A 143,406-nucleotide genomic window follows, 5' to 3' on the forward strand; every position below is an offset into this window, starting at 1 on the left:
GAGCCATGCTGTGTAACAGTGGATTGATGTCAAGACCCACACAGAAGCCCAGAGGGTCATGGGGCTCTTTTGGGGGGGCTGCCTATCAATAGAGCACTGGGAAAGATAAGAATAAATGGTTAATGACTGTGCTTAATGAGCTTGGTTACCTTGATTTTATAGTGAAAAAAATGATGGAACAAAAGGGTGGAGGTAGGGAAAAAAAATCATTTTAATAGAAACTAAATTCTGTGGGGTTTTAAGGCATCTGGGACAAGCAGGGGAGACAGTAAAATGATTTGCAAAGGGTAAGAAATTAATCCCTAATCTGTTTTCTTTACAGGAAAAGACATATCACTCAACCATTTTCTTAAACAAAACCGTCATTCAGCATCTGTTCTTATATTCTGTATTGTGTGTGATTCTTGAGAAAAAAATTGGAGATATTTGTTTGTATATGTCGTCGGGATCCATTAATGGGAAAAGATCACGCTCAGCCAAAGCGTAATACCAATTAAACTACGTCCGTGGATTAATTCTCCCCTTTAATTGATGTAGCCCGAAGTCAAAACCTGGATATGCGAGGCGCGCACCTACATGATCAAAAGCGTGAAGCCCCGCCGCCCCTCTTCCCGGGAGACGCGTAAGGCGGCGGGCGCAGCGCGAACGGGGCGGAGCTGACCCAGAAGTCGGGGGGCAGGAGAGGAAGAAGGGCCGGGAGGACCTGGGCGGGTGGGTGCAAACACCTGGGGCGTCTGTGCTAGTGCTAGCTGTATCTGCGAAGTGTACGTCTGTCTTAATGCTTTTCTCTTTAGACAACGTTGTTGCCGATAGGAACACGGGCTAATATTAGCATTTTCCACACGTATATGGAGAAAGTGCAACAATGCACAATCGTGTATTTATATAAGGTGAACTGAAGCACAGATGATGTGTCAGGATTATAATGCAAATTACACAAATTACAGCATTTTCATATTATAGTACATATATATACACCAAATTCTCATGCTTTGGATATTCCCATAAACTCGGCAAGCACGTTGTCACCTTTTTTTTTTTTTTGCATATTTAATCTGTTTATTATTCGTTGTATGAAATCAGGTCAGCTGGATCCGTTCATTAGCTCAGGTGTCACGGCTTTCGATCATAAATCGAGGTCCTCGCCTGCTATGTTGCGCCGCAGCCACCTAGAAATGAACATCGCTGGGTCCTCCCCTTCGGAGGGGCTGATGAGATTAATGGCAGCCATTTCTGGTCTGGTTTATTGTTTCTAGTGCACTGCTCAGGTTTTTTTGTCACTTAACGCTAATATTAGCGGTCATTGCTAAAACGGTACTTACTTTATCTTGCCTAATCACCCCCAGTGACAGCCCCTGTCACCGGGGGTAGTTTGACGCGAGTACTCTCTGTGCATTATTTCCTGGTCTCTAGAGTACCAGGGTTTTCTGTATTTATCTCGGGGCCAGATATCTCCTTATGTGTACAAGTGCCAACAGGAGCTCCCTAGAGATGCCCCAGTTAATTGAATACATTAAAGGGAAGCCAGCCCGGGGCTGTATTTATTTTCTGTGTTTCTGAGACTTGTTTAAACAAGACCTACACTGACGTGGCTGGCTGTTCCTGAGCATGCGCATGAAGCCCTGCTCCCAGCTCCGGCCTCCTAGTCCCTGTCTAGTCTCAGACCACAGCACTATATGGAATCCAGAGGAAAGCTTAGAAAATAAAGATTATTCAGTGTGTCTTTTTAAAGACAGCTGAATAATTTATCCAAATACAATATTGATCCAAGACAAACACATTTCGATTTCACAATAACTGCATGGCTATAAATTTTATTTAAATGTATGTATGAATTTTCAAGACAACCGATATTTGCCAGTACAAGAACATGATCGCTTGACTGTCACAAACCCTACAAATTACTTTGCAGCCTTTAAAAGAAGATTTTCAAAAATAATTCATTTGTCTTGTGCGCAGTGAATATGCTATTCCAAAAATTGCAGCTCTTAATTAAATTCGATTCTCACTTGCAGTAGTATCACTGGGATTTGGGATGTGTGGTGATGTTTCAGAGACATGCTGAGATGTCTTTGTTTTCTGAAGTGTGCTGTGGTTTGTTTTTCTACCTAGATGTCATATCCATTAGGTTATTCACTGGCATCATCACATCTTCATTAATTGAAACTTGAAATTACTCCCGTGGTCATTTTTCTTATAGATATCCAGCAGCGTCTCCACTCTAAATGGTCCATAGTGTGTGTTCTGTGACGCACTGGCACCTCCTCCAGGATATACCCCCCATGTGCCCTGTGCTGCTTTGGATGGGTCCCACCCAGAGGTGGACAGTTCAGGTCCAGAAAGTAAAAATCCAGACCAAGATTTTGTTTCAAGCAACCAGTTAAGTATTCTGTGACTGCAACTCTTTGGCTGTGTCCAGATTCAGGGGCTGTGTCCTTCGAAAGACGCTGTCTATGAAGGAGTACCTTTTGTAGGCTGCGTTCTTCGAAGGTCGAACGAAAAGCGTTGTTAAATGGAGCGGTCTGGCCTACGGATAAGTTCCTATTTGCGTCACCAGCTGTTCCCGCCTTTACCCTTGAGTCACAAAGTGCCGCTCCTATCGCCAAGCTGAGACACGCCCACTTTACCCCTGTGCAATGAATCTTGGGATATGCTGGACTGCGAAGGATCCATCGGGTGCATCTATTGCAAGTCGAAGGATGCATTTCTAGACTGCATTTGAAAGAGCCTTCGAAATGGGACAGTCTTGTCGCGCCGCTTTGATGCTTTTGGTCTTCGAATGCAGCAAGTTAGAATGATGCCGCCCGTGAATTTGGACAGTCTTTATAGACCACCGGTTAGTTGAAACAAAATCTTGGTCTACATTTTTACTTTCTGGACCTGAACTATCCACCTCCGGTCCCACCCCCTCCCCCAGTGAGCCTGATTAGGATAAATAGTTCGAAGATAGATGGATAGATGCATCCATCAATCATCTCATCCTTCTAAGGTCAGCAGAAAACACCCTCAATCATAAGATCACTATTCATGAAAGTCAGTCATTTCATATCACATGACAAGAAACTGGAAATTCCACAAGAGCAAATGTCACCATAAAGGACAAAATCACAATCATCAGAGGTAAATAGAAAAGAGGCCAAACACACCTTCACTAACTCGAAGCGTATTTAGTCAAAATGTTGGGTTTGGGGCAGGCTCCACGTTCAAACTCTAGCTTGAAGTTTACTGCTATACACAAACCTTTACTTATAAGTAACACTAATATGAACATACTCAGTAGTTACACGTTTGTGTGTTTACGTCTTTCCAGTTTTTCTTTTATTTCTGTTTTCTTAGGTATCGCTCTTCCACCAGTGTCTAGCGGACGTGATTGTTTAATCTCCCTCTTTATATAAAGTGGTCTCTTATCAAAGATTTCTCCGCTTCATTTTATCTGGATCTGTAGTGTCCGGGGACTTGTCCACCGTCTGCTCTTGAAAGGGCCAGCTCTATTTTGAATACGTAAAAAGGGTTTAATATGAAATTCCATATAATATGGATGCTAAAGTAAGTTTTAAGACGAACATGGTGATTAAGAGGAAATGTACCGGGCATTTATATACCAAGACTGTGAGCTAATTAACCAACGAGCATAAAGATTCATGCTTTAGACCAAAATTTTAATTTGCCACATAAATGTGCCTGCTGTAGGCAGCATTTAATCACCTTCCTGACAGGAGTAACTACTTTCATTTAACCTTGTCTGAAGATCATGAATTCTAACATGTTTAATTGGATACATCATTTAACAGAATGAACAGAGCAAATTTCCTCAATTCAAAGGGTCTGATTGACAGAGACCAGTAGTAAGACCCGCCACAATTAAACCTGATCGGTATTCGCAGCTCTGTCCTCCATTGCTATAGCGATGTGCCTTCGTTTGATCACAAAGAAGCCCCATCGAACTTCGCTTTGCTTCAAAAACTTGTCTTTGCTCAACAAACTGAGATGATTCTCTGATCAGGAAATACGTGCACAGATTCCCTAGACTCAGGACACAATGACAATTATCTTACATTCACGTTAACTTATCTAACATTTTTAGCCAAAGAAATTTAGAGGGGAGGGAAAGGTTAGCATTTATATACCCTCCTTAGGATTTAAACATATAACCTTTGCAATGTTAGCAAGATACTCTACTTGTTGAGCTACCTTGCAATACCGTGTTTGTTGTTAATAGTGCCGGACTAATTAAAATGTTTCAAGTTGACAATGGTTTCTTTCGTTGGCTTTCAAAGTAATTACTTTGTCTTTCACCCTTTCGCAGATGTTTCCTGCTCGAATGTGGAAACTGTGTCAAGCAGCGTGCCGTGGAAAGTGTGGCTGGCACTTAATTGTTTTCGCGCCTAAACGCCGACTCCAGAGAATGAATTTAATCATCGTGCCAGACTTCTCCTCTATGTCGAAATCGAACCAGCTAAAGGAGGTTTGGTTAAGCAACCAAGCTCCAGGCTTTAATTTAATCTTTTGAATTACATTTTTTTTTCTGAAACAAAATTGAATATGTTATTTAAATGATCTTTGCTGTTGAGAGGCTCCTGATTTCTCAGGAAATTGCCGTTGGGACCAAACTTCTATTCAAAGTCCCTCTTTAAAGCAAGATGAGTTACTCCCAGGATTTATGATGTTGATGACATGCATATAACAATATAAAATTATCTGCTGAACAATAACAAGAAAAACTTAACAAGACCATCAAAACCACTTGAAAAAAGCCCTACAGTTCTTCATCAGAAATCATAAAGGATTCTCCTACGTAAAGGACTGGGTATTTTTCTTTAGTTAGAACCTTCATTTCTGTAGAAATCCTCTGAAATTGTTTGCCAGCATCAAGAATTAAAATGTGTTTGGTTTTGTATGACCTTAAGGTACAGGGTGTAATCGTGCAAAATTAACAGTAGTTAAAAAAAATGTAAAATAAAAACACCCCCAAAATATCCCAAAACTTTAAGGAACTTTGTCGTATAATTAGTTGCAAGGGTAGTAGACAATATATTTTCTTACATCATTATTTAATATTAGCCTTTCCAATTATATAATTGTCAGTGTTTCTTTCTGCATATATTATAGTCATGTTTTAGAACAGATTTTTTTTTTGTAAAATACTTTCCAGGGATGCTTGGATAACAGACACGGTGACACTTAAAGGCGAGATTGGGGTGTTTAAATGCTGTCAATCTGCTGTGAGATGCTGTAGACACCCAGGGCTAGATGTGTAAAAATAAACCCAGAACCTCACAGCTCTTATGGGCTGTTTTCTCACACAATGACAAAGAGTGATTATTTTAAAATTACAGCAACATTTTAAGCAAGTCAACAGATGATTAAAAAGTCTTTTATAAAAGTAGTCAATAATATGAATTCATAGCAACACTTTTCTTTCCTTAATTCATCTTCAACAAGCTTTAATTAAGTGTTTTATGGGTGTTCTTTTGTGCGCATTTTGTTCATTTTGAATCATTGTGTAGCCAATGGAGTGTTAAAGTAACAACATGAAATTAAGATATTCTCTACAGTCTCCAGACATTTCAATCTAATCTGAAGTTGATCACAAAGGCCCCTCTTACAGACTTCTCTAGATGTGCCAAAGAAAGTCTGTGTCCTTTTGAGATGAAACGTCTGAGGATACCACAGCCACATTATCTTTCTTCAAACCTCGTCAGAACTGTAGAAAACTCCTGTTCCCTTATGCTTGGCAAAAGTCATTGAGAAGGTTTCCAAAGTTATGAGGTCGGGGTACCACAGTTCTTTTCGTTCTGATGCCCTAACCGTCACGGAGCCCACGTCCTCCCAAGCCTGTTCCACAGCATGACATATAGATTGCATCCAGAATCGCGTACTGAATTTCCTTAGCAGCCATTAATGTAATGCATGCAGTATGTTTGCTTGAAAACACAGTGCATGTTCTCAGACAAATGGCAGTCATCATCTTGCATGTTACTGGACCTGAATATTTACCGATGATGTAGCTTGACCCCTGCAAAATCTAAACACTGTAGAAAACTATCAACGATAAAAATACATATTCAAATTTGTTCAAATATGGTACTTCTTCCACCATCTTGACAAAAACTGAAACTTTTTGTCTGTTTTTGCAGCTAAAGCAGCCTAATTGTGCATTACATTTACATAGTGCTTTTCAAGACACCCAAAGAGCTTTACAGAACCAGTGGGGAGCCACTTTAACCCCCACCACTGAGTAGCCCCCACCACTGAGTAGCCCCCACCTGGATGATGCGACGGCAGCCATTCTGCACCAGTATGCTCACCACACAGTAGCTAAGGTGATGACAGGGCAGGGGAGAATTCAACAGTTAGGTTTAGGGGATGATTAGGAGGCCAGATATGAAAGGGGCACAGAGGGCACAGCCAGGGCATCAGGGCACCACCCTCACTCTTCCATAGGATGCCCAGGGATCTTTTATGACCTCAGACACTAAGGACCTCAGTTTTACATCTCATCTGAAGGACAGCACCATTTTTACAGCACAGTGTCCCTGTCACCGCACTGGGGCATCGGGATCCAGACAGACTAACCTGTTGGCCACACCGACACCTCTTCCAGGAGCAGCCCAGCCTTCCTAGTTGGTCTCCCATCCAAATATTGGCCAGGCCTAAACCAGCTTAGCTTCAAGTGGATTACCTAGTCTGAACTGCAGGTGGGATAATGTAGCACCCATTGGTTTTCCCACTTCAGAATATCACAGAATGTAGTATGTCATCTGGGTACTGGTTGCTTACTTTATCATCCATACTGAGGATTTGGACATACTGCTCACTTCATAAACTATATTGCCTACTATATACCAAACACACGTGTGACTTCAGATTCAGGTGTCGCAACGGATTGATGTCATTTTGTAAAATATTAAGCACTCAAAAAGGACAATGATCTTTAAAATACTGAGGTTTGTTTACAGAAAAAATAAGATTTTTGGAGCAGAAAAGCTTGTTTGAGAACATTTAATTTATTACCACTGTACTTCTGCTTGACAAGTTGAAACTCCACATTTAAATGACAGTTTACCTAGCTAGCTGTTTAAGTGCAAAAAGGGTTTACCCAGGTAGTGTGTAAAACTTAGTGTTAGTTCACCTTTGCAAGCACTCATGTGTGGTATAACGGGGGACCTATCAATCTCCCCACTAGTGTCAGTCGTACTGGGTTACCAGTGACCAGTGGCCAGTATAGAAGATCCCAAAGGCAAAAATTAATGAAGTAAAAATTAATGAAGCACAAAAGCAGTGCTGTCCCATGGCTACGAGTGTCTCTGCTCTGCCCCATAATGAATGAGCTCTATAAAATCTATCCAATGTACCAGTTTCCCACTTTAAATCTTTTCAGATTTCATTTATGCATAAAACGCTTGTGCCACCCTCTACCCTTCACTCTGCAAGCTCCGGCCATATGACCCCCACCCCCCAGAGAAAGGGTTTGTGCTTGGGAAGTAGGAAGGTACTTAGGTTCGTCCCTTTAAGGGTGTAGGTTTTTCCTCAAGGTTGCACACAGGTTCGAGTATAATCAATCAGAAGCTGCAGTGCTTTAAGTTGCCATGCCCGTGAAATCCCTTGAATTCAAAGCACCTCAAAACGAATGTGGCTTCCTGAACTGTTGGGGTTTTTGATCAGGCCACGGGCTTTAAATTTGAAGTATTCCCAAAACCATAAAGCAAGCAAGCGTCATTTTAAAACTGCCTTTTAAAAAAAAGCACGTTTGAGTTTGTCTTCCTCTACCGCTTTGTACTGATTACCATTGTCCCCGAGCCTCTTTTCCCCGGCGTGACGGCGAGTCCCTGGAATGCGACAGTGCCAATGCCGCTTCTCTGCAGAAACGTCCTGGAGGAAAAGCTAATAATTAACCTCACAGGGGGGGCACGAGCCTGAGCCTGCAGAATAGTTCAGCGACAGCGGATGTGGTCCCCATGTGCTTCCTTTCCATCCCCTGGCATGGATCGTTTGCAAGGCGAGGAGTCCCTGGGTAATACAGCCGTTACTCGTTCTCGGGGAATGTTGTGCAATTAATTAATTGTCTTAATGAACTGCCGGTGCGGTATGTAGGCAGCCGCTGTGGTTATGCAAATAAGTAGATGAAAGCACACAGCAGTATGATCATAGAAGTGCTTCCGGACTACACGGAGCACTGTCGCGTTTGGGGCTTACTCCTATGACTAACCCGTTGAGATGTCATTACGGTATTTCAATTATTTATTAGCATATTTATATTTGTAGTGAAGTAGACATATTTTGCAGCAACCCCGTTAGATTTTAAAATAATAAAATTAAACGGGCATCATTAAAATAGGCCTATAATTCTCAAAATGTACATTGTCATATTAGGAGGGGGAACAAGACAAAAACATCGGTTCTGTTTTGGCAGGTGGACCGGGACTCACTTAACGGAACATGTACAGGATGTTGGTCTATTTGTGTCCAAGTGAAATCATTTTGAAAAATTAGAAATACTTCGAAGTCATCTTGACCGTTTTTTGTGCAGCAAGCATAAACCTTCAATATATTTCAGATGACATACCACGTACATGTTTGTGACATATCTTTGATAATAAAGACTTGCATTCGGAATGTGTATTGTTTTAATATGAATGCGGTAAACATTATTTATACTAGCAAATAAACCTCAATAAATAACATTTTCGCTTTGATTCTTGACACTGTGAGTGCGCTTTGTTTTAAAGACATACCCTCCCCTTATTTCCCGGAGCACCGAAGTTCAAATTTCACCGCGTATTAATCTGATCGTTTTCACGTTTGAAGGACTGCGTGTCCAAGCTTATGCAGACGTCATTCTGCCATTTAAGCCTGTTATATAGAATTTGAAATGGTGTACACAGTACATGCAAATAAATTGAATAAAACAATCTGTACACGCATGATTTACTCGCACGACGTTTAACCAATTCAGCCAAATCCCATACAGCAAAACCGCAGAGCATCAACTTACTGGGACTTGAATCTAGCGTCTCGACGACACGAAAGTATGTTGGGGCCATGGTAAACAAATTAATCTTTTAATTAAACTTCAATTACCATGACCAAATTTTGCGTTAGACCGTGAAACGGATACTCTGATGAGGCTGAACGACGGGGTGACAGGGTGACATTTTAAGACGCAGTTGTTTCATTTCCGTAACTGAGATTTATTACCAAAGTAAACGCAGCGAACTCCAGTTAATGGCTGTTAACTGCTTTTTTTTATTCCAGGATAGAATACATATAAAATATAAGGTGAAAACCCAGGCTGTATCGTACATTTTTACAAATAAAGGGCGAGACGACACTACAGGTATAGAGTTGAAAGCTTCTCTTCAACCTAAAACTAGAACGTCCCTGGCAGTCCGTACACAATCCCTTTTATAGGTAGTACACTAGTCCATTATATATTTCAGGTTTGTGCCACTTCTGCCTAAACGGGGACAAAACGGGAAAAGTAAGACACCAGTACATAGGAAATTTCCCTGTTTAGGGCTGTGTCGGAGTGCAAAGAGGAGCATTGTTTCATCACAGTGTGAATATGTACCTTCTGCCTCCACAGAACAACTTGCTTAAACATTAAAAGTTACTTTTTAAAGACGCTTGTGGTCTTCCGAGTCGTTTGCATTAGAACTCCCCCTTCTGGAACTGCGAAGCAACTACAGTTTATAGGTTTTAACGAGATTATTTTTGTGTGCGCTTTTTCATTTTGCATATATTATTCCTCTTAGTCCTTGGTTTAAAATAGGTGCACAATGACCACCTATTGTTAAAACCATTATCCATAAACCAAACTGCACTAGTTTCATTGTATGCATTCATAACTGATATACTTTAATAACATGCATTGATATCCAAATATTAATGAATGCATACATTAATATTACTCAATACAGCAGTTACAAAGCATGTCTTCACAAGGGTATCATTAAGTCTATTAACACATTTTGCAGGGGATCTTTAGAGAAAATACCACATTTCTTAATGAAAACTGATTGTGTCAGAATTTAAATTATTTCAATTTAATACCCACTGTGACTGCTATTCATTCTGCTTTTTCTTGGATTACGCACGAGAACTATCAGGAAAACAAACCTAGAGCACCAGAATTTAGATTGGTAGTGGATAGATAGAGCTTAATAATGCGTAATCATTTCCAAAATGCCACTGTAAACAAACTAAAGTTAATGCTGAATTGTAATTAAACTGATAATCGCAGAAACACAGAAACGGGCTGATATACCCGCTTCCTGGCACTGGCTGTGGGTGATGGTTCAGTAAGGCTCATGGTAACTTCACCATCATTTCTGAGTGGGATGTAGCCACAGAAGCATAGCAGGCAGTGTTGCTGAGGAGCCCAGCCGTGTGTTTGCGGAGCAGGCCCAGATGGACGCCCGGGAGCATGGATGGAGGAGCTGGGCCCAGCTGTCCCAACTCATCCACAGGTACTCCGGTGCTCCACAGCCTCGGCCCTCACATCTGGAACCAAGTCCCCACCCGGCAAGTCTCTGCGCTCTGCCCCGGGCCCAGCCTCACAGGTACCCACCCGCAGCTTGCTACTAATTTACTGCTACAGTAGTTTTCATAATTAGCGCTGCGAGGCCTCATTAAATCCGCTCTAATGAATAAATATTGTATTTCATAGCTTGATTACCAGATCAGCTCAATGCTTGAGCGTCGTAAACAATTATTTCCCTAAATATTCATCATCCAAAAGTGGATGATCATTGGTATTTAATGCTGGTATTTTCAAGTGCATCTCTATTATGCTAATAGTTTTTCAAGCATTTGTTTTTGAAGGAGAACTGGGGCAAATGTATCCACACAAATAAATAAGATTTTACCTTTTGAGGTAACATTTTGAAAATGACATATTAAAAGGTTATTCATATAAAGTTAAAATTTAACATTTTACTGGAATACAGGCTCTTTCTTTTTTTATGTCCTCACCTTTCAAATTCTTTGGCTTTTTTTGCCGGACTGAAGGAAAAATATTGGATAATCAATTCTACACACTCATTGGCTTAACTCACATTGGCACATGCAGGCCAATAGCGCTGGCAAGACTGGCATTAGAGCCTGCCCACTTGACCTCTGACAAACACGCCAACGAACACCACTGAACACCACAACTAAGACCATTTCCACAGAAAAGAACAGGAGAGGGGCAAAGACGTCATTTAAAAAACGAGAACATGATTTACAGGTATGAGGCCCCCATTAGAGGTTGCTAATTGTTTCCACACCATTAGTGACGGTTATCCAATGAAGTATCCTAACAGGCACCATTGTAGGGCACTCAGCTCCGATGTCATGGAACAGTTTTGATCTGTGGTATACCCTCTACTCCAAATAGCAGAGGGAGCAAACCACAGACACAATTATCACGCTCATCACACTCACCACACAAGTGCAGTCAATATCTCACAGTCAGTATCTTGACAACCTTCCATAAAATAAAACCGTTTCAGTTAAATCTTTGCGTTCTCTCTTTCAGGTTAACTGAAATGTTCATATTTTTAATTGTCAATATTTTAAAATGTAAACTTCATACACTAATTATGTGCATTTTAAGACAGTGTTAACACCATCACTAAAAAGTTTTGCATGAACGTTGCAACTGTTCAAAATACTGGAATTCCTAGAATCCCAGAAATCAAATCACAATTCTAGAGAATTTCTGATGTTCTGAAATGTGTCACAAATACTCATTTTGCAATAATGAAAATACAGCATTATGTAGAACAGTCTAATCAAGCCTAAAAGCACGTATGTGGGTAACCAAGGAGTACAACTATAACAATGGGGCCAAAGTTTACTGTAAATGTTTTTATTTGTTCGCTTGTGTGCAGTACATACACACGGATCCCTAAAAGAACAATTTCAGAGAAGCCTGAACATCTAAACTCAATCTACCATCTATGTTAATAGATTTCCTGAACAATGCATGTACAGACAATCAGTTAAGGCACATCTGATGGGAAAGTTCATACCTTGCCAAACAAAACACACTGCCCCCCTCTACCACAGGGCCCCCGTGTACTGAAGCAGTAGTAATTCATCAAAGCAATTTTTCATATCTTAAGAGTGAATGCAAAGCTCTTTTCTAAGAGTGCAATCTTACAATGGAAGTTTTAACCACTTTAAGTGGTTAAATGAGTGATTCATGAGTGGACCACTTAAAAGACCCAGGACGAGAGAGACTTCAGCATCAAAATTTACAACTTAAGCATACTAGCTAAACTGCTGGGGAAAAAAGGACTTGTGACCTATAATCAAGTAGAAAAAAATAACCGTTTTCTACGTAAATACACAGGTATCCCAAACATTTTCCCCTGATTACAAAATGCCACCACAGAAATCAGCACATCTGTGCAACGCAAAAACTACGCAACTTTCATATATAAGAAATGGCACAACTATTTCAGCCCTTTTCACAATTGATTTTTTTGGAACAAGGAGACTGTATACCACTTAGGAAATCAACTGCTTATTTTATACATTTAAAACAATGTAATTAAGGAAAGCATCTTCTCTAGGTCATTTAATGGCCTATTGAAAAACTAGGACTTGCATATCAACAGGATGCAAGACCATGTGCGTTTTAAAATATGAAAGCCGAACGGAAACCCCAAGCATCAGCTTAGAAAAACACCCGATGCAGAAAGGACACAGTAGGGCTCCAGGTCGTTACTGGTTCTCCTCCTCCTCCAACTCCCTTTTCAGGCTGCAAATAAACAAGAATCGCCATTACATTTAGATGCTGAAACATTATTATCCCTCACAGTAACAATACTGCCCATACCATCCACTCGCTTTCAATTACAAAAGTTATTAGCGAGATGGTGGCACAGAACCACCAGCCCAGTGTTCCAGTACCAAACTGTTTCCTCAACTCAATATTCCACCATTTGTGCCACCACCGTTCTGCACTGTTACACAAATACTGCACATATATTTCTGGGATCATCTTTTAGTTATATATAGCGTATTTCCATATCTGCTGCTGTTTTTCTACATTTACCCCTCCAGTACTGTGTATACGAGAGGTACTCATCTTTTCTCCCTAGGTCCAGATTCCATCAGGGACACAAAGCCAAGGTCTACTTTCCCCAGATAGATTTTTTTTTTGGGGGAGAATAAATCATGCATTCTAGATTTAATTGGCAATTGAGTGACCCTTGTATATGCTGCATTGCTGACTGGAGTGTTACTAAATGACATTTCACAACTCAATACAAAATGACAATGATTCTTTGAAAGAAAGAAAAGAACCAAAGTGTGGGTAACCTTTTCAGGTAGGCGTGCACGTTGTCATAGCCGTGGTACTTCGCCAGGTAGACCAGGACGCCCGTAGCACAGCGACCCTCGCGGGCCCGGCAGAAGCTGCAGTTGCATATGCCCCTGCAGGGGGGGCACTGCCAGTCCTGGAACACAGCCCAGTTTCAGTTCGCTTTTCCCTCTCAATGGCACCAAGTCATGTCCAGACATCAGAGAGATAAGCCTTTTCACAGACTAAACCGGGCCAGAACTTTCCAGAGCCGAGTGAAGTCTCAGGACTCACCGGGTCCAGCAGGGCGTCGCGGACCTCCTCTCCATAGCGGTTGCGTAGGCATGGCCCGCAGAACTGACCTCGGACCCCGACACACTCGGGGTTGCGGCAGTTGGTCTTTGTGTCTGTGGTCTTTTGGCGGCACTGATGGCATGTGGAGCCCTGGGAAGGACACGACCAGTTTATAAACGGGTAATAGGAGACCGGGGCTGAAGGAGCAGCCAGCCGCTGGATAGAGATCCCGGTGGGGGGGGGGGGGGCACACTCACGGTGCAGCGGTTGTACACTTTGTCTCTGACGGTGAAGCAGATGTTGTTCAGCTCCTCCTGGGTGACCTCGCTCACCGGCCGCACCACGTGGGGAATGGCCAGCGCCCCTTGGTATCCACGCCTTCGGGGCTCCCCCTGAAACACACACGCAGAGTCCCGGTCACCTGATGCATGGGTGACAAGAGCCTTCCGTTCCAGGTGAAGGAACTCAGCCCACTCAGGTGGTGCGACCCACATTTCATAAAATACAGCGGATCAACCAGCTGATCTTTTTATGAGAACGTTGACAACTGACAGTTGTCAGTAGGGGGCAGACTTTTGATGCCTTGTGGCGTGACAAATCCCAGCTCAACGGCACCCCCTCCCCCCGAAAGAAAGAATATATAAGCATATGGTATAAGGGGAGGAGTAACCTCTCCCCCGCTCACCGGTTCGTCATCCTCCTCATAGAAACGGCTCCTGCGCACCAGAGTGAACCGGTCCTCTGGGTCCTCGCGAACTGGGCTGGGCGGTCCATCCACAGCAGAGCGAGAGCGCGTGTGCGGTCGGGAGACACGCTCTGGGTTCCTCCGGCAGGGTCCGGCTGCCTCCAGAGATCGGCGTGGCACGCGGCGAGGCTGTGGCATGACAGAGCACCACACACTAAGTACCCACAGGTCCCTACTCCAACCTCACTGTTCCACCCTTTACCAGACTCCCGAGGCACCAGCCACTCACCGAGTCCGCCGACAGTGAGGAAGGCCTTCGGGGAAAGAGCCCAGGCACTTTATTCAGCTCCGCCATGAGCTTCGCCAGCTGAGGAGACAGAACCACCACGAGAGTGAAGACCCAGCGCCCATCTTCACTACAGCCCATTCTCCCGCCTGGTGCTGCATACCCACCATTGCCTTGTTCTCTTTTATGTTAAGTGCTCGCTTGTCCATGAAGTTCTCCCCCTCGTCTGAGTCAGGCTCGGACCCTCCATGCCGAGGCAGGGGCTTCACTGTGGGCTTCGGTTCGCTCGCCTTCCTGACGGGGAACTTCAGCGCCACCTTCAGGATGTGCGAGCGTCTGGTCCGGCGCTGAGGCCCGGAAGCCTCAGAATCAGAGTCCACTTTCTAAAAGAGAATGCAGAAACAAGTATGAAATTCACCCTGGGAGACACAGGGGATGCCACCTGACTGTGACTGGAAACTTGCAGGAGCGAAGATGCAAGGGAAAAAAAAAAGAAGATGAAATTCCAGGGACCCATCAAACTGAAAAGTCATTGTTATTAACAGACAAAGTGCATCTGCAAAATGTCTTCGGTGCATTTGGAGGCAAGGTCTCATATTAATCAAGACAGCAGTTTTAGCTGACCTTTCAGTAATGGCATGCTATTACCTCAAGTTGCCATTTACAATAATCATTTTTAAAATTACTTGAAGTGTTATTCAGCACCGAGGATCTTTCTTGTTGCATTTAATCTTTCGCCCTCCTCTGCCTGCGACCCTAACATATTTCCTTTAATGACTGGGAATTTACATCTTAATTGCAAAAGAGATACACTGACATTTCAGACTAAAATACACAAAGGAAAATGAAATTCCTCTGCTATAGTTTAGGACGCGAAGGATATTAAAGTAATGTGTGGGTCATTTAAACACCTGAATGTGCCTTTGTTCTGGCAGGAGCACTCACCATAGCCTCCATCCCCTTGCTGAACTCTCTGTCTTCAGACGCACTCTGTGCCTTGTCCTCCGCAGGGCCCCTGACCACCTTCGTCACCTTGGGCTGCTTCACGGATTTCTTCTGCAAAGAGTTAAAACTCTGCATCTCTGCTTGCCCCTCCCATCAACAAAAGCCCACCCAATTAAGACTTTGTGGTAAAGTAACCCTTCAAGGCATGCTATGAAACCATTACCAAGAACCTGTCATAGATGAGATCGGGCAGCCAATTGCCTGTGGACTACTTACAGTGTTGGCAAAGCCATCTGAACCAAAACTGTCACAGCTGTCATCAGAAGAGGACGAGGAAGACGACTCCATCGGCACCAGGGCGACATTCCGATAGCTGCGCAGACTCATCCTGGTATATGGTAACTGGGGGGTCAGACCACGCTGAACCAAAGCAAAGGGACAGTTAGACATTGACGTGAACTGCAGACACAGAGTGTAACCCAACATGCATTAGGACTGTCAGACACCAAGATTAACAATGCGGCAGCCTGATGGCAGATCTTGCAGACTGGAAACCAAACATCCTGTCTGGATACCAGCCACACCTCATGCTCCTGAATTTAATCTACTTTAAGTTCCTTCAGGTGCCAGCTGTTTTAAAGCGTGCATGCAGAAAACTGGGGCAGTGTGAGCGATCGGGATTGATGGTGATTATCAGGGCAGAAACGTTTGACCATAGTGGTAGAGTGAGTCTCCCTACACAATTAGGGCAAATGATGTTGGACATGCACGTTTAAATACACGTCGTTACGCGATCACAATGCAGAAAAAAAAAATCAGCGGAACATTTCGCCGACTTTAGCTGGGTAGGGAATTTTACAACTTAACACCTTAATTACCCGTACTTTATCAAATAAAGACGCCCTGTGGACTATACCAAAGTCAATTAAGGGTACTGCAGCTCGTGATCACACACTTTGTGGGGCATTCCGAAAGTATAATGCTTCGCTTTGCCAAACATACAAATTTATAATTAACAAGTCAAGTTAATACACATTTCACAACAGGATCTAATTATTTAAAATACTTCACAAAGCATGCAATGCTGAGTTACTCAAAATAGTTCGTGCAAATTTATAATAGTAGATTACTTTAACCTCATTGTTTGCAAGTGCGAATACCGTTAACATTTCCGACAGCTACTTGCAAACAGGCTAGCACTCGAGTTACCATTAAGTTATGCCAAAGTATAAGGTACCATTGGTGAGCAATCACAAAAATATACACACAAGTATATTTACATTACCTTCGTGCGAGATGGGCGCATTTTTAAATGTTTGTAGTTCAGTATTTCTTTATTGCTTCTCTTTCTCGGAGTAACGTGCTTCTGGTAGTACAGCTTTGCACAAAGTAATTCCGCGCCACTAGCAGCAGTAAATCGCGTGCACAGATTTCCCGCGCCGACAGTCCTTACAGATACATATACATATACACTTAATTTTTATACAAAACTTGTCAAATAAAAAAAACGTTCAGTACATTATACTCAAATGAAGAATATTAAGTTATATATGCATGCCTTTAAACCCGTTTTGCTGTTTTTTTATTTTTAAACATCGTTCTCGTATTACATACTTTATTATTTTATAGGCACTCCATCGTGGCGCCAAATTCTACTTTTTAGGGGCGTAGAGAAATTGCATCAATAGACTTTGGGTTTTAAGGTATTAGGGCGGAATTCAATGTATTAATAATGACTTCTTGAGCTGTAACAGCAAATTATAAATTATTTCCACAATATATTACACACATGCCATGGTATTGTTTTTTCTAAATACAATATAGACTTTACAACACAGCTAGTGAACCTTACGAATGCATTCGTCCTTTGTTGAAAGCACTAGACCCACACGATATTAGTCAAGAAACATTAAGCTTTTCTGAGCTATAATTAGCTCGTAGGTTGAACAAGTGTAAACAATGACAGTGTGACTGCATGCAAGCTAAATGCGTTTCAACTGATAGAATTGGACCTTTTCTCCATGTTAAACGGGGAATGACAATGAGTACATACAGAGCGGTAAAAGGAATTCGTTTCAATTCTTAATAAATATGACATCTTTTACAAATACAATTTTGAAGGGGACTAAGAAGTCGTGCTCTTTGCTGATTTTTTTTAAAACACAATTCCAGAACCCTGTATCAAAGAGCAAAGGAAACGATGGAGTTACACAGTTAAATATCCCCAAAGTACCCATAGAGGTAATTTTCCATGATTTCATATCCTGCGTGCGTTAAGAGGCGTAAACAGGGTGTTACAAACGTGATATCGTAGAAAAAAAACCTTTGTACGTTTCTCGCAACATGACGCATCACAAAGTTATTAATTACAGGCAGTCCCAGTTCAAGTCGATGTGGCGCCTCACGTCCGACGCAAAGTGAAATCAGCTGGCAATTCGGCGCCCAAGGCAGCCGCCCGTGTCGCCTATAGGATTGGCCGGACCTGAATGCAAATAATTATTTTTCTCTCATTTGTTACCGGTTCGTCGGTCATTACGTTAATTTCCCGTTTTTTTCACAGCCTCAGAATCAGCGTGTTATCAGCTGCACGGAACAATCTCCTATCAGACCGAAGGCGTGGGAGGGCTGATTCATCGCGTTTTATTCACGGCCCTTCCTGCTCCACACTTTTCTCCAATTTTGCACGTTGGTAGGAGGGCTGAGTGCCGAGGTGGTGAGTCTTTTACCAACAGAGGTCCTTGTGTGTGATGCACTTCATGGAGCAGCCAGTAAGGAATGATCCCATCCAATTACATCCACCTTTGGCAGAAGAATGCTTGTTTACAGCGCTGCTAGGGATGGAAGACAGTCCATTGTGATTTAAGCTGCTGAATAGATGAAAACACCTTATGTGACTTTGAAACTCAAGATCGTAAGCCGTTCATCCAACATCCAGTCATGGAGTTGGACATTTACTATTGCAATACAGTCAAATACAACAGGACACTTGTTTTGGGAGATTTACCAAAACACTTGGGTCACAATTTAAGATCCTTAACCCCCCAGAATACTAAGGTTTCTGCAGTGGTCCAGGAATAATCAACAGTCTCTTAGTTTGACTGCCGAAAATCCTCTGTAAAACACTCAGCTAAATAATTGCTGAAGAGTGACTGTCCTCTTTGACATTACGCATACATCACAGAGTTCATAGAGACAGGTTCATTACTTCGAAAGGTACAAGAAGTCAAAGTGGAAGTGGCAACAAGATCTTTAAAATTAGAAATAGCTAAGGGGGTGGAGGGTTACAATTATCTGACGTGTCAGCCATCAATTTCCATCTGCCAAAAACTAATTAATTCAGTTTTGAATAGAGAGAAATCCAATAGCCTCAAGGAAAAGCCACAGAAATCCTCAATATCTTGCAATACTGTATTTTTTTTGTAATGTATATATATAATAGCCATCAGTTGTAATTCATAACTATAAAATAAAAGTACAATTTTGAATCATAATCCTAATATTTATCATGTCTTACAGTGAGTTTTGCAATCACAACACACAAAATGTTTCAAGTGTTTAATGATATTTACTGAGCATAAATTCCAGCCTCCGGTAAAAATAACGACAGCAGTTGCTTTGCAGAGAACAAACTTCAGAATAACTCCAGATTCATGAACTTAATAAGAAATCTCTCCATCCCACATCTTGTCTACTAACAAAGGCCTCTTTATATATCTTTTTCCCAGCAATAAATCCAAAGGTCACCACCTAACCACACTTGGTTCATGGTCCGGGTGAGTCTATTGTGTGTGGATCACAGTAGACGAGATCACAGGAGTGGCACTAAATACATTTCCTGTGAGGATTGAAGACGGGCTTCACCGTCCCACGGGGCTCACAAAGGGAAACACCGGTGAGCCTCGGGCTCGGGGTGTACGCTAACGACTCCGCTTTGGCCCCCGACGAGCAGCACCGGGGACCGTGGTCCGCACCAGTCTAATCACTCTGGCAGAAACAATGTCTGATAATGATGCACAGGACCGGGCACTTTTAATGACAATTCATACATAATTCAGCACCTTTCGCTTGGCAGTGTGGCGATACCCTCATTAGCGGGGGCCCTCGGTGCCGTGTCAGATGGTGGCCACACAATCGCAAGCCTTCATTTCGTCTTTGAGGAGTGCAGCTGCTTCCATGACACGGCCAGCAAAAGGGGGTGCAAAAAAAAAAACAGCACGCCGGTTTGTTTTATTTAGTGCAAAAAAAAAAAACCTTACAGTTTGTAAAAACAAGGCTGACACGGAACCTGACACCAGGCAGGGGAAAATAATTAGCTCTCATTTTCTCAGGGCCTTGTTTCCTTCTTCCCGCTGTGTTTCTACCCACTAAAACCACCACATGTCAGTGGAAATGGGAGGCAATTAGCAGGCTCATTTCAGCCCTGCCGAACGCACTGAAAAGAGACTATTTATGATGGGACAATGAACAGCTGAAAGATTAAATAACATTTGCCTTTTAAAAAGAAAATGACTTCTGCCTAAATGGGCCATTTTTGATTATATTCAAACAGCAAGTGGAGGAGCAGTCGTTTGCCACCCTTTAAGACCGTAACAAAAGACCCGGAGCAAGTGGGAATGAATTTAAAGCGTTGCTTTAGATGAAAGGCCCTTTTTTCCCCCCATCTCTTTTTTTTTAAGAGCAATACATGCCTTGTTATGAAAGAAACACACTTAGCATGATAGTGGTCAATATGTGAGAAAGTGGCTGATACGGGATAATGATGAGTACTTTTACACAGTGAAATGAATATGGAAATTGGATATTTCCTAGATAAAACGTGCCGCCAACCTAGACATTGTTAAAACGCCAAGATTTTAATTAGCAGTGACAATAGTATATTTTAGAATGAGGATATCAACCTAGATGTGTTCAAAATAATTAACCAAGAGGAGATAAATCACTCCGACCTGGGTGGATGGATAAATCTCACTTAAAAGAAGAAATAGATTGCACGGCATTAACACGGAGGATTATTTTTGCTGTATTTGATATATGACAGCAATTCCTTCAGCTGATTTAACCATAATTCTTACAGCTGTCCTCATAAAGGCTTTGAATCACACTGCACTACCGGAGGACAACCTGACATGGCTGTTCAGGGGTGCTTCGGCAGCGGCTGCAGATCTGACCCTTACCTTCTCCCACGTACTGTATCTCTCCGCTCAGCCTGCAGGAGGGAGATCTTGAGAGTGTTTCTCAGGGAATGAGTGAAAAGCAGCAGTGTATTCATCTCGTTCTGAAAACGAGCATTCACGAAAAAAGCTTTCATAACAAGATAGCCATTCATATTAAAATTTAAATCACTTATGCGAAAATAATGATTATAATAAATTGTTTCTTGATGCATCTACTGTTAAAAAATCTTCTTCTGAAGAATGGGCCATATTTGCAGTCTGATTTTACCTTGTGTGTCACTCAATATTTTAAACTGGAAAAAAGTTACAATGTTAAAAAAACAGCATTTTGCCCTTCCTTCCGGTGAAGGGAACAGAACTTGTTGTTGTTAATAATAATAATAATAATAATAATAATAATAATAATAATAGATACTTTATTAATCCCCATGGGGAAATTGTCTTTATGCCTCCCTCAACTTGCTCTTTGTGGAGTAAGTTGTCCGCGAAGATCTGCATGCTAAGTAATGATCCTGTTGTTTTAATCTTATTGGGTCAGTCTGACTTTCAATCTTACTTTTGTCGTGTTCTTTTATTAAGAGTCTCATTTTGCTGTCACCAGGCGAGTCACAGACAGCTTCATGTCACGTGCACATACTTGGCTTAAATGACGGGAGACACACGTGCATGCAAACGCGCAGAGGCACGTTTGAACTGACTGTCTTTCACATGTACGTGTTCCATGCAAGTGGGAAGTGAGTTGCTGGCAAGGTTTAGGGCTGTTAAGAGTTCGGCTCTTGGTTTTAAAGATATACTAATAACATGAATGTAAAGGAACAAAATGCAAGACCCCCCCCCCCCAAAAAAAAGACTAAGGAAAAGAATTACTGCAGGACCTTCTGAACGATGTTTCATCCATTACTGTTACATTAGCAATAGGCAACACTGGAAAATGATATTACTGAAAGCATGTTTAATTACTGAGATTACAACCAGCGGTATAAGGACACATTTATACATGATAAAGTGCATATATTTTTTTTAAGTGCTTATGAATCAAAATAGGGCCTAATTTATTTCCCGTTTTCCAAAAAGATTTGTGCATTTCTACATTCGTGTTTATAGCTTTAAGGGTCAACGGTGAATACTCAAGAATCTCTTTGCTTGTGTTGTTTTGCATTACAAGGCAAAGTGACAAATACATAAACACTTAAAATATAAATACTAATGCACTAATTAGGACATGTCTTGGAAAATGGAAATCATTTTCTTTTACTGTAATGATTTCTGAGATATTGCATTTTTGTATTTCAAACACCTAGCTTTTGAAAACGGTGAGCATGAATTTAAACTCGTTTCAGTCATGTCTGTTTGTCGACTATTAATGTAATCATGTAGAAACTCCCCAGACAAAAATAATGATTTCACCATTGTGATGAAACGCATAGTAACTAGAAAGATTCAATGACGCCTTTAAGAGACAAAGCCTTAAATTATCCGTTTTCATTTTGCAGCTGGTAATATCTGTTAATTCAGCATCCAGCTCTGCTTCAGAATAATTTCTATTAAAAGCTTTCAGCGCACTGAAAGCGTCTTTTCGCCAGTCTTATCCCTCTTCGGCCCAGCTGCTCGTCCCACTTAGAGGGTCGGAAGTAAACAACATCAAACCCCCCCCCCCTAGCTGCCAAGATCCTATTACGTACATCATTTAATTAAAGTGACAAAACATTGCGCTTCGTGGAGCCGTATTATATTTCGCAAATTGCTTGCATCGTTTATTAAATTCCGACGCATGCTGTTGACAAAGGGAATCAAATCGGTACTAAAGGAGGAAAGGCAAGTCAGCATAAATCGTGCACTAATTGAGATTCCATTCAAAGCACATAAGCGCGTTTGGCTCCCTGGAGCGGCCACCCATTCACAAGATGCTGCCCCTAGTGGCCGAGTGCGCAATAGCAGCCTTATCACTTTGCACATACCCATTATATCCTTGCTTTTTTAACCTCTACACTACAGTGCAGTTCATTAATACAGATATATAGAGTAGCCATATTCGTGTTCCAGTAGCGTAAGTTTTAACTTCACGAACGTAAGGTTTCAGAGACTGGCCTCCGTTTGCTAATCCTAGACACGGCTAATGAAATTCCAGGTAGTATCATTTTATATCATGACACACAAATATATTATTCTGTATTACACTCTGAAAAGCTGCATGGTTAATTAAAAACTTTCGTGAGAGATGTCATGCCGTCTTTTGGTCTCCCGTGGCGGTTTTCTGACCATAACCACTAGAGGGCAGACAAAACCAAATGAAAGCCAGCACAGAGCACGTCAAAAGTTTCTCAGAAATTATATTGGGGAAAAAAAAGTCGTGTACAGAAGAGAAAGAAGCAAAACAAAATTCACAATGCAAGGTCACAGTAAAAATCCAAAACTTAGTATTCATACAAACTAAAATTTCAATAGCTTTAAACAATATGTATGAAACTACAATCGTAAATATTAAATAATAATATACACACTAGCATGGGTGCAGAAAACCAGCTGGTACCGTAATAACTAACAAATGTGTTCAGAGATTCCATTAAATAAGCAATAACAACAATAATAATAATTATAATCAGCAACCACCTCAAACTAAGTGAAACCCTCCTGTTATACGGCTTTCCTAATCAGGTGTGAGCTCTGGCATAGCTTCAGCTAATTCTTGCCTAAGGATAAGGACACCAGGCTGAGTTTAAATATGGAGGGGACAGTCATGAGGCTCTCCTGTGTTCAAGCCTGCCTGGGCTTCTGGAAGTTTCTCAAACACTGATCAAATACAGTCGCTCCTGCCATCTCAAAACATAGGATAGGCATACAAAATGAAAGGGGCACCAGCAGCCAAAAAAGCCACACGCTGGTCTGTGTTAAAAACTGCGCCTGGGCACCCAAAAGCACGACATCGCTGAGGTCTGAGCAAACATCTGGCAGAGCGAGTACGATAAGCCACTTGCATGTTTAAGCTGCAGCACGCTGGACATTTCACAGAAGTAGGTTTAGTTTTTTTTTTTTTTTAAAGGGCAGTAAGAAGAAGACCTGCAGAACATCCTTTGATGGGGTTGGCCAACCCAATGAGCCATGACAGCAGAAGACCAACAGTCCCTGAGGACCTGCATGTGCTCTGACCGAACGGTGACCTGCAATCTGATCCCACTACAGCAGCCCCCCCCCCCCCCCCCCCACAGTCATGTGAGGGCTTCTTTTTAAGGTTTAATATATGCTGCATGTGATGTAAGGGTGGGAAGAGCGTGTGATGAGAGGAGTCTGCAGGGGCACCGTATGGGGGGATGGGGGGGGGGTGTTAGGATGAATCCATGGGCCTCTAGAAGATACGGAACATAATCGTATTGGTCTGGATTGGCGGTCACAGTATGATATGCTTTTGTGGGGCCCAAAATCTCTAATGATGCCCCAGGGACTTGGGGGTCAGTCAGGTTTATGTCCGCTTTATCTCAACGGCGCCCCCCACTGACACCCCGCCGTCAGCGAAAAGGTGCATCATTGTGTGGCGCCGCGACTCGAAATGCCAATTTGCCATAAAAGCGTCTGCGCCTCCCCCCGCGCCTCCCTCCGCGGCTTCCTCCTCCGGCTCTCTGCTCCCAGCGTGATGCACTATACATTCGCAGGTGGCGCATGAAAGTGCCGGCGGGGGCGAGTCTCCCTGGCTGGGTCTCCTACGTGCGGCGCTCAGACGGGGCCCTTTTAAGCCCTGCTGCAAATGGGCTTTGTGCAGCAGCATCAGCGAAAAAAACAAGGACATTAAACAATTAAGCACCTTTTCTCTATAAACGACTGAAACGGAAAACTATGAAAAATGTACTTGATTGTTGGTGACTACAGGCGGCACAGCGGAAACACAGACCTCCAGGGTCGGGGGTTCAAATCCTGCCCCTGTTCCTTTTGTGTAGCTTTTGTATGTTCTCACCGTGTCGCATGGGTTACCTCCGTGTGCTCTGCTTCCTGCACCAAATATGCAGGTTGGTGAATCGTGCATAATTGCAATAAATTGATCATAGTGCATGTGAGATGAACTGCGGTCCAGGGGGGGGGTGTGCCCCCACCTTATGCCCTATGTATTCTGGGAAAAGCTCCAGGGCTAAAATGAAAATGTATTTGCAGAGATGGAAAACAGGATCTCCAACTTGTCCAGAGCGGGATCATGGGGGGCTGGGGACCGGAAAAAAAATTCCAGAACAATGGGGCACACATCCATCACAGAGCATATGCATTATGGGAAGTTTAGAGTTACCAATTCAAAGAATTGCATGTGTTTGAATTGCAGCATGAAAACCATGCAACTTGGTGAAAAGATGCAGACTCCAGACACTGGGTGGGATTCGAACCCACATTCCTTGAGGAAAGGGGCACCAGCATTACCCACTGAACCATAGTGCCACCCAAGAACAGACTCTCTTTAATGCTAAACAGTACCTTGTATAGCTTGTATCTAAGATGTGCATAAGCATGAGTCTTAACTATACATATTTGAGGGAAGTTACAGCGTAGTAGACAGTTTACTTGTGATCACAGTTAAAACACAGGCCAATGCAGGGTGAATGAAGAACCTCCCCACAAGCCACACCAAGGATCAGACTCTACCCGGAGGCCTAGTCGCTGTCCTCGGACCAGTCAAAGTCCTCCAACCCCATAGCCATGTTGATCTTCCTTCCCTTGCGGACGCTGCAGGACTTGGTGGAGTTCTGCTGGGCTTGCATGTTGACCTGCATGCCTGAGTGCAGCACCGGATTGGCCAGGTCCAAGGTAAACATGTCCCCGAAGCCCTTCATCATGGCCTGCAGGCTCCGCCCATCCACCTCGCCATTGCTGGAGGCCGTGATCTGACAGGACATCTCTGAGCTGTTCGACTCCTCCATCGTGGACTCGAAGAAAGACTCAGCGCTGATTTTTGCAGCGACAGGTAAGAAGATCTACCAAAGAAGAGATAACAGAAAAGTAAAAAATGATGGAAGGATGGATTCGGGACAATTCACACCTTCATGAGGAGAACTGGGGGGGAAACGGATGATTTATGTCTGTACTTTTAAGCATTTTCATGCTGGCATGTATTAAGCAGATGTCAACTTCAAATATTCAGGAAGTAATCAGTAACTACAATAATGATTTATGGAGGACCACCAATTCCAATTACAACAGAATAATTTATGTTTATAGAATGGCAGCAGATGATATTTATAATACAACACTTTGGAATTCTTGAATCTGATTGGTCAGAAGAGTGTCTACATATTTTTGAAATGTGAAAATGTGAAAGTAAGGTCTTTGTGTACAAGCGTGTAAGCCAAATGTATGGTAACTGGCATAAGCGGGTTAAAATTCTCCCTGCCATGCATTATACCTTTTTAAACGCACGGCTGCAAAGGCAAAGAGCCACTCAACATGCTTTAACTCTTACGTTACACATAATCCCAAAAGCGCTAAATACAGAGAGTACTCAGTTAAATGCATTACAGGGAGTTAAGTATATTACAGGGAGAAGGTGCTCAGTATGTGACAAACAGGTAGTGCTCAGTATGTTAAACGCAGTCATTGTTCAGTGTGTTAAATAAAGAGTATTTAGTGTGTTAAGCACAGGCATTGCTCTGTATGTCAGTGTTTAGTGTGTTACAAATAGACGGTACTCAGTGTGTTTTATATAAAGTATTCAGTGTGTTAAGTGCAGTGTATTAAGTGAAGATGGTGCTCAGTGTGTTAAATAAAAAGGCAACATTCAGTTTGCTGCATACAGATAGAGCTCAATGTGTTAAGCACAGTCATTGCTGTGTGTGTGTGAAATACAGAGTATTTAGTGTGCAAGCATTGCTCACTGTGTTAAATGTGGACTGTGTGTTACATAAAGAATATTTAGTGTGTTAAGTGTAGTGTATTAAGTGAAGATGGTTCTCAGTGCGATAAGGACAGCGTTCAGTGTGCTGAATACAGACAGTGCTCAGTGTGCTGTTCAGTGTACAGCCGGTGCTCAGTGACTCACCGGGGTCCTGGACTGCTCCATCAGCTTCCGCTCCCAGATCTTGAGACGCTCTTCTCTCTCTTTCAGCTGCTGCTCCTTGGTGCTCAGGTCCCTCTCCAGTTTCTTCAGCCTCTCCAGTGTGGCCTCGATCTCACATCTGGGGGGCACCGTGACACACACTCAGTCCCAGGGACAGGCTGCAGGGCTTACACTGCAACCATGCGCTAGATAAGCAGTACAAAAGATGGATACATGGATGTTTAAGAGGTCTAAATTCCAAGAGACTAATGCTGCATTGCCATGTTTGACCACCAGGTGGAGATGTGAAGGGCATAGCAAGCAGCTGTGCTAAATCAGCGAGCTCTAGCTATGGTTATTTATAACTAGACATGTGACACAGGGCCAGGCTCTGGCCTCCCCCCCACCCCCACCCCCCACTCCCTGCCACAGTTTTTCCACTCATGCTCCAAACTTCACTCATACCTGTTTTCCTTGCTTGCCACTCTTCTGACAAACGCTCTCAGAATTTCCCGTCCTCCTTCCATTCTCTGACCGTCCTTTCTTTTCCTGATCTCACATTTCCTCTGTCCATTTTTACCCTCCTTCCCTTCCCCTACCCATGTTTTCTTATAATCCATTAGAAACTCCTCCTGGATTGTCTCCCGACCCGCTTAAAATAGAGTGCAACACGAGCCCCCGGAGTCCGAGCCCCTGGGGGGGGGGGGGGTACATGGGCCAAAAGGCCCTGTTTTCCACCCTGGGCAGGCCTGTCTCTCAGGATAAACCTCTGGAGGGTTACTGTCCTCGAGCCTCTGAGGACGTTATGGCATTTACTGAGCTGGCAAACCCCCGAATGTCTAAATATTACATAGTTTTTTCAAAATCCACTCACTTCACACAGTCTTTCCCTGGCAAGCATCCCATCGAAATTTTTAGCCGCCCATTGAAGTTTGGGGCCATAAAATGCTTAATTTCCAGGGAAACTCCCCTGTTCTCCCAACGCCTGACTGCTGACAGACACCGCGACCCTGGTAGGTGGGTGGCTGTTCCTTTATAGCGCCTTGCAGGTGGCTCCGTGTGTGGCCAGGTCTGCTTGTAACTCTGGCTACAAGCTGGGTGCATCTTACAAGCATCAACAGCAACAGCGTGTAAGATCAGCTCCGCAGTAACACCTGTCAGCTGACTATAGCGACTAGCTGTCACCCAGCAGTGTCCACCGTCTCCAGGTGCAAACCGGGTGCGTGTTAGCAATGGAAGAGCCTGGGGTTGCTGCGAGAGCACCATCCGCTGTCTGCCGAGTGATCCTGCCGCTCGGAGACCTGTCTCACGAACACCGAATGATCCTGGATAAATGCGACGGTGCCACCATTCATCATTTCCGCAGGATTCACCCACACGCTGCAGTGCTTCAATCCAAGTAGCTGACATATGACCGGATAGTGGACCCGAGCTTTTAAAAGGCCATAAGTTTTAACGCGGTAAGTGTCAGCAGTTGCATGCTACATATCCACCGCTTCATCCATCTTCCAACCAAGCACTTATCCTGAGCAGTGTCACTGAACATCATATATCCGTTATTTAAAATGCGTGCTATACATTTACCTACACATTTAGCAGCACACACATACAAACATATATGTATTTTTTCCATACATACACACACACAAAAACATATACATACATATGTTTTTCATACATAAATATACATACACATTCATACATCCATTATATATATTTTATACACACATATTTTATGTATGAAAGCTCGGTTCATTTTAGTGCTGAATTAGATTCCATGGCTGTTGGGGGACAGTACCTCCATTCTGCCTTGTTGTGTAAGAAGGAGTTGCACTGGCCAGGAAGCTGACTATCGTTGTACATGACCTCCAGGGTCATCAGGATCTGCTTGAACATGGGCCTTTCCTTGGGTCATAAGGCAGCACAGTCAGATGCTACATTCTATGTTCATGGATGCAACAACGGTCAATTCGCCCAGGAGGTATTGAATTTCCTCAAGAGATTTTCCATAACACACAAGCTGGTTTTAATGGGTAGCACTCAATCCCTGCAATCTTGACTTCAAGTGCCTGCAAATATTTACTGTGTGTTTCTTCGTCTATAATGGTTTTTATTCAGCGGTGGGACACTAAATGTTTGCACAATAAAATGAAAGTCTTAAAGCTATATTGTTATTTTAACTTTGTAAGCGGGGCTTTCATCCATAATACAACTGAGCCATTCCTGTAAAACAATGTGTAATTTAAACATAGATCCAGCCCTACTGAGCTGCAGCTCAACCAATCAACTAGAGCCAATTTCCATTAGAGTGGAGATTGCTCACTGCCAGATCCAGCCACACAGAAGAGGGGAACAGAGAAAAGTTCTGCACGGTGGACAGCATCCAACCTCAACAGGCTCCTGGGTCCCATAACTCACATTGAAACTGGCTGAAATATCACACACATTACATAATAACAGGCTCATATGATGTGAAAACTAAAACGTCACAATCCTTCTTCTGCTTACGCTGCTACCAAAATTCTTGGCAAACACTGAATCAAAAGTTGTTGACATAATCCATTCAATAGACATTTAATGGAGGTGTGTGATAATTCTTTCACCTTCTTTTCATTAAATAGCATGTATGGAGCCTAAATATATCCGTAATGTTTGGTAATGGTGATGTGAACCCTCTGACCTTCTAAGAGAGATGGCAACATGATAACCACCAGACTCTTCATAGGCAAAAATCAAACCTTCAATCCCATGACCCTCCACGAGTGAGTCTCTTACCCATCGTTCACCAGGCCTCTTACCTTTGGCTCTGTCATCCAGGACTTCCTCATCAATTCCGCAAAACTAGCTGGGCAGCTGGTGGGAATCGTCAACCTCTGCAACAGAAGAGGGTCACCCATGTCAGTGGTGGGCCCTCGTTCCCGTAATGGCAGCCAATCTGTGCTTTTCTCTTCCATGTTTATCAAACCAGCAGAAAACGATGATGCTCCTTAAGCTGCAGCACTTTCTGCAGGCTGTCGCCCCGGCATGGGGTGGGGGGGGGGGGGGGGGAAAGCCTCATGGAGCGGAAAGCCTGTGATAGCTAATTCCTCCCAGATCTATGATGCCCGTTGACTGATGAACGCTTCTGGCACCCCTGCAGGGGCTATTTACGGAGTGGTCCTAAGTTTGGGCTGATAAACACCAACATATCTCATCCCCTGATCAGAAGTGGGAGAGCTCCTGGGGGGGGGGGGGGGAGCCATCCATCAGCCGACGCTCGGTGCTGGAATTAAACCCGCGAAGGTGCTATGAGGCAGAAACTGCTCTGCAGACGTCGTGCCCCGACAGGCCACTGCACACTCTGGCTTTTATTCCTGCTGAGCTCCTAATTAATTGCCCTTTAATCAGGGCTTGTTATTCAGTGAACTGCATCGTTCAAAATCGCATTAAAGGTTTTAGCTCCATGTTTTCAGCCACAGTCACACTATTCTACAAATTTGTGTCAGTCAAGAAATACCTCCAAAGACTAAATGATTACTATTTTTTTCTATGCCCTTAAAATACATTATTCATGTTACTTATTTCGACTAATCAATCTAAATTTAATCTAGCAAACTGGAACAGGTCCAGTCTGTTCTCTTTAATCATTAATGAAGCAAAATACAACAAAAATGTTGCTTTGAACTATCATTAATCAAGCCTTGAGTTTCTGAATTGTTTAAAATAAGATCACGGTCAACACATTATAGTGAGTCCCCAGCTACTGTGCTCTGCTTAACGTTTAAGTAAATTTGACTTGTAAGAATAACAGTGCAATCAAGCCTAATTAAGAACGGAGCTGAATGCGGACCCCGGGCACTAGGGCAAACCCTGTAGCAGTACAGGAGGTCTATAAAAGCAGACCGCGCTTCACAGCTGTGTGAAGCTGACGTCACACTTCTAAAAATAGCCACGAGCACTTTGCTGCGGAATTCACGAAGGGCATCGCATTGCACATTGTTCCACCGATGTAGTACAAGTAAAGGTTAGTAATCGGGGCGTCCAGCAGGCGACAAGCTCGTTTATTAAGCCGAGAGTCACGACTCCGGGGGGTCTTTGAGAAGATGGAGTCGGGGAGGTGCTGACCATACCTCGTGCTTCTCCACCACCAGCCAGGCCACCTGTAAGCCCTCGAGACCTTTGAAGGGGACCTCCCGGGTGAGCATCTCCCAGAGGACCTGCCGGGAGAGGAGGTGAGCGTCAGACAAAATCAGCAACCGGCAGAACATCGGGACGAATACGTGGACGTCCTCCAGCTAACCAGGCCACAACATGGGTGGATCCAAATACACTTCCTGGTGACCAAACACCCATCACTGACAAATATCAGCACTGGAAAAAAAAAGTAACAAAAGGAGTTTGATATACTGTTGTTTATAATGTTTCTACCTTAGTATATTTACAATTTTTCATATAGCTGGAATGTTTTGTGGCAGTTCTTCAGAAGGACCGAAAGCAGGACCCCCCCCGCTTCCTGGAAGCTGCAAACACCATAGTAAAAACACTGGGTGGGGGGGCACACAGGCAGGCCAACCCCGAGACGTCACAGACACTCTTAGGAGCCGGCTCCCTTTGTGACGGTGATTCTGGTCACTCCAAGTTCTGCGGTACCTCATCTCATCACGGAGCAATGCAGACAGGCAGTCAGCGGGGTCAGAATAGACACCAGCAGTCAGTATTTACCGTAATAACTGAAAGCAGGTGTCAGGGCTCGTCCGGCTTGTGCATTGCATCATGCACTTCCAGAAAAATCCTTTTAACTGGCTCTCTTAGTCACAAAGTGAGCCAACAGCAGCAAGACTGTAATTTTGTTGTACTCTGTAATGGTAAATGTACCTATTGTCATTTTTATCTATTTTTTTATCTGTTGCATTATCTGTTGTATTGTATTGCGTGTGTTGATGTTGAAAGTTATGTTATCCTTGAACCTTGTTGGATGTGAAGACCGGTAACAAAATATTTTCTCTTAGGAAATAATAAAGTCATGCCGTTGAACCCAACAAGGAACCCTCCTTAAACTGTTGAAGCAGCCAACGGTCAGGCTCTGCCACTCACCACTCCGTAAGAATACGTGTCACAGGTCTCTGACACCGGCAGGCTCTGGATGACCTCAGGCGCCATCCAGGGAAAGGTCCCCACCAGGGACATGTGCGTGGTGTGGGAGTGAAACTTTGAGGCGCCAAAGTCGCAAATCTGGAACGAGGAGGAGGTCAGACGAGTCTTAAAACTAGGCTTGTAAAGATAGCGGTGCCTCAATTCATTCAGTACGGCAAGTGAGTCACTCAGATATACTGTACCTTCAGAACTCTGTCCGCAGTTACAACCACTAGAAAAAAAACAAACATTAAAAGGGAGTCGCTAAGATAATCTGACTCTTCTGTGCCCCGTATCAACTTTTGAGCGGTTGTCATTTAAAGCCAACCTGTTTCATGACTACAGAAACAATAAACAAAAATAAAAAGACAGCAAGACAGCATCTCTGGACTTAAGGTGGCGTGTTCACCCAAATGCACCATGGTGGTGGATGTAGAAGGTTCTGCATTTACCATTTCTGGATTTCAGGTCCCTGTGGATAACACGCACAGGAGCCTCAGAGTGCAAGTAGTGCATGCCTGGTCAGAAAGGGAAGGACAACATTGTAGGAAATGTTACAGAACTTGCAGCCAGTTCACAGTGTCTCAGACTATGAACATCTAGCCTTCAATGTTCTTGATGCATGTAATTTATCAGTGTGAAGCATCTTGTCTAGATTATTGATCACCTTTGTGAAAAGTAATTTGAGAAGAATTTCGCATGGATTTTCAGCATACAGCACACAAGGCTTGATCGACTTAATCATGATGGACACAGGAATCAAATCCCCACCAGAATTTATGGACATTAAGTTAATGACGTGTAGCCAGGAGGAACCTGGTTCGACCTTCTCCATAGATCAGCCTGACCTTTTGCTATGTCCGTGGCCCAGGTCATGATCTGCCCCATGTCCATCTCCTCGCTCTCCTCACTGGACAGGTATTCATAAAGCGACCCTCCACTGGCGTATTCTGAAATGAAGACACAGACACACATGCACCCACCCATCTGAACCCTGAAGCATCAGCAGTACGCCAGTGCATTCTCTGATTCTCTCTTTATCTTAAGAAGCATTTTCATGAGACTGATCGATGTGGTCAAATTCAAGTCCACAATAACTGGCAAACACTTTGTTCACCCGCAGTTTGCTCATGACCAGAATCAGCAAAATACTGATTTAATTATGAAGAAAAAACCACATGGGAGGCTGTCTGAGCAACAAAGAACGAAAGTACAGACTAATTATCAAGTGTCCAAATGGAACATCTGGAAATTTTATGCATGTCCAACGGCTGTCATTACACAACAAAATGCTGGTTGGCTCCATGTATCAGAATATGCAACAAGGCCCTCACACGCGTGATTTTCGATCACCAGTGTGCAAACACACGGCTTCTGGGTATTAATGTCACGGAGGGACAGTATGTGAAGTGATGAAGTTGAATGCTACTGTATGTTTCACCTTCTCATAAACAGCACGCAGGGCCTTGCCAGGAAAAGCAGTGAAAACACTGGCATCATCGGGACAGTGGCGGGGGGGGGGGGGGGCAGAGTGATATGCCGTTACTCAACTCACTACATCAATCCCTTGTTAATCATTAGTGCCTTCGTGAATTGGTTGGGCCAATACCGATGTTCCAGTGTGTAGCCTCTTTGTCAGAAGGTATGTGACCCCCCCCCCAACTCCCCCCACGAATCTACACAGTCGTCGCCCTCCCAAGACGCTCCGGAGCCTCCAATCCCCAACTTCCTCTTATGGTTTCTATCCTCACCCCTGTCTCTGCAAACTACTCCAGATCACAATCATGGGGCTCCAGCAGCATCCAGACCTCCTGGTCGGGCCACACACCTCCACACCAGCTGCTCAATCTCTAACCGCACCACCGATAGCGGCAGCGGCTAATGCGATACGCATCCTTAAGGTGGCCCGGCCCAGGTAATGCTAGTTAGCATGCAATGATCAAGATGCGGACTACCTTAAAAACTGAAGCCCCCTTTTTTGATTTTCATTGCTTATGAAGTTGACATGTGTTTCCCTGGTCGAATAGTTTTGGAGACATAAATCGGCAAAACTAGAGTGTTGCTGAAAAGTTATGAGCAAAAAATGCAGTTTGCGTTGAGCTTGGCAGCTGCAATCCAGCTATCCAGACACCTTTAGCTATGGTGAGCACATCAAGATAGAGAGGCAGAAACAAAGCATAATCCTGGGCTGCACCTTTAACATTAAACACGGCAGGAAATATATCATAGAAATTGGTATCTCTCTAGATGGGCTGAAACTGCAGCCAAAACTGGTTAAAGTTCATTGTTATTGGTTTTTGATTCCAATACACGATAGATGTTTAACTTTGTGCTCAGTGCAGGCATGTCTGGGGCTCAAAGCTAATATATACAACAGTGCATTTGACACATTGATTTAAACTCTGAGGAAGCAATTAACCAACAGTGATGCTAATTATCATCTGCCAACATTACCATGGAGTAGACAGTGAAATACCGTTTTTACCCACTTAAAATGTATTTCACACAGTACTTGCATGTATTTTATTAATTAGCATGACTTGCAAACTCACTGTAAATAGTACAGGCTATTGGTAGTTGGATTCTTGAATGTAGTTTACATTAGAGACCTGCACTCCCGCGGGACCCAACGCACCGAGTGCGGCGCGGGACCCAACGCACCGAGTGCGGCGCGGGACCCAACGCACAGAGTGCGGCGCGGGACCCAACGCACCGAGTGCGGCGCGGGACCCAACGCACCGAGTGCGGCGCGGGACCCAAAGCACAGAGTGCGGCGCGGGACCCAAAGCACAGAGTGCGGCGCGGGACCCAACGCACAGAGTGCGGCGCGGGACCCAACGCACAGAGTGCGGCGCGGGACCCAACGCACAGAGTGCGGCGCGGGACCAGATTTGATGGGTGAATGCGGGTGCGGGAGGTAAGGTCCTCATGTATGTGCGGGTTGCGAGAGAATAGAATTAATCGCGGGACTCCCGCAAAATGGAATTATCTTAAGATTAATTTATTAAAAACAAATACTCATTTATCTACTGCACAAAAGCAACAAGAACGACTAAATTAAAATAATAACAATTTACAGGCGAATCGTCTACAGAAACTACAATTGCCGCGCTCTGAGTGCTGGGGGACGTAACCGGACCCCCCAAGAAGGAATCAGCCTGGGGTTTGGACGGGATGGCATGTTCTGAAAAGCTCCTCATTCGTGTCCATGTTCATCATTCCATTTAATTAAACTCAAATAAAACGAAACATATTTGTTTTATTTGTTGTAACTTTTTTATATATACACTCAAAAGGGAAGCAAGTGAAACAAATAACAGAGTAGCGGGAAGAAGCGGTAAAAATAAAACCACTTATATGTTTACCTGCGGGATTTTGCGGGCGGGAGCGGGACAAAACTTGAATACTGCGGGCGGGAGCGGGAAAAAATAATATATATTTTTTGCGGGAGCTGGACAGAATCTTGCGGGAGCTGGCAGGAGCGGGACTGAAATATCCGCCCCGCGCAGGTCTCTAGTTTACATCACTTTTAGCAAGCCGTGGTGTTAGCGACAGTTAGAAGGTTAGCATGGTCCCTTGGGGGAGGGGTGGTGTTCCATAGCAGACATGGGGCTCTACGGAGAATACAGGAGGATTTACAAACACACAGATGCATCCGGAGTTAATAATAATGACACCTTTATTGTTCCCCGTGGGAAAATTCTCTTTTTCCCTACCCCATCTTGCTGTCCCTGACACACAGACGTGGGGGCCACAGCAAGTGTGGGGGCCACAGCAAGGGGGGGCACCTGCAGCGGTGCCCATGGAGCTGGGGGTTAAGGGCCTTGCTCAAGAGCCCACGGACATGTGACTATTCTGCTGACGCCGGGCTCGAACTGACGACCTTCTGATTACAGGCCCGGAGGCGTAGCCCGCTGGCCACACGCTGCAGAGAATACCGCAAAATATGGTGAATAACAACTATTCACATCCCTGCCGTCATTCAGGAAAGTGAATCAAAAAGTTCAAAGGCTTTGTTCAAGCCCTGGTTATGGCCAAAATATAACCCGAACAGGAGGGACCATTTCTGCACGGATAGCACATTAATGGGCCATCCGGGGCCAATTCTCAAATTCAGCCCTTAGAGGGGCTCAGCCCCCATTAGGGTTGCAACGCCTCCCCCCCCCCCCCACCTTCCCAGTCAGGTCCCTGAAGTTCAAATTTACTGAGCATCAGGGTTCCAACTATAACATTTATATGAAATGTAGAAGAAACTAAACTTTTAAGGGTGACTGAGACAAAAATAATAGGCATCCTGAAAGAACCAAGAGGGATTTGGGAAAACCTCAAGCAACCACCTGAGTCCACCTGTTACAAATGACGCTGACGCACTGAAGTGCACTCCCGGCCACGCTGACGCACTGAAGTGCACTCCCGGCCGTGCACGCTGGCAGCACGCTCAGAGTGTAAAGTGAGCCGTACCTCCACAGCCCGAGAGCGGCAGCCCTGCTGATCGGCCAAAGCAAATACACAGCCATCCCAGATTACACAAGCAGAAAATGATACCAGATGTCATCTTATATCATGGAAAATCAAAACCTGCATCTCTTAATTTAAAAGTCTAAACTTCGGGTGCAGGACAACTGATAAAAGATTTCTGAAGGCCCTGATCTTCTTTAAATTCTATAAAAAAAATATACAACCCGTGCTGTAAGATATTACAGATTGTTAATCCGGCTCTGTACTGGTGTTCAGGCATGCCGAATATTCCGGCTATTTAATATTTCCATATTGTATGTAGTCTCCTATTTTTACATCAGTGGCAGAAATGTGGAGGAAGCACGAGGCATTTTATGGGATTGCCAGGCAGCTGGGCTCCAGGCGCTAATGCACCGTCCGGCAGCAAGACACAGCGGTCAGGGCAAAGGCCAGAGAGGGCTGTCCCAGCTGTCCCTCTGTCACACCTCTGTCCAGGCCGCTGCGGACCCTGCTACCCCCTCCACGTGCATCCAGCCTGGATCGGCTTTACTCTCCCCAATGGGGATGCACACGGTCTCTCTGCTAGCGGTGCAGAGTGCAGCTCATGCTGAATTAACAGCAAATGTGTCTGTCTACAGTGGTGGTGTTTACTGCCTGCTGGTATACTTGTTTTGCTGTATTGATTGACAGCATAGTCTAAAGGCAGCATACAAGAATTTCATTGTACCATGTTCAACTAAAAGTAACAATTTTGAAGCTTTGCGCCATGATGTTGCATTGAAATAAAAAGCAGAGAGGGGGGTGTAAAACATGGTAAAGGCTCTCCAGACATTACCACCTGCCAATGGTGTGTGGAAGTAAACCTGACAGCCAGAGTAATATCCTCTCCTCAGTAATGAAGGCAGCATCTTACTGTAAGCTTAACTGTAACAATGTAACCTGTAACTGTAAGCTTAACTGTAACAATGTAACCTGTAACTGTAAGCTTACCTGTAACAATGTAACCGGTAACTGTAAGCTTAACTGTAACAATGTAACCTGTAACTGTAAGCTTAACTGTAACAATGTAACCTGTAACTGTAAGCTTACCTGTAACAATGTAACCGGTAACTGTAAGCTTAACTGTAACAATGTAACCTGTAACTGTAAGCTTAACTGTAACAATGTAACCTGTAACTGTAAGCTTACCTGTAACAATGTAACCGGTAACTGTAAGCTTAACTGTAACAATGTAACCTGTAACTGTAAGCTTAACTGTAACAATGTAACTGGTAACTGTAAGCTTACCTGTAACAATGCCATAGTTGGGTGCCTCCAAGATTGCCCCATAGAACTGAATGATGTTCTTGTGACTCAGGACACTGAGGATTTCTGCCTAAAAGCAGATGAAGATTATGTAAATGATTCACTGCCATCCATCTATCCATCCATTCAGAACCACTGACACTGGCCTCTTAGACTGTAAATAATGCCTTAATGTACCTCAATTATGTTTCCATTTTAAAAAGATTAACATAGAGAGACAGTGAAAAATGTACATTCGGTACCCCCTCATTAACATCACAGTCGGAAAAAGTACATAACAAACCAGATTTGGTGTGTAAACCGGAGACGACAAAGAGGCTGAATTGCTTCTGGTCTTTTTTTAATTAAAAGAATTAGAGCTTTAATAGTGCGTTATACGGTCTTTTGGGAATAAAATGCCGGGATAAAGGCCACCGTGACTGCAGGTGTAAGTACATAAGAAACTGTCAAAGACAAGCCAGGGGTGCATAATGACGGCGTGCCAGGCAGCCACAGAGATCACTTCAGCGTGTTGAATAGGGAAGCAATTAAAGCCGTTATCGCACATACAATTAAAAGCCGTATGGGAAATGCGTGCAATTCCGCCTCCTACCTCGGTTTCTATTTTCAGCAGCTTCTTCACCGCCACCTCCTTGTCCTGTGAGATCCACTTGGCCCGGTAGACGCTTCCAAAGCTCCCGCCGCCACAGTTCTCATAGAACTGGATGTCGTCGAACTTGATTTGCACGAAGGAAGCGCCGAGAGACGACATCTCATAATTGCACGTGATACCACCTCGATTCCGGAGGGGAGAAGAAGGTGGTTTAGATGGTTTAGAAGGCAGATCAGAGACCTCTGATCCGTCTCCTGCCCATTCACAAAACCCAATGAGGTCAGTTTTCCCCCCCGCCACTCGCCTGGAGACCAGTTCAATGTCTGCAGCAAATCCCAGCAACCCCAGTAAATGCCCTAGTATTACTGCCAGCTCTGTCATACGCATAAGCTGTACCAAGCTGACAGTAAAACACAAGCGTCCAGCCTGCGATCTACACCAGTGTGTCACCAGGAGCATAAGGGGAGCAGGTTACTCAGCTTGTGTAACGCTACAGGAATGACCGGCATGCATTCTGTCATTTAGCATTAAAAAGCACATCGCTGAAGTCACCAAACATTCAGGTCCGTAGCAGATTAGCTTTGGTACGGGGGGGGGGGGCATCTGTGATTTATTTATTCATTCATTCCTTATTTACTCCATACTTATGATAAGGAGTGATAGCAGGGGCTAATTTGGTTAATGTTTCCATTTGGCACTAGCACTGCAGCCGCATAGAATAACATTAATCTTTGATATGTTTACATCAATTGAATGTTAATATATTCAGATATGATTGTGGACAGGGGTCAATGATGACCTTTTAATACTGCAAATGCTAATATTAAATTACAGACAGGTTTACTGCGCATGCCGGTTCTATGTTTAGGTTAATAACATTTTATGTTGTTTTGTTTACTGTTGGGCTTATAATGACATGCAAATTGCTGCGGACAAAAGTGTCTGGCAAGTTAAACCTGTCTCTGGACTACAGCTAACAATAGCTGCCCCTGATAGCACATAGCTCAAGATATCGTATGTCGCAATCCCAGTTAGGTCTCAGACATCACAATTTCATTTATCGTTTGGTCTGGTTTGTCTTTAAGAACATATAGCTTGTTACACGCCTCGTACAGGAAATGTTGCTTTGTGCTACTGGAAATAACATGCTTGTCACCAATGGGGTCTCAGTAACCCCCCCAACGATCAGCCACTGCTGTTCTGCGCCATCTTTAACCCCATGTCGACCTTCTCATCACGCACACAGCACAAAAACATTTCAGCCGAATGCGAGTTTCGGGAAATGAAATGGTACTCAGTATTCCTTCAAAAGTGTGTCACCTCCCATGTCAGGCCCTTACATTCAAAACTAAAAGCACACAAACAGACCAGGCTTGGTAAAGGCAAACTGTTGCAATTTCACATTTGCATTGCAGTGAACAGGAGTTTCTATATTGAGAAGTATGTTAAAAGATCCATCCGTTACTGAGTTCGTTTGTTAGATAATTCAGTTAAGATCCAAATTTTTCCAGACCAACCAGGTTAAATGAAGCATTTGTTTACAAATGGGGAATGTAAATTAATACTACATCTTCAGATAGTCCTTTGCTACTTTCTAGTGGTTTTTGTTATGGTTAAGTTTATTAAGAATTAAATTTTATATACAGTGCTCAGCATGAGAGCACCCCCTTTGAAATGAAAACTTTTAACCAATCCTCAGTATGATCACCTTCTTTGCTTCTTTAGGATAAGAAAAATCATACATTTTATTCAAATAAGGTGATGCAAAAATGACTACACCCTAAAACAAATTCTACTATATCTAATATTGTGTATGGCCTTGTTGACTTAAGAACAGCAGCAACTCTTCTAGACATTGAATGAACAAGTTTGACATACACCCACGTCTATCTCTCTCCATTCTTGAAGGATGAACTCTTTCAGACCCTGCATGCTGGATGGAGAATGACATGCTAACTTGTCTTTTCAGAACTGCTCAGAAGTGTTCCTTCTGGTTGAGGTTTGGTGACATGTTCTGCCACTGAATCACTTTCACCGTTCTTCTTCAGAAATGCAACAGTGGCCTTAGACGAGTGTTTTGGACCATTGTCCTCTTGTAAAAGTGCACGACGCCCATGGACACGGAGTGATGGTAGCATCTTCTCTCTCATTATGTCACAGTACATCTGTGAATTCATGATACCATCTATGAAATGCAGCTCCCCGATACCTGCAGCACTCATGCAGCCCCACACAGGGACACTGCCACCATCATGCCTTTTTCATTGTACTCCTCACCCTCGCGATGTCATACAGTCTGGAATCCATCAGAGGCAAAAAGGTTAATCTTTGTCTCGTCACGCCTAAGTATGGAGTCCCAGCAGTCTTTGCCTTTGTTAACATGGGCCCTGGAAAGTTCTAGATGGGCTTTTATATGCCTGGGCTTCAGCAGTGGCTTCCTTTGTGGACGATAGCCATGCGTGCCACTCCTGTGCAGTGTGTGTCATATGGTGTCACAGGAAACAGTCACCCCTGTTTGACTTCATAATGATTTACCCAATTGTGCCGAACTTGCACGCCCATTTCCTTCAACCTCTCTCATCACAAAACGATCTCGACAAGGTGTTAACTCCTGTGGACGGCCTGGACGTCTCCACAAGCTTCCCAAATGTCCAACCATTTTGAATTTTTGGACAACTTTTGCAAAAGTACTCAGACTTATTAGCAATGTCTTACTGAGTTTCTTATAACCTTTTTTGTGCAAAGAAATTATTTTTCTCAGATGTTGTGACATTTGTTTTCTATGTGGCACCATTTTGTCAGCATTGAGTGGAACTAGATTTTCTCTCTTAAATACCACTTTTAATTATCATTTATCCTGTGGCCACCAGTGTGACAATTGATTAGATTCATCTGTTGGTGAATTTTATCAGGTTTTTCTCCTAAGACATTAATTGGGGTATAATCATTTTGCATCACCTTACTTGAATAAAATGTATTATTTTTCTTATCCTAAAGAAGTAAAGAAGGTGATCATACTCGTATGTTGATACAAATAAATGTTTAATAAAAATGGTTTGTAAAAAATACAGCTAATTGTCCTCATAATCACTGAGAAATGGTTAAAAGTTTTGATTTCAAACGGGGTTCACTCATTTAATCTGCGCACTGTAAATCATTCATAAAGGTGCATAATAAAGATGCCGGTTATTTGAAATGCACCCCTTTTGTAAAACCCTGCCGGAATCAATCAGCCCCTCAATGCAGATGGACTGAACAAAGACAATCACTTTCGCAGTTATAAAAAAAAAAATAACCCACATGTCACGGAAAATGCTTTCAATATAAAACATACAATTCAGATAACACCATGCTACCACTGTATATGACGTTTGCGTGGGACCCAAATAAGTTTAATACGCTTACCGTATTATACTAATATCAAAGCAAAAATTTTAACAACAATAGAAGAATTGACTGTCTTTTTCATATTTTGCTCTGTACAAGGAAACTAACAAATGTAACAACGAGCTATTACTGCTTTGTTAAGCCACAGTTCTCCCACCTGTTAATCTATCAAGATTTCCATTTTTCCCTTTAAGACAAGTTTCTATTTTGTTTTGCTGTTTATTAAACTAATTTGCAAACATAATTATAACTTAAAATATAGTAAATTTAGGCCTACTTAAAAGGAAAATGCTAAAAACTTTATAAATCTCGCATCCAGGCTCACGAGTCAAAAAAATCCGGACATTTTTAGTGTACTGCTACGTCACTCAATTGTTTCAGTCATCCACATTATCATGTTGAATTATATCATTTGTACTTCAGTTACACAAGTTGAATAATTTGACAGGAAAACCAGAAAGATTATTACCAATGCTTCACTAAGGCAAATGAGGCAATCACGCCTTGTTTATTTCTTAAATTGTACAAATCTTAAGGGGGTAACCCGCACAAGTAACCCTACTATCACACTGTAAAACGCATGTCCGTGAAGCGTTTCAACTTTCTGTTGTTATTTCTGCAAACCCATTAGCCTAAGCAATGTTACAAACTACACCTGCTAGTATTTAATGAAAGAAAACATACATACCTTCAGTTTTCCCACGGCTCAGCTCCCGAAATGAGTATATGCAGCCCTTGCGCTCTTTGACGTTTTCTTCCCCTTCGCTTCAGTAGCTTCTTCCTTAACAGGACTGCAGGCGTCCACGGAGCGCTGGGGGGGGGGGGAGGGAAGGGGGGGAGAGAAACTTCAGCAACTTCACACAAGAGCTCCACTCAACGGACGGCAACGGGACACCGCTATAATTTAACCGCCATGTATTACATGTTTAGCAAAACGCCTACCGGCCTAAAATATCAACGGCCCAACGTTTCAGTTTTTTTGTAAAATTAAGTATTAGGCAGTTCCACAAAGCGGCAATGTTTAATAGCATACAAGAAAACGAATCACACATATTTTAGGGAGAATATCACCAATTTTCCCAACCCCCCCTACAGCACAAACAATTAAACTATTCAGTGTCATTGGCAACATAATTTAATAATTACTTCATCTGACTGAAATTACAATTAAGCAATACAAGACGATCGTTTTGTCATAAAATAAGCTATTACAATAAAAGCTTTGAAGTTGGGGAAAAAGTTTAATACTTTATGAGTAGGAACAAAAATGTAATTTAACTGAAGATAGTCAAATATTTGTATTAGTTTGAAAGTCAATTCTAGGTCCAGAACTATATATCAATTATCAAGAATCCTCCTACACCACAGTGAATAAAGAGAAAGTATCATATGAAGTGATATTTTATTTGTTCATTTACTTACATAAACATCAGATTGAATTTAATCCCCTAAAATGACAAGATATGGCACGTTTTATAGAAAAAAGTACAAAACTTACAAATACATATCCATGCAGAGACACCTTATATGGTTTCATAACTTCATAACTGATCTTTCCTGCATAACTGCATATCTCCTTGTTCTCTTGATTTTGCTGTCCTGCGGTTCCTTGCAGCACCAGACCCCGCAGTGACCCTTTCTGCCCAGGCACAGTGGCCTTAAGAATAAACTAGCAGCAGGAGAGTGGTGTGTATGACCCAAGAAATTCATTTTCTGTAGTATTGGTGGAGCAGCATACCTGTATTTACAGGAAAACATGCCTGAAAATTTCCTAAATTAAAGATCAATATTTATAATTAAAACTCAAGTTTTTTTTTTTTTTTTTATAAAAAAAGCCATTTAATAAGTCTATATTTACAGAATACAGTGAAATACAGCGGCTGGCAACAACAGATAGCTTATAGAGAACCTCCGCTGTAATAAACTCCGGAGCATGCTGAGGTCGAGAGTAATAAAGTCAGACATTTCACATCATACATAAAATAACCGTCACAAAGAACAAAATACTTTTTATTTAATTTACAAAACTCTGTGAATTGTAAGACAACTAGTAGTACTGCATCACCAGTTATGAAAACTTGGGCTTTATTCTGCATCTAGAATACCTCTATACTGATATGCCCAACATAATATCACAGTTAAAAAAAATATTAGGTGCACTTTGAGAGCTATATAAATAAACTCTAGATGCCTGCTGATAAATGTTATATTTGAATGGCTTTGCCTGTAATAGATTTAGGATACAGTTCTTTTTTGTCTTAAAATGGATGATGGGAAATAGTTTTATTTTGATTACATTGTACAGCTGTGAACACAGCAAGGAGAAATTCAGCACTTTGAGGATATCGTCTTCGTAGGAGCTGCTAAAGAAGTAAAACTGTAACATAAAAGGAAGATACATTCAGAAAGCTTTTGGGACAGGTACATTCAGGTATCTATGGTGGTTGACATGCGATAGCACAAGGAAGACAGAAAAGAATGGGAATATAATGTAGAAAGGAAAAGAAAGGTGAGGAAGTGATGTAAAGATGGAGATGGCATCAGGGCTGCCACATCCGGCCTGCTGTCAGTGATGCGGAGAGCTCTGATTGGGTGCTTCCGATCCAGGTGCATTCAGTGCTTAGGCTGGCAAGGCTCAGGTCCTGCGTGCCTCCAGTCTGTGGGACAGCTGGGACAACGTCCTTTGGTTGTCGATGACAGTGAGCTGGCGCACGCAGCTCCACACATCCTGGTGGTTTTTATTGGCCAGGGACACATCAGGGCCTGAGGCAGAAGAGGGCAGGCCCACATCTTTAGAACCTGCTCTGCTTCTTAACGTTCCCCCGATTTGCTCCCTCAAACCCAATCACTGACATTCAGTAACTGACGTGCTTAACCCCCCCAAGTTCTCAAAATGAGAACCAGGATGAAAAATGAATGGTTCACAAGAAGTGGGACCAAGACATCCGACTGGATGATCCTGCCCCCTCTATTGCTTGGATCCACCTCCTCTACAATCTGATTGGCTATCTCTCTCAACCAATCATTTTTCGTTCTGCCCACAGAACATTTTCTTTGCGAAAGTAAAACACCTAAGAGCATACGGATCACTCCACACAGCCAGTAGTAAGACAGAATGTCACACTTACGGAGCTAGACAGCCTAAAGGCTTCAAAATCACTGACTACTCAGAATCAAGAAAGGCAGGAACAGGAAGGAGGACGGCGACTTACTGAATGGCTGGTTCCGGCAGTATCTCACTATCCTCACCGTGTTAGCGATCATTCGCTGGAAAGACAGCAATCAGGTGTATTTAGCACATGCAGTTTCATGACCTCAGCAGCCATGTCAGAACAGCTGTCAGCAAGGCTCACCATTTTCTCAAAATTGACTAAGTTGTCAACGAATGTCTTGTTGCCTTCATGACTAAAAGTCATATCTGTAAATATAATGAGATTTCATTTTATTTTTGTGTCAAAGAAAAAAGGCACAGTGTCGTGGAAATGGACCGAAATTGCCGATAACTCAAATCCCATGACTTCAAAGGAATGAGCATTTTTTTCTGCTTTACAAAATTCGCTTAAATGATCTCCTGCACAATAATGTTGCCATATGATTTCTGTCATTATGGTACAATAAAAAACTCAGTTACTATTAAATCATCATTCATAAGCAATTAATTCTAATTTCTTTAGGATGAACACAAGGAGGTGAATGCGGCACTCATGTAAACTATTTCATGTAATGAGCCCACATGTGAGATGTGGGCCTGGTCAGTGCAGGAGTGTTGATTTTCACCCTGGGTCCAGCCATGGGTCTTTTTAGTCATAATACCTACAGTAACACTTCACCACATATTGTTCCCCTCAACCCAAAAATTCCAAGACATATTTTGTTTTGTGAGACACTCAGTGTCATGCCCTGCTCGTCCGATCCTCCTGTGTGCCACGCCCCCTCGCTACCTCGTGTGGAATCCTCGTGTTCCCAGCTGTTTCTCGTTGTTGTTAATTAGTCCTGTGTATTTAAGCCCACGTTTGAGTATGTTTCCCTAGTCCGGTCGTTGGCGTTGTGATGTGTTCCTAAGTGTGTTTTCTTGAATGAAACCCCATGTTTGCCTGATTTCGTGACTCCTGCTCCTGTTTTCCCAGCGCCGTGCCCCTCAGTCTCATAACACTTAGTACGTTTACATGCACACTAAGAATTATTCATTTTCAAGATTATCTAGTACATGTTTAAAAATCAGATTAAAGTTTAACTCATGCATGAGTGCTGCATGCGTTCTCTGAGACAATCATAAACATTTTCATCCTTGCTATTTAAATCATTCCTAGACGGGTTTGTGAGAAATTTATGCTGTTTCATAAATACCCCAATATTTATTACAACAAAATCACACTGCAATATTTGAAAAATTTCAAATAACATGCTGTCACAGTATATTTCACAAAATATTTTATTTCTTGTTATGCTATCCTGATCTTGTTGTATCTGTTCTTCCGACCAGATCACAATTAAAGCTTGTGTCACTTCATTTGTCCACGCACCCATTATTATTAATTTTATTATTTTTCTGTGTCTGTGACATAATAGATCAAACGGAAAAAGCCCAGTACTAACAAGCTGAGAGGAGCCATATCGCCACCTATCGTAACGGAGTCGGACATACTTTGGTCAATAAATAGATTCCCCTCCCATGCATGCATAATGAGACAAGGACAGTGGTCTGATTAAATGGCGCAGTTAAGCTATAACCGTGGCTCAACTTAGCTGTGCATGTAAACGTACTGACGGAAAACTGACACAGCGGGTGTAACGGAACATGAAAATTTATGAGTGTTGGAACCAACACAGCTTATTGAGGAACCAGCAGGTAAGACGTTTGGCGTAATGAGGCATGTTGTGGGCCCTCTCCGTGTCACCTTACCCTTAATGAGGAGGGGCATGAAGGGGATGAGAGGGGTGTCCAGTTTGGCCACAGTCAGCCTATAGGCCCGATGGTTTCTGGAAGGGTCCTGTAGACACAGGTCACCCAAAACATTCACATAACAGATACAGGAAATCTAATCCAGTTGCGGTTGTGGTGCCCTTTAAAAATACATTTCCTGTAGCGTTACCGTAACAGCCATTGGATTGGCTTGCCATCCATCCACATCACAGTTTGTAGATGTCAGAGTGGGTAGCACGGTTGCCATGGAAACCCGCCATGGCCTGGGCCATAGCTCCTCCTACTCACCATCAGACTTTCAAACTCTCCGTAGAACTTCTTGAACTTGCCAGGCAGTTTCTGCAACGGACAGCAAGGTGAGGACAGACCTGCAGCACCCCCCCTCCCCCTGCCTCCCACCTTAATGATGCAGGGTCTCCCACCTCCCACGTCTGGCTTAGCCTGCTGACCGCCGGGTTGCTCATCCCCATAATGATGGCGAAGAAGGAGTTCAGGTTCTTGTACTCCTTGCAACTGAAACCATGTAAACACAACCCACAGGTGAGCATCGGGTGTGAGGCGGAGACACCTCCATCGGCATCAGGAAAGGCTGGGGCACTTTCCTCCTGCCCTTTCCAAAGATCGTTCTACCCAAAGATGTGCATAGATTTTTGAAGGGGCAGGTGCTTGGGGGGGGGAGGGGGTTGGCTGGCCGAATATTGCCCCTTCAGGAAATTGGGGGAGATCCCATCGTAGTACCCTCACACATAGAGAAGTGTTTCTCAACTCAGTTCTCGGACCCCCAGATAGTTCACATTTTTATTCCCACATACACACCTGTACCAGATACTCTGTGTTCTTGATAGTTTGGTTCAGGTGTAGTAGGAGCTGGGAGGGAGCGAAAATGTGGACTATCTGGGGGTGTCTGAGGACCAGGTTGAGAAATACTGAAGTAGAGGGTCATTAATGCAGGCAGAATCAGCATCAGATGGTATCTATTATGGCTGAGGTGTAGGCTGCTTAGCTGGATGGGCAGTTACGGTAGGTTGCGCACTCACTGGGCGGCGATCTTGATGAACTTCTTGAGGAGCTGTACACGCTTGCCAAGCTGGGCGCAAAGGCACACCTCGGTGACTACCCACAGCTGCACCTCGTTGAACCTCCTGAGGAACAAGTCCAGGTTGGCTGTGGTCTTCTTGAAGTTGTGCCGCCCGAATGTCTGGTATATGAGCTCATGCTGCCAAAAGAGAGGAGCAATTTGTCAAACCCCAACTCCACCAGCCAGAAGGGGGGGCAGAGGATGCCTCTCACCTCATGGACACAGTTGAAGAGCTCCCAGTCGTAGAGCGTCATCTGATAGGCCAGGTCTTTGGAGCTCATCAGCTCGAAGGTTCCGAAGGACCCTGTGGACGGTCCTTCCTGCTCTGGCAGTGGAGTCTGAAACGCGGATCGTACGATTTCACTTCAGTATGCTGACTTCAGACACAGCAGACAGACATTCTGAAACACAATTACACTTCTGAGGCATGTCTTAATAAATCCTATTAGGTGCAGGGGCCATAAAATAGATAGAAAAGTCAATTAAGTGACTTAGAAACGATAAACAAATATATTAAAATCCAATCATGGCCACACGGTCCAGAGAGCTGCATCTGGGAATTAGACAATCTGATTTCGTGCTGGTGTTTGAGTCATAGGAACGCGCTGGCAAATGTGTGTTCACACACCAGTGAATCCAAGAGGTTCCTGGGGCAGGCGAATAGACGTCCGTTGATGCTGAGCGTGGAGAACACTGAAATGTCATTGGGCTTCAGCACCAGCTTGTCTGGGAAAACACAGCACGTTACGTGGTCACCTACACCAAGTGTCGCTCACATATAAAAACAATTCTATGAAATCAATTGCACTTACTACAGCACAGGGAAGTTGCCATTTTATACCAAAGACTCAATGATCTTCATGAAGAACCCTTCCTAACATATATAAAGCCTCCTATACACATGTACAAATGTACACGGCACACTATAAAAGCAGAAAAAGCCAGAATACAGTGGAGGAATTGGGACAAAGACCCGATAGGTTGGACTAGTAGGGGAAGCAACGTCAGGGGGTCAAAGGTCAACTGGCTGGCCAATCATCTTGGGCCTGTGGGTTAACAGGATGCACAAATATCAAAGAATGATACATTTTAGTAACAGCCTCATAGGGCTCTCAGCTCCGTCCCAGTCCGCTGAGGTTACTGTGTAATAGTGTTTCAGGTGGTCTAGATAAGTCAATCTTGGGGCATTTAACTCTTAAATCCAGTATAAATTTATTTGAATTATTCATGTCCTGTGGTATGTCAAAGGAAGAGAGTGAAGTGCCATCTCATAAATAACAGCGATATTTCTGTCCTGAGCAGAACTCTGCCACCTGTTTGTGCAGAACTAGCATGAAGGAGGTAGAAGTCAAACACAGGCCATGTGGAAGTGGATTCATGGGCTCTGGCAGCAGGGATGGCATGGAGACGAGACGCCCGCAGAAAGGCTCGGAATCTTAAACGACACTGGGATTCTCCCAGGGCCACACTCCAGGCTTTTCATCACACCCCAGTAATTAAAACGGACAAATCTGGGACAAATCACTTTGGAACCTTGTCAGTGATTAATTAGCGCAGTGGGCGCTACGCCACGCTCCGTCTGCCCTGGCGTTCGATTAGCAAGTAGCTGTGGCCCTTCTCACCTCCGGCTGAGCTGAGGCAGACCAGGAGCAGGTCCTCAGCTGACCCCAGCTTGTCGGCCACAGCAGCAATGACTTCCCGCACGGAGGCTGCCACTGGCACCCGAATGGTGCTGTAGGTGTGGTCCGTGCAGTAGACTTTGGACAGGACTGGGAGAGAAAGACAGGTTAGCCAGAGGTAGGCTGAGCAGCGGTGACACTCAGGGGACAAACAATATGCCTCTGTCACCACTCTTCCTTTACTGAAGGTACCACCACTAGGGGGCGCTGAGTGGCTCAGTGAGTTAGGATGCTGTGACTGTGATTGGAAGGTCGTTGGTTCAAATCCCAGGCTCAGCTGAGTGACTTCATCACCGGTCCCCTGAGCAAGGCTCCTGGCACCGACTGACCCAGCATTCTCATAATGTACATCACTTCCGCTAAAAGCTTTCGCTAAATGAATAAAATATATTTTTCATGTCTACACAAAGAGTCTACCTACATTGAATGGTATCCTTGGTGTAATTGCATCTTTACTCTAATGATTTGCACGTTTGTAAGCATTTATCAGAAACGTTACTGGGTTGTGTTCTCGGAAAGGGTCGGGGGTGACCATTGACAGCGTTCTGCACATTCATTTTACAGAGAGCTGATAGCAGCCGCGCCGTCCAGCAACAATTAAAAATGAGGTCAGCGCGTGTCAGTGCGTCCCTGTCACATACTTTCATCAGTGCTCCTGATTGGCTGTCGCTTCTGGAGCCGCTCATCGCCCATGCTGAACTGACGCAGCAGAACTTTGTGCTGAAAGAGAGTGGGTTGGGGATCAGCAATATATAGGCGGGGAGGAAGGGGGGCATTGTGCCCTCTGTGACCCCTTGTTACTGTTAACAACTAGTGACGGCTTTGCCGTCTGCGTCACGCGACGAGCCATTTCATCAAAACAAATTCAGCATAACAAGAGGAAGAATGATGATCAGTGACTTACCTTTTTTTGAGAAGATTTTGCATCATCCAAACTGAAGATGACACCCAAAATGGAAAACGAAAATAGGAGGTTACACAGTAACTGTTCGGAACGTCTGCAAAGCAGCACCTGATCTGCGGTTATTATGATATATTTCTATTAATATTTACATGTTTTAGTTTCAGTTTAAATTTTTGTAATTTTATTTCTAGGAATAGACTGAACGTTGTTGAGCTATTTTATAAGTCTGGTCATTAGAAAAAAATCCTACATGAATACACAGCGCACATTATGCACTAATATCCTCAAAATGGGCAAAACATGATCCAGTTATCATTAATGGTAAAGGTAGACAAATCGTTACTTTAGCTAAATGGTATTTACAACTAGCAATTGATGTTTGCTTTTAGTTTATTTCAGTTAGTTTTGGAAGCAACTTTTATAGGTTTTGTTTAATTGTAGTTTTTCCATTTTATTTTCATATCTTGTTCTATTAGTTAACAAAAATGTTTTCTTATAGTTTCAGATTTTGCTAATTATAACCTGACCCCGATCTCTGGATTTCACCATAATGACCTGATCAGCCCAACTCCAACCCTAAACCATTACGCTCTACACCTACTTCAGTTTCACCACCTTCTCCAAATCAGCGAGCTCCTCCTTCAGCGCGGGGAAGACCCTGGAGTCGTCAGCCACTGTCACGCGCAACTCCTGAAATAAGCGACATGCCATCTGTCGCTAGGCCTGCCAAGCCTCCCCCCCCCCCACCCCAGTAGCGACCCCAGTAGGATAGTGGGACCCATACCAACCTCCAGGAATGCCAGCGAGGCCTCCTCTTCCTGGAGATGGTCCCCGTACAGCGAGGCCCAGTGCAGCACCAGGCGTACCACCCGCCGCTTGTTACCCAGGGCATAGTTCTGCTTCTCCTGCTCAGAACCCTGGGATACCTGGGCGTGGTAGGTGCTGGGCCATTAAGGAAGCCAAAGGAGCAGACACACGGCAAACCCTGACTCCCCTGCGATCCAGACTAGACTTGACCGAAATGCTGTGACTCCAGGAGAAATCATGACACTGGAATGTTAGAAGAATCACTCTACCAAAGGAACTCTGGTCAGTGGACGATTTAGCTGAACGGATGCAGAAAAGAAGATGTTTGGAAAGGCAGCTGGGGTGGGGAACTGGGAGCAGAGGGTGCAGGGTGACAAGTCAAAAGTAAAGAGTGAGGCGAAGGAAGAAGAAAGAAGGGAGGGAGGGTGAGGGAGCCCAAAGGATATTGTGCCATTAGCATCGGGCAGAGCTGGCTGTTGGGGATGAAGACACAGTGCATGAGCACAAAGTCGTCCAGGACTGGGTCTGCAGGAACAAAGCAGGACTGTTAGCTCTGTGCTAGGTCAGGACCTTTAGCTCTGTGCTAAGTCAGGACCATTAACTGTGTGCTAGGTCACGAGCTTAGCTCTATCCTAGGTCTGGATGGTTAACTTTGTGCGAGGTCAGGACCGTTAGCTCTGTGCTAGGTCAGGACCCTTAGCTCTATGCTAAGTCAGGGCCGTTATCTCTGTCCAAGGTCAGGATCGTTAGCTCTGTCCAAGGTCAGGACCGTTAGCTCTGTGCTAGTTCAGGACCGTTAGCTCTGTGCTAGTTCAGGACCGTTAGCTCTGTGCTATGTCAGGACCGTTAGCTCTGTGCTAGTTCAGGACCGTTAGCTCTGTGCTAGTTCAGGACCGTTAGCTCTGTGCTATGTCAGGTCTGTTAGCTCTGTGATCGGTCTGGCAGCCCAGGTGGCTGGGGCCTGAAAGGGTTCACCACAACATGCAGGAGAACCTGTGGCTAAGGGCACTGTGAGCCCCAGCAGGACTGGTTGTAAGGTGAAAGAAAGAGGGGTGTAGTGGAGACAGGGGCACGCGTCTTAGCATGCTAATGCTGCTAATCGTCCTATGGCAGCCAGACATTGGCCTTCAAAGAGCTATAGGTGTGCAGGGACATACAGGTAAGGGCAGCCAGGTGACAAATCAGACACATCAAGGACAAGAATGACATTCAACAGAATTCTTAAATAGTCACCAAATGATGTTTTCATAGTACGGTGAACTCCATGAGAGAGTGATACAATCGAGGTCAGCACCTGGGTCAGTGATGCTTGAGTCCAGCCTCACGGTCTCCAAGACATGCTCCAGGATCTTCTCTGGTGTACCAGACATCACAGTGTATCTGGAAAAGGATCAGTGGACTTCCATCACCATTTACACAGCTTATCTGCGATTCATCCGCTATTCATCTGCCCTGCTGTCAACTCCTTGGCCTCCTCTCTTTTATTTATGGGAAACTATTCAATTCTTTTTTTCACCCATTTTGTTAAAGAGCCACTATTACAGATGGAACTTGGGGCAGGAGATTTCTCAAAGGAGAGTGTTACTCTAGGGTGTTTGTGATGGACAGTAACTGGGGGACTCTAAGACCATGAGGCAGTGGTAGACTGAGGGACCTTGGCTTAGGTGCTGGTGGCTGAGGTACAGGACACATATGGCTTTACTGCTGACGCTCACATCACTTTTCTCTCAAACCCAACCTGCTCTTTGCAGCAGTAGGCAGAAGAAGCCAGAAGAAGTGACCTTCAAAACTCTGGTAGGAGTGGAAATTAATGCCACACATGTGATGTCATAGACAGGGGACATATCGACTGCCATCCAACACATGGAAATTATGACAGGGATTTATGGCAGTGTTCACACTCAGGCGACAGATACTTGTTAAGTGTCAAAAGAAATACATACATAACTGTCACACTAAAGTGTGACAGTAACAGTCACCCTGTAAGCGTGGAGGCTCAGGGCAGAGAAGACAATGGCATTTTCATGCCAGCTGTATCGCAGCAACAGCGGCAGCTGAGTGAGCAGAGCAGAATAGACTCCCCAGTTCTCCCAGGTGCTAATGCTCATTCTCATCACAGAGTCCACTGTCAATTCCTTCCTCAGTGAGGCTGTATGCAAATCAAGGCCCTAATACTCCCATAAACCCTTGCAGTGTCTCAGGATTTGTTAGGAGGACAGTTTTGAAAAGCCTGTTATAGCACCATGCCATGACAGCGGTAAATGAGAACTCAACTACAGGGGACAGTACTTGTAGTGTGAGGCCTGGGTGACTGAGGGACAGTACTTGTAGTGTGAGGGCTGTGTGACTGAGGGACAGTACTTATAGTGTGAGGGCTGTGCAACTGAGGGACAGTACTTGTAGTGGGAGGGCTGGGTGACTGAGGGACAGTACTTGTAGTGAGAGGGCTGGGTGAGTGAGGGACAGTACTTGTAGTGTGAGGGCTGTGTGACTGGGGGACAGTACTTATAGTGTGAGGGCTGTGCAACTGAGGGACAGTACTTGTAGTGGGAGGGCTGGGTGACTGAGGGACAGTACTTGTAGTGTGAGATCTGGGTGACTGAGGGACAGTACTTGTAATGTGAGGGCCGGATGATTGAGGGACAGTACTTATAGTGTGAGGGCTGTGCAACTGAGGGACAGTACTTGCAGTGTAAGGGCCATGTGACTGAGGGACTGTACTTGTAGTGGGAGGGCTGGGTGACTGAGAGACAGTACTTGTAGTGGGAGGGCTGGGTGACTGAGGGACAGTACTTGTAGTGTAAGGGCCATGTGACTGAGGGACAGTACTTGTAGTGAGAGGGCTGTGTGACTGAGGGACAGTACTTGTAGTGGGAGGGCCGGGTGACTGAAGGACAGTACTTGTAGTGGGAGGGCTGTGTGACTGAGGGACAGTACTTGTAGTGGGAGGGCCGGGTGACTGAGGGACAGTACTTGTAGTGGGAGGGCTGGGTGACTGAGGGACAGTACTTGTAGTGTAAGGGCCATGTGACTGAGGGACAGTACTTGTAGTGAGAGGGCTGGGTGACTGAGGGACAGTACTTGTAGTGTAAGGGTCATGTGACTGAGGGACAGTACTTGTAGTGAGAGGGCTGGGTGACTGAGGGACAGTACTTGTAGTGGGAGGGCCATGTGACTGAGGGACAGTACTTGTAGTGGGAGGGCCATGTGACTGAGGGACAGTACTTGTAGTGGGAGGGCCATGTGACTGAGGGACAGTACTTGTAGTGGGAGGGCCATGTGACTGAGGGACAGTACTTGTAGTGGGAGGGCCATGTGACTGAGGGACAGTACTTGTAGTGGGAGGGCCATGTGACTGAGGGACAGTACTTGTAGTGTAAGGGCCATGTGACTGAGGGACAGTACTTGTAGTGGGAGGGCCATGTGACTGAGGGACAGTACTTGTAGTGGGAGGGCTGGGTGACTGAGGGACAGTACTTGTAGTGTAAGGGCCATGTGACTGAGGGACAGTACTTGTAGTGGGAGGGCCATGTGACTGAGGGACAGTACTTGTAGTGGGAGGGCGTGCCTCCAAGGTTGGAAGTACGACTGCTGCTGGGGCTCTTCTCCAGAACCAGCACGTCTTGATGGTGCTCTTTCAGACGCACAGTGTTGGCTTCCACATCCTGTCAAGCCCAGAACATCCCACAGTGAGTCTCACAAGAGGGGAATAAGTTAAGGCCAAAATGTGCTGTGTTTAAAATGCATTATAATCATACAAAAAATCTGATGAAATTTACATGCTAATGCTTCGTTTTCATCCAAAATGCATTCAAATATTTATTTGAGGGCATTCCCTGGGACCAGTTTATCTACTATTTTCTTTTTTGTGTAATGTTGGTAATTCACCACAAGATCACAGCACACATGTAATACTGCTTTTAAACCAGTAGAGGGAGACTAACACCATTAAAATACAAAACGTGTTCCACAGTGGAATTCTTCAAAAGACATGGACAGGTAAACCCCCATTCCAGCTCTTTTACTACAGTTATTACTGATATTGATTTGAACTAATATGGAGGGCTATCTGAGGCCCAGGGCACCAGGGGGAGGTCTGACTGACCCTCAGGATGCGGTTGAAGTCTTCCTTGTCCACCCGCAGGAAGTGACAGTTGTCCTCCCGCAGGACGATGGAGGCAGCCCGTGGGGCATCGTTGACTAGTGCTAGCTTGCCAAAATCATCACCCTCGTGAAGAGTGCATACAACACCCTGAGGAAGACATGGAGGGGAGCAGTGCTTATGGTCACAAACTGCTCAGTGACAGCCCCCCCCCCCACCCCCCAATCAGACACGAGGCAGCGGCACCTTGCCGTAGATGACGACATTTACAGAGCCCTTTAAGATGATGTACCATGAGGTCCCTTCTTCTCCTTGATTGAACACTGCAAGCAAAAAAGGTTCAACTTTAACATCCCACACCATTCACAAAATGCAGAAATTCTGCAGTTTACAGCAGGGGACATTTTCCAGATACACTAATCAGCCCTGGGGTCATTTTCCAGGTACAATACTCAGCCCTGGGGTCATTTTCCAGGTACAATACTCAGCCCTGGGGTCATTTTCCAGGTACAATACTCAGCCCTGGGGTCATGTTCCAGGTACAATACTCAGCCCTGGGGTCATGTTCCAGGTACAATACTCAGCCCTGGGGTCATGTTTCAGGTACAATACTCTGCCCTGGGGTCATTTTCCAGGTACACCACTTAGCTCCATGGCTCCCACACCTCCAGTTGTTCTATCCCACCACCACACAATCAGTTTAAAATAATTATCAGGTCTATAATTACTTATACTGGAGTAAAATATAATATATTTTAATATAATATATATATTTCAATGTCATTCAACACCAAGGGTGGAGTGGTGCCTCTGAGGTTAGGGATCTATGTCAGCAATCGGAAGGTTGCTGGTTCAAATCCTTTGAATGCCAGGAGTGACCTTGCTCAATTGAGCCCTTAAGCAAATCCCTTAACTTGCAATTTATCTCTCCTGTGTGTGACGCTGATCTATACCCAGGCCTGTAAGAAGGTCCCCCAACTTACAGGGAAATCTGGAGGTTGGTGGCTGGAGTGCCAATCCTGCCACCAACCTCCAAAAAACTCACACTGGTCCATTTGCACTAGTGTGGTGCTGAGGTATCACCCACCGCACGGCTGCACTCAGGTTCTCATCCCTGAGGTGGTTCGTTGTTTTTTTTTGCCCAGTAACCAAGGAGCCCATTTGTGGGCATGAAGGAAGAAGCGGATTTCACTCACGCACTGTCCCCGCCTTGGCATGTGACTCAAAGATGAGCAGGCCTGCCAGCTCCCTCTTCACCTGCGGGGGAAGCACTGGCGGATGAGGAGTGCCGGTCACATGAGGGCATCTCTGAAGCACTGAGCGTGGCGGAATACTCACTGACCGTGGTGGAGAGGTGAGACAAAGCTTTAATGTGGAGCAGCTCTTCATAGACGATTTCCAGGTCATCCGCTGTCCTCTGGCCCGGCCTGCAGAGAAAGCAGAGTGTGATTTAAGGCAGGTGACCAGAGACAAGTTATGATTGGTCCACTTGGCCAAAGAGGAGACAGTTTATGTCATTATGAGCTGACAGGCCAAGAAGTCTCTCGATCCCCCCCCCCCCCCACCACCAACGTCAGATGTGACTCATCACAGCTGATTGCTAAGACTCAGTCAATGGGACCAATTATGTGAAGAACAGATTCCTCAGAACATTCCGGAAGGACCAAAAATAAATGCTCAATTTACATTTCTATCTTGCACTATATCTGAAAACTTTTGACGGAAGGTGAAGACCTTCTGAGAATACTGCCTGGCAAAGCGTCAGCTCTGTGCTGGAGAGCATCCCTTTGGGAAGGGTGGTGGTCGGTAGCCGGAAACTCCGGCATCCTGTTCACGGTGGGGGGGGGGGAGGTTGGGGCGTCTCCGGCCCACACTCACAGCTTCCTCAGGATCATGCGCATGTGGGCGTCTGGCCCAATCTGGGACAGCAGGAGCAGCATGTCCTGCAGCTCCTCCTCGCTCTCCTTCTTCTCCTCCTCGCTGGGCGGGGGCACGTCTTCCTGCTCGTCGTCGAGGAAACGGTAAAAGAGGTACTTGTCCTGGAAGTGGAGCTCCTGGTCCACTGGAGCCCAGAAACACGAGACACACCAGAGGGCTTTCAGGTCAGACGGACTGGCAGCGGCCGCACCACGGCATCCCGCAAGGCCTCCATAAAACAGCACTTTTGGCTTGTTAAATACAGCCCATTGAAACCTGCTGATATCAGCTTGGCTATTTTTAGACCCATTTAATCCAAGACTTTGCTCATGAAACTCTATTCTTTTGCCTATAAATAAGCTTGGACCCTTAAAGCTATAGCAGAGCACTGGATTATTATCACTGCATACAGACACAATCTAAAACTTTTAGGAGCCCTTTCAATGTTCTTACGGTGATCAGACATGCATGTCGTCGTTGCTAGATGAAAATCACACATCTCTAAAAATCCATAATTTCAGGAGCGTGAAAAAAAATGCATTTTCTCAGAAATTTCTTTAGAAATTAAACCTAAAACAACAAAAAGACACCCTTACCACCTAGAAACCTGGCTTTGCACAGGCACTAGTGAAGGGTTTAATGTTCTATATGGACTTACCTGGATATTTGGTAGAGAGCCATATATCAGTGTCAACAAGATACAAACTAATCTCACTTTATATTTACAATTAACAATGATATTAGTCTGATAGCTACTGTATAGTGGGGGATACAAGTACTGAACGTGTCAACATTTTTTTCACATCATCATCCTGTTGGAAGGGCAGCCCACATCATCATCCTACTGGAAGGGCTGTCCACATCATCATCCTACTGGAAGGGCCGCCCACATCATCATCCTATTGGAAGGGCCGCCCACATCATCATCCTATTGGAAGGGCCGCCCACATCATCATCCTATTGGAAGGGCCGCCCACATCATCATCCTATTGGAAGGGCTGTCCACATCATCAACCCGGGGGAAGGGCCGCCCACATCATCATCCTGCTGGAAGGGCCGCCCACATTATCATCCTGGTGGGAGGGCCACCCACATCATCATCTCGCTGGGAGGGCCGCCCACATCATCATCCCGCTGGGAGGGCCGCCCACATCATCATCCCGCTGGGAGGGCCGCCCACATCATCATCCCGCTGGGAGGGCCGCCCACATCATCATCCTATTGGAAGGGCTGTCCACATCATCATCCCGGGGGAAGGGCCGCCCACATCATCATCCTGCTGGAAGGGCCGCCCACATTATCATCCTGGTGGGAGGGCCACCCACATCATCATCTCGCTGGGAGGGCCGCCCACATCATCATCCCGCTGGGAGGGCCGCCCACATCATCATCCCGCTGGGAGGGCCGCCCACATCATCATCCCGCTGGGAGGGCCGCCCACATCATCATCCCGCTGGGAGGGCCGCCCACATCATCATCTCGCTGGGAGGGCCGCCCACATCATCATCCCGCTGGGAGGGCCGCCCACATCATCATCCCGCTGGGAGGGCCGCCCACATCATCATCCTATTGGAAGGGCCGCCCACATCATCATCCTATTGGAAGGGCCGTCCACATCATCATCCCGGGGGAAGGGCCGCCCACATCATCATCCCGCTGGGAGGGCCGCCCACATCATCATCCCGCTGAGAGGGCCGCCCACATCATCATCCCGGTGGGAGGGCCGCCCACATCATCATCCCGCTGGGAGGGCCGCCCACATCATCATCCCGCTGAGAGGGCCGCCCACATCATCATCCCGGTGGGAGGGCCGCCCACATCATCATCCCGGTGGGAGGGCCGCCCACATCATCATCCCGCTGGAAGGGCCGCCCACATCATCATCCCGCTGGGAGGGCCGCCCACATCATCATCCCGCTGGGAGGGCCGCCCACATCATCATCCCGCTGGGAGGGCCGCCCACATCATCATCCCGCTGGGAGGGCCGCCCACATCATCATCCTATTGGAAGGGCCGCCCACATCATCATCCTATTGGAAGGGCCGTCCACATCATCATCCCGGGGGAAGGGCCGCCCACATCATCATCCCGCTGGGAGGGCCGCCCACATCATCATCCCGCTGGGAGGGCCGCCCACATCATCATCCCGCTGGGAGGGCCGCCCACATCATCATCCCGCTGAGAGGGCCGCCCACATCATCATCCCGCTGGGAGGGCCGCCCACATCATCATCCCGGTGGGAGGGCCGCCCACATCATCATCCTCCTGGAAGGGCCGCCCACATCATCATCCCGCTGGAAGGGCCGCCCACATCATCATCCCGCTGGAAGGGTCGCCCACATCATCATCCCGCTGGAAGGGCCGCCCACATCATCATCCCGCTGGAAGGGTCGCCCACATCATCATCCCGCTGGAAGGGCCGCCCACATCATCATCCCGCTGGGAGGGCCGCCCACATCATCATCCCGCTGGAAGGGCCGCCCACATCATCATCCCGCTGGGAGGGCCGCCCACATCATCATCCCGCTGGAAGGGCCGCCCACATCATCATCCCGCTGGGAGGGCCGCCCACATCATCATCCCGCTGGAAGGGCCGCCCACATCATCATCCCGCTGGGAGGGCCGCCCACATCATCATCCCGCTGGAAGGGCCGCCCACATCATCATCCCGCTGGAAGGGCCGCCCACATCATCATCCCGCTGGGAGGGCCGCCCACATCATCATCCCGCTGGAAGGGCCGCCCACATCATCATCCCGCTGGAAGGGTCGCCCACATCATCATCCTGCTGGAAGGGCCGCCCACATCATCATCCTGCTGGAAGGGCCGCCCACATCATCATCCTGCTGGAAGGGCCGCCCACATCATCATCCTGCTGGAAGGGCCGCCCACATCATCATCCCGGTGGATGGCAGCAGATTCATTAAGAATCTCTCGGGACACGACCCCATTCATCGCTCCTTCACTTATATAAACTCTGCCGCCAGTACCATGAGATGCAAACCAGTCCCACTCCATGATGCTTCCACCCCCAAATGTCACTGCCGGTACAGTGTTTTTCAGGTGATGTGCAGTGACATTTTCCCTCCGAACATGTGTAGTATGGCAGCCAAAAAGTTACATTTTGGTCTCATCTCACCAGACTACATTTCTCCAGCATTTCATAGGCTTGTCCAAATGATGTATAGCCAACTTTAAATGAGCTTCAACAAAGCCTCCTCAGTGATGGAGTCCTGTGGGCAGGGCGTGTACAGAGGCCATGCCGGTGGATTGCATTCTCTATCCGTTTCTCTGCTTCTAAGTCTTTCTGGAGCTCTTTTCAGAGTGGTCCTTGGCTCTTGGGCTGATCTTCTGACCTATCCTTCTGACTCCCAGGTCAGAAATCTTGGCGAGGAGCTCCTATGCATGGCCGGTTGATGGTGGATTGATGTTCCCACCACTTGCGGATGATGCTCCCAATGGTGTTTACTGGAACATTCAGAAGTTTTGAAATACATCCGTAACCAGTTCCATTGATATGTTTTGCAACAATCTGGTTGGGAAGGTCTTGGAATTTGGTGATCAGTGGTCATTGTTGACACACCACAGCACACAGTGCACAACAGCGAAATGTATCCTCTGCATTTAACCCATATGTGACATTGTGACATAGCAGGGGGCAGCAAATTCAGCACCTGGGGAGCAGTGCTTGGGGGCGGTACCTTGCTCAGGGTACCTCTTGTTAGAGCTCTTTGCTTTTACCCATCATGAGATGCTTCTTGTGTGACACCTTGATAACTAAAAACCTTTTTATAGCCCATTAATAGTCTGTAGTGACCAGGCTGAGATTACTCTGCACAGATAGTTCCTCGCCTGGTTCCGTGCCTGGTTCCTTGCCTTCCCTTGGTGTACTGCTTTTTCTTAGTGTGTTCAATACATTTTTCCTGTGTCATTCCACTTTATTACACATCACTTTATATATGGACGTTTATGTTGTGAATTCTTTATAGCTGTGGATTTCCTGCGTTAATACCAATGCCTGGTGAAAATTTCACGTGAATAGCCTCGTTGGACACAACTATTAACTGAAAAAAATGCTGACACGTTCAATACTTACAGTATTTCCCCCACTGTATCTAGCTATCAACAATTAAAAAGATTAGTGTTATTAAGCAATGTACACAAATTACCATCATGAATACAAAAGTTAACTAGTACAAAAATGAATACCAGTTAAATAAATGACTTCACAATAAATCTTTTTACTGGTCGATTAGCTGTCAAACGCTATCAGTAGACAGAGGAGAATGGGTATATTCCATCAAAACTGTCAGAAAGTGGACAAACGTGGTTTTCGTCAGACAGTGATCGTATGCTGGCTCCAGGTGTGTGGTGCCCTTACCGTGGTTCAACACTCCTTCTTCAAGCACAACCTGCCACATCCCGATGGCCTGAGTGCGGGAGTGGACACAAGGGCTCTGCTGGGTCAGCCAGTCCACCATCTCGGTGCCCACACAGCACTGCCTGCATGAGACGGACACGCACACAGAGACGCTCACTGTACAGTGTCGCGATGCCAGCACCGGGGCCTGCGAATGCCTGACACTCGGACGGACGGGCAGACATGTGCTCGGCGCAGAACCTTGGACAGCGGCCACCTATATAAACCTCAGGGCCGGTGTTTGGGACGGCAGGCCGGCATACGGCACACGGACACGCTGACGTTGATGCACGGCTGGGGGCGATGCATCCGTCCAGTTGCCACTCCTCTCCTCTCCTGGCGTCTGTGCTCCCGTTAAAATAACCAGCCGCAATATTTGATGTGATCCTTCTAGACATCACTGCCTGAATCACTGGCCGTCGTCTTTGACTACTTAAAAATGAGCAACCCATTTAAATTCCTTTCACTTCTACATTTTTCTCCCTACCTTTTGCTTTCATTTAGACCAGTGAGTGCCCACAAGCCACGGGTAGCTCAAATGGAGCCAATGAGTAGTTCCAAAAACACTTTTTAGAAATCGGATCATTTATGTCCTGGGTTATTCCCTGTCTAGCTTCCAGGATTGGACCCCTCAACCCAGCAAAGGACATTCGGGTATAAAAAAAAATGATGGATGTTATTTGATTTTTGTTTTTTTTATAAATTTTGCCTAAAATAGGCAAGTAACTGTATAGTGACCATCCCACCTGACCCACTCCCATGACTGATATAATCTTGTAGCTCCCCAGATCACTTTCTTTGTAGAAGTAGCTCTCACTGTAAATAAGTCTGGACTTGCCCTGACATTTATGTCTTTCTCAGTTGGACCTGGAACAGAGTAAGAATGCTGCCTTCAATCTACCACAGTCCCAGAGTCTGCAAACTCTTCTCTGCTCCGGACTTGATGTGATTTATTATTTTGCAAACACCACCTCTTTATGGCTTACACTCTTACACCAGTAGTGTGCTTCCAGCTCGAACCCGCCACACTGGCAGAGGATGTGGATATTAGCAACGGTTTCACCAGCCGCTCGAATCAATTAAAGCATCCATCTGTGTCACAGGAATCTGGCGGCATGGAGATGGAAGAACGGGCCAAATTCCCAGCGGAACAGACAGCCACCATCGGGCAGCACATGGCCGCCCCCGCAGAGGCAGCGAGGAGGCAGCGAGGAGGCAGCAAGGAGGCAGCGGCGGGCCGCGGTGAAGTGGATCCCCGTGCCAGATGAGCACAGGAGCGCACATGGGCCCCTCACGAAGGCGTCGGAGTATAGCGACGTGAAAGTCGCGGCACAATGGGAGGACTGCAATCTGGGGAAATGCGTTAACAATCTCACTCCCTTTCTGGTCAGGGACACCCACCGTGCATGCGATAAGGTCCTGGCAGCGGAGATCATGGCTTTCCATGCCATGAAGATGGAGGTCCTCTTCTGGATGGGTCACTGCCTTACCCATGGTCCCAGTGTTGAGACCGTTAGCACCATGCTGGCTGAGACCCAAGAGTTCACAGCCATACAGCTAATGCAGAGAGTGCCGACGGACAGCTAAACCCCAGCCCTGTGTTACAGCCCGCATCGCCCCATCCAATCAGCTGGCCACAATTTACGACGGACGGCTTAAAACCACCCATACCATTTCATTTTCTTTAATTTTATTTTTGCCTTGTTTTGATCACCCTTCCTCATGCTTTCTTTTAGTTCATCAGCAGGATGTTCAGTCAGTTTCTTCTCCAGTAAACACCTCTTCAGCACCTGTGCTCAGGCTTATTACAACAGACACCCTCAACATTCAAACACAGCCACAGTTCCTCTCTCTCACATACAAAGACAAGTAAAGGTAACGCTTTACTTGAGGGGGCACAAATACTTGGTGGTAACTCAGTTACTGCTGAGGTACAAATCATGAACAAATACAGGATTCATTTATGATAAACATGAGATCAGTATTTATCTTGTGTTGTTCCTTTGTGAACTACTGAAGGAACAAACAATGTTTACAGAATTAATATAGTAAGAAATTTAGTGACTGCCTGGGATAAATGCTTCACAGTTCATTAATAATGAACAAACATAACAGATATAGTAACAAATATAGTAACTAAAAGTTGAATCATGATTTCTTAATGCTGAATTAACATGAAATCAGCATGTAACTAACACTTAGTGTATGGTTAATCAATACATAAGTAATGGCTTAATATTGCATCATTTATGCCCCCTCAAGTAAAGTGTTACCAACCCAAGATAAAGAGCAATCTGGGAAAAGTGCATCAGAAGAACCTGGCAAGGGCGTCAGAATGGGCTGTCCATGCACTCAGCCCACCTATAGGTCTTCAGGTGGTACTTCCTGTCCCGGATCATGTGTGATGCCCTGGAGAGGATGGCATGGCGAAGGACCTTGCCTGCCCTCAGGATCTTCTCAGACGGAACCTACGACGGAGGCAGGGAATGTGCAGTGAGTGACAAGCTGCAGACAAGGGCACCATGAGGCGGGAATTCCGGAAAACCGCACCTCGCACCACCTAGCACGTCGGAATACCTGGATAACGGATTTAGCGCAGGGTTTGGCTCGGCTGCCAATGAGTGGAGGCTGAAAAACAAAACAGGAGTGAAGATGAAGGACGAACAGAAATGGAAGAAGAGAACTAAATGGGCTGAGATGAAAATGAAGTGAAATGTTAAAGATAACATGAACACACACACACACACAAATCAATAAAACTTTGTATAAGTGAAAAAAACTGCATTACGTGGCTTAGCAAGACCAATGATATTTTTGCACCACAGAAACTACATTTCCTTCTTTAAAATAGAAAGAAACTTCTTCAGTTTAGTTAATAAATCATCCTCAACCATTTTTTTTCTGCTTGGCAGGTTAAAATTACTAGTATCATGAAGACTGCTTCTATCTCTGTGAACGACTGGATGAAGTACACTAGTAATCAATCCAGTACTGGGATGTTTAAAATAGAGAACTAAATAAGTAGAATGTTTAATGCCACTTTGAGGCCAGCGGGGGGGGGGGGGTTGTCCCACACCCATAACGGAATAGAGTAGTGATCTCCGAGATGTCAGGATATGACTGATATATAAACACACGTGGAGAGAGGCTTTCCTTCCTTCCTTGTGTTTTTTTCCAGGATGTGACATGTCTGGCGTGCTGCCCACGCGCCCCCTCCTGTCAACAGAGCTCTGTTCTGCACTTGGCTGTTAAACATGCGCCGCTATTGTTCGCTGTTGACGGGGAACGCCGATCGGCCCAGGCGACTGAAGGCGCCACACCAACATCCTCTTGTTTTGCCGCCACGTTCACAAATACACCTTCACATCTGCCTCGGTCGTCAAGGAAACAGCCCCAGTGCTGCCCAACAGCCCCTGGGAATGAAAGTGCACCTGGGTTTGGGGTTTCCAGGGTAACATGATAGCAAAATGGACATGCTAATCCCTGGGGCATGGTGATGGACATCCGGGAGCCTCTACGGGCTTGAACCTGGGGGCCTGAGGGGGGGGCCGCGCCCCTCCCGCATCATCGCGGCCACCGCCGCCAGCGGCTGACCCGCTTCCCAGCAGCTGCCGTTTTGCATGACAAACAAGGCAGCGCCGTGGAAAGGATGCGCTTTCATGCACCGTGGTACCGTGTCACGCCGGCCGTGAGCATCTGCAAAGTGAAGCGATTGGCGGCGGGCAGCAGGGGAGGGGCTCACGGCCAAACTGCATGAACGAAGCACCATCTGGCCCCATGACCAGCCTTTCGCGCATCTTGGACCCTGCGCTGCTTTTTGGAAAACTTGATATCTGGCACTTTGGCACTGGAAGGACTGACAGCTGACCAGATCGATCGCGCGTAGGTTACAAAAACAAGAGAGGCAACAGGAGCAAAATGTCTTCCAAAATTTGCCAATTGAATTTCCTCTCTGCTTGAGAAACACCTGACAGTATCCTAGCTGACAAAAAGTTAAAGAAAATACCTGCTGCTTTACTGATCAAGCGTGAGGTTGGATGTTTTACACTGATTGCTTCTCTAAGCATGAGAATAACATCTTCTTACAATTGCACTGCTGTTTCAAACTGTTTCTGAAATTAATATATTAAATCCTTAATCAAGCCAATTAGTGGTGTTGGATTGATATTATCAAATTGAAGCGAAGCTAACTAACACTGAGAACTGTTCACATCACCCAACACCGTTGACAATAAAGCCACATCCATCCTTTGCCTAACTGGTCAAAAATCTGACTGCTTTTTACAGTGCGTTTGCTTTCCAGGGCTAGAATCGATCAGTGAGGTATATTTATCTACTCCATTAATCATTTATTATCCTCCTCTAAATCTTAACAGTATACAGCTTATTTAAACATGCACAAGTGGTCCATATTACATTATTTCAGAGGCAGATTGATTCTCTGTTGGCCTTTGGACATTCTTTCTTCAGAAAACATTTTACAATGATTTCATGCAGTATCTGATAAGGATACAAAGCACAAGATACAGTAACTGTGATTCTTATAAGAGGTCAGGATGTGAAATAATATTGTTAATCTTCGCAGGCATCTGGCATTACATTATTCTAGCAAGATTTTTCCTGAGCCCTGTCAGGATTGTCGAGGAAAATCTGTTAACTCTTCACTTGAGGGTGCACAAGTAACTTAGTAACTCAGTTACTACTCAGTACAAATTCATGGATTAATGCATCCAACCTATTATGTTTATCCTACTCAGGACCGCGTGGGTCCGGAGCCTATCATGGAGGCTACGAGCGCAAGACAGGAAACAACCCAGGATGGGGCGCCAACCAATCACAGGGCACAGTTACACATATATGCAAGGCAGGGAACAACCCAGGATAGGGCGCCAACCAATCACAGGGCACAGTTACACATATATGCAAGGCAGGGAACAACCCAGGATGGGGCACCAACCAATCACAGGGCACAGTTACACATATATGCAAGGCAGGGAACAACCCAGGATGGGGCGCCAACCAATCACAGGGCACAGTTACACATATATGCAAGGCAGGGAACAACCCAGGATGGGGCGCCAACCAATCACAGGGCACAGTTACACATATATGCAAGGCAGGGAACAACCCAGGATGGGGCGCCAACCAATCACAGGGCACAGTTACACATATATGCAAGGCAGGGAACAACCCAGGATGGGGCGCCAACCAATCACAGGGCACAGTTACACATATATGCAAGGCAGGGAACAACCCAGGATGGGGCGCCAACCAATCACAGGGCACACTCACACACTATTCCAAGTTGTTGATCAAATCATGAACAATTATAGTAACTGCATGAGCTGCGTGATAAATGATGAATGAACATGGGATCAGTACGTAACTAACACTTAGTTTCTGGTTAATTAATACATTAAGTAAGCATGGACCTTTACCACCCCCACAAGTAAAGTGTCACCGAAAAGCACAGGAAATACACAGGGTGCATTTCTCCAGTTAAATGCCAGGGGAGCAATATTCCTCACTGCAATTCTGTCATAACACAAAATAAGCTGTTTCCAGTGACATTGTCCACCCATCCATCCATTTTCCAACCCGCTTATCCTACTGGGTCGTGGGGGGTCCGGAGCCTATCCCGGAAGCAATGGGCACGAGGCAGGGAACAACCCTGGACAGGGGGCCAGCCCATCGCAGGGCACACTCACACACCATTCACTCACACAAGCAAACCTACGGGCAATTGAGTAACTCCAATTAGCCTCAGCATGTCTTTGGACTGTGGGGGGAAACCGGAGTACCCGGAGGAAACCCCACGACGACACGGGGAGAACATGCAAACTCCACACACATGTAACCCAGGCGGAGACTTGAACCCTGGTCCCAGAGGTGTGAGGCAACAGTGCTAACCTGCACCACCAGCAACATTGTATGATGCAAATATAATGATTACAAGAGTTCCACACATCAATCAGAAAGGGGGTGGTTTTAGGTCATGGAAAGTGTACAGAAACAGGGACTGTCTTGTAGTTAATTTTAGATGTTTTGTCTAGATGTTGGCTTCTCGTCAGGTTGACTTCCAGAACAATGTACAAATCAAATTGCTTCAGAAAAATATTTGGAGATGGGACTCTATCTGTGAAGTGGTCACCAAACAAAGTTAAGAGGTTGGACAGGAACTGCTAAAAACGTCCTAGCAAACAGGCACAAAAAATCAACACAGTCTTATTTATAGTTCCTCACACATAAAAAATCTCAATTTCCAGTGTTATTTTGAGTTATCTTCTCTTTGAACATGTGTAAATATGCCTTCCGCATAAAAGCAACAGGATACAACTCCTATTTCTTTTACAATTATCTTTGTAACCAGACAGCATTGCATCTTAACCCGTAAAGTAAACACATAAATGACGTAAGATATGTTATCTCTGAGTTTAAGGTTAATTCTGTTTTCTCTACTGAAACTTCAAGGCTACAATGTCTTTCTGTCTGTCATTCATAAATGTAACCATATTGTTTATTAATAACAGCAAAACAAAGTTTCTTATAGTCGCATAAACATTTATAAATTTGCAGGCAGCCAGCATGTTAGTCAAGAGTAAATAACATTCAAAATGGATGGCTTACCTTACTAAGATTTTTCAGAGACCCATAGGTGCTGTTACTCTGATTCTCTTTGTCCGGCATTCCTAAAAAAAACAACAACAAAGAGAATTCACAGGAATCTTGTATTTCAGGACAATGACCATATTGACATTATCACAGTGTTAATTAAATACAATGAATTACAACAGGAGAGAGCTATAATCATTGAATATGAAATAGTTTATTAGTAGTATATTACAATCACTGTCTATACCACGTGGACCCAGGGTCTATGCTAACTCAGCCGGATGGACCCAGGGTCTATATTAACTCAGCCGGATTAACCCAGGGTCTATATTAACTCAGTCAGATGGACCCAGGATCTATATTAACTCAGTCAGATGGACCCAGAGTCTATATTAACTCAGTCGGATGGACCCAGGGTCTATATTAACTCAGCCGGATGGACCCAGGGTCTATATTAACTCAGCCGGATTAACCCAGGGTCTATATTAACTCAGTCAGATGGACCCAGGGTCTATATTAACTCAGCCGGATGGACCCAGAGTCTATATTAACTCAGCCGGATGGACCCAGAGTCTATATTAACTCAGTCAGATGGACCCAGAGTCTATATTAACTGAGTCAGATGGACCCAGGGTCTATATTAACTCAGCCGGATGGACCCAGGGTCTATATTAACTCAGCCGGATTAACCCAGAGTCTATATTAACTCAGCCGGATGGACCCAGAGTCTATATTAACTCAGCCGGATGGACCCAGGGTCTATATTAACTCAGCCGGATGGACCCAGGGTCTATATTAACTCAGCCGGATTAACCCAGAGTCTATATTAACTCAGCCGGATGGACCCAGAGTCTATATTAACTCAGCCGGATGGACCCAGAGTCTATATTAACTCAGCCGGATGGACCCAGAGTCTATATTAACTCAGTCGGATGGACCCAGAGTCCATGGCAACTCAGTCGGATGGAGCCATAGTTTGTAATAATGTCCAGAAAACCAAGAAAAAGCAGTGAATATGTAATAAATAACACTGTGGTTGATGTGATTGAGGGATTGTTGAAAAAAGGCAGTGATACTTTTCAAAGCTTACATAATCCTCTGGAAAAGTGACCTGCTTTCATTTAAAGGTCAGTTATTAGTAGTTTGTAACAAAGGCGGGATTATCGCTTCGGGATTTTTACCCATGCTTTCTGAATATCAGCTTCTGTGCCCGAGTCTTATATTCTGTTAATCCCTCAAACGAAAAGGAGCCTCAGAAGCAAGCACCCCTCCAAAAAAGGCAAATTCTATTTATAGCGGGGGCACATCAAGGCTACATATGTGGAATAGAGCTGAATTTTGACTTGCCAGGTAAGATTGGAAATGCATTTAGCATGGTTAGTGTAGGGAAATCCATTAGTATCAGAGAACAATCCAAGGAGTTTAACAGGTAAAACAGAAAAGACTCAATTAGCACTGATTACTCACTGTCATTGTTGGGTCCACGTTCCATTACAGCGTACGGGGGGGCGAGGAGTCCAGCCATGCACTGACGGTACTTCTAGAAAGACACCGGAAATCAAATCCCCTGAAAAACACTCTTCTGATCTGAACTAATGGCTTAGAAAACAAAAGACACTAGTTAGTAAGTGGATTTACTCATCGCACAAAATGGGCTATAACTGTCGCATTTACTTTACACCAAAGAGAGGACCTTCTGTTCACTGCAGTTACGCTTACTGTCATAAGAATCAACTCCCAGAAATATTTATTTTATTTTCTCGCTATTAAAAATGTCATTCGATGTTTTGTTTCCTGGCATGTGGATCACAGCCGGCTGTTGGCTGCCTCATGCAGTGTCATGCCGTCTTCAGTGAGTGTGGGGGTGTTCTCACTGAAATCAGAAAACTGCCAATAGTTGCGGAGCACATTGCTTCTGTCCTATTCTCCTTCCACGGCAAATCCGAATGCAAATTTCAGCACGATTCCTTCCGTGGGCCTTTAGGCTCTGTTCAAGAAGCACGGGCAGAAATTTCCTTTGGATGCATACAATACTGGACAATGACCACAATGCATGCAGAACATCAACGAAATTCAGCTGCTGAGCGTCTGGCTGTTATTTTTGTGCATGTTTGACGGCGCTGATGACAATGAAGGCTCAAGGTTATATAATTGTGCAAATGGTCTCACAGCTGGCGGTCAATAGCTTTTAGGGGATGAAAACCCACAGCACGACTGAACTTAGACCTCAGGCTGCTGTTCTGTTCCTCACACCCCTCCCACCTGCTGCGCAAGACACTGACATCTACTGTTCAACCAGCAAAGACATTTACTCATTTTTTAGTCTGTTCTTTTTTACTGCCTAACAGACCTGCTAGATTAAAAATACCCACAGTGGATGACATAAACAGAATGAGGGCTGGTTTGAACCCATCCTCAGCAGAAGTCACATGTCTGTTGGGCCCTTGAGCAAGGCCCTTAATGCCCCAAAATGCACCAGGGGTAACTGAGACTGAGTAAGAGCTGGTAGACTGAGTAAGAGCAGAACTGGCTGGAGAGCAGGACGGGATTTGCCATAACTACGGAGACTGTGGGTAACTTATAAAGTCAAGCCAGTACTAAATCCTTTCTCGAGTCCTACATGAATATCCAGAACTGTACCAGCAATGTAGACTCTAGCACAGGGATTCCCTGAAGAGTGTAAATGTAAGGGCTGCTAGAGGCAAACCACATCTGCCATTGGTCTGAGAGATATCGGAGCCTTTCCAGCCTTGGGCTTTATTATGGTGCGTTCGATTATTTATTTCCAAGTCGGAACTCGGACGAAAACGTCACGAAAAACGTCACTTCCCGTTGGAAACACGCCTCTTTTATGACGTTGAAGTCGGACAAGATTTTGTTGTCCGAGTTGCCCCTGTGACGTAATTTCAACATGGCGACTTGGTTTGTTTGTAGTTTACCGTTCGAAAAAAGAATGTCGCTATGAATGTACTAAAATATTTTATAAAGTTTTAATGTGGTTTGACTAGTTCGTGTTTGTTGTTTGTCTCTCGGAAAAATCTCAATTTCTCCATTTTCTCCATTTGGAAAACTCCAAATCTACTAAAATATAAAGCAACAACACACAGCAACGTGTTCATGGAGGCAGCCATGTTTGTTCCGAGATGTGGGTAGCTCGAACGGGAGATTGTCGGACGTTTCGTGACGTTTTCATCCGAGTTCCGACTTGGAGACAAAAGGCGATTACATTAGATTACACCTTAAGAGCCACCCTGGGCTGAGAAACTCATTCAAAAACAGTAGCTCACAATAAGGTAATACATATAGAACTGACTGAGTCTGATGTTCACATGCATATAGAGCATTCAGCAAACATGAGAACAGTAAGAACACACTGCTGCATAAATGTGGTGTGCAGAGCAGGACATGACACTGTGCAGCAGACCATGATGTGGTCATCTCCATTAGGGTCATAAATGTAGAACAAGAGCCATCTCAACCAATCAAGATAAATGATTTAGGTACGAACCAGCAACATATAAACCTATTATGTTTACAAAAATAACTTAATATAGAAAAAACAAAGCCCCAGCTGAAGATAATAGAACCTCTCTTTAGATACCTTATAGTGGCCAAGAAAATAGAATCAAATCAAATTCAGAGTAATGTTTGGGGATGATTAAAAAGGCAATATGCCGACTTGAAATCGCAGCACATCACAAGAGTAGATCACCTTATTCACATCGATGTTCGTAAGCTGGGGATTATAGGAAAACAACAGCAAAACGAACCTGAGCAGACCAAGGACACGAGGCAGCGTAGCCACGGCTATCCGCCAAGCAGGCCCACACCCATGGCGGGGGCACTCATCCCAGTGAGGGCAGGGGGGTTTGTGCAGAGGGGATTAAAGGGCAGGTGGCAGGTGCAGACACACGGGCAATTTTCACAGTGCCTATCACATCACGTGCAGCCCCACCCCCAGCCAGAGAATACACTACCAAGAGCTGGCCCACGCTATGCACAACACACGCTGCCTCAGCTGAGCCAGGGATATGCTGCTGTACATTACGGATTATCACATGCAAAGTATGGAGATTATCCATGTACATGCATCATATGCACAGTACAGATTCAGCTGCCAATCAATGACAATCTCACATTTCATTTTTTCACCGTTTTACACATTATTGTCAGACTTTTATTGTTGATACTTTTTTTTATTGTGGTTTAATTCTGGATCTAAAAATGTGGTAAATATTATCTTCTCATAACAGAGCAACCTGCATTTGTTTGCTTGATTTCAATCACCCGTTGACTAATCCTAACATGGACTGTTTGAATGTTAAACAGTGACAGTACAGGAAATGACAATCAAAAAGGCAAAAAGGTAATGAGAAGTTCAGTTGGGGGGGGTTATGGCCTTGACTGACCGACAGTTCTGCCCCAAACCACTAGGGGGCTGCCGGGGGAACCTGTAATGACCCTACATTTGATTTGCTTCTCCAACAGATCAGATGATAAAGCAGCATGAGAACCGGAAAACAATCTCAGAACAAGCTAATGTGCACTGTCCTTCGCTACACTATCAGATAGTGGACCCTCCATAACAGATAAGTCTATTTTTAAATGCTTTGACTTTGACTGCATCCCAGTAACTGAACACCGGTGCTCAGTCTGGCCATGAAGGCTCCTTTAATTAAACTCTATCTTCAGTTTATTCAGCAGTGTGCAAACTTATCTGCAGATTCTGAAGCTTTACCCTTAATTCTATTTTCAAGTCTTTAAATCTCCTTAGTATACTTTGTAAGGATTAGCTCAACTGGTTACTTTTCTCTGAATGGTGTGTGTTTATGCCCTGTGATGGGTTGGTGCCCCATCCTGGGTTATTCCCTGCTTTGTGTCCGTAGTTTCCGGGATAGGCTCCGGACCCTGCGACCATAAATAGGACAAGCAGGTATGAAAAAATGGATGGATGGATGGATGGATGGATGGATGGATGGAATGTAGGATGTTACTTTTCTCTACTGTCAAGACAGAAGATATTTTTTCATGTGGCACCAGCTATTTAAGACAAAACAGAATCCTTACTCAACTCAGCTTCACTATAGCCTACAGTTTCTGGAGTCAATGGCCAAACAGTGATAGAAATACTCTATAAATACTCTATAAATAAAGGACTTCAACTCATGACTTTCCAGACAGGAGCACAGATCCCTGAGCTGCTGACCCAGACACCACCCAGGAGAATCAACTGTTAGGGTAACAGCTTTTGCATAATTTAAACTTCAAACAATATTATACCCTTAAAAACACTTCACAGCATGGCATCAACATGACATCGCCAAGCCTTAACGTTACAGGCCTACATTAAACAATGAAGCTAGAGCATTATCAGGAACAATGAAGAATAATACTGAAACACCCCATCACAATATAAGGGGGTCGTGCTTAGAGACACTGTGGATTTAGTGTGATTTAATGCAAGGTTCTAATGTGAAAGCAGGAAATTAAAATAACCCACGGAATGAAAGGAGCAGTCTAACAGCAGAGGCTGAAAGCTGAACATGTTCAATCGAAAATAATACCTCATTAGAAGCAAAACTACCACAGGGTAGGAAAAAGATAATAAATCATCACGGCATGAAGTACTACAACTGGTGCCATGTTACTAATGATACATTCAACACCAATGTCTACTCTAAATACCTGCATTATAGATAAAAATCAAAGGACACTGATTGTTTCTCAGCCCCTCGCCGTTTCAGTTTTTCTCCGGTAATTAAGTTCCTTTTGGTACAAAACAATGGTTACCAAAGGCACTGACAAAATATTATTTTAATCTCGAAATCGTGGTGGTAAACCGATACAGAAACTAATATGTATCTATATAACAACAACAATAATAATAACCATCCAGTTCTTCCCGAGGGATCAGCACAGCACTCCCAGTTGAGTAGGCAGTGACCACATTTCCCGTCAGTTTCAATATTAAAAACAAGATTCTCTATATGTTCTCATTACGTGCAATGAACCGGGCCATGCTGTCACCCCAGTCCTTTAATTCGTTTAAATTAACAAAGCGCAGCCCTCTCTGCAAAGTCCACTTCAGTTGAAATGGACCCACGACATTCTCCTATACGTACTGTATTACAAAGCGTGATGCTCCCTTTCCTGGGTCTCATATCCCGGGGATTTTTAATTTACGCTCGAGGCTCGTTCGCCAGTGCATGAACATCGCAGGCAGTTTTGTAGTGTCATATGTCTTGTAGTATCCAGGGAATATATTTCTTTTTAAAAGGCGACATTCCTGTCACATTCAGCGGACACACACCTTCCACACACCTGTGGCTGTCCTCACTATGTATTCACCTAACACCATTCATTCCCTTAAAATAATTTTTAGTGGATCATTATGTTACTTTTAACGCCCCATTAAAACCGGTCGAGTTGATCACACATACAGTTTACACAGCTGCTTTATAATACATAGCCTAATTTATTTGTAATAATACTGCTGGAATCACAGCAGAGTAGATAGGCTATTTTATTATCTTCTCAATGCAAGCCCCAGCGTTCATCATGACAATATGTTGCATAATTTGTCCAGGACCGGTGTGTTCCTAATGAGCAGCTGCTTCTTATAATTTATCCAAGATCAAGCAACATCCTGCACTTTCCGTTATCGATCTTCACTAATGCGTGGCACCAAAAACTGCATTTGCATGTAAACCGCACCCCCACCTCAACAATTGACAATTTAGGCACACAGATATCGCGCACTCTTTAAAAATATATCTATTTAAAAACCCAGGATTTAAAGGGGTCTGAACAGGAATTGTTTTTAAATAACAGACTGATAAAGGAAAACTCACCCCGATGCCCCAGTGTGGATCGGCACTGTAAAATCCCAGAAAGCTACGCTCCACTGTTCGCTCTACCTCCCAGATCCACACGACATCCCAATAAATCCTAGGTAAGACAACAGTTAAGGTCTCATCCTCCCGATGCCGAGGCGCGCACACGCCGCGATCAGTGCACGGCCAGGCGGCCGGAGCGCCCGAGACCCGCCCCTCCCGCCCCGAGCGCGCAGCCTGCGGAGGAGGAAGATACTCTAATCATCCTACTCCGCTCCGTGACCCCCGGCAGGCAATGATAAGGGACTACACCACCACTACTAAATAACTACTAAATGGATATTTACATTTGGCCCACCGTCAAACAGCCAACACCCGAAATGAAATATCATTAATAAGGTTTAACATATTCAACAGGGATAGTCAGACTATGCACCTAACAATCGTTAATTTATTGGTTTTCGAATGCAGTCATTAAATTTTATTTAACATTAGCAGCAAGTGCACTTATTACATGCAGGCAATCAATTTGATCCATTTTCATAATAAGACTTCGGTATCTTAAAAGCATTCATGTAGATGAAGAAGAGCGACTCTCGGTAATTCAGCACTTCCTAAAAAGTGACTCATTCATAATTCCGTGGTTCGGCATTCATCACAGAGCAGTATGCCAGGTGGTACACACGTAGGTAGGCTACACTCAGACAGCCAAGGCAAAGCCTATAGACATTCTGGACACATATAATAAGAATGTGTATGGATTTAGTGACCATATTGGTTAATGATCAGTCTGCACATGCATTCAACACACAGATAATGCGATGAAATATTGGACAATATGGAATAAAATGTTTATGTTAATATAAAGTTTAGAGAGTTTTCCTTTATCTTCTCAGAAATGTTTTCACCTCCACTGTGACTAATTATTATAGAATCAAACCCGTTTAATCTGGCAATATTTGGAACCGCACCCAAACAGCATAACTAAAGCTGCATGACAGGTCTGATCTATTGGTTTAACGATCCCCATTAGCTTCGCTAGAGTATTGGGAGGCTGTTGGGGTACAGAAGGGTGCACAGAAAAACTCTTGGTCTACTGGTCATGGTCAGACAGGTCAGTGGGTCCCAGTATTTATTTTGGCTTCACCCACACCCCAACCCCCCAAAAAATAGACCATTACATATAAATTATTAAGTTGTGCTCCCCCCAATATCAAATTCTATCCTTTGTCATTGCTCCCAACATCATAAGTACAAAAATATATCCATCCATCCATCCATCCATCCTTCCCTCTGATAATTCAGCTGTGTCACAGTGTGGCCCTGCACCCTCTCCCACGCAGGACACACACACTCACACAGTCATATGCTGCAGGCTTTTAATGACTCCAGTAAGCTAACTGCATGCCTTTGCAATATGGGAGGAGACCCCCATGACACCGTGAGTGCAAATGAGCTCCATACACACAAAGGAGATGCAATCAAATATACCCATAATGAAGGCAATCTTCATGTACAGTGCTGTGCAAAAGCCTTAGGCAATCAAAAAAATATTTAAGGTTATTTACGTGGGCAGTAAATATATATTTTCTCAGAAAAAAACACAATTTAACATTAGAACATATGGAAATTAAGAGTGACCCAATAAAAAATAAACAAGATTTTCTTCTGTTCTCCAAAACATCACTGATATCTAGTTGGACACCACTTCAGGTCCCAAACCTCCTCAGGGGAACCTCAGCCATTCCATGCATTTGTTAAATTTCACCACCAGCTCACTTAATGCATTTACTAATTTGATTAGTTAAATGACTCAATGAGCTATTGATTAGCCATACAAGGTGTGCTAGTGGTCGAATCAAAGAAATACATGGGTGTATTGGGCGGTTTCTGCAAATTCTGGGGTGACTTTAGCAGAGGGTTTGAAATGGCTAAGCTGACACACTTGGACAGACAGAACATCATAGTTTTACACCAACATGAAGATCATTTAAGGATCATTTTCTCTGACTGCCTAATACTTTTGCACAGCACTGTATCTAATATCAAACAAGCGTTCCACATTACAGAGTGAGACTCTGGTCCAGTGTTCAAACACAGCGTCAGTAAGACACCGAGCTTTTAAAGGGGAGTTTTGAGAAGCTATGATTGCCGGATATTCCATTATGGGGTAAATTTGAGTGAACGAGAGCTCAACACTGAAACTTAACACCCTGGTATCAATGGGGGGGCTCAGGTGACAAGGACATTTTCAAACGTACAGCGTACAGCCATTTGGAACGGGGTCACAGGCCGGATAAGACCCAGAGGTTGCAGCAAAGGCAGAACCTGCGACTCCATAAAGCATTGTCATGGCGACATGGGGGCGGGGCGCTAACCAAACGGGCTATTGCTGCTCTTGCCAGTGTCACTGATTGGCAGAGCTGTGTTAGGCATTTTGACACAGTTCCCTAATCTGCCCAGGCCATCCAAAATGGGCGTGCCCCCCAGAAGGGGCATATATGGGCGGGGCCACAGGGGCACTGACTCCAGTTGAAAGCTGATTAGTCCACTCCCCTGTCACTCACCAATTCAAAACATATCATTGGCTAATGATATGGCTGGCCCCTTTGTATGACTTATACCCCCTCTTATGCCCCCCACCATAAAAAACACCTCTAATCGCCCCTGTCCTCGATGGTGAAGATATGCAAAAGCTAACAGCTTGGGGATTGGCCACACAAACTGCCAGCGGGCACCTAGGGCAGCAGTGCGGAACGGCAGGGAGGCCGTCTTTGTGCCGTCTGATTGATTCTGCTTTTTAAGTGGCTGAAGCTCATTGGATCCCGGCTTCCACTCCCGGGCCTGGTTACGTCCCGGCGATTTGCAGCCTCATTCCACGGACGGCATGAAAGCGGGGCCGCGCTCGGCGCCCTGCGCGTGTGTGTGCGTGCGTGGCTGTGGCCGTCGGTCATCTCGTCTCAGATTTCCGTTCAGGTAGTCTTGAAGCGTGTCCCACACAACTGGGGCGAGAGGACAGGTGTCCCAGTGACGGGTCCCGCTTCAACATAAATAAACATGCTGGCTACCAAACGGCAAGATCACACAGGGAGAATACAGACTGCGCTCTGCTTGCTTCACGAGACCATTTTCAGTGAATTGCAGTGAAGTGTGTGGGTTTAAAAAAGAAAATATTAGCACCCCCTTCCAATTTATCATGAATCTGGGTCATGGTTTAGTGACTAAGGTATAATGTGGGTCCTGAGTTTGAGATACCATTCCCCCCCCCCCACAATATCGTTGCAGGAATTATAGGTGATGGGGAGGGGCTGTGGGGGTATAGAAAGGTGCATACGAGGGGGCTGAGCTGAATAAGGAATATGTGGGATAGCTACGCGATTGCTGCACACGCCCAGCTGCCGTCTGCCTCGGAGACCCGGATGTGGCACGCTCGCTCCCCGTGAGGCTCAGCATGCCCACCCTGCTTCCTCTTCGCCTCCGCCTGCTATCACGGGGCCGCCTGCCAAATCACCGCGTGTCCCCGCCGCATAGTGTCTGTAGCTGCCCCCCCCCCGACGAGAACCACGCCCGTCCCACCAAACCTCACCTGGCTGTCATCCACTGATGCCGGGAAGCAGGCACGGGTGACAGGCTAGGGGGGCTTTTTTTCCCTCTGCTGCCCCGCACCCCCCACGCCTACCCAAGAACACTGAAACGTGAGCCCAGCGGACTCTTATTATGTAATTCTCCCACTGCCCAAGAGGATTGTGGGAAAGAAGCAAATGATAAACAGATTGCCCCCTCTGGGCCTGTAAGGGTGCTCTTGTCCTTTTTTACCCTCGCAGCAGAGATTGTCTGAACCTCGTCGGTCTCTCTGCACAAATGACTGCGTGGCTGCAGCCCTCCATGCACCGACAGTCTGACTGCGACGATAGGGACCCGAAATCCTGATGCCACACAGCAACCCAAGTCCTGGCAGATTATTTCCATTATACACAAAATAGAACTTTGTGGAGGACATTAATTTTGGATCATTTTAAATAGCAGACTGTGGAATGGTACATTCTGAAATGTTTATTTCATTCGGCTCTGGTTGGCAGTAATTCAGTAATGTGTTCTGACAATTTGATTGCATTGAATTATTCATTATTCATCCTCAGAAAATGAAATCTTCAAAATCCTTTATCAGCTTCTTCGATGGATAGTTTCACAGGGGCAAACTGAAGGTTTAAAGTTTAGCTTGCAGAGAGGGTCTAAACAGCAAGAATATTAACTTATTTCAAAGACAATGTTGTACTTCTGCATTGCTGCTTCCCCGCAGTACTTCATGTCTACCCCAAAGCATCATTCCAGATTGAGCCAGAACCCGCTGCTCTTCAAAGAGTCACGTGTCACTGTCTGACGTCTGAATATTACCCAGGTGCTGTGATCATAGATGCGTGAGTTGCAGGCTGTCACAAGGGGACAACCCCCCCCCCCCCCATGCATGACTGCAGGCTTCATATGGCCCAGACTGACAGGAATAAATGAGTCCAACATCAACAGTCTCTTGCTGCTGGATCTTGCTGCACTTTTTGCATATTTTCAATTGTATTAACAAGAGAAAAAAACAGCTTCAAAGAAAAATGTTTCAGATTTGCAGACTTTAAAGGTAAAAATTGCATTTGCATGAAAACTCATTATTTTCACTGATCTTCAGCAGGGAGGCTGACAGAGCTTCTTTGAAGCTGGAACCTCAGTAACGAGTGGGAGTGGGTGTTTCCCGGCCTAACTGTGGCTCCTGGCGAATCGAGAATCATGCCCCGATCCTCGCTGCGCGAGGGGAACAACTTCTGCTAACTGCTAATATCTCTGCCCCTCGTTCTGACCTCTTCTGGAGGGTCTTCCTTGGGGACCCCCTGATGGTCCACAGAAATGTGTACTGTCTGACAGGGAGCTGGGTGGGAGCAAAAACATGGACTGTCTGACAGGGAGCTGGGTGGGAGCAAAAACATGGACTGTCTGACAGGGAGCTGGGTGGGAGCAAAAACATGGACTGTCTGGCAGGGAGCTGGGTGGGAGCAAAAACATGGACTGTCTGACAGGGAACTGGGTGGGAGCAAAACCATGGACTGTCTGACAGGGAACTGGGTGGGAGCAAAAACATGGACTGTCTGGCAGGGAGCTGGGTGGGAGCAAAAACATGGACTGTCTGACAGGGAGCTGGGTGGGAGCAAAAACATGGACTGTCTGATAGGGAGCTGGGAGGGAACAAAAACATGGACTGTCTGACATGGAGCTTGGTGGGAGCAAAAACAAGGACCGTCTGGGGGGTTCCCAAGGACCGGGCCCAGAAACACTGTCGCAGACCATGAAAGGAACATCAGTGTAGAACAGTAGGAGGAGCGGCTAACAAAATAAGATTCACCAAGAACATCAGGAGAGAACAAATACCTACCCTCCCATCCAGCACAGGGGTAAGAGTGGGCAGGGCCCTGGCACCAATGCCAGGCAGCTCATGGAATAAAACTGGGGCACACCCAGGAAGGACCACCGGCCCGTCGAAGGACACACCCAGGAAGGACCACCGGCCCGTCGAAGGACACACCCAGGAAGGACCACCGGCCCGTCGAAGGACACACCCAGGAAGGACCACCGGCCCGTCGAAGGACACACCCAGGAAGGACCACCGGCCCGTCGAAGGACACACCCAGGAAGGACCACCGGCCCGTCGAAGGACACACCCAGGAAGGACCACCGGCCCGTCGAAGGACACACCCAGGAAGGACCACCGGCCCGTCAAAGGACACACGCAGGAAGGATCAGGGCACAGCATGCTGCCCGGTAAAAAGCATGAGAACATAAGAAATGTACAAAGGAGAGGAGGCCATTCGGCCCATCAAGCTTGTTTGGGGAGAACTCAACTAAAACTGTTAAAATCTTATCTATCTCTGATTTAAAGGAACCCAGGGTTTCAGCTTGCACTACACTAACAGGAAGACTATTCCATACTCTAATGACATGCTGTGTAAAGATGTGCTTTCTCAGATCCAGTTTCAAATGTTCTCCCGCTAATTTCCACCTATGGCCGCAAGTATTTAAACTAATATTAAACTATTTGGTTGAACAGTTACTGCAATTATATTTCAATATAATTAGCAATTTTTTCCCATTGAGATTGCTTGTAAGAAAACATCCTCATTACAGGAGGTCTCTGTTGGGTTGCAATCGCTGTGTCGAAATCTACTGGTTCAGTCTCTGGACCCAGAAACGAGGCACAGAAAGGTATGGCACTATATACCGTGCCATTCTGAGTGCATGGTCAGCATATCAGACACCCAAACCGCGGGGGGGGGGGGACATGGCTGACATCTGTGCCTCCTGCTCCCTCACAGGACATGGATGGTGAGCTATGCTTCTCTTGGAGGGGGGGGGCACTGTGAAAGGATGTGAATCCCTGCTCCAGGCCACACTTTCCCATTGTCCTCACTCCACCCCAGCCCACTGACCTTCAGTAGTGTAGGGATGCACTGCAGTGCCCCCTAGTGGCAGCAGGAGTCTGGGACAAACCGAACACACTCAGTTTGGGGCTTCCTGGCTGTCATCTTGAGGCTCTGCGTTCTACAGCAGTACCCACTAGAGATGGTCCATACCACTGACGTTTTTTCATTTAGATTTGACCCAATACCAAGGTTGGTATGGCTGATGCGGATAACGATATTCGGTGCCGGCCCAATGGGGAGTAACGGGGGGGAAGGTGGGAGGGCAGGGTGCTGATGAGGGGGTGGGGTGGGGGGGGGGCGTGACGTGTCACTAATCGTTCCAGTTCCCTACTCACTTGTATAATAATATATTTAATTTACCAGTAAAAAAAATGCTTTAATGTTAGAACTGATTCTTAAACTGGCAACATTTAATATCTATAGAATGGATATTTCAGCCCGTCCTTATTACGCACATCTCCTACTCTTAGCTTGTTATTCACACCCTGATTTGTCTAATCCCACACGCCTCCATCTAGGTGTGAGTGCGGCTGACAGACAGGGTCTGAATGTTTGAGTATAGGAGCAGAAACCTAAGGTTAGATAGCCAAGGATCACAAATGAACATTACAAGTCATTACTAGTTAAAATTCAGTTCCTGTTGTACTTTGGGGTGAACTAACACCTCTATTCCTGTGTAATTTGAGTCTCAGGGCGAAAAGCGCAATCAGATCACATTCCTCAACTTAAAATAGCCCTGACATGAGTAAGACGCATCACATGGGCCAAGACAAAACAAAAATCAAAATTACGTTTTTTTTTCCAGAAATGCTGAGAATATTTGTGGAAACACTGCCACCTTGTGGTGTTAAATGAGACATACATTTTAATTTTAGTTACTGAGAAATCTTTAAATGCCTAAATAGTATTTAGATTCCCTTGAGACAGATGCTGTGTGTCAGACTGACAGCTCAGGCCTTCCTTGCTGTCGGATCAGCAACATTCATGGTTGATTAATATACATAATCTGTTTGGCTAAAAATGCACTGTTAATCTGCCAATCCTGACTCTTTATCTTCAAAAGTAAATGCTGGCAAACTCTGGTGCTCTGACAGCTAAAGTAACAGATGTTACAGCTGTGAACTGCGCAAGTCTCTTTCCAAACCACACCACGCTCACCTTCGTAAATCCTGCTTCTTCTAAATGCATTGAGCTCCATCAATGTAAAGCTGTAAGCGTAGCAGCAGTGATGCAAGTTATGGCAGGTGACACTGGTCTGTCGCATTAGATAGTGTTCAGAGCGTCCAAACATCAGCCTTCCCATCCATCCATCCATCCATCCATCCATAGAGCCTTATCCATACAGGGTTATGGGGAGCCTGAACCCCATACCAAGAAGAATGGAGAGCAGGCAGGAAACTCCCTCGATGGAATGCCAGTCCATCATATACAATAAATTGAATAATAATAATAATAATTCTAATAACCGTTAATCTCTCAGTGACTGGGCAGAATGATGTAATCGTGCTTTCTCTAGCCTACATCCAACATCCTATCCTTCCTCAAAGTTTTATGCTAAAACTCTCTCCGCTATCGATGGCTTCAAAGAGCCTGAGTTAACACGAAACAGATCGATGACAGAGAAAAGGCCTGTTGTTAACATTACTGCCCCATAAGCCACACCCCCAAAGAGCAGCAGGTTTGTATTGACTGGAGAGCCGTGGTTTGTCAGAGACACACCATTTACGTCACACGTGGGGGATTCCCCAGGCTCTGCTTCCTGGAGAACCAGGATGGGTCTGAGCCCCAGGAGCACTTACCTCCCACAGGGTCTTAAACTCCCTCTGCTCGATGCGCAGCAGTTCACAGACCTCGCGGGTGACGATGGTGGCGTGTCTGGGGGTGTTATCCAGGATGGACTCCCCGAAAGCTGTGCCGATTCCCAGGGTGCAGATGGTGACAGCATCCTTGGATGTGACACAGGGGGCATGGGGACAGAGTCACTGGTTAACCCCTTGTGTGCCACGGTAGTAAGGGAGGCAACAAGACACAAAGGTCTCCATATGGAGATCACCATGACGACCGCTGCAGCATCCCAGCAAACCTGCAACCTCACACAATGTTTCATCACACATAGTAGACGAAAAGATGAAGAGGTTCTCCAATCAAGCCAGCTTCCTGAAATGCGGGGGGGGGGATAAGTGCCTCTCCAATCACTCAGGGGCCGTTCACAGAGATGGAGGGTGTGGAGAGGGGAGTGGGAAAAGAAGATGAAGGGTCCCCATGGCTCCGAAAACACATTTCTGAGGGACGGAGAGATCCAGGCTGCAAATGCACATCTGTCCATGCATGAGGAGGTACGCCTCACACCATCATCATCATCATCATCATCACCACCATCATCATCACCACCATCATCAATGAATCACATAAATCAGTCTCCCCTCTGTGATGAGTTTGTATGCCTGTTTTTATTTGTACATGTATTTTCTTATAAACCACGACATTTAATAAGAGTGCGAAAACGGAGTGGCAGATTGTTGAGAGTGTCGCTGTAATATGCAACTATGATTACATGTACTTTAATAGCAAATTTATTAATCTGGGTAGAGAATCGGTGTTGAGTCTGTATAGAGGCTAATTTATACTGCAGGAGCATTTTATGGTGACAGGAAGACGACCAAGAACCCAGTACAAGCAAACAGTAAGGCCTTTATAATGGAGTACAGTAGGGTTTCCTAACCCAGTCCATAGGGACAGTTCACATTTTTGCTCTCTCCCAGTTCCTGGAGCAGAAACCTGCACCGTTTGGGGTCCCCGGGAACCGGGTTGGGAAACGCTGAATTACAAGGTGTTTCTGAAAATGAATCGGGAGACAGGGTGGATGGTAGCTCAGAATGACTGTGGGAATGGTGACCTTCTGCTCTTCGGATGACCACCACCATTAACACCTCACAGTAATACTTCCGATATCTCAGCTTCCTCCAGTCATGCTTTTCTTTTTACCTGATGGTTGGCTGTTTCGGAGACCTTGACGTCCAGCGAGCCGGAGAGGACGGCGTACCAGCTCGTACCGATGTCTCCCTGGCGGTACACTGGAAAACAGGATAGCTTCTGTTTACGCTACTACTGCCGGGGTTCAGAAGCCAGGAGAATAGCACGGAGATGTTAGCCTTACATTTAGCTAGCTAGCGTTGCGCTATCAAAACACTCTGCAAACGTTCTGCTTGACATTTATCTTATTGGTCACTGGTCATTAACCAAAAGTCTGAGCTAAGAAGGCTGGTCTCAGAATGCGGGTCATTAAGCAGCATGACCTACAGGTGATGCCCCTTTCCAGACACTCGTAGAATCCACACAGGCATATCTGCTGCAGGAGGTTGGGGTGGAACCTCTCGAAGGCCTTGACATCCTTCAGGCGGGTCAGTATGATGTCCACGTCTTCGCCAGAACGTTCCGAGGGCCTAAAGGAACGGACCCATCAATCAGACACATTCTCTCACACACAAAACACAAAAAGAAATACCTTTCTGGCGAATTACATAGGAACAGCCTGAGCAACAGTATGAGCACCCATTACATTAAATAAACTCTTAACTCTGTCTTACAGCTTATGGGAGTTTTACACAAAACTGTTCTGAGGACAGAACATAAAATGATTGGTTCAGAGAGATTACCAATCTCATTATAGAAGAGGTGGGTCCAAGCAACTAGAGGAGGCAGGACCAGCCAATCAGATGTCTTGGTACTACCTCCTCTAGTTGCTTAGACCCACCTCCTCTATAGTCTGATTGGCTGTCTCTCTGAATCAATCATTTTTCGTTCTGCCTTCAGAATGTTTTAGCGTAAGCAAAACTCCCACGAGTTGTCGTACAATCATATGAACATGAACCCATCTGGATTTTCGTTTTCTTACTGAGTGACCATCACTGGTACAAATATCTCCCTCAGACGCTGTGTCTGAACTATAAACAAAAAAGCCCTTTGAAGACCGTGTGATGCAGTGCCGGTGGTCAGGCCTCATCGCCAGTGCAACCAGCACCATTGACACCATGTCATTCCATTTTGAAATAATCAAATAATTACTGTGAAGATAAAGAGGAAAAGCAAAAGAGCTCCAAAAGATCTGTTTTCATCCTGAAACATGTACCCTAATGGTTAGCTTTTGGTAACACCCGAGTGCACAGCGGAAAAGGGGCCATCTCAGGGTTCCTGTTTGTCATGGAGCTGTAACCTCCTCTGATTGGCCCGCCAGGTCAGTCTGAGTGAGGCTGCCGTGCCCACGTTGCCGGGCAGCGGAGGGCTGAGGTCACCGTGTTGGTGAGCAGCGAGACGGACTTAGGTGCCACCGGGCAGAGCTTTGTAAGGAAGAGTCAGCCACAGTGGGGCCTGTGTCACGTCAGGCCGAAGGACGGACATCAGCTCAGAGCAGCGGCCCCCAAAACAGCACAGCTCTATACACTGAGACCCACATAAACCAAGCTGCACAGAGGACTAGCACAGTTGATCTGTGCATTAAAACCATTTTACCCGCCAAAGCAAACAAACGCTAAACGGGGGAACCATTTCCACCGTCAGCAAACACAGCAACCGCCTCGGCGCAGGAAATCAACGGCGTCCGCGTCGTGCCGCCGTAGAGAGGAAGGCTGGGTAACCCGACCGGGGAAGGCTGATTACACAACACAGCTTAGCAGGCACAGCGTGTTTGTCTGCAGGTGGGGTACAGGCCGCACCCAAGGGGGCTGCTTAGGGCCCAGCAGCCACCAGCCCTCGACCAGCCCCCCCCCATCCTATCAGCCTGTCAGAAAGGGATAGAAGATGACACATGACAAGTAGGTTAATCAAATTTTGCTTAGGCCCTGAAGACGGTTGTTTCAGCCACGGGAAGCAGATCCATATCTACTAGCTGCTGACATTTACTCAGATTTCCCAGCTCAAACACACCTACTAAACCTGGTATTCAGTGGATTAAGATGTGTTTGAGCAGGGAAATCTGCAAACTGTGTTGGATTCTCCCCACCCAGGACTATAACTGGGATACTGGGGAGACCTGCTCTACAGATACATGCTAGGAACATGGAGGATGGGGCCTGGCATACACTGATGTGGGGATGGAGGTCTGGGGCAAAGAGGATGGGGTATGAGCTACCTCCATCTAACTTGTGGCTAGAAACTCATCCTGGGTATGCTGCTTGTCATCACACCACGCTCAGCAAAACAGCGATGGCAGTTTTGCGGTCGGGGACAAAACGGCCATCATCTCACACCTACAGTGTGCAGCCGATCCCCGCAGATACCGCGCTGACAGGTCCGCCGCCTCATCCCTGCACTACACCGCCTCCTCCTGGAGTTTCATTCATTACAGACTAGGTTTCTGCCAAATAACTCGTTGGGGGGTACTTGTAAGGGGGTACTTCAGCGGATCAGACACCGTCAGTGCAGCCGGCGATTTGGGTGACGACCCCCGGCCGCTAAGCGCCATGTCAGTGCAGCTGCCCGCAAAGTCAGGTCGGGGTTTTTAAGACCTGAAAGCTATCGCTTACCCTCTTTGCCGTGCATGTTGCGAGTCCCATTAAAAGGTTACCATGTGTTGCCGTCTCAGTACCATTAATACGTTATGAGGCAATCTGTTACCACTTCTGATTCCGAAAGCGATTAGTTTCAATGCTCCATATGGTGCCGTCTGACTGACGGAGGCTGCCGTGTCTGTAACGTGACTAGCAACGGAACCCGTTACATTTAGAGTAAGAAAGGAGGATGGTAAATAATGGCAAATAAGATAAACTGAAAGCACACCAGATGGGGCCGGAATCACACGTTGCTGTAGGCTGTCTTTGAGGGGGGTGCGGAAATTACTTAAGGAACCAAGTAAGGTAAAGTTTATAAGACCTCCTGAGTAAAACGCAGGTTCTCTAATAACTATTCATCCATCCATATGTCACAGGTAGGATTTCGGAGTTGTATAAATTAACCCAGCAAAAAATATTATAAGAAATTATTCGGCAAAATGTGTTAGTATAGACAAATGACAAATACACAGCAGGTGTAACAATTCCGATAGATATATTCAGTAAATGTCTCCTGGGCTGAAAATTATTACCAAAAACGCTGAAAAAACATTTTAGTAGTCAGCATACACACAGTGCTAGTTTAACTCAGTTAGGAGAAAACGTTTATAGTGGCGTCCAGGTAAAGCCTATTACTCGATCGTCTTTACCGATTATTTTAATGACTGTCAGCTGTAAATATAAGTGTCAATTTAATCGCAAAGGTTAAATTTAGGGGAAAGAGACTATAGAAAACCATGAGGATAGAGTGAAGCGTCGGGGAATAAGTCTGATTCATTATTCTGCACCAAAAGACGTCTTGGTACCCCAGGTAATATTAGCTTTATTCTCAGTTATACTCACCGAATTGTTTTACCGCTATTTGTGCCAAATTATTTAAAAATTTACATTTTTAATCGCACGCATATTCCTGTAGTAGTCGAGCAGTCAGGATAGATTCGTTAGTTAAAAAAATACAATACGGCAGATGGCATTGCCTTTCCATAATACCGTATTTACTGGCTGCATGCAAAAATCAAAGCGATTCTATATTTCGCCGTGCCTTTATTCTGTCTAACTGGTATAATAAAGAAAAACGCCGGGAAAATAAATATCCCACAATGTTCACAGGTGAAAAAAAGCCGGCAAACGACGCTACGGAGCAGGGCAGGCTTTCGACGGTATTCGTTTATTGCGTAGCGCAAGGTGTCAAAAAGAGAAACATTCAGCAAACGAATAGATCTGTTCCTGCTCACCTTTTATCGAGGCAGATGATCCATTCTGCAGATGCAGAAGACTGGGCAGAGGTGTGCGCTGCTACCATCTTTGGCGAGATCATGGACCCGGTGCAGCTGGAGCCGGACTTACATCATCCTTGTTTTATCATGGACTCTCCCCTCGTTTCGTTAGGAAAAAGGAGTCGTTTGGTCCAGTTTCAACCAGCAAACGTGTCGAAACCTAGGGGAATGACGATTAACAATGGTGACATTTCCTCATCTTGTTGGGTTTCTTTAACTGTTGCCGGGGAAATCGCGCATACAATTAATGAAACATACACCTATGATGAGTTCTCCACAATTTGCCCATTTCACATGATATAAGTTCTTAAAAACCGTTTTCCACATTTAGGGAACGATGGCCTATAATGTTCCATATACAACCTTAAGGGCACTACTGCTTCTGTCTAGGCAAAGATAACATAAACATGATTTTAAAATCAGAGCAAATTTCATGAAGAAACCGCCAAAATTAACACCTGGGCTTTGGACATGTAGAGGCTATTACATTTCGCACTCCGTTGTAGTAGCATAAATATTGAAATCACTAATAGAGGTTAATAAATGCGAATCCTTAGTGAAATATGTTTTTGCTGAAATGTTATTAAAGCTGTGAGACACTTCTCACCACCCCAGTCCGAGCTTGGCACATCGTCAGCAGATCTGTCACTTTTGCAAGGCTTTGCTGAAGATCTGCGATCTGCCTCCCGTGAGGTGTGACAGATGAAAAGAGGCTGATCTCTTCTCGGTCCCGATGGATGCCTCCATGCTACTCCATGACATCATACCTGACATGACCTCAGGGGGCGAAGGAAGGGGCTGCCCCGAGTGAAGCAGGGTCTCCTCACGGCTGCGGGAGGGGTAGACTGCGGATTGCCGTTGAGCTTTCGCTACGGCGACATGAACCTCGAACGTGCGGGAGGTGAGAGGCACCGGAATGTTATGCCTCGGAAAGCTCCAGGTGATTAGGGAGTTACTCCCGCTGGGTGGAAGCTAAGAGGGGCTGTTAACATGGTTCACAGGCTGAGAGGGGGGCATGGGGCTTGCACGCAGGGGGGAGCACCAGGGAGGAATCAGCTCAGTGCACAAAACGGCTACAAGCAGGTAGAGCTAATCTGTAACCTATCTATGGAAAGCACTCAACTCATCACTCATTGAAATCAGCATGTGTGGTTAATCTTTATCGAAAAAGCGGGGGTGGGATATAAAATTGATCTTTTATGGTTTATGGAAGTCCAATAAAAGTAATCAAACTATGTTTGTTATCTGGGGGCTGCTTGTTTCGGTTTAGGGCTAAACCAAGAACCTAACTGTTTAACACCTGCACTACAGCTTTGCTGTAACCCTAGCTGACTACATTTCCCATAAATCCACACGGCACAGAGTCTGCCTCTGCAATTTCTAGCTACCTGTTGCGCTTGGAATGAAGGTATTTTGAGCAAACGCGGGGGGTGTTTGCTGCTGTGTCAGCAGGCCGAGCTTTCCAGCCGCTCCTGTCGGCGGGGGAGTAAACGGCGCCATCCTGGAACAGATGTGCTATGCAGCATATTCTAATATGTTGTTTCTGTGCATCGGCGGAAATAAGCTCCATAGGAAGGTAGCATGCAGGGCGAAAACAAAACTTGTCAGGTGTTCTGGGGGCCAAGTCCAGCAATGTCATGTGTTAACAAGAACCAAAACGAACACAAAATCACAGTCTCGGATACCACAACAAGCCATTTTGATTTCAAGTGTTCTAAAAATGTTGTTGTAAAAAGCAGAAGTATGTCATGTTATGTTAAAGTGAAGAAAATGTGGGGATCAACACATTTTCTTTGCTGTGTATTTAGAAAGAAAATGTTAATGAGTCAGTATGATGCCACAGTCGGCATTTTCTTGGGTATCACTGTTTCCCTGGCAACAGCCTACAAAGGCCATTTTGAAGTTGTGGACGTTTCATATGTTCTGTACACAGGTTTGTGGGCCTATTAAAATTGTGTTTATAACCAAGCATGTCTTACTCCATCTACTGTACTAAAACGACATTAAAATACATTAAAAGTAAGGTTTCATTTTTCACTTTCATTTTTCCAGTGTTGGCCAGTTCAGGTGCAGAAACTACAAATCCAGACCAAGATTTTGTTTCTACCAACCAGGTGAGCACTCTCTCACTGTTACTCTTTATGCTCAAATGATTGGTAGAAACAAATCTTGGTCTGGATTTGTATTTTCTGCACCTCTTGAGATGGGGGGGGGATGTCCCCTTACAGCTCTGTAGAGAGTCAGATGACCGTGATTTTTGGCGAATCCTCTCTTCACCTGCCCTGGTTCCTCATAGCAGATTAAATCCCCTGCTGTGTTTTGCTTTCAGTTGCCTGGCCGGAAATCCCTAAGTCTGAAGTGTGTAACAACCTTTTTTCATTTTTGTACACCCCCCCCCCCCCACCGTGGTTTTCTTCCCGTTCCCACAGAAGGAGTGCTTTTATTCTTGATGTTGTTTTTTTGGTGATGTGTCAGCTCTATCATACCTGATTCCTGTTTCCATGGAAAGGAAAACACCGTCAGTCACTTATCCATTCTCTGCTCATGCACTCTGTTTGCTCTTCTGTCCCACACACTCCCACAAAGTCCAAATAAGGTGGCTTCCTCCCATCATGCAACGGTGTTTACAGGTGTACCACATTAGTGCACTGACTGATACATCATTTATTTTAATACATTAACACCCTTCTTGTCAATCATTTATTTTGTTTATTTTGAATTTTATCAGTTTAAATCTGATAATTATTAAATTCTGCTTAGTATTTCATTAAATTCATTGGATCACTTGTTTGACTATGCATGTGTCCTTAATGTCCCATTATGTTTGTTACTTTTGAAATAACTTTATTTTGTGGGCAAGGACATAATGTGTTAATTACTTATATTTCACACTTAGAGTGAGGGGCAAACTACGCAATTAGCTGACTGTAAAAAACTTCATAAACTTTGACCAGACTCCGAACTGTGACCTCTGAGCTGTTCCACTTGCTGTCTATAGGTGGCGCCTTGTTATCTGAGCATCAGAATCTGCAAATACAGGTTATGACTGATTGCACACAAGTAAAATTCAAATCAGATATGACACATATATTTACTACATGAAAATGTAATGCTTTGGCACTGATAAAATACTGGTTTCATTTCACAGTCCGTCATGTCTTCCACTTGTGGTAAATGTCATTAGTAAAAATGCTACCTTCTCATGCATTTTTCATTGTTTTCAGTATGCTTTCTTTCACTAAACTGACTGTGTGACTCAATCTCAATCTCAGCACCATCATTTCTCAAACCAAGTTTCCACAAATTAGATATGTTTAATTAATATATTGGATGACACATTTATTCAGTTACACAGGCTACAGTCTCTTCAGTCTCTTGCCTCTTTCATCAATCCATTTTCCAGCCACTTATCCAGATGAAGCAGGGGACGTCTTGGATGGGTTGCCAGTGATTTTTTTTTTTTTTACAAAACCAGACATTAAAAACAATAATGAATCTGCTGTAACTATCTACAACACAGGAACTGCAGGACACTGGCGTGTTTTCAAATCCCTTTAGAAGGAGGGGGTTCTGCTTTGCATGCCTCACTGCATTCTTATGTGACTGAATTATTTGTGCTGCAAACAGGCATAATTTCCCTTCATTCACTGGCATTTGCACCATTCTTATGGTCCAGTAACTGGTGAATATTTGCCCAACCAGCACGAAAAAGCAGGTGCTACACATATGACCCAATCAGACAGAACCAATTGCTTTTCCAGCATTATTCTAGAGAAGTTTGAATCAAGCCCAGAAAATGTAACCTCTAATTGTGTTAAACCAGGTTGTAGGCAATCATATTAAGAAATGGCCACTGGGTATGCAGGTGTTCACTGCGACTCCCTAATTATATTACTAATTAGAGGACTGATCGGCTGAAGGGTCCTCACACCTGGGTTTGAACAGCTGACCTAAAGGTTACCCCAAACACCCGCACACACACCAGCCCTTTGCGGGTAAGATTGCCCACCCCTACATTACACTGCTACACTGTCTGAAAAAAAGAACCAATTTGTACCTTTGAGGGTACAATTACTTGTCACTGCGGCTGTACCCTCAAGGGTCTGCTAATTGTACCGTAGCTGTATGTAATTGTACCTCTTAGTCTAATTCGGGGGGGGCATATTTCTTCATGTTCCTTGTACCTTGGGGAGTAAAACTGTACCAAGGCTGTACCCTTCTTTCTGACAGAATACTCCCATGCTGATATACCCAGTCATGCTTCTCCTTCATTGTTCCAAAGAGCAATAGATGAATTACACCATATGTGTGTTTGACCATTATACAGCTGACATTGTGAGTGGGGAGTAAATCGGCTGGATGAGACCCTGACCCAAACCTCATGGAAACTTTGGCAACCCGGCGTGAGGTGTGGACATGACGGATTGGGGATCAAAGGGCTCCCTTCACATCACGCGGTGGGCATTCCAAAACTTTTTCATTCATCCAAAACCTTCCTGAGTTTCTAAAGGAACATTTAACATTTGTTGGGCCAGTACTATAAAATCCATGAGCATACATTGCTCGTCAGTTTATGTGTCTAACTGCAAGCTCAGTGGGAAATGTCTAAGTGTTCCATTTCATTATCATGTGAATTTGTTACCAAGAGTGGAGTTCAAGCTGATTGTGATGTTTTTAGCTTTAAAAGCCACTGTGTTTCGTAAAAGTGATTCAGATTGGGAAACAAAGATGGGAATTGTGCGTTTGATCAGTGAAGACCAATTGGTAGTGTACAGTATGTCGTCAAGATACAATCGCTTAGATGGTAAACAGGAAAAAGTTCAGTTTAAACAGGAAAAAAATTAGTCAACATATTTTCCTCTAAGAGACAGTTGATAACCATATAAAGAGCCTCTAAAGAATGACCACAAACTCTGTAGTGTAAACACAGGCAGTTGCACAATCTGGGACGTGGGCATAGAAATGTTTCGGCGTCCATGCAGAAGGAATTATCAACCCGAGCTGCTTTCGACTCCGGCTTGTTAATGACAGTATCATTTTGATGGGTGCACTTCAAATAGTGAACTGCACTTCCTATAGTAATCACTTCACGGTAAAAATAAAGTGCATTGTAAACAAGCTGTGTCACACTCTTTTACATAAACACAATTATAAATTGCAGAATGGTTATGGTTTATAAGAACAGAAACTTTTTTGTTCAGTCAAGGTAAAGGATGTTGACCAATTATACAGCCTTGTAGAACCGTCTATTTTGGTATGAAGTGTAATTTAAAAAACACACACACACAAACCCTGTAATCATCACTGTCTTGTGAGTCACTGATGAAAAACCATGAGTGATGAGATTTGTGTCACATTGAGGTCAGTGTATTCGCTGCAAAACAGACAAAAATATATGCAAGAATATCATAGCAACACTGCAAATCTAAAAAGGCATTCAAGCTATCTGCCTTAATAAATTTAATATCTCTGATCAATTATAAGTTTGAGAAACTTCCCAAATATTTGAGTTGTGGAGTCTTTTATCTGTTAAAAGCTTTTAACGTTAAAAGGTTTGCGAGGGGAAAAACTCTGATGTACATTCTATGCTTTCATCTCCATCTCCTGCTGTACTCTTCCACAAACAAGATCCTTGGATTATAGTGTTTTTCTCTTGCAGATTTGAGCCAAATCGCATAGCACCCAGTGATAAAAGTACACTCGTTTTAAAACAAAAACAAAAACATGGGATGCAGTGAAATCCAAGAAATATTTTGTGTACAACTCATTAAAGAAGCTGTAGCCCAAAACCAAGTAATTGTTTCACTCATGAGGTAGTTAAACTCAGTGTAAAACTCAGTGTTGTATCTACTTTGTGTCACATGACAGAGTAAGCTGGGCTTTTATATAAACAGAGATAAACAGAATACAGGTAGAACTCTTCTTCAGTTATTCCAACCGGGGTCAGAAGAACAATAAACGCTATGCACTGTGTCGGTGATTCCCCGTGGACAATGAGAGTGACTGAAAAATGAAAGCTTCCTTTTAAAAGTACCCCCAGGACAAGTTCCCCCGCAATGCATGGGAAGCAGAGCACTGCGGTTCCCCTGCTAAAGCCACGGTGTTAGAACCAAAGGCCGGGTGTATTTAACCTAAAACTGACTTTTAAGAGAGATGGGCTTTTCTTACTGGAAGAGAATGCATTTTGGGTTTGTGTCTGCAGTCACATCGCTGCGGCAGTAGTTCCCAAGCTGTGGGAGCAGTGAAGGCTACTCTGAAGCCTCGATTTACTTGATGAGTAATCTGTTACAGCTGCTGTTCCTTTCGGTTTGAGCAGATGCGATATGCCAAAGTCAGAGAACAAAAATGACACGTACTGTGCCGGCGGATCGGAGCTTCGGATTGAACTGAAGCATTTCCTTTCGAATAATCTGTGTCACCGCAATAAAGCTGATATCAACGGAACTTGGGAAACAACACATAGGACATTATGTGATTTATTTTATTTAAAGTAACGTTCTTGCAGACTTGAAGTGCTTTCGTCACAGTTTAAGCAGGACAGCTGTTTCCTGCTGCAAACTTGCGTCAGTTCAGCTGCACCACCTGTCACCCAAAAGTCCCACATGTACCATAAGCCAGGCTGAAGCTGGAACCTGTTAACCTCTTAGTAATCACGGCTCTGCACCATGAGCCCTGAACCCACATGGTCCAATAACGAGATTCTTGGGCTGGTGTTTAACAATTATTATCTTTTTCCAAGCTATGTGACAACTTTACTCCCCTAGTTTTCCTCAGTTATGAAGACACCGAATGGAAGGGAATAGTTACAGCAGTCGTCAAGGAAACTGTAAGCATGACAACGCCCTTTATTGAACTCTAAGGTGAAAAATCTAACCAGTATCTGCCTGATTGCCTTCAGAGCGATGGTTGCTAGGGGATTATCCAGCGTGGTCGCAACAGTAAACACAGACATAGGTATCATGCAAGAACTGATGGCATTACATGCAGGAAGACTGTATGTGGCATGGAGCCTGGTTAAGAGTAACTATGTAACTGTCAGTGTTGTTTTTCTTTGCTAAACCAATGACATGACATCTTGCTGCTACATGGCCAAATGTTTACTTGAAAGCTGTGGTATTTTCCAGAAAGTAAGAAACAAGTGTAACTGGGGCAGAAAGAGAAATTGGACTGAGATCATAAATCAGTTCATGCATTTCATTGCAGTTTTCAAATATTGTGACTCTACTTGAGATCTTTGAAGTATGTTTAGCTGTTGCAGGCTGAGCCCACAGACACATGTATAGCCAAGTCTCTATGTATTGTTTCATTGAACTGTAGGAGCATGTTAGGTCCGATGAAGAGCAGGACACCCTCACTCATCAGATAACCACTTGAATAATATATAATGCAGGAATAGAGCGACACTCCAGGAAATGCCTGTGGACCAGGACTTCTGTCTGAAAAGCTGTGCTTTCTCAGTATTACTCAGATGCTTCTTCAAGTAAGTGTCTTTGGAAACCAGCTGTTTTTACGTTTAGATCCTTAGAACAATTTTCAAATGCAATAAAGAAGCTGAGTATCACAAATAAAATCATTCAACAACAAAAGAGGCTATAACATTCTGGAATTATGAACTGACTTTATTTTACAACACAGGAAATACAGTTCAGATTATGTTAAAGGGATGATCTTGTTCATGTTCATAACAAACTGTGTTGTCAGCTCCCTGGAGTAACTGAGATTACAGAAAACACCTGAATGTGTTGATCTAAATAAAGAGCTAAAGAGCCTCCTGTTTAGACATGTTGCATGCCATTTATTCAGGCATGAGAGTGCTTTGTGTGGGATTCCAGTTCTACGCAATGCACCATCACTACACGCAATTTAGAGATGCCAATTTAGCTAACCACGTCTTTGCCAAGAGCAAGAGGGAACCTATCGAAACGCAGAGAGAACATGCAAGAGGGAACCTATCGAAACGCAGAGAGAACATGCAAACTCCACATACACAGAGCTGGATTAGAACCTTTAACCTTGTATGAATAAAACTTCTAAGACAGCCATGGAGTCACGGTACCTTCCAAAGACCATGAGCAGGCTCATGGATGCACAATGGTGAGGTACAACCTACTTGGGATGCGATTCTATCACAGGACACATAAATGCACGTTTGCACGCTATAGGAAAACCTAACTGCATTTATTTAGACTGCAAGAGGAAACCCACAGGGGCTTCACACAGTAGAGGGAGGATTCAGCCCCCAACACAGTTGCGTGGTGACAACTTTACCATTGTGCCAGACTCCTATCTGTTTCTTTGTAACTCACTCCTTTATTAAATGATTTTATAAGAAATCAAAAAAGCTAAAACTTTAAGTTGTCATCAGATTTTTAAAAACATAGAAAATGGAAAATTCTCAAACTTTATATTTTGCCACGTTGTCTAAAATGCTACAGAACACACAATAGAAAATGATACCGCGTACGTTAGTTTAAATGAAATCATAGATGAGTTAAAAGGCTGGTGCCAACAACAGCACCCTTTGTGCTACATGTGAAAGAAAAAAATTGTTAAAAAGGACAAAGGCTTTTCAGGACTCCAAAGAAGTGTATTTTACTCCTATCTCATTAACTTTAATAACAAAGTAAAGGATATGCACAAAGTGCAGTTATTTTAGGCACCAAGAGTGTTTACCTGCCACTGAAATAAGCTTTGTGTGAGCAGACCGTATGATTATAGAAATACTAAACAGGACAGAACGTACTTACACCCAGTCTGCTATCCTGGGGCTCAGCTCCGCAGTGCCACTCGCCCTTCAGCATTTGGCAGTTGTGTAACTGACATATTCCATTGATTTTTTTTTTTTATATCTTTTGTTTTCAAAACACTAAATGGTAAACATTCAAGGTTATATTGCCTTTTACTGTATATGTACAGTATATACAGATCCATCAATCCATCTTCTTGGGGGGAGTAGATATACAGTAGGTATATATAATATATACCACATATCACCAGTCAAGTATACCTCTCAGTAGATAGCACATACTATGGGCAATTTAATGTCAGTCAGCCTAACTGCATGTCTATATGGGAGGAGGGGGGACCAGAGCAACTGGAGGAAACCCATGCAACACAGGGGAGCATACGCACACACACACACACACACACACACACAGAGGTTTGTAGTTATATCTTTGTGGGGACTCTCCATTCATTTCTATGGGGATGACCTTAACCCCTACCCAGGCCTAACCTGAACCATAAGTAACCAAACAAAACATAAGACTTTTGGCATTTTTGCTTTTTTGATTGCATTGATAGATCTTTGCGGGGATCGTCCCCACAACATCAAAACAACAGGTTTGTATTATTTTGTGGGAGACATTTGGTCCCCACAATGTAATATAAACCTAATACACACACAGAGTCCATGTATTCATACCCTTATGAAGACTCTTCATTCATTTCTATGGGCATAACTCTGGTGGCCACAATGTAATAATTACAAAAACAACCGCAGAGCAGGGATGAGATTCAAACCCACATCCAGGGAGAGGTATGTGATGACAGCGCTACACATTGTGTCACGCTTCCCCCGGGGAAACAAACGTCTTGCTCAAAAAAAATCCATTTTATGCACCAATACTACAGCAAAAACCAGCCCTATATGAATCAGCAGGCCAGAAATGCCAACACCCTGCAATTCCTTTAAAAAAAGCTGGCAGTGGCAGATATGATTCCCCTGAAGCCATCTCCAAGGCCACACCCCTCAGACTGATTCACGGGCCAACATGCCTCATAGTGTCTTCCTGCTGCGTGAATGGACATGGGGCTTTGATCTAAGCCAGTCCCATTCAGCAGCCCCGTGCGCTACCTCTTTGATTGGGTGATATTTTTGAAATGTAGGTCCCCAGGCCACATGGGAGATACCACTAAATTTGTTCCAGGAGAATCTGTAGCTGATCTCAAGGACATCAGAGATTCCAAATAGGTCTACTAGAAGGTATAATACCTATTAATGCCAGTCACATGTTATTTGGGCATTTGGAAGGTGTCACTCGGGATGAAACTGAAGATATTAATCATTATGCTTGCGCTTACTCCAATCTGTCGGAAATATTACTTCCTGGTAAGTTGTCCCGATTTTCTAAAATTTTATTATGTTGGTCATGTAACTTCCTTGCGTCAAATTATGCTTTAATTCACAGCTGAGCTACCGTAAGAGACAGCGATCTCTTGGATCCATGGGGAGTTTTGTTTTATTCAGAACATTTTCAAAAAACACCCATCCCTGTCTCAAGACGATGGTCCTCTTCAGTAAGGTGATTAACTGTCAGATGCCCGAAGCTGAGAGCAGATTGCAGGCATGAGGTACTAACAGTCCACAGCCAATTAATGGAACCTAAAAACGATCATCTGCTATATATTACCTTCTATTGACCCACATAAGAAAATATACAGAAGATCTATATACTGTATTGTATGAAAGAGTACATAAGCGTCAAACATTTTGTATGTTGTTGTAAAATCTGACAACTGATAATTTATATTCTGTTTATTTGCTTGAGGTATATACAAACCTGAGTGAATCGCCCACTTAACCCTGAGTGCATGCTGTACTCATGGTTTATGTGCAGAGTCTGTGGATGCTTAAACATAGTACACAACTCACAGTTTGTGTCATTGTGGTGAGCAGTCCTCTCCGTACGCTGAGTTCAGAAAGTTGCACGGTGAGAGTGGGATTGTAGTGATAAGAACCATTCGGCTCTCCGTGCTCCTCAGTCATCCATGTTTGGCTCTGTGTGAAGTCACTGGAAGTAGATCGTCCCATTCCCTATTCAAGTTTCCATCCTCGTATTAGTTTGGCTGGAGCGCCGCTGCACCTAAAATGAAAAACAGGCTCTTTCTCGGTGAGGCGTCCTGCAACGTCCCCACACACAGGGAGACCTGTGACGGTGACCTACTTGCAGTTCTCGGTTAAATGAACTACATTCCGCTGCGTAACGGTTCAAGGTCTGACCCCGTCCAGCTCGGAGCCTCTGAAGGGAAGAAATTCCTCCCCATTACACAACTGATATCCCACTATCAGCTCATAGCTGAGTAGGAGGAAGCAGATACTGCCTGGTGGCTGGTGTTACAGAGTGAGAGGAAGTGGAACCCCATCTGAATGAAAAGACACACACAGGTCTGGAAGACGACTGAAAAAATGAAAGTTTTGAGCCTACATAGCCTTGAAGACTGTACAGTTCAGTAGGCCTACCTCTTAAAGAGGAGGTGGTGAATTTTATATATATATATATATATATATTTTAATATATATATAGTAAAAGGTTCTGTGAATTTTGTGTGATTGTAGGCTATCAATTGTTCAAGCTGCAATAAATTAATAAATTTAATTTTACACTTCCCACATGCACAGGCAGTTGCCTGAACAATGAGGTATTTCTTTCAAATATAGACTGATGCACACTCGAATCCAAACAAACAAAAGGGACTTTATGCTATTTATGGACTATGCACCCCTGTTCCGTTTAGGACTCGAGTTTTCCATCTCTGAGATTTGGCGGGAGTATCTCGATGAGACTGAGGTCTTTCCCACGACATTCCCATGCTTTTCCCTGTGCCCGCGCAGCCGCGAGGAGCGCTGCCTGCCACGGAATGCGCTCGCGAGCGCGCTCCCCCCGTGCGCGTTCCAGAAGCGGGCCGCTTGTTGGAGCGCGCTGGATAGTCGCGGGCACGTACAGAGGGGGGGGGGACAGGTCTGTGTGTTTGGAGAGCGCGAGCGCGAGCAAGAGAGCAAAGGAGAAGGAGTGAAGGGAAAGGAAACGTTGGAAAAGGGGGAATGATGGCGCTGACAAGTTTGGGAGTGTGATTCAAGGGACGAGCACTTAACCGGCGCTCCAAAACGCAAAACCAGGCGGTTGGAGGTGAAGCGCTTAAATGTTTTCAATATCTACAGCTTTTTACTGTTGTTTTCTTTGCTTGTGGCTTAATTAACTTATCCAGAAGTAAATGTCCGATGCGCTAAAGAGACTTATTTGAAACAAAAGATCTTTTAAAACGATGGTTCTGTTTTCAGCTTAGGGATCGTTGCGGACACCGATTGTGCATGATTGTGCAAGTGGATATTTTTCCTACAGTTGTTTCGGACATCGGACAGTATGTTTGCTGTCTGGATGTTCCTCTTGTGACAATAGTCATCTCGCTAGCTCCATAGCTAAGTAGTGCGGGACACCTAATTTCAGTTAAGGCGTTTTCAGGAAACGTTCCTTGGTGAAATGATTATATAGAGAAAAGGCAGTTGGGTGATATGAAGTTTGTAATAGTAACTGCGAAAGTAACTTTGATTTCCCATTGTAACTACAGCAATTGTTAAGAACGCGCTTATTTACTTACGTGAATCGTATTGGGAAGTATGCGCTCAAAATCATTCACGATCCTGCATATTGACTGGGCAGGAGAAACAAATAGAGTCTTTTTGTATACTGTTAATAATAAGTTGTCTTTGTGGTTGGTTTGGTACTTTCTTTTTAGATGCACGCAGTCTGAGGAAAGGCGCCGGGACTAGCTCATGGCAGAGCTCAAGTAGGGAAACGGACTTCGCATCAAACTACAACGGAACGGGAAACCGAGATTTGAATCCAGTTTTTTTGCCATCTCCCCAAACAGTCTGAACTTGTTCTTTTACTTAGTTGCTCTTTTTCATCTCCGAAAATGATGAAGGCTGAGAGTAAAAACGACCGATCCCTGAGGAGCGCTTCCCCTCACAGAAACGCGTACAAATCGGACTTTCATGCGATTAAATGTTCTTTTGACGGAGCGAAACCCGACAGGGCTAACAAGTCCTACGCAAATGGCTCTAACGAAACTCGCGAAGACACCAGGGGGAGATCATTCGGAAACAGAGTCCATAAAATAAAGAACATATTCCTTCAGATGGATGGGCAGCAGCAGGAAGTCCAAGAAGCAAAAGTGCCGTTAAAAAGTGACATGTCCCAGGTTTCTCCACCTAAGTTGCAGCTTGCAGGTAGCACACAGAAAACGGGTCTGTGTAGTGTCGCCAGCCCAGAGTCCCTGGCTTCAGACAAAACCACCAAGGGGGAAGATGTCGAGATTGACAAATTTGCTCTGGCTGAGAAGTTTTCTGTGACCAGGAAGCTGTTTGAGAGAGGCAGTAAGGACCCGCCACCCACAGAGAAATATTCCCTAAACAAGGTGGTGGGCCGGCCCTCACTGGGCAGCATGTCTGATGAGGCAAAGAGTCCTAGGAGGTCTTTTGGCTCCTTGGAGGGTAATGTTGATGGCAATAAACTGGAGCAGAGCACCACGGCACCGAGCAAAGGTATGACGGAGGAAAAGGACAGTGGGGAGGAAGCGAAGCAGGTGACGAGGTCACCCCTAAATGCGGGACCTATTTCCAGGAGGCTGGAGAACTTCATGGTGGACAGTGACAATGAGGAATCAAACCACAGGGTGTCTGGTAGGGGACCAGATAGCCCACTCAAGATGAAAAATGCCTCTGAGCGTTCATTGCCTTCAGTCCCATCTAGCGATGGGTCTCCGAAGAGGACCTCCCCCGGTGCTGGCAGCCCCCTTAGAAGCCCCCCTCTGCTAAATGATGTTTTTTGTAAATCTGTTGCATCCCCTGTTGGGTTCAAGCCTTGTAGTCCACCAACATCCCCCACTGCAGCCAAGGCTTCTAGTCCCATATCTGACCGTTCAGACCAAGCTCTGGATGGGCACATTGCCCAGAGCCCCACTAGGCAAAAGCCACAGGGACAGGCCTCTTTAGTGGATCCAGCCGGTCAGGGAACAGTCCGGGCAGAGCTAGTGGTTGTCCAGAACGAGTCATCCGAGAGCGACGAGATTGAAGATGATGTGTTTGAGGATCAAAAAGAAGAGCGGCCAAAGGAGCAAAGGACAGACTCCTCAAAAGGGAGTCCCTGTGAGGCACCTGTAAAACCTCCTTCAACAGTGGAGACCAGCGGGGAGCTGGCAGCTATGCAGGTGAGGCACGTGGCACAGGAGAAGAAGGTTGGAGTTGGTGGCCAGCTTCCGGGGTCAGGGTGGGGAGCAGAGAGCCGGGTGCTGCCTGAATCACCTGGTCAGAAGGTGGACTGCAGGGAGCTGGGGGAGCACAGGAAGGAGGAGATCGAGCCGGAGGAGCCGGCTGACCGCAGCTTAAAGGAGGGAGGGTCACCCGTCATTTACGGGATCGAGAACGCAGCCTTTGTTGACGACCGGGACACGGACCAGGAGCACCATGAGGAGGACGAGCCCACAGAGGAGTACGAGGAGGTGCCAGGCCTGTCTGATGAGGAGGAGCAGTGTCGTCAGAGGAAGATCAAGTTCTCTACTGCACCGATTCGGGTATGTATTCTTTTGAAGAATTTGTTTATCTTTTTTTTTCTTTTTTTTTTTTCTTAAGTAAAGATCTTGAGATTCCAGGCTTGACGCACTCTAACAGAGATCTTTTGAAAAAAAGATAATATCTTGTTTCCTGTTGCAGCTGGAGTCCTTTACCTGCAGGCTTTATGCTCAGGGAATCTTTGTCAAACAAGTCTGTATCGGCTGGATCTGGGTGGCTGTGTTTTTATTTCTCAGAGAGCACAGTTTGGGCCGAGAAGATCGGATGAGTTTGGCAAATTGTTTACTGAACACGTGTCGACATTTTGGCCGGTGAACATGACGGTGGCGTTGCCAAGTTCTAGTACTGATATAACTCATAAAAAAGTGACATTGCTTTTGTGCTTTACACTGGGTCTGAGTGAGTCATAGATTGCCAAAATGTTCAGAGGAAGGACTTTTATTTCTGGAAGTATTATAGCCATCCCTGTCCTTAACCTAGTTTTTCTTCATACATGTCAAGAGTAGAACTAGGGCACAGCCTAGCCAACAGCTGTATGACTCGATAGAGGAGTGCCACATTGTCAAATGAAGACGGCTGATGAGATTGATGTACCATCACTGATTTACTCTTTAACTAACTGGTAGAAACTTGGATAAACTAGCTTTAATTATTCATTGAAAAGCATACCATGAAATATGTTTGAATGTAATTGACTTGCTTGAATGCTGAATGTTTGAATGCTGAAGTCAGTTAATTCCAGATGGATGAGAGGCTTGGCTTTACCTGTAAACAGTAGCATTCCTGAGTCCATGATGTCACCTCCCCGCCCTGACACCATCAGAGAAATGCAAACACAGTGCTGGTTCTGTCATTGTATCTATTCAGCGGAACGACTGTGACTGTAGAGAACAGGCCGCATTTTTTTTTTGCCTCGGCCTGTAGACCCGTCCATGTCTAATCGAAGCTGAGGCCACTCATGCAGACAGTCTGTCAATAGCGCAGGGCCGTCCGGTCCCATGGTCAGGGGTCCTGGGAGAGGTTGGTGTTCACTGCTCTGGGAGCAAGCTAAAGAACATGTGGAAGTTGCTTGTGGTGGAGCAGATATGCTTCAGTCTGCCTCACTGGGGCCTGCCCCAGGGCTAACCACAGAGACTCTGCTCACAGTCTGTTGGACTCCATTTCCTTCATTTGCAGATGCATGGTGGACATTGTTAGTTAAACTCAAATCAATGGGTTAGACTTACTGCTTTTGTGCAGTGGTGCTTATTTAGCAGCTTTTCTGGAAGACTGGTTAATCACTGGATGTGTTTAATAGGACACTTGTGCTCTGCTGGTCTTAGATGTGGTGGTGTCTGACTCTGTTTTGGTGACTTCCTCGGAATTTGGACCCTCACTTGCTTTCATTATTTCAGCGTGAAGCAGAGGGAGAAAGCTTAGATGATGTCGGGACTTGATGTTGGTGTTTTGTTTCTGTGTAACAACATCTAGATCTCCAATGTGGAAGCTCTCTTTAATTTTCTCGCCGCTGTCTGTGAAGGTGGGATGTAAACTTGAGTTCCTGTGAGAACCTGTTGCTCTCTTCTTTCATACTGGTGTCCTTCATAGTTTTAAGTGGAGCAGTTTTGGTCATAACCCTGGGCTTCTACTTCAACCTAACTATGCAGACTTTGGTGGTGTGGGGTTGGTGTGTTGCTCTGTAACGCTGTGCCTGTGATCAGAATTTTTTTGTTGGTTCAAACCCCGTGGTTGGCAGAGTGATCCCACCATTGGGCCCTTGAGCAAGGCCCTTAACCCCAATTGCTCCAGAAACTCTGACCCTGCTTTTTCAAGTCTATGTCAGTTTGGATAAAACCATCTGCTAAATGACTAAACGAGTTCACATTCTCAACCGATATGTTGCCCGTTTTCCTTGTCTGGATATGTCTTCCCATTTTGTCAGCCTCACTTGGTCTCCTCCTTGCTGTAGTGTCTCTCTCCTTCTTTCTGGCCTCTTCCGGAAGCTTCCTGCAGCTGACTGAAGGGTAGCGTTATTTCAGGCTCCTCCCTGAGCAATAAAAGCAGGGACGAGGAACAGTATTTCAGTTAAGCTGTACGAGTTGCCCTAGTGGACTACTTCCTGAAGTAGGACCTGAGAGTGACCTCGTAGACCTCCCAGAAGTTGCGTGAGGGGTCACGCCTGGGTTGGGATGTGAGCAGCTGTTTGCCTTGAATGGTCAGGGCTCAGAATAACCTCCCACAAGCGTCCAGTGTCCCACTGCAAGTGACCACTGGCCCGTCACACTTTCCGTTGTCTTTTTTTCCTACATCCCACTGTATTCTAACCAATAGGAAGTAACTAAATAAAAAAACAAAACACTGCTTGTTAAATATATTTGTTTTAAGCTCTGAAAGTCTCATATTAAAGTGCTTGATGGAGGACCCTGGAGCGGTTTGGATCGGTACTGTCTGCGTGGTCCAGATCCCCCACCAGTCGAGCCCTCCCCTCTCCGTCCCTCTCTAGCGCAGCCATGTGGCCCAGCCAGGTCTCTCTCAGGGGCTGCTTCACTCTGTCACGTGACACATTCTGGCAGAACTAGGTCTCCCAGAAACCGAGGCTTTGGGGGGGGGGGGGGCTTGCTAAAGAAGGGCCCTCTTTGTGCCGTTCAGGGGCCGGGAGGGGGGATCGGCCCTCTATTTGGGTCCGGCCTCATCACCTGCACACCGCGCCGCCCTCGCTGGTACAGGCATGGATGAATCCCGCCTTTTCAGGTGGCAAAGATGCCAAGTCGTTAACTCGTACTTCGTGGCTGCTTTCGTAGGACGGTGCAGTCAGTCTTTCATCAATCCCTCATCCCTTTTTCTTTGTTTCACTGCCCTCTTTTCTCACTTGTATCTGGCTGCAGACAGCCTCCATGTGGTCTGGAGGTCCATCTCAATTACAATTTCTTCATGTATCAGATGCCTTTGACCAAAAAACAATGTACAATTGAAAGCAGGTTCAGGCAGGTAAGCGCCTTGCCCAACGATGAAATCACTGGCAACCCTGGGATTTGATCTAATGACCTTCTGATTATGGACACAGTGTGCTGACCTCCTGAGGTTCACACTGCCCCACCCCCATCTCCTGTGGCCGTGCGAGGTTCTCTGGTCATGTTTTCACCTGTGCCGGGGGGTAGGTGGGTTAGGCCACAGAAACGTCCCGTGATCCTGCCTCTGCAGCAATTAGACTTCTGGTAATGCTGGAATGTCTTTGTCCAGGGGCATGAAGCCGTTTAACCGTTAAGAAGCATTTTAAAGAGGTCCTCGGGGAAAAGCGAACCGCAAAACAAACTTGAGTAGGTGTGTGAATTTGTTGAAAATGTGTTAATTAAACTTTGATTCAACTGAATGTCTGTTTTTTTTCTGTCTGTTGATTCATGCCATAAAAACATGCACACACTTGATAAATGAATAATTGGTGAGTCCAGACTCTCAGTTGGTGTGTCCAAGGTCACTCTGGCCTAGTAGGCTATTAGTAAATCTCGCCTATCATACGAGTGACGGCTTCTGGGGGGGTTAATCATTAGTGCTTCCTGCACCCCCACCCTCCCTGTGCCCGGGCATCTCTCAGTGGTGCGTGTGACGAGTGGCCGTGAGCTTTCTGGGGCGTGTAAAGAAGGCACTGGTGGGATTCACTCAGTCTGCTCTTTGAGCGCCGATCTCAAATTAGGAAGCCATCCTTTCCAAAAAAAAAAAATGAAACAAACTCCACCCTGATTTATTTCACACTCTGCTGTGTGTTAGTGGGTTATGTGTTGCTATGCTTTTGTTGTCCCTTTTTTAGGGGTTTTAATGTTATCACTCTTCTGCATGGCACCCCCCGCCCAGCTCACTGCATGGCCCTTTTTCTATGTCCCCGTGCCCCCGCCCTGAATGCTCCTGATGAAACCCGGATTACTGTGTTTGTCTTGTGGCCCCCTCCGGGCACTGTCCCTTGTTATTCGTCGGCGCCGTGCTTTCCACTTTCCTGTCTCTTCCGGAGGCCGGTGGAATGTGTCGGGCCCAAATTCCACGCCCTTTGTAATCAGAGAACCGGTGCCAAGACCTGAGCCCCTCCCCGTCACCTGGGCAAACTTTGCTGCTCTGCTCTCCGTTGACCCCATTCAGAGTTTCTCCTCCCCTCTCAAACATATTGGCCTCTGCCTCCTCCCAAATTAATTTTGTGTAGAATCCGTTTGAAATATGGATTGTGAGATTAGCCTCCCCCCCCCACCCCCGGGGTGCTGTGAGTGGAGAGTGGGCCCCCACCCACCACTACAGGGGCGTGTCACTTCCTGGATGGGTGGTTTAGTCACCGCTTTGCGAAACCTGTCCAACCTGTAGCTCGATGCCAAGGGTATCTGCTTACGCCTCATACACGTCTGCTCAGGGCTCCGCTCCCCCACCATTAACGCGTGACTTTTTCACCCCTGCGCCGGCATGTCTAATTCAGACCCTGCTGGGCAAATGCCGTCAGTATTAATATTCTACAACAGGGTTTTTAAACAAATAACCTTCACTCAGTTATGCACTCGTGGGAGGAAGAGCTGGTAACAAAATCACGTTGCCCTGATTATTACTATTTACTCGGTTAAGCTAGGAGCTGTATTTAGGGTAGCATGGATTGTCAACAATTTAAAACGTATTTTAAGGTGGATCTTTACTGCGATTTAAGGTTAAGTACCTTCCTCAAGGTTAAAGGAGGTGTGCTTGAATTGCAGTCCTCTGGTTCAATGTAAGGCTTTGTCCTCTGTCATTTTTTTTTTTTTTCCTGTGGTTTTCGGGAAATACGGCCGGTCCTCCTTTCAATTTCTGCAGCCCTGAATATCTTGGCATGGCGCCCCCGTCCTGATTACAGTGCGATCCCTGGCCGGCCTCTCCCCTGCTCCTCGCAGCCTGTTTTGATTTGTGGCCTTTGGGTGGGGTGGGGTGGGGTGGGGGGGGGGGGGGGGGCAGCTCGTGGTACGAAATTCTCCCACTCTTGAGTTTTCCCAAAAGCTCCCGGCATGGGAGGCGGGCAGAGGATGAGTTTTCCCTCACTAGAGGAAGAGGAGTGGCATAAATAAAATGACTGTTCCCTCCGTCAGTGTATGCAGGCTGGACTTGTGTGTGTCATAGAAGCTGAAGTCCCTTTTAGTCACAGTTGTTGGAACAAAAAACTAAAAGCGGTTTGCCTCCCTCATATCCCAGGACACCAGTCAGCAGGAGGGATTTCTCACGTGGGAAGGCGTTTGTTTAGGTGTTAGCTTAAGAACGTAAGCCCGATTCAGTTTTTACCTTGAGGCTTTTGAAATATCTTGTAGCATAATGCCAAAGCCTACTCAACGAGTCAGCTTGTGAGACCCCCCCCAACAGCGATTGGACCGGACTGTTTGTCCTGTGATTATGCACCGGCTGTGTATATAACAGACTAGATATTAGATTTCGGCGAATAAAAGCACATTGTTCGAGGTCGCTGGAGCGTTTCGTGCCATCAGATTTTGAGCGGGGGAAAAAATGGTTCGGAGAAAATGCAGGCGTTAACTCTGCTCTGTCTTCAAGATGACCGCACATCTCAAGTCCACGTTTTTTGTGGCTGTGGACGACTTCGTAATTTTATTTCTTGGGTTTGCAGACCAGATGGTTTATTGCATTTAAAACCCGCTAATACACCGCTGAAGCAGCATTAAATCAAGAATGGTTAACTATTAAAAAGAAGTAATTCACTGCAAGAATCTGGAGTATATCAGCCTGGTGATGGCAGGGGTGTGCAGTCTGTCCGTGACGCTGAAGCTCCTGTTTTTAATGTTAATGACTGATTTCAGCGTCATGGCTCCTGACTCTTGTCTGCCCTCAATGACTCTTGTCTGCTCCTCTGGTTTGCAGGAGACACCCAGTAGCACTGAATGAATGGGAATAAATCAGACTTCATTAACATGTCTCTATGAAGCTATATGTTGCTTGTAACGCTGGACTTTAATTTGCATATATTATATAGGAATTGCTTTCAAAAATGAGCCATTGCAGAAAATAAATGGCAAATTGGCTATTTTTGACTTAATTGATTTTAAATTCTGAATTCAACCGCTGAGCTTATCTACTGATTATATGCTGATCAGTTTCTTGTATGACTGCCTGCGGATCCGGGTGCAGCATGTATGCATTGTGTGTACAATGCTACATTCAGCGTTAGCCATCTTCCTGTGTGCTGCTTTCAGCGTTAGCCGTCTTCCTGTGTGCTGCGTTCAGCGTTAGCCGTCTTCCTGTGTGCTGCTTTCAGCGTTAGCCGTCTTCCTGTGTGCTGCGTTCAGCGTTAGCCATCTTCCTGTATCATGCTCTCTCCTGCAGCCTCGCCTTCCTGTAGTTTTCCATGATCTCAGTTCAGTCTGACTCCGGTGTTGTGTAGCTTTTGCACTGCCCCAGGTTTGAGTGGGGAGCAGGTCAGGCGGGGCCCCTCCCGTCCCTTCAAGTTCTCACACGCTCTCGGCTTGCAAAACCTTGCATTGTATTACCCAGACTGGGCATGTTCACTGTATTACATCGCCGGGGCCCTACATGCTTCTAGAGGCACCATATAGGCTGTTCACGTCAATGTGATTATGTCTGGCATTCAAAAAACAATAATAAATAGAACAGGGTTAATTTTATAAATTGTACGTTCCACTTCCAGCATCTGCGGGGCACTCAGAAGCCGCAGCTTTTAACAAATTGTCTCAGCGAGGTGAAAACGAGTTCTCCCAGCTAGAGGCGCCCCTAGTGGCTCTGGGAAGCAATGCGACATTGGAATGTGAGCAATCTTTTTTTTTTTTCTGGGGAATGAAAGGGCCGTTTCATACTCGAAGGCCGCTTGGATCCTTACTCAGCAGCGGTGGTCTACCGCAGTAACGCGCGTTGAGTAACCCGGCGTCCCACGCAGACAATCCGGCAGCTGTTAATTGAACTTGAGTCGCCTCTCTTGGGGGGGGTCGGCGTCTTACTGTAATTCCTATTCCGTCTTGTGTGACTCTTGCCGTACATTTTAATTTTGACTCTGCTGCCGCTGACAATGGAATCCACAGAAAAGGGGCCGTGGATGGAGAGTGTAGCTGTTTTAATTGATCCTACATGCAAGGCCCTAGTTAGAAATTGTAGTCCTGCTGGCAAAATATCAACCTTTTGCCCCCTTGGCAGATGTTGCCATATTTTGTGGCCCGTATAAAGTGCTGGGTCCCCTGAATCTGCCAGGGTATAGTAACCCCTCCGACGTCCCTGGCTACATGTGACCTCCCATTGCGGATATTAGACTGGTTGCCTAGAATGTTGTGTGTATATCATTGGCCCAGGCCGTCAGTGGTTTTGCCAGCATCTCCCATGCCTCCTGCGTTAAATCCTGTGTGTTCCACACACAGAGCTAGAGACCTTGTGTGCCCTCATGCAGAATGTCTCTAGCTGGGCAGAGCTGGTCCTGGCCTGCGGTTCCTGTCTGTGCCGGCCCGCAACAACGAGGCGTGACGACAAGCTCTGGAATGGCTGTGGGCCTAATGTAGTTGGCGGCCCCACAGAACCACACACTGTGAGGGTGGGTGGTGTTGATCTGGGGGGGGGGGGGGTGTTGTGCTGGGGGTAGACATCCATTCCAGTGGGTTTAATCATGTATTAGGGACAAGCACAGGCAATTTCCATGGTTTCAAAGTCTGTTTTATTATTCCTAGGACAGCGCGGTAAACTCTTGGCAGATATTACATCATTCAGGGTAGCCAACTGGATGTGTAGATAATTTAAAAGGTTTTTATTCAATGTTCAGTCTTCAACTTAGTGGTGGTAATTGCTAAAGGATTTTGTTTTGATTTTATTTACCAGTTTCTTTGAGGCAGGGTAACTGCAGGGGTCAAAGGATCCCAGAGCTGATGGCTGATGGGAGTTGTAGTTTTCTTTTCTTGTCAGAATTGGAACCAAGGAATTGTTGCTGAGGGGAGGGTCCCTTGTTACATCTGTATTTTGTGTGTTAAGGATTTTTCTTTGTTTATAGTACGAACCTATTTAAGATAAGAGTTGGGGGTTGGTTGGTGTTGGGTGTGGGCTGAATCCCCACGCCATGAGTAGAGTGGCCATGTTTCCCACCCTAGCTGTAGATTTGTGAATACCTCCGGGGTTTTTTCTTCTTCATTGAGTTTTCTTTTATTATTACATTCCACTGCATTTGGGGAAAAGAAATCATTGTCACTGCATCACCTCATCCTTTCGGCCACCCCCCCCCCCCCCACCACCACCTGCAGGGTCTACCACCATGGGGAGTGGGGGGCATGTCTAATGTCAGTTCACTACATCATTCGTAGACATATTGGAATTTACTGTTGTATCTGCTATGGAGTTGCAGATCAAGGAAGTTGAGTGTTTAAATCAGATGGGGTTGTGAATGAGGGAGGGGTGACGTTTTCGGGGTGGGGGACTCATGAATTTCTTGTTTAATGGGGATTTCTGTGTTCTGAGTTATGCGTGACATAGCTGTAAAATAGGCGCTGATGGGTAGTTAATGTTGTCTGAAGCGGCTGAGGTGTAGAACCTGTCGATCCTCTGCATCCAGCTTCTGCACAGATCCATTTGTTTTGCTCCCAGCTGTGCCCTACTTCACTGCAGTGTTCTCGTTTGCTCCTAACTGAGGGACAGCTTACCCAAACTTCTGCCGAACTTCCCTTCTTGTGGTTAGCCCCTCAGTAGTGGGTCAGAGTTATATGTAAGGACTGGACATAGAAGATCATTCACCAACAGCAGTTTTTGCTACCAAGCAGCTAGACAGGCAGCCAAGACCATGTGATAATCTGTTCCTAGGCTTATTAATTTCTGAGCTTGTGACATTGCGGGGTCTTTTAATGGTGTATGTCATGGACTTGTGTTTTCACCAGTAGTGACTGAACTATGCCAAATCTCCAGGGGAGGGAGGGGAGAGGGCGGGAGGGCAAACAAGCCATAGCAGCTTTCCACATTATAACAGTAAAATAGGGACATTGTGGTATGCCGTAGTAATGGTTCACATGGCAACCATGTTCAAAAACTCCAAGATGGAATCTGGCGTACGTGGATACCTAAATGTATAGTGTTCTGAGGTGTGTCGCTGTTTACTTGCTGGTCTTCACATGTGCTTGCTGCCTGTTGGCTTTGTGGCTGCAAGGTAGGTGTGGGGTGCCGTTTTAAATCTCATACCAGTGGCCTTCCCCCCCCCCCCTTACAGGTGTACAGTACGTACTCCAATGAGGACTATGACCGGCGCAATGACGAGGTGGACCCTGTGGCAGCATCCGCCGAGTATGAGCTTGAGAAGAGGGTGGAGAAGATGGACGTGTTTCCTGTGGAGATCGTAAAAGGTGGGTCTGTTTCTTGTGGTCATTCCATTCATGTGTCCTTTGCTTCAGTGTTTCCCAATCAAGTCCTCAGGGACCCATAGGGGAGCTGGCTGGTAGAGAGCAAAAAGGTTGACTGTCTAGTATGGAGGTGCAAAGGAGCAAAAACGTGGACCATCTGGCAGGGAGCTGGGAGGGAGCAAAAATGTGGACCATCTGACAGGGAGCTGGGAGGGAGCCGAAACGTGGTCTCTGAGAACCAAGTTGGGAAACACTGCTCTACCTGAAACAGGATATCCTGGATGATGACCCATGCGATGCTCTTTCTTGCATGCAGGGGACAAAGGCCTTGGTATCAGCATCATTGGAATGGGCGTGGGGGCAGACCAAGGCCTGGAGAAACTGGGAATCTTTGTCAAGACCATAACAGATGGTGGGGCGGCAGAGAAGGATGGACGGTAGGGAGAATCTTTCAGACCCTTACTAACTTCCTACTCTTGGCCCAGTGTGGGATTTAAAAAGGTTGGCATCTAACCTGTATTCAGAGTAATACCTTCTGTGTCTTCAAGGATCCAGGTCAATGACCAGATCGTGGAAGTGGATGGCATCAGCCTGGTTGGGGTCACGCAGTTCTTCGCCGCTACAGTCCTGAAGAACACCAAAGGCACAGTGAAGTGAGTCTCAAACATGCATTTGCTAGCACCGCTTCTCCGCTTTCGGCCATGTTATCCGAGTTGACTTACAAGGCCAGTCCAGCAGGTTGCAGTAAATTGCATACAACAAGGGATAATAAGAAACGGAGAAACTACAGCCTCAGATGACATCAGATCCAGATCCAGACCTGCGCCCTATTGTTTGGCCGCATGCTCTGGAGAATTGCTATCCAGCCTAGCGGTGGATCTGTTCATTGTTTACTATAGCACACACCTAGCTTCCATTGTTTGTTTTCCCTGCCCTGCTTCCTCTACCTCTGAAGACCAGGGAGTGTCATCAGCAGATGGGAAACGGGACCACTGTCGCCCCGTTGGCTGTTTTGCACACTGACTCAAAGGTCTCATTATGTGCAGCTTCCTGATTGGGCGGGAGAAGCCAGGGACGCAGAGTGAGGTGGCCCGCCTCATCAGTGAAACCCTGGAGCAGGAGAGGAACCAGCAGATGCACCTAGAAGATCTCTATGAGCAGTCTACAGAAGAAGTGAGCAATTGCACATATCCACCAAGCAGGGGAACCTCTCCATGTCAGCCACTCCCAACAGTTACCAACCAATCACCGCTTGCCCCCTACCAACCAATCACATCTTGCCCCTTACCAACCAATGCTAGCATGCAGTTCACCCTCAGTGATTCCAAGTATGGAGTCAACAGTAAATAACTTTGGTCTCAAGATGTCAATAATACAAAGAACTGTCTCCTTCAACTGCACTTGTGCAATAGTGTGTATCTATCTCACAGCCTCTGGAAATGAAGTTTATGATCTCGCCGACCAGAGATGCAGGAGCTGTTGATGCATGTTGAGAAATAACAAGCAGAACAGTCACATGCAGGAAGTTTGAACATGTGTAGCAGAATCATTGCACCATAAAATATTAAATCAGTGTTTCTCCACCCAGTCTATGGGGAGCCCCAGGCAGTCCTCATTTTTGCTCCTTCCCAGCTCCCAGCACACCTGAACCATGTATTCTGTGTCCTTTTTGGGCTGGGAATTGGGAGGGAGCAAAAATGTGGACTGTCTCTGATTTCCTGGGGATTGGGCTGAGAGAAGGTAGTATGGTGGGTGTTTCATGTATATAAAGTTTCTGCTTAGGGGCCCATTGATAAACATTTTAGATGTTTTTTATTTGTTCTAGAAACAAGGTGAGCAGTTGTCCATGGTATCGGCTTGGGTGTGGCCTGGGTTTGGACTGTGATTCCCTTTTCAGGATGAACACTATGATGATGAAGATGCTGATGAGGTCGTGCACTCCAGCTTCTCAGGAAGGACAGCAGAAGTGTTTGACCTCCCTGAGAATGAGGACATGTTTCTGCCCTCCAACATGGATTCCACTCAGCTGGGGTTCAGGTTCAAGGAGGTGTGGTCTCAGCCAAAGCTCTACAGATGTGGTTTTGGGACTGAAATGTGCATCATGATTATTGATGATAAATAATGTTCCCTGGCTTTATTTGATATTCAGTTATTTCCAAAAGTTTGATGCCTTTTTAATTAGATTGTCACGACCATCAAGACATGTACAGTGGAATACAGTTACTTTTGTACTGTAATGTGTTTTTTTTCTCCAACAGCTTCAGCTAAAGCACAGCATAACCACAGCTGAGCTCATCCAAGTGAAGCAGAGGGTAGGTCATGCTGGAAGGGTGTTGATTTTTCAAGGGTCTGGCCGTAATTTTCTCTCCAGAATATTTTTTGGTAACACTTAAAGCAATCACCATAGTGAATTATAGATACCTTTATAATGCATTACAATTTATTCATAAAGTATTATAAACATGGCTCTAACTATTTATAAAAAGACATAACACTTTATAGCCATGAATATGATGCATTATGAATGCTCTATGAAGCTCTCATCTATAATGCACCATAGTGCTTCATAGAGAATTCATAATGCATAATAAACATGGCTATAATGTTATGCCTTTTTACAGTTATAGCCATGTTTATACTATTTTATGAATGCCTTTTAATGCATTATGAAGGTATCTGTAATGCATTATACATGTGTGCTTTAAGTGAAGTGTTACATGTTTTTTAAACACACGAAAGTATAAAAACATAGAATATATCAAAATTGATTATATCTAAAACCTGAGCACGCAGTCATACAGACACAGTAGCACTTGTGTGACAAATTGCAGATTTCACGTCTCCCAGTTGAGCTGAGAGTTGCCTGCTCTGTAGTCTGTAGTCTGCTGCTGTGTTATCCTTAAGATAAATACATGTAGTGCACCACCACAGGTCATTTCCACAGTTCAGGTTTGATTGATAGTTGCATAGTCCTGTTTTTCTCATCCTGTATAAAAACATCTTGGTGTCATATCAATGATATAATTCTGATTTTGTTCGTTTAGGTTTTATTTTTATATTTTCATTTGAAGTCAAGTTTAGTTTTCTGTATAGTTTTATTAGTTTGTAAAGAGATTTCTGTTTAGTTTTGTATTTGTTTTAGTTTCAGCTTAAGTTTCAGTAATTTTATTTCTAAGGATAGACTGAAAGTTGTGGAATTTCTTTGTGTCTGATCTTTAGAGAATCCTACATGAGTACACAGCGCGTGTTATATACTAATGTTCTCAAAACGTTTCAGGTAGTATTAATGATTATCTAAGGGAAATATGCTGGCTTACATTCAAATGATGTCCATCAAGGGGAAAAGATAAACAAATTACTGTAGCTGAATAGTATTAAAAACAATGTATTTGACACTTGTTTTATTAAATTTTTTTTTTTTAAAGCAATATTTAGCTTTTTGTTTTCATGTCATCTGCTTGCGAAAGTGTTGTTTTGCGTCATGCCGTGACTTCTTTCCTTTATATGGCTTTGACTTCGCCCCTGTGAATTGTGGATGTATGCAAACACCCATCTGTTTGTCCCCACTAAGCTGAGGATTTCGGAGGAACAGCAAGCGGCACAGGACTCCAGGCAAGCACAGCTGGAGCAGGACTTGGAGAAGAGCAAGGAGAGGATCCAGAAGCTGGAGGAGTACTGGCTCGAGGCTCAGGCGCTGTGCAAGACGACCAACGAGAGCCTGATGGAGAGCCAGAGTCAGTTTGAGGCTCTGGAGAAGAAGTACAACAAGGCTAAGAAACTGCTCAAGGATTACCAGCAGAAGTGAGTCTGTTCTCCGTCTCAATATCAGCTGTTTAAAAACCCCGGAGACGGGCAATTAGAGTGTCATGGATGTTCGTGGAACTTTTGGCACTTCCCAAATCATTTTAACCAATTATGGACTTACCATGTTGGTCCCAATATAAGACAAGAAGAAAGTGGTGGTGTTTTATGTTCAGGATCTAGACAAAAAAGGGAATACATGGCAACAAATTTGAAGTTTTGTAATGAGTGTTTTGTCTTACCGTAATATAGATTTGTCCCATTACGTCATTTTCATGTGGGTCTGCTGCATCAAAAACATTCTGGGCCTTCAAGAGTTGTGGAGTTAATAAATATTACAATCTACCCCCCCCCCCCTTCCCAATAATTCATTTGTTTTTTGGAACGTTTGCTGTTTAATACACTTGTAATCAGATTGTCTTGGTTGTTTTTTAAGCTGTGGTTACTGGTTAACTTATGTTCTTGTCAAATAAAATAATTTTTCTTTATAAAGGTAAGATTTGGTATTCCAAAAACGTTTTTCTAATAACTGTTGCCAAAAAGTGTGGGGGGGGGAGTCTTATACTCAGGCCAATACAGTACTCTGATTTTTATCCATGTAAAATGCTTCCATCCCATGTCTCCAGGGAGATTGATTTTGTGAAGAAGGAGGAGGAGCTTAAGAGAGCCCTGGATGAGAAGGAGAAGCATCACAAGGAGGAGTTGGACAGACTTCTGGAGCAGGTATGGCCTGAGAAGTGGGTGTTATGGTGAAACCAGCCAGAGATGATGGTGGAGAATGCAGTCAAACGTTGGTTAACAGAAACCTCTCCTTTCAGATAGCGGGACTTGAGGCCAGAGCACCCACGGAGCACATTCCGGAAGGTGTGGAAGAGAGCAAAAGCAGCTTGGAACTGGGAGACTCTGTTAGCAAAGCACAATCCACTGACACCCTGCAGTCTGGTGAGCTCTCTAGCCGTCCCGTCATTACAGTACATGAGCTGGTGGCCATTTTATTCAGACTGCGTGCCTCCCTTTGTTCACTTCAGTAAGTATCTATTCCAGCTCCCCAGACCTACAGCAAGTGTGTTTTCTGTTAAGGGAATTTAAAAACGTTGCCACCCTGTCAACTGAAAATAAACATAAACGGTATTTTAGAAGATCTACGTTTAACAGGCAACAGGAACCCCTGAAATGTTGTCCATGGTGTGTGTTGCTTAAATGAAATGCCATTTTACAATGGCTGATAGGGAGGCGTTGTGTCTGAATCGTATGCGTCTCCTTCACAGATGCGGACTGGAATGACCTGGTTCCAGTGACGGAGAGGCTGGACACCAGTGCCCACCGAGCCCGAGCCCAGCTTTCCCAGAAGGCCAAACGGCAGCCTCCCTCTCGCAGCAAGCTAAGAGCGTCATTCACGTCTTCAACCACGCCGGCACAGGTCGGTTCGGAATGTTCCTTTGATAGATCAGAGCCTCGTTCCTCCTGGAATTGGAGGCCTCCTTTCAGTGCGCGCCAGTCTCGGTGCGTTTGCACGCTGATTGGACGCAGACGTTGGCCCGTGACCATCTTCCCTCCATTTTGTTTTCGCAGGAGGATGGTTCGGAGGAGGCCCCTGCTCCACCCAGAAGGAGGCGTTCGATCCAGGAGAGCCTGTCGCTACCTGTAGCCATGCACTGCCCCGGGAACGGACAGAAGGAGGAGACACAGGAGGCGGTGGAGTATGCAGGGAGCAGGAGCGAACTCTCTAGCACCCCCTCACTGCTGGGTGAGGGACTGCACCTGAGAGCCAGCAGCGAGAGCAGCCCCAGTCTGTCGCCCCCCCAGGACGCGGCCTCCCCACATGCCGGCTTCCTTTCGAGTGTCAAGAAGGGCAAGGGCAAGGACACCAAAGGTACGGCTTCTGTCCGCATGATATCTGTCTGCCAAGCGACGCTTCCTCTCAGGGCTGTTTGCCACTTCCCTGCTGAGGCTATTGCTACTCACCTTCACCCTGAGCATGGCGCTGTAATTAGGTTCGTGGAGATGTGAGTTTAAGCACCCATGTTGCACTTTGATCAAGTGGCCACTCTTGCAGTCAAGGAGCATTTTTGTATCACCAAAGCTTTTTGACCCTCAGGGGCCTTTGTTCAATTGTAAGTAATATGAAGCTATGGTTCACTACATCTATAAAGAGATTACCCACCATTCCTCTATATTTAGTCTAATTCATTCATTTACTTATTTGCTCATGAACAATTCTTTCTATTTGCAGAAGAGGTGAGCGATAGCTCCTCTACAGGGAAACCAAAGAGAAGATTCCCAGATTTTGGGTACATTTCCTTTAACACCTGAATTTTTAAAAAATCTTTTGTTCATTTGTCTGACGCTTTTTATTATTGACTTAGAGTGAGGGAAGGATTACAATTTACGTGTGCTCCTCACCAAAGCAACGAGCTTTGCATTGTTGGCGCAGTACTCTATGAACTAAGCTACAGGAGCGATTCTCTTAGCCTTGTAAATGAAACTGGCTTTTTTGTAACTGGGAGTCTCTGAATTTTGACAGAGGCCTTCGGAAATCTGGTGGGAAAGGGAAGAAACAGGACAAAGAGGCTCTGAGGGCATCCATTGGGAGCAGGTACCCCTGTCCTTTGGCTCTCCGGCCGTCGCTGCCTATTTCAGCACATGGTGGTCCAGGCCTGGCCGGTGACGGCTGATTTCCTGTTGCCTAGGGGATCTGCCGACTTGCTGGAGGAATCTGGCGGGAACCTTTCGCCGGCAGGATCTGTGTCCTCCATTCCTACCTGCATGCCTTTCTCCTGGTTCGGGGACAAAGATAAGGAAAGGGAAGACGACCTGCCTTATATTCCCGTGGAGTCCGGCAGCGAACTGAGCCAGGACCGGAAGATCAAGGTGAATAATGCAGCTCTCTTCCACGGTCTCCCGTCAAACGGTCATTAAGAAGCTAGCCGGTCCACCACTGTGGTCGTTTCGGCCTCAGAGGGTATCTTAACAGTTTGCGTATCGCCCTTCGTCATTCCGGATGTCATACGGGGTAATGAAGGCCAGCAGCGACGATGCAGTTGCTCTGTGAGGGACGTCATGGCTCTGGGGCTGAAAGCTGATACATGAGCATGTGAGGTTCTCGTGAGAGATAGGAGTGGAAGGACCTGGTTTTTTTTCAGCCCCTCCCTCCAGAGACCAGCGGCATTTTCTCAGGTTACGGGGGGGGGGGGGGTGAACTCTGTATGGTTTGGCAAACCTGCTGTACTTGGAACAGGTCCAGCATCCATGATCATCATGAGAACCTCTCCTGCATCTTCAGAGCTGTTGCAGATTGGTGCTTAAGTTGGCGGCTCAAGTTTCTGTGCGCAAACTGGATGTTTCCCCTACCTAAACAGAAGCAGGTTTTTTTTTTTGTATAGAAATACACTATATGGGCAAAAGTATTGGGACACACCTCTCTATCAACAAATTCAGGTGTTTCATTTAGACCCATTGCCACACTCATATACTCACATACACTGCAGAGTTCCAAACTTCCTCTGGCATTAACCTCAGCACAGAATCTGAGAGCCGGGAACTTCATGGAATGGACTTCTATGGCCGAGCAGCTGCATGCAAGCCTCACATCAGCAAGTGCAGTGCTAAGCGTCAGATGCAGTGGTGTAAAGCACACTGCCACTGGACTCTGGAGCAGTGGAAACATGTTCTGTAGAGTGAAGAATCCTGCTTCTTTGTCTGGCAGTCTGATGGATGAGTCTGAGTTTGATAGTTGCCAGGAGAATGTTACCTGCCTGACTGCATTGTGCCACCTGTAAAGTTTGGTGGAGGAGGGGTAATGGTATGGGGTTGTTTTTCAGGGGTTGGGCCAGGCTCCTTAGTTCCAGTGAAGGCAACGCTTAGTGCTTCAGCATACCAAGACATTTTACACAATTCTATGCTTCCGAAACAGTTTGGGGAAGGCCCTTTTCTGTTCCAACATTACTGTGCCCCAGGGCACAAAGCAAAGTTCATAATAACATGGTTGGAGAGGTTTGGTGTGGAAGATTTTGACTGGGCTGCACAGAGCCCTGACCTCAACCCCATCAAACACCTTTGGGATGAACTGGAATGGAGATTGCGAGCCAGGCCTTCATGTCCAGCATCAGTGCCTGACCTCACAAATGCTCTTCTGGATGAATGGGCAAAAATTCATACAGACACACTCCAAACTCTTATGGAAAGTTGTAGCTACAAAGGGGGGACCAGCTCCAAAGTGATGCCTGCGGATTTATAAGTGATGTCATAAAAGTTCCTGTAGGTGTAAAGTCCAGGTGTCCCAATACTTTTGTCCATATAGTATCTCTTTGTGAATGAAGTCACAATGTTCAAGTCTAAAATTGTTTGTGGCATGGTGTTTGTCAGAGAACCAAATGCTTCAGCTGCTCCTCGGCTAATAAAACACCGACTGATGGGGCAGCTCCATCCTCTGTCGTAATGAAATCCAGTAAAAACAAGCTCCAATTCCCAAGCCACGTGGACACCAGAGTTCTGTGAGGAATTCTCTGGCATCCCAGAAGCTCAGGAAGAAAAACCGTGTCCATTGGTTGACCATTCCAAGGACCTCTTTAAACGAGAGCTTCTCCCAGTCTTTTTGTAGCTGAGGTTCTCTGCTAATCCCCAGAGGGATTTAGGCATCTTTTACATCACCCTCACCCCCTTAAGACAGACGGGTGCCGCCTTTGGCTGATGTCCCTGTTTCCAAACAGACAATCGTTTCCTGGTCTTCCTTATTCAGTCGCTCCTTACACGCGGTTCAGTACCCCTCACTGCCCCTAGTCATGCCCTTACTAATGTGTGCTTGTCAAACTGATGAACCACACTGGCAAAGTACTGCATGCATAGTATGAGATAGTAATGTATACAAGATGCAACGTAATGAAGCCACTAACAAAAAATAGCATTTGTTTAAAATGAAAACATAAATTTTTAATCTAAATATGTATGATGGGTTTACCTGTTTTTCTTGTAAATCTGTGTTAGAAAGCCCTTCTTTGCGGCTGTCACTGAACATCCTCATGTCCCCTTAAAAGTTAGGGTGTATGACCTCACATTTTCTGTTGATGGAGAATTTATGTAAAATAACTTTTTATGGTGTCTTTTTTTTTTTTTTAGCCTTTTTACCCAACTGGAGCAGTGTTTCTGAACCCAGACTTCAGGGATCCTCAGGTAGTCCACATGCTTGTTCCCTCCCAGCTCCCAGCCCACCTGTACCAGGAATACCATGTTCCTGGTCGGTTTAGAGCTGGGAGGGAGCAAACGTGGACAGTCAGGGACTCCCCAAAGCCTGGGCTGAGGAACACTGAGATTGAACACAACAGACCCTAAGCTGAACCTGGTGTGGCTCGACTCTGCTCTTAGGGGGGAGATGTGGAGATACACACAGGCTCTAATCACAGCAGTGCATGTTTGTGTACCTCTGCCTGCGATTAATTCTCATGGATGATAATTAAGAGTAATCCCAAAGGGGAGAAGCCCTAAATTTTGGGCTCGAGGCGATGGGAATCTTCCCCCCAGTTTAGCAGTTTGCTGTTAAATGAGCAGTAACTGTTCGCACTGCGTCTGATCTGCTGAAATGGGTTTTGGCTGAAACACTGTACACTTGGGGGGGGGGGGGGGGAGCTTAAGAAGCCGCATTACTGCATTTCTGCTCTTTGCATTCGGGTGTTCTCATGTAGATGTTTAAGCTGGTTTCATTGTCAATGTGCTCTGATCACTTTTAAAACCTTTAAAAGCATCTGGATGTTTTGCCTGCTTGTGGGTTTTGATAAATTGATAAATTTTGTTATTTGTTTGTTTTACCTCCCGGTAAAGAGGGTTCGGATGGGGTGCGTAGATGTGTGCCTTCCTCTGACATTTGTGTGAAAATTCTCCAGCACTTGATCTACACCCACATTCTTTTGTTTTGGTTTCTGTCCAGTTGGTTCATTCTTATTAGTATCAGTAGGAGTGGGGGGGGGGGCTCCCAGTCTCTTGATGTGACCTACATTGCCACATTATCTATCCACCCCTGGGCCCCTGCCATATTCTGGACCCCCCTTTGGGAGTAGACATGGTATGTTCCTAGAGTCTCTGTCCAGTTAATACATTCCTTGTCTCCACTTGTTCCAGAGTTTGTCTGTCATAGACGATTCAAACGCTGAAAGTCGCAGTTCAGACTTGACTGGGCTAGTTGCAGAGCCCAGTTTTTCTGGGCGCTCGCACACTTTAAGCTTCTCTTCCAATGAGGTGAGTGGTCGGCCCCATCCCCCCACCCCCCACATGGCCCGCCCCGTGCACCCAGCATGCCTTGCTCTGCCCGGGGATGGACATGGCCTCGGCTGGTTTCATGCATGGCATGGTGCATCCGAGGGAGGCTTTTCTGTGGTGCTGGATGTCGGGGTGTCTTGGAAGGCTCGGACGTGGCACAGGCTTCCTCATCTGTGGAGAGTCCTGCTGCTGCCTCTTGCAAATCCCTCCATATTAATTTGTGCATCCCTTTTAATGGGGGGGGTCCTTTCTCACAAAGCCTCACATTCCCACTTTCTCATGCCTGCATGATGATGGCAAGCGTGATACTTATGAGATAGTGCCTGAATTCTTCACTCTGACCACTGGGTGAAGATTCCAGGATGCTTTCAGATGATGCTGTGTGAGTTGTGTGAGCATGAGGTGACTGTCCTCTTCCTAACACCTGCATACCCCCCCCCCTTCTTTGGGTGGTGACCATCAGAAGCCACACATTTTAAGTGTCAACACTTCAAGCATGTCAGTAGTGGCTTAGAGCAGCTATACAGTCCTGTTTGGGTTACAGTCCTCGCTTGCATATTAACCAAAGAGCCAGTTCACTCTTTATAATGTGCTAACTGGTTTGTGAGAGTCTCTGTTTTTGTCCTTCATTGCTGGACAACAGAATCTCAAAAGGTCTGCCTCAGAAGTGCATTCCATTTTGGGTGCGGTTTCACATCACCACGTGCTGCATGGGCTTGTCATTAGTCACATGGGCTGTATGGAAGAGTGTGTGTGTTTCTGTTTTCAGACTCTGGATGATGACCCACCCCCCCGGGCAAGGAGCACCAATGGCAGAACAGGCTCATTTCCGATTGGACGAATAAGCAGGTCTGCCTCTGGCTGATAAGCATGAACATGGAGCAGTACACCCCCGAGTTCACGGGCAGGGACATCGACGGGCAGCAACTCCTGCACATGGACAGTGACAGGCTCAAGGTGAGGATACATCCGTCCTTTCACGGCAACAAAAGAATTGCTTTCGGAATTCATCTTGGTAGACGAAAAGGATTCATTCTCACCGATAAGCCAGTAATGTGGCTATGTGGTATTTATGGGGCTTTGACTTCCACCTAGTGGTGTAAAGTCTGACGTGCTTGAATTTCACACAGCTTGAGGTTTGTGTTGCCATCGCTGAGCCAGAAAGGCGGCCGTTGGAGATCGTCAGAAGCTGGAGTTTTAGTGACTGTACTTAGACATGCCTGCAATTACCGACCCTCGCCTCTGTTGCCAGGCCTTGGGCGTCTCGAGTCAGAGCGACCGCGCCTCTATCAAGAAGAGGGTGAAGGACATGAGGAAGACCCTGGAGAAGATGGAGAAGCAGCGGGAGAAGGAGGCGAGGCGGAGCGGGAAGCTGGCCGCCAGCGGCGACACACAGTGTTGAGACTCAACGGCGACGAGTCAAAGCACTGACTCTGCGAGTTTCCCGCTGTCCTCCCCTTCAGGTTAAGCTGCTGCATAACACGCCTGCATAACACATTTTCACATTCCACTTCTGATTGGTCAGAACTGGAACCATGCACCGTTGGGTGCCCAATCGGTAACGTATCTTTTACTAGGTTTCCTTTATCCAGTTTAGGAACAATCAATGAACTGGTCATGAATACTGTAAGCTGGGATTAGCATGAGTTCTGCTATACATCCTCACACTTGAGTACTAGTCGGCTAACCTGCAGATGCCCCGAACTGGTGGCATTTCGGACTTGGTCCAGAGCTGAGACACAAACAAAGCATCACGTGTCCTGTGATCTGCTGCATCTGTCGCTCCCCCCCCCCCCCCCCCCCCACTCAGACTACCACACTATTCATCTGCCGCTCACTTAACACGCTTGCTTACGAAACCACTTCACGCTCTGTACTTGCATGCAACAGGAGTGCGGTGACAGCGGTTCTCCTGCAGGGGGCGGGAGAATAGGCTTCTGTAAGTATGGTAGAGCCAGTCTTTCCTGCCTGAATCAAAGGTGTCGGGTTGTGTAAATGTTGGTTTATCGAGGGGAAGGTGCTTCACGTTTTTAAAGGTAAATCAGGCAACCATGAGATGCATAAGTTTAACATCAGGACGATTTTAATGTTTTACTTCACTCCAAGGTTGGGAAAAATGATACCTCATTCCTGAAAGCTTCGCAGGGTTAGCTGACGTGTCCCCATCTGCATCAGTGCTGAGTAAATACAGCTTTTTAAATGTTTTATATTGTATTTTTCAAGGAATAACTTCTGTAGCTATGTACAGAACTTTTGGTACAGGAATTTTGTACAGTTATTAAAAGCACTGTTGTCTTTTAAACTATGAAGGGTGATGAGGTTTTGCTGTATAATACTTTTTTATACTTATTGGCCTAATAACTGCATAACTCAAAAGGGGAAAAAAACTTTGTATCAGCAAAGTAGGGATCAACATTTAAGTGTACATTTTCTACTGCGTAGAATAGCTAGTAGTACCAGATAATTTTTAAATACAAAAAATGCGTTTACAGGGTCTTGCTGCTTTCCCCACTAATAGTACAGAGCTGTGGATTGGGGATAAAATGATTACCTGTAGTCCAGTTTTTTAATTGGTATAATGGTACCCAAGAACGCACTTCTTTGTAAGAGTCCTTTGCTTGTACATGCCTTGCCTTGACAGAGATTGGATGTAAAGCCTTCTGTGGTATATCATGTGAACCTTCCTGACATTCCTCATTGGCCAATGCTGGTCACATGACGGGCCTGACTGCAAATGACATTGCTAAGATTTCCTTTCCTGTCTTGTATCACTTGATTAAATGGATTATTGGACATTAATATGACATTTAGACAAAGGGAAATTTTAGTTCGATCCCTCCTGCAAGTTCTGCAAATACCACCAGGATCATTTTTCCCTGTTTGTTGTATATGGTAGAACAAATAAAACTGCAACTGGTGTTCAGTACCATTTATGCTCAGTTTGTCAGACACAGCTACTGTTACCATGGTGTTGAAACAAGACACTGGGTGCCGCGGTGGAAACACTTTATATCTTAAAATAAAAAACTGCCAAAATAATGCATTTGCCACCTATGAGGTTTAATACATCACACTGAAAGGAACAGGCACATTCCACCGCCTAACAATACTGCTTGTCTTTTGAGCTACAGGTAACTGATGTTTCCATGTTCCTCCATGCACCTGATTTTTAAATGAGGGGAAATAAATACTGTTAAGGGCGCAGTGACAGGATGGGCATCGGCCCATCCCACCTTCACCTTCAGTAGCCAGTATGCAACATGTCAAGAAAAATCAGCATTTTACAGTAACACCAGCTTTTCAGAAGTAGTGCCAGTTGTACAGCAGCCTATACCCTTTGTAACACACAGATTGTACGAAGTCATACTTCTTTTGCAAGTTCTGCTGAAAGTCCTCTGCTAATTCTCGAAGCTTCCATCCCACCTCTTAACAGGGAGAACAATGGTTTGACTGGAAACGGCTCACCAGGCAGAAAAATTACCATTATCTGTTAATATACAGTTTCATAAACATTAAAGAAAAACCACATAGCATAAAACTACACATTTATAAAAGTAGTTTAAGCCAGCTTTTTGAAGCCCATCTGACGAGAGCTTAACAGAATAGTCAATCCATCATTTCAATTGTGTGACTACAACCTATTTTAATTCCAAGAACAAAAAAACCCTGAGGATTTAAAGGGTAAATGCTGTAAATTTTCCACACATTAATGACCTCCAGCAGGCAAATTCACTGTCCTACTCGCCACAGCCAGTCTCAGAAGTGGACCCCAATCTAGAATGTGACGCCCTTGGGCTCCGTCTTGGGCGTGCACCAATCATCATTGTCATGTGTTGTGTTGTAGTGTCTCCAGGCAGATTTGTTGTACACAGGAAGCCTCTCTATCGACTCTGTGGACAGCGCCTGTACAGAACAGATGGGCAGGAAGAGGAAATAAATTGGGACAGTATCTGGAACCACTGGTCAAAAACCACAAAAAGCGCACTAAACATTTTGGTGGTGATATGTAAATTTGACCATTTACCCGGATGTACACGACAGCATCTGTCCCATATCCTTCCAGAGAATACAGCTTCAGGTCTCCCTGGAAGTACCTGGCGTACAAGCGAGAGATGGGAAGGCCATAGCCATAGCCAGCCTGCAAACAAAATTAGCAATTACATTACCCTTATAATATAAAATGGATAGTGTGCACGTGTGTGTATGTAAGTACAGATGCTTATTGACTATTCTGTTCCATTGACCCAATCGCAAGTCAAATATGGATAAATACTGTCACTAAGTAAGTAAAAAACAAATAATTGTCGCCTTCATGCTAGGCAATTATCTTAAGCTTCATCTCCAAAGTAATTGCTTTCCTTTTCTCACCAGAAACAGGAGAAACACCTAGGCATTTAAGACATAATGGGCTGGGGAAAAATTTTAACACAGAAAAGGTTTAAAAAATAAAAAAATGTATGACACATCGTCAAACACTATATGACATGGTTACACTGGTGGTCGCTAGAATTGTGGCTGGATGGATGCTGCCATCGCCCGGCATCAGTAGAAAGTATCGTACGGCATATCGCCAGCCTGGGAGAAGTTCAAAATTCAGTTTGATGACTACTGAACGTGCATTCCTAGCGCACCGTCGAAAATATCGTAAGTCGAACCATCGTAACGTGGAGCATCTATGTATTGGGTGTGGTTGAGATATAGGTCAGGTTCATAAGAGCGTACCAGTGGGGCTCCCCGGGCAGTGTCCGTGTGGGGTAGGGGGGCTGTGGAATAGGTGTAGGTGAACAGCCTGTCAATCTTCCTTAAGGCCACGCCCCCTCCACGGTCCTTGACCTATCAGGAAACTCTCTTCATTTCCAAACTCAGAGTCTGACATAGGTGCACCCCTATTAACCACCCCACTGGAAAAAATACCTTTATAGTGAGATCTTCACTGCCAAGTGCCACCTTGACGTGGATTGGGGGATAATTCAGGGCATCGCCGTACAGCTCCATGGTGGCCCTCATGGCATTCTGAAGAAGCATAATAATCAAAGTTACACCACACAAACACTGGCATGCTTGTGTGTATATACAGTAGTGTGCGTGTTTTTCATTTTAAGTCATTTGATTTCCAGGGGTATAATTAATAAGTCATTACTTTAGCTAAATAGTACTAAAAACAGTAACGGTATTTTTATTTTGTTCATTTTTTGAAGCAATATTAATACTTTTTGTTTAGTTGTAATTTATTTTCATATTTTCTTTCAGTTTACATTAACAACAATAATCCTAAAGCAGACTGATATGTTTATAAGGAGAATAATAACACGCAACACTAGAACCTACCTTAAAAAGCTCAAATATCATATGGTACAGGTGGGAGGGAACATACACCACCGTTACAGGTCTTCCTTTTTCTTTGGCTGCAGATATCAGGCAGACATGCATTTATTACCCACGGGACCTTTTTCGGTTCTCATCGCTATTCCGTCAGAAACCATCCACCTTCCAACTAGGTCATCGTGATGAAAGACCATTTACGTTACAAAATTCACAAAGCTATAGCACTGACCATTTATAACAGCAAGACACCCAATACCACAACTGGACCAATAATCCATTTTTACTTACCATTGCATTCTTCCAGCATCAGCTCCGGCGAGTTCATATAATAAAGATCGCAGAGGCGCTTGGCACTTTCATAGGCATCTGAAAGACGTGGGCGTGAATTTAAAGGTCTTTTAAAGGGAGGGAATTTCGGATTTACAATTTTCACATCCCTGTGTATGGAAGCAAACTGGCATCAGCCACTGTGAGACTTGCATTACAGCCATTAATCCTGCTAAAATGCATCTGTGATGGAGTTTAATGTGAATTACTTGGTAGCCGTAATGACTTCATGAACCACTTTACAGTTGCCAATATAAAACCCCCTGTGTATAAACTCTTGACTACTAAAAACAGAAGAGACACATAACTCTTTCTATGATGGGTGAAAACTGATTGTTATAATCCTCTGGTGACACAGCGATAGTCATCAGGGGCGATGGAAAACTCACCTTGCACCACCTCTGTGACCCGACAGTGCGGATCAATGCTTCCTATCTGTTTCGGGTGAGCTGGGTTGGCCCTGACCGTCCCACCAAAGAGCAGAGCTGTGGAGGGGGAGACACTCTAGAATGAATCAAAGCTCTTCATCTTGACATTAACTGCCACATACAATATGTAATCAAATGATCGCAAGATTGCAGATTCCTTTTTTTAGCAAATTTATTTGGCAGCCGTTTTTAATTCATGGCAACACAGAACTGAAAGCAGGATCATACAGTCTCTGCAGCAATTGGAGGTCAACGGTCTTGCTCAGGGGCCCAATGAAGGGACCACTCAGCCAACCATGGGATTCGAACTGATGACCTCCCGATGACAGGCACAGTGTCATCACCTGAGCCACCCCCCCCCCCCATAATTTGGTAGCACAGTGCTATAACAGGACAACAAGAAGGGGTACAAGACATGACTTTCACAGAACTATATAAAACAATGTTTACAACTCACAGTAAAGACAACTTCAAGTATGGGGTGGCTGTAGGCATTGAGATACAGAGCAGGTTTGGCCAGGATCAAAGCCTTTCCATTGCTCTCTGACCAAAAGCCTGAGACAATGTGCTCAACTCCCCCTCTAAAACATTTCGGTGTCCTACTAAAAAGAGGAACTCCCTCAACTTGGCTACTTCACTTACCTCAGAGAAGGAGCATGTGCTGTGTTGCAGTATCACGTGGAACTAACTTCTAAAAATTCAATAAATCTATGATGTGCTGCATGATTTGTGTGTATGACAGCTATATAAACTGATTTTCTGAATGTCGATCCAAATGAAGTTTTAGAAAAAGGCATATATAATTTTACAATACTAGGGGCTGTTTTTCTGGCCTGCCTTTTAAATATGGCCATTTGGTAATAGCGTTTAGTATAGGGTGACCAGATAATCCATGTCAGGGAGGACACTCTGAGCTAGGACAGGAATTGTAAATTACCATTTCAATTAAGCGGACCTGGATTTCACTTGAGCACTCAGCTCTTGCTGTGTGCTGATTGGTCAGTCTCCTATAATCATGCATGTGTCACTAATGCTGATGTGAAACAGCTGGATGAGTCTTTCAGTCAAGGAAACAAACCAGTCAAAGCACAAGAAGACCTAAACTATTTAGCGGAGCACAGGAGCCTTTCAATTAGAAAGTAGTTTGTAAAACCCGAAGTAGCTCAAAGTGTCCTCCCTGACATGGATTGTCTGGTCACCCTAGTTTAGTATTAAGTTTGCAAAATGTTCGAAACTCACTGTGCTGGTTCAGAAGCATCCGAATGGATATACGGCTCATATAGAAACGATCCAGGAAGTACTGCACGTTCTGGCTGGTGACCGGGTCGATGCCGTGTAGCTCTTTGTACTCCACTACTCCCTGGGCCATGGTAGGGACCACGTCGTTATGCCGGTTCCGGATCTTTATCACCGCGTCCGTGAAACTTGGCAACAAAGGCACATGCATGAAAAATAGATGCTGAAACGATACCCATCTGTGCACGAAAATAGACCAGTGCAGCAGCCACCTACTTACTCATAAATGACTCTGTCATCATCGGCATTTTTGTCCTTAAAGTCGAGGATCTCGTCAAAACTTCGCATATACCTAAACAAACAGTGTTCATTAGCAAGCAATGCTCTCTGTTTATGGAGACTGGAAAGGCCGCTGCATTCAACCAGTAAGAAAATAATTTTAACGTCCAGAAATCCACTTCTAAAACCAGGTGTGGATCGGTAGGGTTAGGATCCAGGGCATAACTTTGGGTGGAGCATTCGGGGGTGCTGAGGTCGCCACCCATTTAAGGGGGTCCAGGGGTGGTAGTATTTGGTGGTTTTGATTACTACCAACACCACACCCACCCTATAATTTACGCCTGTGGTTAGGACTAGAGTAAAGCTGTTAGCAAACTTACCAGCTCTGGACCAAACGAACAGATGGTGTCTTTAATAAATTGTCTGGCAGTAAGTTTATTTCCTTCATGATGTTTGCGAGTCTGACAGGCAGTTCCTGTCTCAGGAATACAAACGAAGTCCTCTCGCAGGCATTTTCCGAGCCTGCAAAAGTGAAAAGCGGGACGTACGGCCCACTTTATTAAAGTCATTTAGCCTTTATGTAATCAAACGTACCAAATAGCATCAGGTAGAAACTCACCGAAATCTAAAAACTGCTTCATAGACAACGGCGACGGGGAAAACCTGGAGTAGTAATCGATATGCTTCCCAAGGGAGCAGCTGCTCAGCAGGGACCGTAAGAGCCGCATGGCGACGCGCTCCGTCCAAAGTTCAGCTGAGTGGTTTAGCCAGCTGGTCCATGGAGATCATCTACCAAGCAGGCGATCCACAAAGCGATCCTTTAAGTCTGCATCACGTTAGTTAGCTAGAGGAGACCCAAACAGCTGGCGCATTTACTTTAACTAAAATGCCGCGTTAATGTCCGCACTCAATAGCTCAGTTACTGGGCAGTGGATGTAACGTCATTGTAAGAAATACGTTTGTCAACAGAGACAAATCGGTCATCTGAAGATCTAAAACCACCGTATTTTAGTTTCTTACACTTAGGCCCACCTTTGTTAATGGAAGTGCGTGGATAGGGAGGAGACTGAATATCCGGTACGCAAACGCCAGACACCTGAACACTGTCACCTTGTGCCCGATCCTGCGGTGCAAAGGCGTCAGATATATGGCTATGAGAGTCTCAGGGCGAGTAAATGCAAGTATAAAATCTGTCCGACGGACTTAACGGTTTCTATGCATTTACACAGGTGAATATTGCAGGACAGTACCTTCGCACCAGTTTGAACCAGCAGTGTCATGAGTTTTTGTTCTTACTACGCCATCTGCTGACCACTTGCTTGATTTATTTTGCAATAACCTGCAATAAATTTCGTATGATTTTCAGAAATCGCCGCTATGAAGAGTATCCAAGTAATAAAAAAATACTGAAATGCATAAAGTGCATTTGAATGTGTCGATAGATAAATTCTGCGGAGATGTGTAAAATACTTAAATGATTGGTAAATTTTTCAAGCATACATGCCAATGCCATCAAGTAGAATTTAGTTCGGCTCAGTTTAAACGCAGTTCATTAATAAATCATTTAAGTTTGTTATAGACATCATGTGATTCAGCTGTGATTTATGGAGGAATGCATTATTTAATTAAAGTGCATTTTATCAATTTAAGATTTTCTTTGTTACATTCACCCCTCCCCTATAAAAATCAGTAGTTTCCCTAAATGGAACTAGTTTTTATTTTATTATTGCTATTCAAGTGAAATATATTGGATTCAGGATGTCCTTTTGTGTCTGACTTGAACTTCTCCTCAATCACATTGCCTTTGATTTTGTGTTTTCTTGATTTAAATATGTCTTTATATGTATAGGTATATCAATAATTCAAAATGTTTTCTTGTAGCAAATTATGTTTGGCAAAATAAAATAAATCATTGGGATAATTTTCTGACTAATATTGGGACTAAGCCCCAGATAAACAGAATAAAAATAAAGCCAACAAGCATTTTGTTCCTTTATTAAGTTTCTTTTAAAAATCCACAGCTGTTCTCAAGAGGTTCTGTAGGAAATGTGTCCATTACATGCATCAGTGGCAGCCCTTCATACATTCGAACAATTAAACAAACAAATGGCTTGACAGGTGTAACTATGTTTTTGTGACATTCGTGACAATGTGGGGCTTTTGTGAAGCTGTACTATGTGACTTTCTTTCCCTTTCATGTGTCCTCCATCAGAAAATATATCAATGTTTCGATTGTTGTAGCCTTTCAAATTGCACTCAGACTAAGGATATCAGTCCAACCAGATGAGAGTTAATAAACACAGTAAGTTAACATCGATATTGCATAACTAGTTACTTCCAAAGAGTGTAAAAATATTAAAGATGAATAAAAAAGTGATGTAACTGTTTGCTGGCTGTTTGCTCTTTTCTGGATCTATGCAAGGTGTCAGCTTTTTTTTATACTCTGGGAGCATTTTGTAGGTGATCTATGCTGAAAGCTGTTTGCTCAAATAATAACCCAAAGTAAAATTATTATTTTTTTGCTTAAAAGCCTTTAAAAATTGATTAAAAAAATAATAACAAGCAGCTTTATACATGCAAATTGGTTCCATGTTGTAAACATCGTACCCAGAGATGAGAGCTACAGCGGTAGAGCAGAATTCCTCTGTAAGCAGTGTGAATATCTAAATATGCAAACATAATACATTTAAAAATGTCTGTTTTAAGGAATGAATTTCCTCCAACTGAAACCGAAATGTAACATCTATCCAAGTAATAGACACAAGACAGGAGATTCCCTGGACAGAATGGCAGTCCATCACAGGGCTTACACTCACACACCCTACAGGTAGATCAGATGCCAATTCAGCTAACTGCATGAACATGGGGAGAACCTGCAAACTACACAAACTGTTGGGCAATCAACCACATCCTTGGAGGTGTGAGACTGCATTACTAGCCACTGAACCACTGTGCCACCCCACACCAATAACAGATAAAAATAACTATTAAAAATGTTTTTATGCACTATATTAGTGCATCCCAGAAAAATTACTCAAGGAAATATTTACATCCATTCAGACTAGTTTTTATATCTGACATTAAATCTTGGTCAGCAACAACCCAGCAGACATGTCTATTGAAACCTATTTTCTTTGTCTTCCTGAAAGTCCTCAGAAGATAAAACACAAGTTTCTTTGGTCTTAGGAACATCCACAGAATGAAGTCTGAGAAAATAAATACACATTCTCCAAAAATATTTAAATATATACAAATCCTACAAATCATTCATCCCATACATTTAAAAACTGACGACTGAAAAGCTTTACCAAAACGCACTGAAAGACAGAAATCCTAGTGTACACTTTAGTGACAATATTTTGAATTGTTATACAAAAAAATAGACCTAAATCTTTACTTTCTTTTACAGTCATTGTTATTGTGCAAGTGTTGAGTCCTCTGAAATTGACCTCTGGAAGTATTGTGGGTTTGTCTATAGTAAATCGGAGATGTCTCAATATATACAGTCAAATACTTTGGTGGTGCAAAACAGCCCCTGGCTGGCTGTGACTGAGTCTCTGGCTCCAGTAACTGGAGCCAATTAGAAACGAGAGAACTTTTCCATGGTCCAATCGGCTTAAGAGTAACTCTCATTCTCTTTCCACGTAGTCATCCATTGTTTTTTCTCTGGGGTTCCAGGGCTTTGTTCTGTTCTTTTTATCCGTACCGCTGAATATTTCGGAATGTCGATGTACCTGGAACGCTTAAAAAATCCACACTGGGAAAAGAACAGTAAAAGATCATTTCAAATGAGGAAATGTTGGCATTTCACCAGTAAAATCCATTACGAGGGAGAAAAAAAAGTAAGTCAGTGAAGAATTACAGGAAAGCGGCCCTCTGGTATTTGCCCAAGATCATTGTCCCATGGGGAAAGAAAATCCCTCCATGGAAAATACACAAGGTGCCAGACTGGTAAAGCAGAGACCTAGAAACCCAAAAGAACCTCCAGGATCATTGACAGGAAGCAGATGGAAACTGCAGAGACAACACCGTCAACCAAAGTGTGGAAGCTGTCAGGACCGAAATAACGAGAAGCAAGCCAGAAACATCTGTGTACGAAGCTAGGGTGAATCTCAATATGCGTGCTTGACCGTACTTGTGTTCTTGTATACCCGTTTTACATCATCTTCCATTGCCGAAGACTGTGGTCTTCCATTGCCGAAAACCACAGTCAAGAACAGAAGTACAGAGGAAGGTAAAAATCCCTGGATGTTGGTCTTGCTCCGCCCCAAATATCAAGGATACATCGGCTGCATCCTCGCCGAACGAGACCAATCCCATGATTCCTTGCGTTCCAGGTTTGTTCTTGCCAGGCAAATTCGCAAGACTGCTTTTGCCAAGACCACAAGTGTGATCTTCACGTTCTTGTTATTGAGATTCACCCTTATTCTTATGTATTGCACTTGCTGCACTGAATCCTCTAGTGAGAATTTACAGAAGTGGAGAAGAATTTTCTACTTAAGGCACACAGTTGTTGAAGCCAGTCCTTTTTCCATAATATGCATAACTTCCTTTTTCATCCTGTCAGTTACGGCAAGGTGCGGGCCAATGAGCCCTTCTCTATTAAAGACCCATTTAACAACTTTAGCTATTCAGCTTATGGCCAGATGACCAGATTGATTAGTGCTGTTCATATCAGTGCAATACATAAAAATAACACTATTGACACCCATGTAAGCTATATGGACCAAGCCCATACAACCACTCACTGTCACCAACTTATTATTCAATCAGGGCCCCATGACTAGATGCCATTTGACATAAAGTATGTGCTCTTTGCCAAATGGCTGTGTAAGGTCAGCCTGGTGGTCTGCGACTTTAAATACTATCCTAAATCGAGTATTTTAAATGCATTAGCCCACAGAACTACAAATACCTAAAGAACTACAAATACCTGTTTTTATGTATAAACTATAACTAGCATTTTACTGAAATAATGGTTCAGCAAACCTGTGCATTTTCAGCAAAAATTTGAGTCGTATTTCCTATGGTCAACTAGCTAACGGACCTGATCTAACATCACCTATGCAGTCAAGCTAAAAGCTTGTTACATTATTTTGCCAATGTAGAGTATATATCCACATGGCTGCTAGTCACGTATACTAATTATCAACAACATTCCGACCACTAATGTCATCTGCCTGTTGTTGACAAAATGTGCTTGCAGACCGACCAAGCCACTTGTATCAGAACACTTTCTAGAGTAAAGACTACAGGGAGGGATGTTCTGACCAGCCAGTCTTAAATCATTTCCCACACTTTCTGCCTGGACACTATGTCTAAGCAGAACTTTAGGCATCAACTGTAGTGTCTGGGACGCTGCTTGATTCAGCATTATGCTGTATATGCCATGCCGACTCTAAAATACCCACAGAGACATCCACGGGGGCATGGTAGGCCCTATGCATCGGCCGTGAGCCTTTCTTTGGAAACATTGAATTCAGCCTTGTGATACTGGTCTTTTTTGGCTTTCTTGAAGAAGCCACACTACAAGGGAAAAAAAGATTATTAATTGTTAGGTCAGGCCAGTGTATGCATTCAAGACTTCTGGGAACACCAACAATTGACAAGGGTACTGTTTCAAAAAGAAATCCGGCGATGCACAGGACAGTTCAGTTTGAGTTGAAGACACTTCATATCATGTCAGTGCTAAGGAACTAAGTAGGAAGTTCAGGTTGCTGTGTCTCCCATTGTGGCTGCAGTCTGGGGGAAATGAATAGAAGAGTACAGAGGCTCCGAGCACACAAGGCTGACTCTGCGGTTGTTTACCTTCCAGAGCAGAAACACCAGCAGAGAGAGTATCAGGATTCCAGCCAAAATGGCCACCAGGATGACCCACCAAGGTACTCCACTGTACCTGGCCACCTTCTTCTCTGGGAAGACAGTGACTTTCACCTGCAAAAGCAGAAGCACAAGAACTGATGCTCTTCTGATCCTGAAGATGACCAGTTTTTACTAACGGTAACTTTCTGGAATCCTCTAAATCAAGAAGAAAACGTGTGACTAAAGAAGGAAAATCAGAAAGCAGACTCTCCCCTGTCAAAGGGAAAAGGGAATAGAAAATGAACGGCCCAATGATTAGGGAAGCGCACTGGTAGCCCAAAGATTGCTGGTTTGAATCCCCGACCACTGAGGTACCCTGAGTAACGTATGGCCCCCAAGTGCTGCTCCCTGAGTGCTGAATTAGCTGCCCCCTGCTATGTCACAATGTGAAATGTTGATTAAAAGCAGAGGAAAAATTTCATTATTGTGTGGTGTGGTGTGTTAACAATGACAACTAATCACTTTCAAGATATTACAGTACATTAAGGATGAGCCTTGATGACTAGAATGTAAAGCGATGCACAAAGTAAGGCTGGGGAAGCTGGAAATTACCAAGGGCGTTTATCTTAAAGTGACGGAGGTTAGAGACCAATGGGATGACAGGACACTGACATGTGACCGGCAGCAGCTCACCTGTGTCTCAGCGTTTGGGAGAAGAGTGTTCTGTTTGGACACATCGAGCTGGAGAGAGGCTTTCACGATGATGTCAAGATAGTTCAGGTCGGAGAATTCCTGTTCAGAGGCGAACGGTAGAAACACACTGCTTTTGGCATCAGAAAGAAAGTGATCCACAGGGATCCACAGTTAACCCATCCATTTTCCATTAGGTTCTTTCCCATGCACGGCTGCCACGGGTATGGAGCCTATCCCAGGAAGCACCGGGTGTAGCCATGGTGCAGCGCATCGCGGAGTAAGCACATTTACACACAAGCACAGGTTACGAATGATTTAAAGACATCAAACCCCCTAAAACAGCATGGCAGGACTGGGGGGGGGACAAAAAAAACCCAGAACAAACATGGGGAGCACATGCAAACTACAAAAACACATCGTCCATCCATTTCCAACCGCTTATACTCAGCAGGGATGGGGGTGGCAGTGGGTGATGCCCATGTGGATTAGGGCGCGAGGGGGGCACCCCCTGGATATGGTCCTCCGTGTGGTACAGGGCACATACATGTGCACACTCACATACTTACCATATTTATATATATTTGACGCAAGAAAAATAAAACTTTATCTGGCGAGAAACTCCTTAAGGACTAACCTCAAGGAAAGTGCTGTTCCAAAGCCGGGACCGCATGACAATGACTGCATTACTGTCTAAGTCCTGCAGGGGGCACCGGATCTCCACACAGGTCACCCCTTTGCCGCACATCTGCAACAGAACGCCATTGTCAGTGTCTGCATTTCAGCTCATATTAACTACAAAGGCGCACAATAACACCCATATAACACAATTACCAGAATTTCGTATTTCCTTTTCGCTTTGAAAGGGGAGAATCTGCTTTCTGATTGTTCTTCTTCAGCCGCACGTTTGCTTCTTGATTTAGAGGATTCCTGAAAGCATGTTGACTTATAATGTTGTATTTTTCAGGAAAAACACACAAATTTTATGTCAAAATATCAGTTATATTTTATAATTTTTAAATGACATCCTTACACTGAAATATCCTTAAATATTCATATAATAATTACAATAATTATTGGCTGTCATGCCATTCAAGAAAGGTTACCTTAATGTATTTCAGAGGATTGATTTCAGAATGGGGACTGCAGATGATTTTTTCCTGCCTATCAGTGTTTATTTTCATCAGGTACAGGATCCATTTTCCTTCTGCGGTCTCTTTTGGCCACTGGAAGTTCAGGTAGGCTGTGCCAAAGGACTTCAGCGGTCTGCCCAGGTTCATGATCTAGCCAAAGGAGTGAAAAAGTGTGAAAATTAAAGCAACACTCTTTGGTGTAGCTGTTTCTCTGAGGGTTACCAGAATGTGGACGCTGCGGATGACAGAACCCAAGTGCCCGTCTACCTAAAGTCAAGGAAATGATTACCCTGAACTGATATTCAATCAAGCTGCCAATGTCATCCTCTGTTGCCATGTAGCTTTCTCCTTTCACCTCCCCTCCAAAATAGACTTGTGACGGCTTGGCTAGTCTGGTGGAGATCAGAGAAATTGAGCAAAATACTGGTATATAAAAATCTACGATTCTGCCTGCTTTGTAGTATCCGAAGATGGCCGACGCCCAGAAAATGCACTCACCCCGAGACTGACAAGAGAAGTTCAATGACCACCTTCGCCTTTGCTTTCACGGTCGTTAGATTTGCCTGCTCACTCGTCCTGAGAGAAAACAAGTAGGAGACACGGATTATCCATCCTTCCATTCAACAGTTTATCCAGTGCAGGGTCAGAGAGAACCTGGAGCCTATACCAGGATACCCAGGACACAAAGGAACATCTAGGATTGGATACCAGTCTATCACAGGATTGAAATGTGGATCGACCAGAAGTTGACCAGAAGTTGATAGTTTTGGTCCAGAAAGTAAAAATCCAGGCCAAGATTTTGTTTCAACCAGAAACAAAATCTTGGTCTGGAATTTTGCTTTCTGGATCTGAACTATCCACCTCTGACTTTGACCAGTGTTTACAGTTTTTCTCGATTGCTTAGGAGCGTTTCTCAAATGACAATAAACATTTGCTAAACAACAAATGTAATCCCCACACCATAATGTCACTTCTGCATAGCAGAACATCATTTCTCATTGCTTCTCAAAAATTTTCCAAATGTTTTAGTACATATGTGCAAATGGTTTTGTACAATTGTCATCATTTGGCACAATTTTCAGTTGCTTTCGTTTTGTTGGTCAAAATAGATTATGCAGTTTCCTATTGTAATAATTTTGCACCCAAAACAATATATGCATGTGATCATCAGTTAACCGAGGTTTCAAAATTATTTCAAAATATATTCCATAAACTGCAATGATAAAGCATTGTTGTGTTTTTGGTTCCCACAGTACATCATTTTGTTGTTCTTGATTTGCTGTTTTGCTGTTTTTGTGTTATACTGCGCTATGTGACATTTTTGTTTGCTATTATACTGTGTCTTGAGATCTAAAAAATGCAGCAAGTGCTTTCTTTCAACAGTGAACGTTACATACTGTAATATGGAGCTTAACAAAGTTGAAACAGGTGTTTTGACATGAATAAGTATTAGATTGTTAAAGACGAATGATCAGTCAGTGACAATGAGAAAGTGGGAACTATCATTCAGCAATGTGGAGCTCAGGAGCATAATTACACTGACATACTGACAAAATATCTAAGAATTTTGACTCTCATGGTTAAAACAATGCAGATTGTACTTTTCATTTTGGTGGAATGATTTGCTGACTAATTCATTGGTGGAATGATTTGCTTTTCAGACATGATTTAATTGTTTTATATAAGAACATAAGAAATTTACAATGAGAGGAGGCCATTCGGCCAATCAAGCTCGTTTGGAGAGAACTTAACTATTAGCTCAGAGTTGTTAAAATCTTATCTAGCTCGGATTTAAAGGGACCCAGGGTTTCAGCTTGCACTACACTAACAGGGAGACTATTCCATACTCTAATGACATGCTGTGTAAAGAAGTGCTTTCTCAAATCCATTTTAAAATGTTCTCCCGCTAATTCCCACCTAAGTTACAGGCTTTTGCAGCTAAACCATAGTGTTGAGCTGTATGCATAAATTGTTTTGAGAAATGCTCTTGCAGTCTTGAGAATGTTAAGTATGTTTCATGAAATGTGTCAAAGCAATCGAGAAACTGTAAAAGTCAACTTAATTATGATATACTGAGCTGCATATTAAGTTGGTGTGTTGTCAGGAAAGACAGTATTTTAACAGCACTTACGTTTCAAGCTTGAGATCAACTTCTATGTCATTGGTGTCTAAAGTCACACCAGCCGTATTCAGTATGAAGTATATTGTAACCTGCCAACAAAAGTTATCATATGAGGTTTCTCAGGCTACATCGATGAAGACACATAGACTCAGGAAATACGGACCAGCAGCAACCAAATTCCGGCACTTACTTCTGAATTCTTCTTGAACGGATTCCCGAGAATGCATTCTACCTTCGAGCCATTCTTATTGGCATTACAGAAAGCTTGTTGCTCCTGCAGAGACACAAGAAGAATGGGTGTAGAGGAGCCTAACAAGGCCTGGAGCATGAAGGCTAATGCTAGTGGAGTAGACTCACCTCCATCTTTATTAAGCTCTTGGAGTAGGACAGATAGTTGGGTATCACAGCCTGCAGTTTAGTTTCATAGGCGTCATCCCCATTCTTATTTTGCACATTGATTTCTAGAGCAACGTCTTTCTGGTCACTGAGCAACAACTCAGGTACGCCGTCCTTTCTGAAAGCCAAACAAACCAGCTCACTGACATCTCCTACTCTCACAGACTTCGGTTGTGATAACAGTCTGAATCAGAGGGATGCAACAGAGGGAGACATTTCAACCTTGACAAAATTGTGGACAGAGACTACCACTTACGTTGGCATGTCACGAAAAACATCTTGGTTGGGTTCTTTGTAGACAAACTTGTACTTCATTTCTAGGTTGCTCTGACAAATGTTGTCAGGTCCACACCCTTCCTTCAAAAATTTTATCTGAAAAGTGAAAGCAGTTTCACTTTGTTGAGAAACCATAACAATTATATACTTTGTTGGTGTTTAAAGGACACACAAATGAGGTTCGAAATGAGACAGATTATGAATGCAGTGAGGATCTAATCATTGAGCTCCAGGTGCTGTGAGAGACTCACTAGGAATGCTGTAGACGGTTGCCATGGATACCTGGGAGACGGACTTGCTGGGCTCATTGGCGTTGAGTATTGGAAGCAGTGTTGGCAGGATGGTGTCCCTCCTCCTGCGTTTGGAACTCTTGATGGACACGGATACGTCGATGGGAATGCTCCTCAGCTTGTCCTCGAAGTTGTCCTAAAAAAACACTGACTCATTAGCGCTCCTGCCTATTGCTGCTACGTGATGAAAAGAGCACGTGGCCAAGCTAAGCAAAGGGCCAGGAAAAGGAGCATCACCTTCAACTTGAGTTGGACCTTGACACACTCCGCTATATCCTGCCCAGGCAGCTCCAGGGTTCCACTCGATTGGAAATCCGAGTCCGTGTTCGACTTAGTCATGAACGTGACTCTAGATGGCAGGTTAAGCTTCCTCCTCTCTGACTCAGCCTCAAACAAGTACCCAATAGCTGGAAATAAAAAAGAAAAAAAACATATTCAGTGCCAACCAACAGGTCCATGCAACCATCCCACCTAGCCAATGTCAAGAAAGCTCAGCGCACTTGAACATTATTAGAGCCACCTACTCAGTTTGGGGTTGTAGGACTTTGGCTGTGCTGTATACTTGAAGCAGGCTTCAACTGTCATGCTACAAACAAAAGAGACAAACATCAAACACAAATGACTGTTGGCCCTTTAAGAAAATTCCTTTGATTCCATTTCATATGTTTAAAGTCAGTTATTTACAGTAATAGATTATAAAAATTATACATATTTACATCCTACCATATACTGTTACCACAGTTTCTGTTCTGCAGGTCGATTAAAGTTGGTGACGTCTTGACACTCTTTTCGATGTTTATGATTGGCTTTGCCCTGGAACAGAAATGAAACAAACATCTACGTCACACCATAAATAAATACAAGCCATTACGCCATTTAGGAAATAATGCCCCCAATGGTCCTGTACTGGACAATGCATGGATGGCTGGATGTATTTTTCAGCACATTACCTGTAAACAAACACTGCATCTGACAGAGATCCAACAGCAATGTCAGGATAGGAATTACTATCCAAGTCCATGTTTCCAGCAAGAGAGTATCCAAATAATTTGATATTCTTATCATTCGTTTGAAGAATCTAAAGAAAAAAAAAACAACATATGGGCACTTTTCAACAATTATTCAATTCCGGAATTTTACACAACTGGAACTGCCCCCCGAAAGCTGGAGCACATGAGAAAGAGGGATGGCACCGACCTGTGCTGGCCTAGTGTTGATACCGTTGGCCGAGCCGTGGTAGATGTACACCCTTCCTGCACCGTTCATCTCGTAAGGGGCTCCCACTGCAAAGTCTGCAGAGACAAACACATTCTGAGAGAAGGCTCTAGTAGCACCGGGTTTCTTTGTTGCCATGGCATCCTAGCGTTTTACTCTACCTCCGTAGGAGTCCTGATTGAGGTCCCCAATGTTTTCAACTGCGAGGCCGAACATCGAGTCTTTGGGCCCCGTCAGAAGAATGGGCTTGACTTGGTTCCAGTTACCCGCTCGGTTGATGTACACGTAAACTGCTCCACCAATCTCTCCATCTTTAACAAAATACTGAGGTGCCCCAACTACGATATCTTGCCACCTAGGAAATAAATTTTAAAATAAATCGTAACATATACTAATATGCAATGGTTGATTAATGTCAGGTATAAAACATGTAAATCAGTAACTCTTCAAACACAATAGTAAAACATCAAAGTTCCACATACGTATCTCCATTAAGATCGAGGACGGCTACGTCATAGCCAAAGGAGGATGCCAATCCCTGTCCCTCAAGAATGACCTCTTCCGAAAGCATCTTCACAGACTGTTCGGACTTCTTCAGCAAGACCACAGCCCCACTGTGGTGGGCTCTTGGTGCTCCAGCCACGATAGTCAGATGGCCCTTTTTGGTAATGTTGTGGCCGGAGTCCAAAGAAAATCCTGTCACGCAAAGGACATTTTCCTAGATCTAAAGCAGTAACAGGAGTGCATTGGGCTTTCTTTACATAATATACTGTAGACCATTCTGTCACGTTAAAAGGCAAAATAATAAGAGCTGCACTATGCATGTGCGAGACAATAATAATGTAAAGCTATTACACATCAAAAAAGCTTAAGTCCTGCAGACTTGAATGTGAATGGAAGTTTTGGAAGGATCTGTAGTATCTGGGAATAATGTAAATTACAAGATTACATCTCTATATACAGGTAGCTGTCAAATTACACTACAAAACCAATTTAAGCAAATCTGGACTAAAAATAAATATCAGAAAAATATCAGAGATAAACAGAGTTCATGGAAGTGTTAACGCAAAAAGGTGACTAACTTTTCATATACAGTATTTAATATAGCACTTTAGTATATATTACAAGTGTATTTTTGGTTTATGTGTTTTTAGGGTCAAAGCATACCTAAATAACTGTTGGGAGGCACGGGCACCAGTGAAGGGTTAAAGGTGTCCTCATCGCCAACTTCGTAAGGCCCATCTTCATAAATGTTCATTTCCACCAGAGTGCTGTTCCTCTGCTCCGCCCGGACAATTCCTGTAGGGGGTCAGAGCAAGGATGTTAGCGAAAATGAGGGAGCTCAAGAGAAGAGAATGCAAAAATATGAACTGGGGAATCGCACTAGAACATGCATAAGGCACAAAGTAAAACTGTCCATTAAAATCACTTAATTGCTCATGAAACTACTGCTAAAACGATTCAATTCAGACCATCAAAAGTGGCTCATTAAAAGAAGGCAATATGAATGAGAACTCCATCATTTAACATTGTTTTTTGACTTCCAAGTATTTTCGGTTTTCGTCATATTGCTGGCAGTCCCTCAGTATCGTACCTTTCCAATTGTAGGCCCCAGGTGCTCCAAAAACCAGGTAGTGGTAGTCTTTTGTGAAGGTGGCAGACAGACCCTGTTGACAGTACCCAAACATCTCATGGGTCCGAGGACGGCCATCACAGAACTTCCAGCTGCCACCATCCTCGTCGGCTTTGGGGTTGACGGTTAGGTCTTGGCTTAAGACGTAGCAGCGGCCTGTGACGTCCCAGGACTCGCGAGACTGCCGTCTTTGGTAGCGATGGGCACAGGTCTGCAATGCGATGGCATGGGTGCCGATACGGTGTCAGTGACTGTCCTGCCCAGACGCCAGAAGCCGTGTGAGTCTCTACAACCTGCAAGCAGTGACTTACCAAGATCTTTCCCCCCGGTCCCTGACTCTGCACTACCACCCCCATCCACTGGTTCTCCTTTCCCTCCACTGCAGGGTTATCTGAATTAATCATGAAGGGAGAAGAAAGAACATGAGGCAGGAACACAAAACATATATTACAAGGAAAAC

General features: G+C 44.8%; 5 protein-coding genes, 1 long non-coding RNA gene and 1 pseudogene across 10 annotated transcripts in view; 2 read left to right on the top strand and 5 right to left on the bottom strand.

The window, feature by feature from the left end:
* Nucleotides 1-4,557, top strand: part of LOC111838564 (uncharacterized) — a 5,004-nt gene extending 447 nt beyond the window's left edge. Inside the window, exon 2 of the long non-coding RNA XR_002836903.2 lies at nt 4,307-4,557. This is a non-coding gene — a long non-coding RNA (uncharacterized lncRNA). The remainder of the gene's footprint in view (nt 1-4,306) is intronic.
* Nucleotides 4,558-11,838: 7,281 nt separating this feature from the next.
* On the bottom strand, nt 11,839-16,937 carry cdca7a (cell division cycle associated 7a). Its single transcript, XM_023801672.2, has 10 exons — nt 16,790-16,937; nt 15,781-15,924; nt 15,505-15,615; nt 14,727-14,942; nt 14,563-14,640; nt 14,274-14,462; nt 13,846-13,980; nt 13,589-13,738; nt 13,315-13,451; nt 11,839-12,751 (listed from the first exon to the last, which is right to left on the bottom strand). The coding sequence occupies exons 1-10, from the start codon at nt 16,808-16,810 to the stop codon at nt 12,715-12,717; spliced, it is 1,218 nt and encodes a 405-aa protein (XP_023657440.1). The 5' UTR covers nt 16,811-16,937; the 3' UTR covers nt 11,839-12,714.
* A 6,054-nt stretch (nt 16,938-22,991) lies between these two features.
* On the bottom strand, nt 22,992-42,371 carry map3k20b (mitogen-activated protein kinase kinase kinase 20b). The gene is made up of 12 exons (XM_023801721.2): nt 42,228-42,371; nt 38,153-38,334; nt 37,543-37,630; nt 32,646-32,747; nt 32,250-32,315; nt 32,001-32,029; nt 31,759-31,896; nt 30,795-30,881; nt 29,484-29,558; nt 28,484-28,590; nt 26,689-26,824; nt 22,992-25,627 (listed from the first exon to the last, which is right to left on the bottom strand). The coding sequence occupies exons 2-12, from the start codon at nt 38,309-38,311 to the stop codon at nt 25,307-25,309; spliced, it is 1,308 nt and encodes a 435-aa protein (XP_023657489.1). The 5' UTR covers nt 38,312-38,334; nt 42,228-42,371; the 3' UTR covers nt 22,992-25,306.
* Nucleotides 42,372-42,473: 102 nt separating this feature from the next.
* rapgef4a (Rap guanine nucleotide exchange factor 4a) lies at nt 42,474-88,191 on the bottom strand. Of its 2 annotated transcripts, XM_072700798.1 has the most exons (31): nt 88,057-88,191; nt 84,576-84,718; nt 84,261-84,349; nt 83,075-83,221; nt 69,449-69,521; nt 67,997-68,058; nt 63,947-63,997; nt 63,731-63,837; nt 61,331-61,452; nt 56,912-57,095; nt 56,376-56,460; nt 56,230-56,290; nt 55,280-55,356; nt 55,037-55,183; nt 54,481-54,596; nt 52,226-52,311; nt 51,378-51,456; nt 50,913-51,063; nt 50,726-50,814; nt 50,125-50,155; nt 49,862-49,940; nt 49,164-49,310; nt 48,170-48,267; nt 47,754-47,879; nt 47,501-47,679; nt 46,886-46,976; nt 46,752-46,802; nt 46,443-46,530; nt 44,893-44,957; nt 44,752-44,806; nt 42,474-44,302 (listed from the first exon to the last, which is right to left on the bottom strand). In XM_072700798.1, exons 1-31 carry the CDS (start codon nt 88,137-88,139, stop codon nt 44,175-44,177), a joined length of 3,090 nt encoding a protein of 1,029 aa, XP_072556899.1. In that variant the 5' UTR covers nt 88,140-88,191; the 3' UTR covers nt 42,474-44,174. The 2 variants fall into 2 exon arrangements, with proteins under 2 accessions (XP_072556899.1, XP_072556900.1); XM_072700799.1 differs by lacking the exon at nt 63,947-63,997.
* Nucleotides 88,192-100,794: 12,603 nt separating this feature from the next.
* Nucleotides 100,795-124,720, top strand: LOC111852278 (neurabin-1-like; annotated as a pseudogene).
* A 681-nt stretch (nt 124,721-125,401) lies between these two features.
* LOC111852280 (pyruvate dehydrogenase (acetyl-transferring) kinase isozyme 1, mitochondrial-like) lies at nt 125,402-130,658 on the bottom strand. Of its 3 annotated transcripts, XM_023827992.2 has the most exons (13): nt 130,640-130,658; nt 130,422-130,512; nt 130,009-130,178; nt 129,770-129,911; nt 129,391-129,462; nt 129,114-129,298; nt 127,836-127,931; nt 127,408-127,485; nt 127,123-127,199; nt 126,709-126,807; nt 126,517-126,627; nt 125,819-125,932; nt 125,402-125,697 (listed from the first exon to the last, which is right to left on the bottom strand). In XM_023827992.2, the coding sequence occupies exons 3-13, from the start codon at nt 130,115-130,117 to the stop codon at nt 125,569-125,571; spliced, it is 1,212 nt and encodes a 403-aa protein (XP_023683760.2). In that variant the 5' UTR covers nt 130,118-130,178; nt 130,422-130,512; nt 130,640-130,658; the 3' UTR covers nt 125,402-125,568. The 3 variants fall into 3 exon arrangements, with proteins under 3 accessions (XP_023683760.2, XP_023683759.2, XP_023683758.2); XM_023827991.2 differs by lacking the exon at nt 130,640-130,658 and having other exon boundaries at nt 130,422-130,631; XM_023827990.2 differs by lacking the exon at nt 130,640-130,658 and having other exon boundaries at nt 130,009-130,631.
* A 710-nt stretch (nt 130,659-131,368) lies between these two features.
* The window catches only part of LOC111852279 (integrin alpha-6-like), a 19,834-nt gene continuing 7,796 nt past the window's right edge, over nt 131,369-143,406 (bottom strand). The window contains exons 3-26 of one of the 2 annotated variants that reach the window (XM_023827989.2): nt 143,258-143,337; nt 142,908-143,157; nt 142,481-142,612; nt 141,796-142,009; nt 141,475-141,668; nt 141,296-141,390; nt 141,049-141,176; nt 140,822-140,911; nt 140,623-140,684; nt 140,336-140,505; nt 140,091-140,234; nt 139,789-139,904; nt 139,494-139,650; nt 139,327-139,410; nt 139,146-139,225; nt 137,513-137,590; nt 137,304-137,406; nt 136,988-137,164; nt 136,716-136,811; nt 136,519-136,629; nt 135,885-135,983; nt 135,198-135,323; nt 134,801-134,915; nt 133,006-133,146 (exon numbers count right to left, since the gene is read on the bottom strand). In XM_023827989.2, the coding sequence (XP_023683757.1) occupies nt 134,829-134,915; nt 135,198-135,323; nt 135,885-135,983; nt 136,519-136,629; nt 136,716-136,811; nt 136,988-137,164; nt 137,304-137,406; nt 137,513-137,590; nt 139,146-139,225; nt 139,327-139,410; nt 139,494-139,650; nt 139,789-139,904; nt 140,091-140,234; nt 140,336-140,505; nt 140,623-140,684; nt 140,822-140,911; nt 141,049-141,176; nt 141,296-141,390; nt 141,475-141,668; nt 141,796-142,009; nt 142,481-142,612; nt 142,908-143,157; nt 143,258-143,337 (2,873 nt within the window). In that variant the 3' untranslated portion in view covers nt 133,006-133,146; nt 134,801-134,828. Of the gene's footprint in view, nt 133,147-134,800; nt 134,916-135,197; nt 135,324-135,884; nt 135,984-136,518; nt 136,630-136,715; nt 136,812-136,987; nt 137,165-137,303; nt 137,407-137,512; nt 137,591-139,145; nt 139,226-139,326; nt 139,411-139,493; nt 139,651-139,788; nt 139,905-140,090; nt 140,235-140,335; nt 140,506-140,622; nt 140,685-140,821; nt 140,912-141,048; nt 141,177-141,295; nt 141,391-141,474; nt 141,669-141,795; nt 142,010-142,480; nt 142,613-142,907; nt 143,158-143,257; nt 143,338-143,406 lie in introns of both variants that reach the window. The other variant, XM_023827988.2, reaches the window with a different exon arrangement.

The sequence above is a fragment of the Paramormyrops kingsleyae genome, chromosome 16 (genome assembly GCF_048594095.1).
Source record: "Paramormyrops kingsleyae isolate MSU_618 chromosome 16, PKINGS_0.4, whole genome shotgun sequence".
NCBI classification, from domain to species: Eukaryota; Metazoa; Chordata; class Actinopteri; order Osteoglossiformes; family Mormyridae; genus Paramormyrops; species Paramormyrops kingsleyae.

Excerpts from the sequence above, each read along its gene's own strand:
- cdca7a (XM_023801672.2), bottom strand. The coding sequence starts at position 16,810 with ATGCGCCCATCTCGCACGAAG. Across the intron at positions 13,739-13,845 it reads AAGTGTACAACCGCTGCACC|GGCTCCACATGCCATCAGTG; the intron begins GTGAGTGTGCCC and ends TGTCCTTCCCAG. Across the intron at positions 13,452-13,588 it reads GCGACGCCCTGCTGGACCCG|GACTGGCAGTGCCCCCCCTG; the intron begins GTGAGTCCTGAG and ends GCTGTGTTCCAG.
- map3k20b (XM_023801721.2), bottom strand. The coding sequence starts at position 38,311 with ATGTCGTCTCTCGGCGCTTCCTTCGTGCAAATCAAGTTCGACGACATC. Across the intron at positions 32,316-32,645 it reads GGCCACGGACATAGCAAAAG|GCATGCACTACTTGCACTCT; the intron begins GTCAGGCTGATC and ends CTTTCTGACCAG. Across the intron at positions 28,591-29,483 it reads CCTGGATGACAGAGCCAAAG|GAAAGGCCCATGTTCAAGCA; the intron begins GTAAGAGGCCTG and ends TTATGACCCAAG.
- rapgef4a (XM_072700798.1), bottom strand. The coding sequence starts at position 88,139 with ATGATCTCGCCAAAGATGGTAGCAGCGCACACCTCTGCCCAGTCTTCT. Across the intron at positions 69,522-83,074 it reads AGTTTAAGACCCTGTGGGAG|AAGTACCGTCAGTGCATGGC; the intron begins GTAAGTGCTCCT and ends GTGTCTTTCTAG. Across the intron at positions 55,357-56,229 it reads TGCCAAGGCGGGGACAGTGC|TGTTCAATCAAGGAGAAGAA; the intron begins GTGAGTGAAATC and ends TTTTGCTTGCAG.
- LOC111852280 (XM_023827992.2), bottom strand. The coding sequence starts at position 130,117 with ATGCGGCTCTTACGGTCCCTGCTGAGCAGCTGCTCCCTTGGGAAGCAT. Across the intron at positions 129,912-130,008 it reads GAAGCAGTTTTTAGATTTCG|GCTCGGAAAATGCCTGCGAG; the intron begins GTGAGTTTCTAC and ends TCACTTTTGCAG. Across the intron at positions 126,808-127,122 it reads TGATATTTGAGCTTTTTAAG|AATGCCATGAGGGCCACCAT; the intron begins GTAGGTTCTAGT and ends ATGCTTCTTCAG.